Source organism: Toxotes jaculatrix, chromosome 11 (assembly GCF_017976425.1).
Source record: "Toxotes jaculatrix isolate fToxJac2 chromosome 11, fToxJac2.pri, whole genome shotgun sequence".
NCBI classification, from domain to species: domain Eukaryota; kingdom Metazoa; phylum Chordata; class Actinopteri; family Toxotidae; genus Toxotes; species Toxotes jaculatrix.
The window spans coordinates 14,613,816-14,719,131 of record NC_054404.1 but is presented as its reverse complement, the minus strand read 5'-3'; the positions used below and the strand labels follow the sequence as shown (position 1 = coordinate 14,719,131).

Genomic DNA, 105,316 nt, shown 5'->3' with positions numbered 1-105,316 from the left:
CTGAGCGTCTTTTCAGTCCAACAGTTCAAAATAAAAAGGAGAGAGGATGAAAATGTCATCAAGTCACACTGACTTCAGTTTATGTTGTAAATCTGTAAAAAAAAAAATAATGTTTGAATTGTGGTTAATTATATTTCCTACAAAACAAGGAGATTTTGCCTCATTGTACAGAATAACAACAGAGTGCAGCTGTGCACATATGGAAATATATTTTAGGAATGAGGGAAACCCTCAGTTATGTAAGAAATAAAGAAAACAACACATGCAGTGTTTAATTTATTCTGTATATGTTGTCATTCTGTGATTATGTATTTTGTGACAAACATCAGGAAATGCAAAATCTGTGTTCTCAATTGTTTTTCCAATAACTGTTCATCTAAAATAAAGACAAAAATATTGTTGCTGACAAAACAATCTCACCTCAAGGTCCATTTAGTAGCTGTTCTGCACCTTTCCATCATATCACATGATCTTCATCTGCAGATGTTGTCATGTAAGTTGATATGGAAATGTAGATGTTACAATTTTCATCTTTCCTGAACACTTTTAAGACTTCTTGTTTACAGTTTTTCAATCAAGAACATATGATCAAAAGCTCCAGATACTAAATGGACCTTGTAACCTAGCAACTTGGATTTTAAAGAGCTTAAATGGTAAAAACTGGCAGAGCAAACCAACTTTGGTAGGGTTTTTTTTCAAGTGGTGACAGAATTTATGTTTAAAGGAGTTAACTAAATATTCAAACATTATGTCATAGTAAACAATACCAGACACTTCTTTAGACGTACTGTAAAAGATCTGTAACCTAAGTCATGTTGGTGCAGAAAATACAAAAGAACACAAGAAATTAAGCGCTGAATAACATTTATTGCACACGTGTAAGGCAGGTGCCATTAATCAGTGTAGATAAAAGATGTTGCAATGAAAAGTGTAAAATATAACCTCTGATACCTGTTAACCACATTACTGCCCCGACTCTTTATCAATCGTTCAGTAAAAACCCACTGATGCTGACTGATACTCAGCATCCAGGACTGCGAAAGATCTGTTTACATACACATGAGGTTTCAGTTGCTTTTTCAGTGAAAGGCAACAATTAGTGTTGTGATATATATATATATATATATATATATATATATATATATATATATATATATATATATATATATATATATATATATATATATATATATATATTTTGAAATTGCTAATGCCGTAGGCATGTGGTAAACCAAGACTGAGGTAGATATTCAATGAAACAAAGACTTTCAGAAACACACAAAGTCACTCAGCGAACTATGAGCTTGTTAAGCAGCAGAGATGAGTAAGAGTGAGAGCAGCGGGCAGACATTTTTAATCCATGGGACTGATGCTGAGAGGCTGATCCATATTCCCCCTCAATACAGGCTTATTTACAAGATTAGATTATGTGTGGTAACAGGATCGGGTTACATTATAAAAACAATAAGCAGTAATGAAAGATGTGGACGTATAAAACTGAAGTCGTTTTAAGTGAATTTTGCATTATTTGACAAGCCCATCTTTGGCTGTAAAACAACATTTCGTTGTTTTACAGGATGCTTCGACCTACAACACCTCCATCCTTAGTTTGCGTTCATCTGACATTTTCCACTTAGAATAAATTGATTTTGACTCAGAGCGTTGTGAAATAGCTGGCACAAAATTCCTAGTGAAGTGGCCTGTGAGATCAGCAGCCATGTTTTTTTTTTTTTTTTTTTTTTTTGTTCTCCCTCGTTATCAAACTGTTTAGCTAAATTGAAGTCACAAACTAGTGTACATTAATATCAATTCCAGCTAAATTCAATATATGCAGAGGCTTAGTCTCTTATTCGTTCACCAAAAAGTTCTGATCACATTATTTTACTGGTGCTGTCTCATTTGAATTTGGTCAAGGTCGGTGTTACTGTCTCCAAGGGGAACCCAGTAAGCCGAAAATGAAAATTAGTGTGATAAAAGAACAGAAGCCAATAGGAGGAAGGGATTTTATGAAGCCTATAACCCAAATAAAGATTGTTTCCATTCACATTACAAGCAATGACAAAATAAATACATATCCAGCAGGGGGCTCTTTCAACTCACAAATGACGTTAGTGGCACACATTTGTTTCAATATCCATCTAAAATTAGACCCTCTCACACTAATAAAATTTAACAGAAATAAAAACCAAGCTGGCATGCTGAGAAAAAAATACTCTGCAGCTTCAGAATAAAATGTGACTTATAATTTACATGTGTAAGAGACACATGCTGGCTTTCTATGATGTGAGACATGAAGTAAAAAGAAAGTCAAAGTAAAACAGATCTTAAAGTATGAAATTCAGATAGAACTGAGTTCTTAACACCACAAAAATTCAGATACACCCACAGAACGTTTCAAACATTAATCACAGCAGGATACTTAAAAGTTAATTTAAAGCCTTTGAGTCAAATATTCATTAAACAGCACCCAAAATAAATGCACGAGGAAAGAAATATACACTACAGGCTAATTATCTTTTTCTGCCATATAAAAGTTTGTTGTTTAGTGTTATTAAGTTCAGGTTACTTTTTAAATGAATAAACTTTGCATTGCCTTAAAAATCTTTGAAAATGGCTTTAACTTAAATCCAAAGTTTGAATGCTGGAAACTTTCAGTGTGATTGCACTACATCCTTCCACATGAGAGTTTCTGGAAACATCTAAGAAACATCTTAAGGCCTGTTTAGGTAAAGCTGACTCAAAACTTTCTGAAATCAGTTGAGGGCATTTAAAGGAATCTGAAACCTGTTATAGCAAATAAATAAATCAAAACTCCAGTCTTAAGACAGCCCAAAAAGCCCAAAGGTACACAGTGACACACAGCGCTGGTCAGTGAGTGAAAACCAGGATGTAGATGATGCTATTGTTAAAACAAACAACATAAAGTTCAAGTATGTTTATGAGTATAATGGTTCACCAAAATAAGAAGTCTGAAGTTAAACAGTGTTGTAGTCCGATTTCCCTTGTGTGGCTGAAAATCAAAAATATACAAATAAACCAGAGGAATCATCATACACGACACCATGTAAACAATATACATTAATAATCATCTCAGACACAAGAAAACATCAGATGTATGACTGATAAGAAAAGTGAGAACCTTAATGTGTCATTAATAACACGTTAAGCTTATGCTTATGTACTGTAATTATATTGTCAGGTCCCATCACAAGCCCCATTAGACAAGAAAAAAAAGAGAAGAAAAAAACTCACTCGTTCAATATATTTACACATTAAACCAACAGCAAAGATGAATGAGAGTGCAGGTGAATGTGAGGTCACATCCCACTCTATGAATGACGATGTTTTAAGTACATTCTTTTCAGGTGGAAAAACCTGCCCTTGATGTCTGCGCCTTGCAAATAGTTTCACACAAACGGTTTGAGTTGTAGGTTTTTGTGTTACAAAAACTCTGGCAAACCTCACTGATGACTGCCCAGTGCTGACGCGTCACCTACACAAAATGAGAAAAGATTTTTATCAATAATTTTACTGCAGATTCTCTTATAAAATGATTACCCTTCACGATGCAAATGAGGGATAATTAAAAAAAAAAAAAAAATAACAAAACATCTTGGTAATCTAAAAATGTATTCATCCACCTTGTAGTAATAATATTACTGAATATCCATGCTACATTTACTACAATCATTAGTACCATCTGTTAAATACATTCTTAAGAACACACTTAAAATAAATAATTTCCATATTAGACACATCTGCTGCACTTTGGTTGCATAAGGAGTTTCAAAAAACTGTTATTTTCTCACACCTCCACACAAAACAAGTATATTCATTCAGTTAATCTCTTTCTCGGTCTCGGTTTTTCTTTCTCTCACACACACACACAAACACACGCACACACGAGATGTACCTTCTGCCAGCCCATTGGCTTATCTGAAGAAGAACAGAAGAGTGCATAGGCATACCCATTAAGAAGGCAAACAAATAATTAAGATCATGTTTTCCGACAGGACTGAACTTGACAAAACAAAGATGTTTCATGGTCTTGAAAGACATAATGAGAGCTGACAAGGAATGCATTACATCACAGTAGGGGATGTGAAAACAAGAAATAACTTAAAAGTACAGCAGTGAAGAAAAAAAAAAAAAACTCAAAGGGCTTGCTATTGCATTCATAACAAACCTGACAACAATCCCAGAAAAACAAAAACCCCGACTGCATCCAAATGTTATTGTAAAGTGAACAAAAGAGGTCTGTTGTGAGTCTGTCTGATAAATCGAAGCTGAGGAAGCTGTCAGATACAGTGAGGCCGTCCTTTTCCTGCTCTGTGGCTGCTGCACCGAGCTCAGAGCTGGACGTTTGTCTTTCAACAAACCACTCTGCTGGATTCATACGGATGGACGGAGACAGTCGCTGGAGTCACATGTCCCAGGAGGTCCACGGGGCCCCGGGGGGCCAGGAGGGCCCTGAGAAGTGATCCCTGGAGGGCCTTGACAGAGAATTAGACATTATTAATTCATGTGCTGTACTGTACTTTATCATTGTTGAGTGGAGCTTTCAATTAGTGATAAAACTCCAAACTGTGGTTTGGCACAGGCACACAATCCATCACACAAGCACACACAGTCATACACCATCTATACAGATTGGCCATTCAGAATTAGAAATCCAAGTTTTGAAAAGCTGCATGATAAAAAGATGATAAAAAGTGTGACGTACTGTCTGGAAGTATGCAGTCATACAAAACTAGTTTAAAACCAAAAGGCTACACTATCCTTTATATCCAGCACAGACTATTCCACTCGAGGTGGACCGATAAATCAGGTCGATATATCGTCCAATATCAGCTTATTGCTGATATCAGCTGATAAGTAACAAGAATCTGTAGTACAGAAACACCACACTCAGTCTGAGGTAATTGACAATGTCATGTCACAGAAAACACCCGCTGGCAAGATTATTTATTTGTGTTATGTATTTATGTGAAAACAAACAAACAAAAGTTATCAGCCAATATATTGTCATTGGGCTTTATTAAACTTATTTATCAGTATTTCAAAAAGCACATTGTCTCTTTGATACCAACAAGCTTTTTAAAGAGTGTTTTTTTTCTCAAAAGCTGAATATCTCATCTACGCTTGACAAATTTTTTAATTTCACTGTAAAGACACAGACAGAGAAAACACATTTCCTCTTTCTCAAATGTGGTGAGGTCATCACGGCAGACATCGGTTTCTCATGTTACTTAGCAACAGCGTGTAGAGGTGGTGAAGCAGTCCACGCCGGTACTTCATCTCTCACAGTGTCCGTACAATACAAACACAAATAACACTTTCATTTTCTTTTCAACATATCTCAGTAAACCTATAAAAAAAACAAAACAAAACAAAAAAACATCCACTGCAGTCCAGCCGCATGAGAGTCCATCGTATCAGTCAGAGCAGCCACAGCTCGAGGGAGCCCTGCCTCTTCCAACGGTTCATACAAGAATCCCAGACACTGACTTGTCCTTTCCTTCCCTCTGAAAACACAACTTTCCTTTTTCCTCACTGCCACATCCACCTCCTCTAATTGCTCACACACCGTGCTGCTGCCATCAGTGCAAAGGTGCACAAAGTAACAATCAAAAACCTTTTTTTTCTCTCTCTCTCTCCAATTTGTTAAATCAGTGTTCTGCTGCTTACAGCTGCTAGCATAACGGCGCTAATTAGCTACAGTCCAGAACAGAACTAGTGCACCACAGGTGGGCATGACTTAGCAACAGCACCATCAGGTGTAATTACCATCAAAGCCCATCAGGTTACAAAGACGTGAGGGCAAAGACGGCAAATGGACATTGTGATCACTCTCACATAAATAACTTGTCCTCGTGTGAACCGGCAGAACTGAAGTTGCAGCCTGCCAGGAGGGCTTTTACTTTCTGATAATAAAACTGATAAAATGGAGTCACCAGTACATGATTCATATGCAAATCCCGGTCCCCATGAACCTGCAGGTGGTCCACGGGGAATGGCTGTATGCGGATGTCAAAGAGTACAAGCTGTCATTTACTATGGTGGCCAAGTGAGAAATTAGGTTGGCTGAAATAATCTTCCATTGTATAGAGGCATGTGTGCAAAGGGAAAACCTAGAACAGCAGCCTAGCACATTTAGTTTATCCAAGCACTTTCCAGTTCTTTCCAAGATAGGACTACAGCTGAAGTTTAACACCATCAGTTGAGCCAAAGGTGCTTCCTATATCTGTGTGACCCTCAGAGAGGATGTCTTTCACCAGCCATGATTTGTCCTCTCCGGAGGAGCTACAGCCAAGTTTCCTTTGCCCTACACATCCATTATGCACATACATAGATAGAATGAGTGACGTTAGGTTCAGTGATAAACACCTGCAGTCACAGGCTGGAAGTCAGAGAAGTAATCCCACTTCTCATCGCTCCATCAGGGTACAGGGAGTTATTTTTTTTTTTAGTTCACGGGACGAGGGGACAAGCTGACATCTGGGGTTGTGTTCAGCGTAACTTTTATTCAAGACAACACCAAGCTGGGCTTTTACTTTACAGAATGGACGTCAGTGCTCTGTCACTGCAACATTTTCTCCTCTATTGAGGTCCCATTTGTGTCACAGCAGCGCCGGAGTTTTACAAAACACAGTGCAGTCTGGGAGCTGTGTTAATCTCCTACATGCTGAGATACCAAATGAAGGCTGAAATAGAATTTCAGGTTTGAGATGTGACACAGCCACAGCTCTCTGATATCACAGTGACATACACTACATTTTCCTCCTTTTAGTTGACAAGGAAACCTGATGTGGAGGAAGCAGGGCTGTCAATGCGGTGCCTGGCCATTCTGTGACAAATGTGGCACGAATATATAAGCTTTCGTTTTTCTGGTCCGTTGCTGATGGTTATTGTGTGACCAAGAGGCAGTAAAACAATATCTCTGTATTATCCCCATACTGTAAATGTTATTCTTAACTTTGAAATCTGTCAAACATCATGGCTTAAAATTAAGATTTAAAGCAGAATTAATTTAATCTTTTTCATATAAAATGTTTCCAATGGATAGGAAAAGAGCTGAAACACTTTCTCTTGAAACCAGCCCTTCCTGGTGCTTACTCCTGACTGAGAGATACTTGCACAGTATCTCTCCTTTCTTTCTTGCACCTTGTTAGTTCAACCAGTAGCTCAAGTCTCCATTTGACTTGCATAGAGCAAAAGATATAAATCTTATCAAATGCCTTTAGGTCCAGTGTGGTGTTCTTACCTGGTGGCCCCGTGGGTCCTGGATCTCCCGGTAACCCCAGACCAAGCTGGCCTCGCTCTCCTTTCTGACCCCTGTATCCTGAGGACAGACACAACACTCTGGCTGAATACAAATACTGCAAAGATGATGGTGTCATTTCTTCGGACTGTGTAGTACCAGTTAGTAAGATTAGTACAAATGCCATAACATGTTAAAATCCAAGCACTGTCGAGATGGGGATACAGTTTTGCAGCCACTGCACCTGTCTGGGGACTACAACATTTCAGATTAGCTGCTTGATGATATAAATATCATCAATTCGATGACAGTGTCAGACACCAAGTACGCACACATTTTGAGAGAAGCAGCTTTTGATAGTCGATCTAGAAACAGGCTACTCTGGATCTCCAGTTTCAATCCCAAGCCTCTGAATAATAAAAAGACATACTGACATCCTGTCAAAATAAAAATCATCAAACAAGCCATCTGTGCGTTAGTGTTCGAAGAAGGCGCCTGTTGTAGGCTCGTACGACTTTTCTATCAACAAAAGGGTCTCAAGCACATGTCTTTGAAGATTTCAACACGGAGCAAAACGAGGCTTTTTTTTCAGTCAGAGGTCAGAAATGTGGGTCGCGAAAGGCATTCACAGGGTGACAAGATAGGTGGAATCAAAGGTGGACTCATTCGATAGAAAACAGATGCAACAGATGCAGAAAACAATTGTGTCAATTCATGACAAGTAGACTCTGACACTTATAAAATAAAAAAAATATCTTAATCTTAAAGTCAGGCCAGCAAGTGCGTTGTTTGTAACAATATGCACACAAACATTCAAAGGCTTTCTCACTCCATGCAAGTCTTTAAAGTTCAAAACAGCACCATACCAAGTAAGAATGTGCGGGGCCATGAAAATATTTCCCCATGAGGCACTTAAAGTAATGGAGTCTCAGGACCAGCAGTTGCATGGAGTGCATCAGAAACATTGAAAGGAGTATCAAGCTTTGCACCCTGGCCCAAAGGGGAAATGCTTCAATGCTTACATGTCAGAGAAAATCTCAGAAAAAAGGCTTATGAACGCTCCAAAACTGAGTCTCAAAGAGAGAGGGGCTATCCACATATTGTCGCAATAATGAGACTTCTTTCAACACTCACAGAGCCTGGGGCATTCATTCAGGGAGGAGACGTACCATGGAGAAAAGAGCACTTTACCTTAAGCGAAAAAAAAAAAAAAAAAAACCCAAAAGACTGAATAGCACACAGGGCAATAAGCTTAGGTGGCATGCTGGACTGGTGCACTCCGATAAATCGAAAATGGCATACAGCGTCTGTACTTGTTCGAAAACAAATTGTTTTTAGGGGCACTAATGGACAAAACACGTTAATATAAAATAATATTGCCACAGAATGGTTTTTCAGGCATGATTGATAGGATTGCAGTCCTGCACCTGTTGTACACTGTTGTGAACAGTATTAGCTGCAACATCTATTTATTCATGCTATGCCTTACAAAAACACCTTTCTTTGAGCAGCTGCTCCATCAAAGACCAATTACTGGGGATATTTACTGTTATTTCCATATTATACAGCACAAAGCAGAGCAGCTCTGAAACACAGACTTTACACCCTGATATAATAAAAGACACTTTGTTTCAGTCAGTAATAATAAATATACAGAATGCACTGAAAAACAAAATTTTAAATGAACTTTAAAACAACAAAATGTTGAATTTATGAAATATGCACTTGCACACAATGACTTACATCAGTGAGTATTTCCATTTTGACCTCAAAAGTAAAAGATGAATAGAATGATAAATGAGCACTCAATTACAACAAAGGAACGAAAAGATAACAAAAAAGAAATGAAGCTCTACAGCACGCATCCTTGTGGGTATTCTCTAACAGCTTGAGACTTTCACCCATGTGAAATCAAACCATGAAGAAAAAAAAAGACTGTTAATCCAACAGAGGGGTTATTTTTCTCCATAAACAATTCATTTTGGCGTATTGGAGAAGAAGTCAAATTGGATATTCCAGAGGAGCACAGTCTCCAGCGGAGGATGACGAGAAATAATGAGGAAATATTACCCCAAACTCTCTCCCCAGCTGAGTGGAGGCACAAGTCAACAATGAAAAAAAAATTAAGAAGTTGTTGAATTTGTGATTTATCGAGGGAAATAACTTTCCTCTTTATTTTCAATAAATATTTATTGCAAAGCTGCATTAAGAATCACCTATAAAACACTCTTTTGAAGCATAAAAAAATAACAAGCAAAACAAAATCCAAGACGTGTAATGCAAATGGCATTAACACAGCACAAATATTTATAGTCGAGTAGTTGCCTACTTTAACTACATTATTCACAAATGAAAGCAGCATTTTATATTATAGCAGTGGGTTAAGGTGTAAATGGTCTTGAATAAGGTGAGGTAGATACAAAGCTCAAAGAGAAAGGCCAATGCAGTGGTGCTTTGATTTGCACCAACACGTAACACACTCCTCCTTTGCACAAGTTAAGATATCGTAGTTCTGCTGCGGGCACAATACAAATCTAGGCAAGTCCGAGGTATAAAGCCTGACCAGCAAACCATTAGTGTTGTATGAGCAGTCAGAAAGTTGTACCGGTTTGATAAAGAATGTTCACCCTCTGTCCTGACTATGCTCCTTTTAGAAGCTTTCTTTGCTGGAGTGAGGTATCAATACTGGGGCTCTTTCCTGTCCACACTGATAATACTTTCTCTTATTCACAGCCAATTCTTCGTTTGTCTTCATATTTCCCAGAGAGCCGCTGTGCACCACACTCCTGGCCTTTCCTCTGCTTCCCGCCCCTCAGTCTGCATTGATATATGGGTGTAAGCAAGAGAAAAATACCCATGAATCCCCACAAAATGCAAGTGTTAGCCTACATTGGTGCCCTTACCCCAACCCAATCAGTTACCAGTGTTGAATCTCAACCCTTTACATGCAGAAAAACATGTTAAACCTGGTTTATGTCAACCTGAAGCCTTGGATTTATAGTAGTAAATGCTGCCTCCTTTAAATATAGTAGGTTACGAGTGATACAGCATATGCTGGTTGGATTAATTGGTACATTTAAAACACCAATGAGCCGTACACATATGCCGTGACTACATAAACATTCAATTACATCAAACAACAAATGGTTAATCAAGTTTCACCAACAGTTTTGAGCATTCAAAGGTTAAGAATGTTATTGTTATGTTCTTCAAATTTTAACAGAGGGGTTTGTTTGTTTTTTGTTTTTGTTTTTTTCTGAGGTTGTGTTCCACCTGCCAATTTGAGCTCATACCTTGAGGACCAGGAGGTCCAGGCTCTCCTGGCGGGCCTGGTAATCCGTCCTTGCCAGGAGGTCCTGGAGGCCCTTGGACTTGCGAAGCCACAATGGCTGCAGGTGTCTTCTGAAGCATGGCAGCGCTCAATACCTTCTCTACAAGGTGAGAAAAATAAATTTGTCACATCTGGAATGCTTAGAGATAACAAAAGGCAGAAAACAGAGTAAAGATGGATAAAAAAGTTACCTTCAAGGACCCTCAATACTTCATTTCGGATAAACATTTTCAGTTCCTCCACGAGGCTGAGATCATGCTGTATGTGCAGAGAGAATAACACAAAACTCAGTGAAGCATTTTAACAAAAAAAAAAGAGAGAAAAGAAAAGGAATTTGAGAGACAACACCAAGCTTTCATTCTTAGTGAACTGGCAGCAGAGGAGATACAGTAGAGATGACAGTTATTGCGGCATGAAAATCAAGTGGATGCCTTATACAGATTGTGGAAACCAGGCTGAAAACAAAGGCACGGAAAAGAAATTACTGGTAAAAATCCAATTTCTTTGGCTCTTTTCTAACTAGTCAGTGAAATCCGACCTTGCCTTGTAACATAACCTCTGTGCCAGGTAGAAATAAAATGGATTCAATCGGGGAATATTAAATTTGATACCAAGTCTATAAAGGAATCACTTGGTGTTACTTTATGTTGAGATCTGTGTCTAATGCACACTGTGCTTGAGAGGAAAAGTGTAGCTTGTCATGCCAGTTTTGTATAACTCCAAATGTATGTAACATCAAAGCAAATATATAACAATATATGCTCTGGCACTCACAGGATTTAAGAAACCCAAAAAGACAGCATACTTTATGCCAGTCATGTGAATGTTTCTAATCTTCATTGTTAGATCTTTCCAGGGCTGCACCAGTAGGCAGTGGCAAATAATAGTAGCCTTGGACCTTGAATCTCTGCATTCAAAACAGCTTTCCCTCGCTGCTGTGAATGTTATATAACTGTTGTGACTGCGTACAGTATGTGTAAAATGTCGGTGACACACGGAGGTGTTTTCGCTGCTCTGCAGATCTCTAGGCACGCCCACATATCTCTGTCTTTCTCTCTGTCTCCATCTCTCTCCCTCTCTGACCTTCTGTTGCGCCTAGATGATCAGGAGTGGGAGGCGTTGAGCAGAAAGAGAACAGCAACCTCCCTTTCACAGCCTTGTTTGATGTTTCATGCAGAAATCTGTGGCTGCACCATTTTCCACACAGGGAGCGAGAGCTGAACTAGTTACACAAGCTCAGGAAGGAAGTAGGCTGGTTAGGGTTTTAATCATCGAGGAGGATACTGTTTGTTTGCTCTGTGGTATCTGCAAATTTACAACTTACCAGCAGGTTTACGCTCCCCAGCTCTCCTGGAGGGCCAGGGTCACCTTTCTGGCCTGGCGGTCCCTCTGGGCCAGGATCTCCCGTACGACCTCTCTCGCCTTGAACACCTCTTTCTCCTGGAATCCCTGAATCACCCTGCACAACAGAAGCCCGGACATATCTCAGCTCAATATTCAGTTCAGTTCATTCAATTCAGTTCTGACACATACCAAACTGTATCACTTAAAATGCTGTGCACAGAGACCCATTTCTCTTAATGTGTCCAGTCAGTCACCTGTCGTAGGGTTCTGTTGCCAAATATAAAACTAAAAGCCTCATTTTGCATCCTCTATTACCAGCATTTGCAATAGATTACTGCGGAAGTGTGACAGAGCTCTTTAATTTTGCCTTGCAAATACAATAGCAAACTGCACTGAGCGTTAAATGCCTTTATCTAGTGCTTATGTGCTTGTGGGGATTAGTCATATTTGTGCTGAAGTGAAGACTTTCATTACTATTCATCAAAACCCTTTTTTATAGTCTGAGTCATGAAAACAGCTTCTTTTTAGGAAAACAGGAATGATGCTACTTACGCGTTCTCCTTTGGATCCTCTCTCCCCTTGTCTACCTGTAGCTCCCTTAGAAAAACAAAGCAGAAAAATACATTTTCAACACTTTTTTTTTTTGTAGAGGAAAATGGTTAAAAGTAAGGTGAATAATTGACTTTATGCTGACGCTGAGTCTAGTATTCATGTTTGGTAACATGCAGGGGCACACACAAAACTCCATTATTCAAATCTGGAGATGTGAAAATGAAATTATTATTATTTAAAACCACCATATTGGCATATTGCTCATATTTACTCTTATATTTGCAGAAGTTTCTGTTCTGTTGTCTTACCAAAACAAATAAATAAATAAATAAATACTGAGAGCAAGCTTTTTCTGAATTACCTGACTTTGAAAAATGTACTTTTTTTTCAGATGTGCATTGATTGCTTCGGCTCAAGTGCACTGCTTGGATAATATCTCCCTGTATAGTGTTTCACCTTCTGCAATGTCACGGCTCCTCTGTATCACTCCTGTTTTGTCTGAGAAATGCCTGCTTTCCCACCAGCTGTCTCTACTGTATGGAGGAGCTGGGAGAGAAAATACCTGTCTCTGGCTTCATGTCACAACATCTTGTGTCTTCCAATCCCTCCCTGTCACTACTCATTGCTTCCCTTTACTGCGCTCACAGCAATACCTCTGGGAGCATCTTTGTATCAATTTCCTGCTGGATTACAGGAGCCATGCAAAAGACAATCTGGCATGATGTGGTTTTAAAGCGGGCATCTCTTTGTGATGCTGTTCTCCCCTGCCTGCTTTAATCTGCAGTACTCTGTATTCCCCAATGCCTGATGGGAGGCTTAAATCTATCATCTTGCCCACTGAAATGTGCTTCCCTGAGCATTACATTAAAACCTCAAAGCAGTGTGCAAGGAGTCTGGGTAGAGGAGAGAAGCTAGTGCTAGATGGCACTGTTGCCCCACCAAAAAATCAAGCGCCATGACAGGGAGACATGAGAATAACACTGTAGAAAGGGCTCTGTGCAGAGCTGAGATTTTGATGGAAGAATATTAACTAATAATAATCAGAAAACAATAAACTGCTGGGGCTGTCATTACGGTTAAAGGAGGAAAAAAAATCTTGTAAATCAGGAAGAGAAACAGTAACACTCACAGTCAATCCAGTTTGGGTATTAGATTGTATAATGTGTTGGGAATGGCTATTCATGGCAGACTCTTCTTCATGCTGTGAGCCCTTTCTGTGTGATTATGTAGTACATAGCGTATAATATAAAACTTTGGTGCAGTATGCTTCAATTTTAGGTTCATCAGGCAGGAAAATGCATATTTAATCTAAGTGTCTCCTGCCCTCTATTACAAACATTTTATCATTGCCTGAAAGCATTAACTGTATAATTAGGGTAAAAAGACTAAAAGTCAACAAAGCCTTAAATCTGCAGGATTCCATTTAGTTTTTATCGTTAAAATCTCAAATATGCAAATAGGTTTAATGCACTCAGGATGCTGTAGCTTGAGGGGGGGCGGGATAAAAATCTGCTGTGCCATCCCTCTGTAGCTCGGCTGATGTAAAGCACTTTCTATAAGGGGATTTGCAACGTGTTCGCACCACTCACCTTGTATCCAGGAGTTCCGTCTTTTCCAGGTCTCCCCTGCTCAAGGAGCGCAACACAAACAAAGACATTTTGTATCAGCTCCCACCTTCGATTGGATCAGCACTGTTGCACTCCTAGTAATCTCCACAGTTAATGAGATATCTCAACCAAGGGATAATGATCCTGATTGCTGTGCGAACACTGTTCCATTGTGCGCTTACAGGGAAAATTACAGAAACCATCTCTGATGGTAATTACATAGAGGAATGTAATCATCTACACGGCAAGTGATAGCGAACATACGTATTTCATCTATATTGTCCTTGAATTGTGTTCTTTTTTTTACCCTTTAATGATAAAACAACCCCGGATAAACCTGCTGATTTAAAGGAGAGTTGTGTTATTCAAAGTCATATTTCCAATCTGGACATTACTGGAAGGTGCTTTGGCAACATCAAGTTGTGATTAGAAAGAGGAGAACAACAGAATTCATGTAGCATCCTTACAGGAACACCTTGGGGTCCCTCGGGCCCTGGGAATCCTGTCTCTCCGAGCGGCCCCCTCTCACCCTGTCAGAGAACAGAGACAGCCGATGTGTCAGTCGGCAGTGACAAAGGAATGACGCGTGGATTGACAGCTCAAAGAGAGTTAGAGGCTGCGGCTCACCGGCTCTCCTGGGATCCCTGGCTCTCCGCGAGCGCCGGGCTTCCCCTGTCAATCACAAACATAGGAAGAGAACAGACCGTGTTTGACAGGTCCTCAATGGTGTCATATCTGCTGCACCTCTGCAGCCTCCCATTTATAATATAGCAACCAGTCTCCTATAGCTGCACAGGAAATCCACTGAACAGACCATGGGTCTATATCCGAGTTCTTAATCAAAGTAGTGTACTGTTATGGGACTTCTGTTTTGATAGGTATTATTCCGAGTACTTGACGAAGCATCATTGACTTGTTGCCATGAGCAGACTTAAACAACAGAGATGATTGATCAAGGAGGAGTATGAGTCAAGGTAAATTAATCGAGGAAAAAAAAAAAAGAAAAAAGAAAAACTCACTTACTGGAGGACCTGGTGTCCCAGGTGGACCAGGCAAACCAATATCACCCTGAAGGAAACATAACAACATGTCCCAGTTGGATGATATACACATTACATAAAGAATACACATAAATCACTGTCATAGATATCAGAAGCTGCCGAAAACTGGGTGTAATGAATCCCCCTGAATACTCCTCAATGACAAATGGACAAATGCAATGAAAAGAGACTCATACTCTTAAAAACACTATACATTTCTACTCAGAAAAATCACAAATATAGATTTATTATAAACAACCTTCTGATGAACTTAAGTCTCAAACACTTTGCATAAATCACTTTGATGATATTCCTGAGGGATGAATTACTCTGGATGTCACAGAAACTGAAATGTACCACCCCCAAACACACACACAGAGACACACACACAGAGACACACACACACACACACACACACACACACACACACACACACACACACACACACACACAGCAAACAGAGGTACACGCTGTCAATCAGTGGCAACTTTTTCACACAGATTCAGATGCAGGAAGCTGTGAGAAGTTGCATGCAGAGCTATTTTTGTTCCATTATGGAAAATGCATCTAACAGCAACAGTTTATTGTGCAGATGATGAACTATTACATGACCACTTTGGCTCCAAACTGCTGTGGTATTGCTATATATTGTGTTTAAAAACAAACAAACATTCAAGCTGAAATTAGCTTGGTCCAGAAAAGAAAGGGACTGAATTCTGCTAAGCATAACTTTTCCCTTAAGTGGGCTTTGTGATATCCAACATCCAAATTTTGGATATCTTATGTCAGAAAAATACTCTTGGATAAGTAGACTTTCTCTCATTTTTGTAACTAGGCTGGGTCATGGCAGATGAGACACCTCTCTGGGCTGGGACCGTCTCTTACCTTGGCACCAGGTAACCCTTCCAGCCCAGGTAATCCCATGGCCCCTGGTTCCCCCTGTGAGATAGAAACACAACACCTGCTGTGTCAAGACAAAAAAAGTCACAACTGATATAGACTAAAGATTGTTAGTTCCCCCTTTTTGCAGTTAAGAATGATGCTATTTTTGGAGGGCGAGTTTGGTGATGAGCTATTGGAAGGTAAAGGCTGTGAGTAAATTACACATAAACAAGCAAATATGGATCAAAGCTGCATGAAGGCAAGTAAATTAAATTCTGCAGGAGCCAAGATTTCACACATTTTCATCTCTCTTCTTGATGTTCTTGTCCAGGTGTTAATACAACCCTTCATGTGTCAACATGAGGATAATCCTAAGAGGACAATACCTTAACCTGAGTGTATTAAATGACATAATCTATGACACATGCTGTCACACATTGTGCACTGTAGATGGTATAGAAAAAGAGCCCCCCCCATGTGACAGTCACAATCAGACTGCACTAAAAATAGAGACCCATTCACCCGTGTTCGAACAAGTGATGGCCTCTATCTACCTCTTCTCAAGCTCAAGCTGCTGTGGAGAAATGCCATTACACAGAGAAGACAGGCAACTGGTGCTGACATAGACGGATTGTGCAGGTAATTGTCACACATGTAGATTGTCATGAATAAGCGAGTGCGGCTAAGGGGAGAGTGGGCCAGCCAGAGGATCAGCTGTGAGACAGATTGGGGCAATTCCACCACAGCACTGGAGCCGCTCACACAATTTATTAAAATGTCAAATTAACATCCTGGTGAAAAATCACTGTGCAACAAAACAATAAAAAAATGCAATTGGCCCCATGAGAATAGAGAATTCGAGCTGATGCATCGAATCGTTTCCACGTCTGTGTGGATTGTTTTCAGGTGTCAGTTTGGGAGGTGAAGGGAGGGGGGGGGTGCGTGCAGAGGTGGTTCATAGGTTCCCACTGGCAAGACAATATGGTACAACAGCTTCATATTTGCAGGAGATGTGATCATTTTTTGCTGTGTTGGAGTTCTACTGAGAGCAGTTAAGCACTCAGGCTCGAGGGTGTATTGACTTATGTTGGAGAGAACCACAGAAACAATGATAGAAAGCAACTGGCAACTCTGACTTCTCTGTTTTTTTTTTGGGCCGCACAAAAATAGACATATATTTCATAAAAATATATTCCGGAATGAAAAGCTTCAACTCACGGCAGCTCCTTCATCTCCTTTGGGACCCTTAAAAAGAGAGGGGGAAAAAAAGGACAGATTACTCCCATGAATGTGACAACTGCTACTATAAAAATCATAAATATAGGCTGAAATGACATGTGGCTACTGTATGTTATTGTCATTAAAATTTATAGTATTCATTATTGCTTCTCTTTTCTCACTCTTTCTGTCTATAAATCAAGCTCATGTTGTGTTATATGTAACTTCTCAAGCAATGTTAAAAATGGCCAGGATCACATAATCCAGTCTGGCTGTCACACTTTACAAACGCTTTACAAACACTGGCCATGCATTTTTAAATTTCCAATAAAGCATTTCAGCATTTTTCCACATTGAAAAAAAACAAGGAATCATTGACAAATTGGGCCCCTTGTCCCTTTGAACACTGATGAAGATGCTCTCTTATTGATTGCTCCAGAGGAGCTGTTGGGCTGTGATGGATGCAGTACAGGGAGAAGCATCCTCAAGATTTAGCTGTGGTTCATGTGCATTGTTCATTGGGGATGTTGTGCCTTTTCTTTTCTTTTTTTTTTGTCACACCACCTTAAGTGTTCGTTGTGGTGGATGGATCCCTGCAGGGCCTGTGAGTGAATGTCTCCGAGGACTGGACAAGATTACAAACTGTCTGATAAGGAGGAGCAGGGGGGGAGCCGATAAGCAAATCGGGTCACTTCGGCTTGGCACTGTGCAGAGCAGCTGAACTTCTAAGACCATTTTGCATATCAATGATGTTGTGTGTCCTGGGGCAGATCGGAGACACCTGTTTGAGAGTCAGGGAGCCTCCTGGCCTTCACCAAACACCAGCTCTCAATGAACATGATTGACTGTGATATAAGGGCCTCAGAAGCCGAGATAACACTGGAGGGCTGGTCAGGTTATTTGTTACTCAGCTCTCCCAGGTTCAGCATCGACATGTCTGTGTGTTAGTGTTTCTCCACAGCACAGTGTAAAGGATTTGCTTCAGGCATAACAATGATTATTCTTACCGGAGCACCAGGAGCTCCAGGGGGTCCTAAAAGAGCTCCACCACTCTGAAATGACATTTTTTTAAAAAAATGTTATGAATACATATTTTACAGTATGGGGTCAAACACATTTTAACCACAAACACAGATAAGTTTCTGCCAATATGACTGAAGGCACTGTGCCAGGCATTGGATGGATCAAGTCTTTACCTGCAGCTTGTACAGACTGCTCATCCCATTGCCCTCCACATAGGGTACACCCTAAAACACAATCAACAGTAAATCAGACATCAGAGAGACTCTTCACTGCTCTGTGAGTCTTAGGCACCGAGAGTCTTTACAGAAAACTGTACAGTAGGTCTGCAGTGTTAAGCCCTTAAAAGCTACATAAGAGAGATCAATAGCTCATTTGGTGATTACACAAAAAGAGAGGAGGGGAGTGTGAGAGAGTGAGAAGTGAAATGAACAGGAAAAATTGAGAACAGCAGACTTAATAATCCTTGAGCCAGTGGTAATTCAAAAAAAAAAAAAAAAAAAACGAGAGTATCTCAGAAATACAAAAGAGCACACTGATTAAAAGAGATTCAGCTATGAGAACTAGGTAATCTAGACTTCTTGGATACCATTAGAACACGAAAGAGTGTTTTTCCCATGACAGATTGGTAGCGGGCAGCTATTGTAAATGTAGAAGGAGTCAAGGTTCTCACTTAGAAGCAAGCAGATGCCTATGCCCTTTTCAGGCCACTGAGCCATTCCCTGTCCTCCTAGACTGCAGTTTATGAGACCAGGGTGTGGGGTTGGGGATGCGGGGTGAGGGGGGGGGCAAGGCAGGTTCAAGGGGACGGCTGATGAATTATAGATTTGCCTTTGGAAGTGCTTACTCACTGGCCTTTTAAGGGAAGGGACCATGATTCAATGCCAGTGAGCAGGTCGCCACTGTTTCATCATATCTGTACTTGTTTGTCAGTTATGTTTTTTTTTGTTACTGTTAGACTGAGCAAAATGTAGGTGCACTGATAGACATTTCTTTACAAAGAAATGCCAAGGCCAGGTTTTGGTGCTAACCTTTACATGAACCTGGGAAAAGAAGATCTTTGTATGGTGCTGGTAAAAGCAAGAATAAAGTCTTTAGTTTAAATGTTTTCAGTGTGCTACGTGGGTCAAACAGATGGCTATAAGTTTGTAACCTTAGTTTTTCTTTATAGAACAGAATGAAGAAAGTCTGTTTATGTAACAAAATAACAGTAAAATGGATTTCATGGTATATATGAGGACCACTCAGAACCTCTAAACCTCACAGAGGTTCTGAGACTTGTTATTACCAGCTGGCTCTTGCTGAAGAAGGAGGAACTTACCGGAGGCCCTGGAAGCCCTTGTCTGCCTGGGGGTCCTTCATTTCCCTGCCAAATGCAAACCAGAGAAATTCTTAGACATGAAAATGCAAATCTTTACTAAGCACAGCTTCATGCTAATGTAATCCAACAAGGCTTTGTGTCATAGTATTAATATACACATATCTGAGTACTTTGCATGTAGATTAGCAAACATAGAGTTTTAAGTAAATCATACAGTGTGCTCATTCATCCACTGTATACTGATATAAAAACCTACCTACAGTATATAGATAAATAGTAATGGCAAAACACCTTACTTTTTCCCCTTTTACTCCTGGTTGGCCCATTGGACCAGGTCTACCCATAAGTCCCTGCAAACAGAAGAGCATCCTTCCAATGAAATCCAATCTGACTACAAAGCTCAGAGAACGTAACGATAAAACAGAGCTGTAAACACATGAAATATATTTTAGATAACATCAGGCCACATCAGGCCGCTTCTTACCGGGGCCCCAGTACGACCGGTCACACCAGGAAGCCCTGGCGCTCCTGGAGGTCCCTGGAGGAGACAAAGTGGATCATCGTTTTTCAAAATAACTTCTCACTCTCAAAAAAGAATATTTACATTCATATTTTACAGCAACACTGGCCTTACCCTGTACTGCTGCGGCACTACTCAGAAGTGAGATGTTGAAAAGATAAGATCTACAGTACTTCAATGTGAATACCAAGCAGCCCAAAGCTCACGGCCCTGCAAAATTACTAGCTGTTCTCTTCACACTAAACAGATACTCTCTACCAAAGGAATGTGGTGTAATGTATTAGTTCAAGTTATATTAAAGCCGATTTCTCGTTCCCTGGAAAGGCTTTTCAGGAAGCCATTAGCAACAGCAATCACAGATGAAATAATACAGCATATAGGATGGAGGGTGAATCAGAAAACTTTTCTATTCGCTGCAATGACTGCCGGGATATGAATGTTAGTATTTTCTTATCTATATAGCACTTTTGAACATGGAGAAACTGTTCAGCATCCACAGCATATTCGTTTGTTTAGATAAGGTATTTCTGTGCTGTTTTATTGTATTTTAGAGATGGCATAGCATGTGTTTTCCTCAATAATTTATTTCACTGCTGAAAAGAAAAAAAAAACTTGGACAGAGCCATAAAACATGGTTATATTGAGCCTATAAAACCTATTAACGAGGTGCTTGTTAGTGAAAATCTCCCGTCATTGCAGTTCAATGCTGAAAGCTGACCTATGAAATGCTTCTCAGCTCCTCTAAAGAGTGCCTTGTATTTTAATTAGAACACATACACATGCAGGGCAGGCTACGTTCTTTATAAAGTAGCTCCTCAGAGTGCAAGAGATAGGGCATAGTGCACATGCAGTATTGTGGATGGCTTTTGATAGCTTCTTTTGAAAACAAACTCTCAGAGTAGACAGGCTTAAAGATGAGGCAGACATTACAATATATTTACATTCTTTTGAAAAAACAAAAACAAAAAAAAAAAAACCCAAAAAAACAAACCCACCTCTCAATGTCACCGTGAACTTCCAGATGGTTGGGTAACTACCGGATTAATTTGTTTGGATTAAACTTTTTCTCACTCACCTCATCGCCTTTATCTCCTGTGGGGCCTGGGAACCCTCGCTCTCCTTTTACTCCCTGCAGGGATGCAGAAGGCGGTGTGGGGAGGGGAAAAGGGAATGTTTTTCACCAAACATGAAAAGGCCTAAAACTAAAGGCTGATGGGTGTAAACTTCAAAATGTCTCTTCCCCCTCTTACAGCACACGACTTGAAATTGCCTAGCCCGTTTCACTGTGGTACAACACTGTATCCATAGCAACAACTTCAGCAGCGAGCACATAAGAGAGTACAGAATAATATGAGTTGTAGAACAGCTGGTTAGGCTTCCAGAGATAATCCAAAAGGCAATTTGTGAAAAGTGTTTGTCAATGTAAATCTCTGTGTACTAGATTAAACACACATTTCAATCAACAATATCAAAGAATGAGGCTATTAGTCTTAGAGATTCCTCTGTCATGTTGAGGAGCTGCATAATTCATTTAGATCCACATAAACAATTACATCAAGAAAGTGTGTTACAGTATATGGTATATTTATCCCTGATATTTCTTTGCCTACCTTTGGGCCTTCTTTCCCAGGGTTACCCATGGGACCTCTTACACCTGGATCTCCCTGTTTAGAATAGAAATACACCATAATTATGTGTGTAAGCACACATGCACTCAAATAAATAAGAAACCCCAACAGGACATTTAATGTGTCATGCAATGCAAATGATCATGGTCAGACAAACGTGCTTACAGTGTTAGTTCCAAATTGCCTTGTTACTTGTACCTTTTCTCCCACCATCCCTTCTACTCCCAGCGCTCCGGGGGACCCCTTCTCTCCCTTCTGCCCAGGCAGCCCCGAGACTCTCGTCTGGCACGCACTGCAGGCATTCTGCCAGTGCAGGCGTGAGGCGGGAAGCAAAAGTGGTAGCACAGATAAGATTTCATCAAATTGAGCTGGAGCACTGTATTTTCACCCTTTATTATGTCACATCCCCTGGGTAGAGGACGAGACCCCAACTGACACAAAGTGTTCTCTAAATGTCTACAGAGCAGAAATAATGTGAACCCACCGTGAGTGTCTCTCATCTAGGTGAGTGGTGAACTTTGTCAGACTCATTGACTGTGACATTTAGGTGAGAATCTTAAATATCATTGTCCCTGATCCAGTCTACATATAAGCACTGCACCTTCCAGGAAAGAGGCAGCAGCTCTAAGTTGGACAGAGGCAGTAGATGCAGGTGTACTGCACCTTAAAAAAAAAAAAAGCGGCATTAAAACTGAATCTGAGGCTGAAGAGCAAAATGGAAAATAATCTGTATATGGTTGTCATGAAAATAAGGACAGCATGTTATTATTGACCTTATGAATGAAAATTAAAGTGGCTGAGATGAATGTGTTTAGCCCTTTTTTGTATGTGTCAACAAGGTGTTGGAAGTACTAATTAGCATGCCACAAAGCAACTCTGATGAAGGCTGTAAACAGTAGAGGAATCTAACAGAGCACTTAAGTTGCCATCAAAGGAAGGGGTGACAGAAGATCATGAGACTACTGGCGCTGGGCTTCTATCTATGAATGAGTAGTCATATGAAGGCATTATATTTACTGTCAAAGTTGACATGCATAAAGTATCAAAAATTAAAAAGTTAGCTTTCCTGCAGGTAACAACATGATGTATGGTGACTAATCTGCTTTAGTCAATAGGAAAAAGAGGGCTAATCAGTAATTTGCAAAGGTTTTAAGAGAAAATGCCATTTATAAAAGGTAACAGCCACAAAAGAAGCACTTGACCTCACTTTTAACTCTCTACTCTCAAGAAATACAGGCTGAAAAGTGTTTCCCATTAGGTTTGGCCTTGTGCCTGTACAAATTCTGCATTTGGTAAGAAAAGGAACCCTGAACTCTGTTTGTACCAAATGATGAAAAACATAGGTGTGGAAGTGAAGATACACTCTGCAAGTGTGGTGGTTTTAGGGACCAGACTTGTAAAAGCTTTGGCGAGAGTGTAGTATTATCAAATGTTGCAACATTTTTTGTGGGTGAAAGTTTAGGTGACGTGAAGGGAAATCTACCAGAGGAAATGAAACTGAGCCTTGTGTGTAGTTAGAGAAGTGAGAGCTGTTCTTAAAGGCTTTTCTTATTTGGACTTTAAGTGTTGCATTGTTTTTGAAATACACAGCATGCAGCATCTGTAAGCAAGGGAAAAATATTATTACTGACAGTATTTTACTATCAAAACCCTTACACTAGGGACGACTGCTGTGAAATACACTGATGTGGAATTTTGTATGTCTCCTCATGGTTAAAGGAAACCACGTACCAGTATGTTTTCATATCTACAGAGGGGTTTAATGTTGATCTACTGATACAGTAATGTCTGTATTAAAGTGTTTTGCACTGAGTATCCACATTTCACGGGTGTGATATTTTCATATTCCATCATCTTTATTGAAGGGATTTATTAAACATGTTGTCATACAGTGTGGCTTGACTGTTCGCCTGTGGTGAATGAGTAAACCTGGATTTCTTGTGAGATCATTTTCAATGTATTTTCCAGGGACACTTCTCCCAGTCATCCTGATGGAGGCACTCGAGGGCTACTATTTCTCTTACTCTTTTAAATGATAGTGTCGAAATATTAGTAATAGAACAAAAAAAAACTACCCTTTCAAATTAACAAACTGATCATTTTTAAATACTAACAGTGACACCCGTTTTGTGTTATTGTTTGTGAAAAACTAAGTATCATTAATTATGAAGATAAAATACCTTAAGTAAAGCACCCATGTCTCCAACCATTGGCAGGGCAGTCTGTCAAAAAAAAAAAAAAATCTATGAAACATCACCACCGCTAACAAATCTTTCACGTTTTGGGAATATCCTGTTGTTGTTTCTTTGGGGGCAACTGCGTCTTGTAAATTGCTTATAACATCAATTTATAAGATCATTGTACATGCCTTTAAGGAATGTGATTTTACCCTAAACATTTTTTAACAAAATTCTGGTTCAGTGTTTCATTTTCATTTTTCATTTTTTTTATCTGCAACGCTTGAGGAAACAGTTTAATAACTTTGTTGCTAGAAGACAGAATCCTCAAATCCTCAAAATATTGTTGTTCTCTGGAGTTGAGAAAAAGATTCTGAATTGCATCCTGCGTATTTTTTAGAAACATAGAGTGGACTGTAAATGGATTTCATGGATCTTTACAACACATGAATATAAATAGCTAAACTACCTAAATATAAATATAAAAATGCTAAACTTACAAGGCTTTGATGCAGCAACAGCAGCACTGGTATGTTTCTACTCTACAGCTATCAGAACTATAGTAAATGTTGCTTACTTGAAACACATACAAAGATGAGAAAGACATGACAACATGTGCTAACAACAGGGTGCTGCCAGTTTGATGTAAATTGCAACATTTTCCTGGAAGTGATGTTGGTTCCTGGACAGTAGGACTGGCTGCAAATTATCCCAGAATTGGAGCAGCACTCTGAACAGTGACTTTGGCTTAAAGGTGATCTCAGTAGTTCTCACTGTAGAACAGTGATGCTGAACTGCGGATAGCATAAATTAGATTTTCTTACTTACTGGTTCACCTGGGGGTCCCGCAGGGCCTGGGAGGCCTGGTCTACCAGGGGAGCCCTTTAATTGAGACAAAGAAAGGAGTTAACAATCCTCCTGACTATGATATCAAGCAGACATGCAAGGCTATAACTTTCTTTTCACACCCATCTCAGTTGGTGGGGATTTGTATCCAGGAGCTGTGATACATCGTACTTGTTCATGCTCACAGTGGGTAGCTGACATTCTTTTATGCTTCCAGCCATCATTTATCTGCAGATGTGTGAGGGAGCGAATGAGAGTGGAAGGACAGACTGATTTCACTCACTTCTCTTCCTGGAGCTCCAGGAGGGCCAGCTAAACCTGGGGATCCACGAGGGCCCTGAAAAATATCCAGACACTCTGATGATTTTAACAATCTTGCTTGCTACGGTTGGCGAACAACTGACAGACACTGCAGAGTGTTATTTGTATTGTAAAATAATTGCAAGACTGCTGGCAACAGCATCAGTGAGCTGAAAATCAGTGAAAATAAACTTGAACAGGTTGTTTGTGTGTTGTAGATTCAGAGAATTTTTCACAGACCTCAATTCCTGGCTTTCCTGGGGGTCCCATGGGGCCCTAAAAACACATCACACATCTTGTTAACACCATCTGCCCTCTAGCACCCAGGATCCAATAAAGGAATTGTGTTAGACACCTTTTGCACTATTGATTCTCTGTCTTCAACAATCCTGTATTTCAAAAATGAAAGCAGACTCACTCACAATCAAATCTGTGCGGCGCAAACCAGCAGTGCAGAGCATATATGATGAAGGCAGAGTGCAATGCGCCAGCACCTCACAGTAATGACCAACATTTTCATCTGAGAGTCTATTTAATGAACACTGATCTTGATATTCAAAAAGGATCTCACTCTTTCAATGCTTAAAGACGAGAAGTTGAAGGTATCATAGTTTAAACTAAATAATGAATGCGGGAGACACAGACCAATCAATACAACATCATACTCACAGGCGGGCCAACGACACTCTCTCCAGGTTCACCTTTTTCACCATAGTCTCCGGGCAATCCCGGGACCCCTCTCTCACCCTGACAAAAATACAGAGGAGCAGTCAGTGGGGTTTCAGTGATGGTAAATCCAGAAGCCATGGAGAGCTACTGAACTGCATGGTCATTAAGTATTCAGACTTTGCTGGAACTCATTTTCCCTTTATGTTTTGCCTGTAGTGACTCAGGGGCTACGAAACACAACTGTGTTCAAGGCCAATGTCATGCACATGCTCATTATCTATTTTATTTGAACTCATGCATATGTTGTGATATGTAACATATTCTTTTTTTTTCCATGACAACACCACTGATAATTGGGGAATCTTACGCTATTTTGCTACCAAACTAAGAAAGATATCATTAGAAAACCCTGAAATACTGAAAACTGTTTAAAATTAAATACATACAATATTGATACAGTACTTCTGCTGTTGCCAGGAGGTATGTGGAAAGATTGCAGAGCAGCTAAACTTATTTAACTTGCAGTCTGTAATGCAATTGAGAGTGTGTGAAAACTAGCTAACCAGTGAGCAGGGAGGTCTAAACAGTTAGCTAAAAGTAAAAGTAACAGATAAATGGTTTAAACTGATGATAAACTAATGAATACAAGTTCAAGAAGTTAGCTAAAAGTAAAGGCTTAACTATTAAAATAAATAAAGTAAGGCTGAAGCATCCAGCATTTGTAATTCTACATGGTGTAGACATTCACTTTATAATCAAGTCATCATGATAGGTGATGCTCAAAACAGGGTATTGAGTTCATGTGACAGGGCAATGGGGGTAAGTCTGATGATAGAAGTTGGGAACCACTGACCTATCTTGCACCTTAACATGAAAATATATTTTAACAGTTCTTGTGCTAAAACACACATAATTACAGTACATATCACTGACCTATCTGAAGGTGTTATCATATATAGTATGGTATAGATGTAAGTTAACATATATAGATGTTTGGATGTGTAGATGGTTGTATTGGGGATGTTTCACCACCACAGCGCTTCCTACCTTGGGTCCACGAGAGCCTCTAGTCAGAGACAACCCATCGCCCTACAAAACAACAAGAAGAAGACAACGTCAGAGTAAGGATTCACTGAACATTCATCAACAATTCATTTTGAGGCTCGAGGCTCAGGGCAAAAAAGTTATGCTAGTGCTGGAATTTAAATAGGAATACTGAATTTGTACGAGTTACATTCTACCGTGCAAACTGTCTGAACACAGAGCTGCAACACAAGCTCTTGTTCAATACCGTTTACAATTTTGTAATGTACAGAGGCTGACTGATAATACCATACCACAGAGAAAAACCTTGATTGGAATTGAGGCTACTGTAAGCATAATTTACTGTACAGTTCAGATGAGACATTGATTTCTGTTCTCAGCATGTATTTGTTAAAAGTCCTACATTGCACAATGCAAATTAGTTGTGTCGAAGTTGGATTTGAACTAACAGCAATTCTGCAGTTTTGGGGGGGCGGGGTCATTTCTCACAAACATAAAACAGAGGAAAGTTTTGGGAAGTAGGGGACTTTCTGAGACAAACAATATAACTGCATTCTCTTTTCAAAAAAAAAAAAAAAAAAAAAACCAAAAAAACGGTTCCATTGGACATTAAACATTTGGCACTTTAATGAAAACAAAGCCTTTATATCAGTATTTGAGAGTAGTGCAGGATCCACGCAAATAATAAAAGTCACAGGAAACAAAAAGCAAATTGCTCATTATTCATTTAACGGCAAAATCAATGAAGTGACATTAACTACTTGAGCAGGCTGACTCATTAAAGACGCTCAGACCATCTGCATTGACTTCTGTTTATTGCTTTTTTCCTTTCCTTTGTCTTACATAACAAAAACCATAAAGTGTGGAAAATCCATTGTCCTGCAGTGCGTCCAGACTTAACTGACGTTCATAAAAGACTATAAATCTATGCAGGTCATTCTCTCCGAACGACAGTTACCACTCTTTGTTTAGCTTTTGAACCACGTAACAACATAAGAGGTCACTGGCCTGCTGTAATCATGTCCCCTTGACACTTGCACGCACACACATACAGCCCTCTTTTCTAGTCCCACACCGATTTCCACAGTGGTGAAGTACATTAAAGAGGTTTAAATACTGCCTGAACGCAATCTTTCCCTTATTACTCTGCTCAGCTGAACACAGTACCTCTTGCTTGATGAGTAGGTCTGCTGTCGGGCTTAATGTTCAGTTCAGCGTTTCCGCACACACACAAACAAACATGATTGTTTAAAGCCGTAGAGCGCTTGCCTGTGATTGAGGAGTGCGAGCGGCATCAACCGGGACTGAGGCCTTGGCTGCACACGTGCCGCCTTTTTGGTGAAGCTATAATGAACATTTCTATATGCAAAGCCATGTCCATAAAAGAGAGTGCTTCAACAGCTATAAGCTACAAAATGGAAAGATAGGTGATTACCCAGACTGGGGTTATCCAATGGTGGATTACTTAATGGTATTGCATCTCCATAATGTCATTGCAGCGATGCAGCTGGAGGGGCGGAGGCAAGTTTCCTTTAACTTGTCTGCTGCTGTTCCAGCTGTTTGCACATGAGCTACACTTAGTGAACTTCTGTTGAATTTTTGCGTTGTTTTTTGTTCTACACCAACTGTGTCCTGTGTTCTGTGACTGAAGAAGACAAAGATGAAAGTGACTGTCTACACTGATATAGTACCCACCATATATCCACCTCCAGGTTCTCCAGGCTCACCCTTAGGACCCGGAGGTCCCTGTGGTCCTATTAGTCCACCAGGGTCCCCCTACAGACAGAAAGACAGATAGAATTCAGAATTTCCTCCACAGACAAAATATAAGACTTGTTTTGTCACCTCATCTGCAATCACCCTTACAAACCCATCAGGACTCCCATTATGAGTACACATTCATTTAAATGTTTTTAATGTTCAACCAAAAGAGGAAAATGTGTTTCATTTTTATTTACCCCTGTAAACTTTTAAATTAAACTTGAACTATGCACTTTTAGTGCTTTAGCTCTGTTCTTTAAAAGCAATGTTTCCGATGTGGCTCTATGGATGGCAATACTTTGGACTAGCCAGAAAAATCTCAAAACCTATTGGATGGATTTTGTAATATTTATGGATCCAAGAGGATAAATCCTACTGACCTTGACTTTTCCTCTAGTGGCACCATGAGATCAACCTTTCAGTTTGCCCAGTATTTAAGTTTATGACCAAATGCCTGTGAAGCTAATACCATTCCCATCGGCCTCAGATGTACTTTTTGTTTAGTGCTAAACACCAGCATGTTAGCATGCTCACGTTAGCATTTAGCTCAAAGCAGCACTGAAACAGCCTCATAAAGCTGCTAGTGTGTCTGTAGACTCTCAGTCTTGCTCAAATATGTTTGCTTTGCTTCATACTTAAAAGAATAGTTTGGTTAACATTATACTCAGCTAGTCCTGCTGTTCAAGGTCAAGAATAGCCACAAAACCCATTGTTACAAACAGGATATAATAGTCAGTGAGCTTTCGAGGTATGATTGGGTGGAGGCAGGCTTTCCCCTGCTTCCAGTCTCTCTAAAAAACTAAGCTGACTATCTCTAGTATGCAGATGTTTTTTGTTTGTTTTTTTCCACATTTCTTCATTGGCTACCACATGAATGTATAACCAGAACTACCTTCTGGATCATACTTAACATCAGTATAGCAAAGAAGACAAAGGAGGATTATAAATGTGAATGGATGTAGGAGGCTTAAGCGCTTTAAGTTGGTACTCAAGTTGGTGGGGACACTTGAGTACAGCTTCGTTGATTTTGACAAGTGACAAACCCCATCAAATATGCATGTCAGCTGTGCACTTTTCCACTTTGCCACTTTAAGCACAGTGTTTGGAACAAGTCCGACTGCAAGAAGAAATTTGTGTACAAATAACAGAGTAGTCAGAGGTGTCAAGCGGAAAAACACAAAGTTACAACATGATTGAGGATGGCATGCAGGGTGAGTAATCTGCAATGTGTCTTCACAAGTTGTCTAGCATGTTCAACCTGTGATAAAACATCATAGCTTCATATTTTTCTTTGAGGTGAGAACTTGATTTGAAGTTTACCTACCTTTTCTCCTTTCAGGCCATCTCTCCCAGGCACCCCTGGCTCCCCCGATGAGCCCTGTAAATAGTGGTGAAAAGAGACACATCTATCACCAGGCCTTCATCTTCTCACACACATTTATCTCCTCCTCCTCACTGCTTCAGCGGGCTGCCGTGTTCCAACATAATTTCCCTTAGCCAGGATTTATGAAATGCCTCTTTTCCCTCCCTGCTTTTGAATAAAGACAGATGCTCATTACCGAAGCAGGTGTGGAGAACAGATTGGGCCTCTGCCTCCATTCCTGGCATAAAGCGCTTAGATTTGCCTCTTTCCACTAATTAATTCTTAAATTTGATTACTGATCGTCTGTGTAAAAATTCTGGACTTTTCTCCTTACTTCCTCTCTGTCTTTGCCTGTCGAGGTTTATCTGTTTATCTCTCTCTTTCATGCTGGCAGGCTGAGTTAGAGAGTAGAGGATATGGCAAGGTGACAGATAAGGCAATGAGAGAAAGGAAGGCTTGACATGAAGTGCTGGTGTCTAGTGCCAATATACTTACTGGCTCGCCCGGGAGTCCTGGGAGTCCAGTGGGTCCAGGCGGGCCTTGTTTCCCCTGGCAAAACAAAAAGGAAAACCAATACTTTGGGCTATTTTCTCCTTTTGTTTGGTTGCAGAATTGTCTGGGCTTTGAATGTTATAGACTACACAGACAGCTACAGTGTAGATGATGTCTAAACTATTTCAAATAGCCATGTTGTTCAAATGCAGCCCCTGCTGCCTTTTTAATAAACCATGGCTAATTTCATGGCAATTACTGAGTGCTGGGGATAACTTCATGACTGAGCTTGTGTAGGTTTGCAAGCTTATATCCTGGTTGTATTATTCTGGATAAGCTGTTTATATGTACTCCACTTCTGGACTCATTATTGTCTTTGTATACATGGATGAACTGAAAGATCCACATATTACCATGGAAACTGAGCTTACGTCGAATGATAACTGAGAAAAGGAGTACACAAGCATCAGTTTCCTAGCTGCTATCTTTATACACCTCCTTTAATGACTGGGATGAATATATATGTATATATATATGTGTGTGTGTGTGTGTGTGTGTGTGTGTGTGTATAAGCATTGTTCAGAAAATTGTATGATTTGCAAGAATACTCATGAGTGTGTTTGAGTCATTGAGTGTGTTTACGGTGAATGTGTTTACAATACATATGTAAACTAAGCATTCCCTTGTTAAGTGAAATATGCAATTATAAGTTTGCATTCATCTCCATATTCCACTAACAAACGTCCTGTTATCCTTTTGCTATTACAATTATCACCATGGAAACAGAACTTTCACCAAAAACCAGCTGAAGAAATGGTGATACAGTGAATTTAATGAGCTATTCACGCTGAAACAGCTGGTACTCTCTCACACACGTGTGTGTCAAGGCATTGTCTCACTATGGTTTATGTTCAGCAGGCTTTTAGACACCTCTGTTTGACCCACTGTAAGTGGCACAACAGACATGAGACAAATACAGAGACTCACCTCTGGTCCTTGATCTCCCTTAAGTCCTGGAGGCCCCATGTTTCCCTGTTACAGTCCCGGAAAGGGTGAGAAAGATATGTGAGAAGCAGGAAAACAGGAAAAAAAAACAAACGAGATTTTTGACAACAGTTCAAACAGCTCTCCCACAAAATGGATATCTACAAACTCTGATGTGCTGTAGGGCCACTGTCTGGCCCAGGAATTATTATATGCCAAAGAAAAACTGCTTTGAATGACAATTGGCAGTATGTTCATACAGTCCTAAAATGTTATGATTGCTTTTGCACAGACACTGTGGAGGGCTTACACAGAGTAGCACTCAAAAAGGACTCTGGAGCCTGATTTTATTGGCCGTGGATATCAATGCTCGAGGTTTGGTGCAAGTGCTACATCTTCAACATGTTACCTTGAGACCTTGCGGTCCTTGAGTTCCTCTCTCCCCCTGCAGCAAGTAAAGGAGACAGACAAATGTCATTTCTCAAGATGGGCATGAGGAGAAGAGTCGGCCATTTCTCTTGCAGAGCAGAGTAAGTTTTCAAAAACAACAACAAAAAGGACATGAAGTTAGTTTTCAGACTGTGTGAAGGTTAAGAACACAGAGCATTTCTTTTGCCAAGTTTGCTTCTTTGCCTTGAGAATGTGAACAGAATCAAAGCAGCACTTTTCCAAAAAAAAAAAAATCTGTGAGATAGCATACATAACATTCCCTATTCTGAGTGTTTGGTTTTGATTCCTGACATAATTGAGCAAATCTTTCATTTGCAGATTCTAACATCTCTACACGTAATTTGTTTTTCTTATTCATGTAGTTGACAGTCTTTTGATGTTTGGTCAACAGCTGCATTGGTGGCCTTTGTAATCTGCTTGCCTCAAGTAGATGCATCTGTTGTTTTGAGGTCCAAACTATAATTGCACACCAATTTTTCTGGGCCTCACCTCGGTAGAGCACAAAGACGACATCGAACTCTACATCCGAACAGCAGGTGATGTTCAATTGTTCTTTCCGAATCAAATGTCAGTGCTGCTTTTGTTGATGTTGCGTAAGAAATGGGAAGTATTCTTCACACTGTGAAGTCAAATGCTGCCTGCAATGTTTAAAAAACTAATACAGAGTTCCCTGGGGTTACATTGTCTTTGGTGAGAAACAGTAATCAGAGAATAGTTACCTGATCTCCCTTTTCTCCCTTTTGTGTCCTCTCCTTCATTTCATCCTCAAACACAAGAGAAAACAGACCACTTCAAAACCACAGAAAGGAAGATGCTGTACATAAACATTTCAGGTGTTGTGATAAAGACAGCTGCTTACAGTGCCAGAGAGCTGTCTTAATCCGTGAGCTGTCATCACCTAGAAGTAATGAAAGAGACACAGTGTTCTCTAAATAGTCTGCACTGATCTATCAATTACTGTAAGTAATTGATAGTAGTAATCTTGATATATGTGTCCAACCTGACTCTTGTTACCAAACTGAACTTAGGTTTGATTAGAAGATAAATAATCACCATTTAGATGGAATATTTTCACATCTCTTTTATAGCTTCAGTAAAGCTCGGGGTGACAGGGCTGCGGGCCAGAGCCTTCGGCAACAAAGTTAAATGAAATGGAAGGGGCATCAGTCCAGCTAAGGTGGACTGATGCCTGGAACTACCACGCATGAAGAGGAGAAATGTCCACATTAAATTCCAAATTAAAGAAGCAGTCACTTGGATTCAGAGTGTTTCTAACAGAGCTACTTTCTCCTCAAACCATTATTTGTGCAGGTTACACATTCAGTTTAGACCTGGTATTAACATATATCACGGTGGATCAGAAAATCTGATCACTTCAGATCAAATATAAGTGTAGGTGTAAATACACCTGGGACAGACTGAGAAGGAACTGTTATTCAATGGCCAAACTACTGACATAAGTGACCACACAAATGTGAATGGAAACACATTTGTATGCACAAATTTATAGAGAAACTTGAGCAGAATTCCAGCAGTCTGAAGGTTTTTCCCCACTGCTTTTAAAATGCTTGTGTAAACAGGACAAAAGGCTTAAATACAAGTGTCAATGTTAAAGTTCAATTATTATAGACCGATAATTGAGCCTCTTGATGCAGTTCTAACCAGCTCAGTTTTGGGTGGTTTTCAGCACAATAATAAAGGAAGCAAGAGATAATAGAAGCAAACTTGGAACTGAAAGCTTTATCCAGGTGGGGAAAATTTTGGTGCCCCTAGAGCGCTTACCTTTTGGAAGGATATGAGGCTTTTATTCAGATCATTACCACTGGTTTCTTCCCTTGTTTTTTTTCCCATTGAAAGGCTTATTTTAGTTTTTCTTTGTTCACCTGTGCAGGTGTATTGTTTTATTGTCTTCTGATGAGACTGTCCTGTAAAAAAAACTTAGACCTAAGGAAGTCATTATTGTGCCTGCACCTAACCAAACTGTGACCGTTCCATAAATTTGACCATGTGTTTCCTGTTGTAACCATGAAGGTGAAGGTCCGGCACGCTGCCCTCTGCACTCTGCATACTTATCATTGTAACCATGATGACAAAGGTCTAGTACACTTGCCGGTTTAGGGGCGCTATTTCAGGATATGCTCCTCTGGGTTGTATCAGAGGGCAGAGACAAGCGACCTACGTGGTCATTCAGGTTGAAGGACCTGCTGGTCCTGACTAATGTGTCCCTGAGAGCCCTCTGAGAGTGTTACTGTGATTAAGGGCTATACAAACAAACTTGTCATGAAGCGTTCTCCGCTTCTTCAGCATTCAGTGCTCAAAGTAACCAAAAGTAAGGTGCTGAATCCCCTGCTGTCCCGGTGGAGCGCCTGCATAATCAGTCAACCTTCAACCTGCAGTCACTCCCAAAAGCAGCTGCTGTCAATTCTCTCGCTCTGGATGCTGATCAATGCCTCAGGGTCACATCAGTATGTGACCAGGTCAGAAATCTGTGCCAGAATTTTTCCAAAGAGCAGTGAAATACAGCGTAGAGTCTTCTACTAAAAATAACTTGACATAACAGACTCAGTTTAATAGATTATAAAACTCAATTGTGAAGCAGTATAGGGAGCGATAAAAACAGGACAGTCTCAGAGATGAAATGACTGTTTTGCCACTTTAAGGGTGTTGGGGGGAGTGATGGCCGAGCATGCCTGTAAGCCCACTGCTCCTCCCCATCACTAATAAACACTGGCACAAGAAGGTTTATGAAGGGAGGGTAATGATCTGAACCCTTGCTTCTGCTGTGTAAGGGAAATCAATGCTTAACTGCCAAAATTATCTGCCACAGGAAAGCAGAGAGCACAGACAGAGACTGGTACTAAATATTCAAACAGCCTCATTTATCAAATGACTAATGTTTTCCCCTCTACTGTGGACTATAGTATACATCTCCTATGTCCTGGGTGGCCCACACCTCGCTACACATCAATGAACACAACTAAGTATTTCAGTTTTGATACATTTCTTTATCTTCTTCCTCCAGATGAAATGAAATTGACGGAAAAGAGACAACCATTCAAAAATAATTGCAAAGCAAGACCTCACTGTTTTGAGCAGCTATTAAAACTGCCTACACTGATATCTGTTCTTACTAAGCGAGTAGACTTTTTTGTTGGTTAGACAGAAACCAGTGAAACCAGTGGAGAGTGAGTGATATTTGCTCGCTGTATAATTAAGTTGTCTCATTTCCATATGAATCACCTGCTAACAAGCAATAAGAATGAGAGCAAGAATGAAAGTCATCAAACTTTGTTTCCAAGCTCGTGTCTGAAGCCTTCAGAGGCTGAATAGGCAGCAGATCTTTAGAACAAAGCCCATTAGGATGGAGTCATCTAAATGTCAAACCCCTCACTTTGTGACACGTGGGCTTCAACGCCACGTTTTCGTTTGACACTTCTTATACTTTAATTTAAAAATAAAAAATAAATAAGGGTACTCATGGATGCAGGATGTTGTTACTGCTCCCTCGCAGATCTTTAACTGATTTTTCACAGTGTGTTTTTTAACTTCAAAATGTCTAAGCAATGAGTTCTATCGCTCCAGCACTCCCCACTCCGTGTCACCTTCAGCGTACACCAGACATCCACCATGACGTCAGGGCTTCTCTGTTTTTACTTATCTGCTTTTCCATTAAAGCTGCACTGGGGTCTTCTCTAATTTACAATTACGAACATCATTGCAGGTCATGTGCTGTTTGGTCCCCATTAATTCACAAGATGAATATATATATATATATATTTTTTTTTTTTCCCTCAGCAGTAGGTTACAATCAGTGGTGGTGATGCCCAGTGCAAATGCATTAATTTGATAATAGATACACAGGAATTCAGTTCAGTTCATAGCTTTCAGTGCCTGTGCAAGTTATTTGGTTCCTACTTCTCTGCTGTGTACATTGCTAAAAAAGAAAAAAAAATATGGCTCAGTGGGAGCTTGCTCCCAAATATCAGTGAGTTCATTACCTGAAAAAGCAAGGAAGCTCTTCCCCGGAGAAATTCAGCACAGCTAATCTCAACTGCCTTGAAAAGCCCGCCCATGTTTCAAGCCCTTTATCAACACTGATCTACTGTTGGTACAGAAAAAAAGGGGGATTTTTTGAAAACTATGTACCTAAAGATAGAACAAACCTGTAGGCTCATCATAGAATGGAAATTGGTTACAAGATGACATGCCACCATGTTGGAGGTGTGACAGAGAAAGTAAACACTGCACTGCTGCTGCTTTTTCCTCCCTGGTCCCCACATTTTTCATAGCAGGATGTGAACAGCTTACTGATGCACAGAAATTGGACATTTTCCTAGGTTTGTTGCAAAGAACAAAACACTGATGCTGTAATAATTTCTGTTGTTGTTGCTCAATCTCATACTAACTGATAATGAATGGTATTCTGTAAAGTGGGCTTTTACCACTATAGTGTACTCACAGGACCAGGAGGACCAGGAGGGCCAACATCACCCTGCAAATACAACAGAACACTAATGTCAGTTACTACACATGAGTTCCTGATAGACAGAGAGACAAACAAACAAACAGCAACATAAAAAGATGGGGGGGAAAAAAGCTTAAAAATACACTTAAGAAACTACTTCTAAAAGCAAGTTGCCACACATGACCCTGAACAGCTACATCAACAGGTTTGGGAGCAACAATAAAAGAGGCAATAACATGACCAGACTTTAGAGAAAATACTGTCTAACTCAAGTGATGCAAGAAGAGCCCTGAGATGAGTGAAAAGAAAACATTAAAGATTTCTTGTTGAGCTGGTGTGCATCAAGCAGACTGTTGCCAAGCTTGTGTGCATGTATGGACTTACACCATGTATAACCCTTTGTAATGGGTGTACTGGGTGCTTCAGGGAACCTTAGAGGGTTCTTAATTGTGATGCATTGCATTTGAAAGCCTCCATTTTTCCATTCATAATTTACAAGCTATAACTTTCTTGCTTTCAATAAAACAAGAAAACACAGCACAACAGCTGTGCATATACAGTATTGTAAACAACCGAAAGGCTCTCCAAGAACACATGCTGTACCTCACCAAGCCCACACAATCCTGTAAATGTGTCATTTTAATAACAGAAAAAGATGTTTTTAGTCCCCATTTGGATCTGGATCAAAATACCCACAGTGAGACACAAACCTAAATCTCCAATCCAGTATACCATGCTTAATTTTAATGTTGTTTATTTAAATGTTTTTGGTCACTTTGCCATCATCAGGCTGCTAGCTAAGGTTGTTTCTTTTGTATAGTCCATTAGTTGGTCATGTGTCTTCACAAGAAATACAAATGATCATAAACACTATACAAAAAACATTGCAATCATGTTTTCCTAAGATTTTTAGTCAGGTTAGCAGCATGACTCTAGGGACAGCAGTGTTGGTCCGTGCTGGTGCTTCCCAGAGGATGGATCGTGCTGACTTTGGCTGATCCCCTGACTTTTCCTCTAGTGCTAAACTGACACTGCCATCTCAAGAGCCAAGCTGCTAGGATTCCTTGTATGGGTACAGCGAATATTAGTGAAAGTGCATAAAACAGACAAACAAAGGTAATTAGATAAAATACATGAGGGCAAAACTGAAAACCCTAGTCTTTGCCCTGTACCTGCCACAGGGGGTTTTCCTCTGCAATGTATCATTCAGACAAAATTCTATGAACATGAACAACCACAAAAAGACGCACACGCACATGGACGCACTTTTCTGACATGGACTGTCAGCAAAGGATACAAACAACGGCAGCTGTAAAAACCACAAAATAACCACCTGCAGATTCATTATTTGCTGCTAGATGATTTCAAAGATCCTTAGAGGATAAAGAGGCTGGGAGAAAATAACTAACTTAAAAGATTTAGCCTCTGAAATCTGGTATTTCATACCAATTATATCCCCTGAACTATCTTACCTCTACCACCTCTTCCTCTGCTTTCCTCAGTGCTGCTTCTTCCCACCCCCCCCCCCCCCCCACACACACACACACACACATACATGCAGGCTGAGTCTCAGGGAGCACAAACAGGGGGAATCATCATGTATGACACTTGACATTGATGTGACTTACTTTTTGTCCTTTCATCCCGCTGGCCCCCTCAGCACCTGGCTGACCCTGTGGGAGGAAGCCTTGGTTAATGACTCTGTAACACAATAGCATTGTAAATGTCATGGCAGGAAAATACATACAGGATCTCCTTTCTCTCCTTTTTCTCCTGGGACTCCAGACTCGCCCTTCACCCCCTGGATGTGAAGAAAGCAGATCATTGGCAGTGACCGACAGCAAAGATGGGGTAAAAAGACAGAAAGCTCAGAGAGCGAAGCTTTATTATAAATAAGTGATTAGAAAAACATACAGCACATCTTCTCAAAATCAAAATAATTTGTAATTATGGTAGAAAAAAAAAAAGAAAAACACAGTGAGTCTAGAAGGATAATGAAAAACTCAAGCCCCTGTTGCATTGCAGCACTTTTCCACATTTCCATGTTAATTTCATTCCTCTGTCTGCCAATAGATGGCACTTTATGACTGCTGGTTTGCTGCTCTTAGAATATTTTAACAAGATTTCTTCCTGTCAGTTATGTGGAGAATACTCTAAGTAAACATAACTGTAAAACTAATGTACTTGCACCTTGGTCAAGACACACAGTGAATGAATAATTAAAAAAGAAGTTTCCCCCCCCCCCCCCCCCCCCCCCACATATCTGCTGGGGAACTTCTCACTTTCTTGAAGCCTCAGTAGGAGGCACATCATAGTGTATGCATTTCTAACTTTCTTGTGACCTTTTACACCCAACTTCTTATTGTTACATAAGATGGGATGTAGATACATGGCATTACCAGTCATTATTTTAACCACATGGCAATAAAAAACTTAACCAAATGGCTCTGGAGAAGGAGAAATCCACTGTTTCACATCTCCCGACAGGTTTAATAAAACTCACCTGTTGTGTTTCACACATGACAGAGAAAAAAAAGACCAAAAAAAAAGGTTGAAAGGGTTGCTCATTTAGGATTATTGTTTTGTATGGCAAGTGTGAAGATATGAAGGCAGCGCCTCAGGTTCTCCGTGTTGAGACATTATGAAGCATCTGTTTAACATCTGTCTGAGAAGACAGACACGTCTCTGACGACTGAGAAAGGTTGCAGAATATTTGCACACCCCTTAGCAGCGGCTGGACTCTAACAGTCAATAATTGCCATTCCGTCTCAGCCCCTCCCCGATTCCTTCGACTCGCTAATGACAGCCGCTGTGATACCAATCATTTAATGAGATATAGTCACTGTTTCCCCGTCCAAATTATGAGCTGTTATTAAGTCAGTAGACTGCTGCCATGTATGAACAGATGGATTGTCCTATTAATATTTTAGGCAGGGAGGAGGGACTAGTGGCAAAATTGACTTTGTGTACTAATTGAATTCTGTACAGCTTTATCAACCACATGGGAACTAATGATTTTACCACTATAACCTCGCCAGAAAATCACCTGTGTAATTGTTGTTGTGTTATCAGACGGAGGCCTTTTTCTAAACAAAAAAAAAAGAGGCACTTACAGTGCAGTACAACTGTTAACTAAAAATTACACGGTATGCACAAAGTGCTTTACCATTCTGGAGGCAGTTTGCACTGAGTTATGACTGACATTCAATCTAAATCACAGCTGATGGAAAGTTAGTATAAGCCCGGGATGTCACTTATACAAATGCTGTGCGCTGCATGCTGGCGTCGACTCATGGAAAAACATTTCAGTGGTTATCTTTGTTAGATCTCCATGGAAGATTATTCAAAGTCAATTTATTGGCAGAGGGGGCATATAAGAAGTAAATAAACCTTTCAAATAAGATTAACTGCACCTTGGCCAGTATTTATTCAGATTATCACTGTATTTACACAATGAGAAAGCCCAGCATGTATAGGACGGGGAGCTGGTCCACCTGTGGATGTCTGTGGGTGATATGTTGACTTTGAGGCACCTCGAATCATCAAACTGCAATTAAGCCTGTCTGCATCCCTCTCTGTCTATCCATCAATATCTGCAGTGCTCTGTCAGAGCCTGTTTGGGACTGTCAGCGGGAGATACAGTTATGGAGATGTGATTCATGAGAACGCCATCTTCCCAGCACATCATGCACTGCACAGACCTGTTTTTTTTTCTCCCCCACTTTAAAACATTCACACTCTGCTGAGAGAGTGAGAGAGGGGGCTCAGCTCACACAGATGTTACACAAGCTGCAGTTTAGTTCAACTTGCGTCTGTTTTGTCCGAGCTAAAAAATGCACAAGGACGGCCACCGAGAAGTGGGGAGAATCCCTGATGCTGTTCAATTATTACTGCTGATGGAAACTTTCAATTCATGTTGGAGCTGTGACGGTTAAGCCTCTCTCGCTTATCATGCTGCGTTGTGTAAATTCCTTTAAATGCATTGCCATATTCGTTTCATTATAGCAGATTAAAATGTGAAGTGAATCTCCGGGACAGGAGAGTTTTCTTGTCATCCACTGTAAGCATGAATTTATAATGATAAAGCAAAGATGTATCCGTAATGTAGGGGCATGACTGATTCATGGCAAGGGCAAGGCTGGCTTGCATATTTAATGTCAACATTAGAGCATTGAAACAATGTTTCTTGGCACTTTATCTCTTAACTAACATCAGCATGAGTCAAAGGTCCTAAAACAAATGCTTTAATCATATTCTTTAATTTGTTTCAGCTTTGTTCTCCTCCAGGCTATATCACCTGCAGGTGTTACTCTACCTTTTTGTCATTCTGAATTCAGTTTAATGTTTTCACTGACAGTGAGCCTGCAGGTTTACCTTTTCAAAAAACATTTGTAAAACACACTATTATGCAATAGTTATTTGTTACTGTTCTCAGTCTCTGAGCTATTTCCCCTTCTGCTGAGTGAAGTTTGGAGTTTCACAGCTTCATTTTACAATATGGCAATTCATGATCATACATTCATCCAAACAAAACCACTGTCCATTGTGCCTGCACCTTTTGTATAGCAACCACAATCCCATTTGTTTTGAGGTATAATGAGTGTGTCCTCATACAGACAACTTTCTTTTTTCAAGGTTGGCCAGCTGACACTTCTCTTTCCTCTGGGCACAGAGAGCAGGAAGAATTCTGCGGTCTGAGCTGACACACCAGCAAATGACGCACCTATACATCAAAGGAACAGCTGCGGTCAAGAGGTTGTCCACTAAACAATAGCTTTCACTCGAAGCATGATCACAAGTGGGCCACTGGAAGCTTTGTGGGTGGTGGGCTGGTGGGGGTGGGGTTTGCAAAAGAAGCAGGTAGCAACAGAGACGGTGGGAGGCCTGGTAGAGGTCCATGTGTGAGAGGATTTTTTTTTTTTTAACAGCATATCTCATGTGCCTCTGGTGAGCTACAGCACCCCTGGGCTTCATGAAAATGATTGCAGACGCTTTTTGCAAAAGCACTGTACGTAATGGCCATCTGTCTGTTTGGAGTATGAGTACTGAGTCACGCTGTGCTGCTCTGCAGGAGGTGCAGGGAGGGAACAGCTATTTAACTTGCACACTAGACGGGCTACAATTGACTGAAAGGTGCCATTTCCAGACAGGGAGATCTGCTCTTGACTGCACACACACACACAAAAATGTCAGTAAAATGACAGAACATGTTCTGCTTCTGGTCACACATAAGTCTGACTTGTCCTGGCTGGCTTCTTCTTGCTAAACTAGTTACATATGGTGCATCTTTTTACAGACAATGCTGTACAGATGATTAAACTCCTTGCCTATTTGGAGGGCTGCTACAACGAGCACTGCTCAGTCATCTTGACAATTCACCCCCTCTTGGAAGTGCAGGTATGTGTTGGTTTATCAAACAGGGAGACAGCTCAAATCTACCTTAAATGCCACAAGTCAGTACTTTGCTTTGTGATGAATAATGTTTTGAGTGATACCTCCACACTTGCTCCTTCAGACGTTCCTGGGGGACCCTGCAATCGCAAGCAGTGTAACATTATTTTCACGTGGAGAAAGGATAAAAGGATTTCATGTCACAAAGATAATTATTTACAGCAATATGAACAGTATGTGTGTGTTTTTGTGCATACATACAGATATATACACACATATATGCACATCTGTTGTGTACATATGTTACTACATATGTTATTTTTTCATTTTCCCTCATCACTCTTCAACCATCTTAACCCTTTCCTAACCTTTATTTAAACTGACAAGTTTACTTGAAAAATATTCCTATTTACAACAAAGGCCTGTTGTATTTTCTAACCTTTGCACTAATGTTAGCTCTCATAAAAACATGGCTGGCCCCCAGCAGGCTATAGATTATCTTCGAGTGTGTCTTTGTTGTGCGCCTTTCACATACTCCGCAGTTGTTGTGCGATGCTAATTTGACTTTGAAAAATAACCGCTGCCCCCTCAACGGCGAGCACTGTCCTGCTGCCAATGGACAAGAGAGAGTGATGCCCTGGTGTGTGTGTTTTGAATAGATGATTTTGCCCCTGAGATCTACCTCAGCAAAACAGGTGACTCATAAATGCCAATACCAGGGGATGGAGGCAAAGCTGGCACATGCTAAGGGGATCATCAGGACATTGCCATTTAGAAATGTCACACCTTCTCCATCCTGTCTTTCTTTTCACTTACGACTTTGTGTCCTACAACTTTATGAGTTATTAAGGAGGCAGGGGACACATTTAGACATGTGGGAGAGCTTCAACTGAGAGTAGCTCAATTATGCTGAAGATAATTGGACCTATTGCATAGCGGTGACAGAAGCAAAAGAGAAGTCTTTCTGGATTCCTGGATGAAATAAAATAAGACAAACCCTATGTCCTGATCAAGACTGTAATCAGGGCAATAGTGCATGAAAATAATTGGACACCCAAAGCATCTGAACTACGTGATGCCTAAACATTCCTGTTTGTGCTAACATCACAGCAGTTAAGAGTCTGACAAGCTGTCTCCTTTAACGCATCATGGTGTTTGTGGCCTTTAGTGTGTGGGTCACTACACAAACACACAAATAGTGTCTGGAATTGGTTTGGATGCCTGAGGAAACAACCATAATTCAAGGAGTCAATGGACCTTATAGACAGACTTGTCCTGCTCATCAATACAAGTGCTACCTTAATATATCCCTTGTGGTTTTGTGCTAATAATATAGCCTACTTGCACAAGTATGGGAGAAGATTTTGGCCAGATCGATACGGCCTAAGCAAAGAATTAATCCACAAACTTGACATATGTTTCCCAACAAAGAGTGTAATTACTCTTTTTTTTTTTTTTAACTTGAATTTATAGCGCCTGTCTGATGTCCTGGTCCACTGTTTGCTTTAAAATGCTTTTACAATGACGATAACTTTTATGACTGTTGCAACGTGTCAAATTTTGTCTAGGCCTCAACTGAAAAACACGCTGGTAATGTCAGAAGAATTCTTGGTCAAACAAAGGTTGAACTGAAATTGATTTTGATTGGTAGAAAAGCTAGAAAATGACGTGCTGTTCAAAGAGCTGCTTTATTGTACTGTCAGAGCCAAACTAAACACTAACACTAAACTTATACTAAAGGTTGTGAAGGAGTTCATCCCTTCGACTTTAAATTAAAAAGGGAAAAGTAAAAGGTCTGTACAAGCATGTGCTCTGTGTGTGTCTGTTACTGTGTATCACTTACAGGCAGGCCTCTGGGTCCAGGCTCCCCAGTCTTTCCTCTCCGTCCCTATGGAAGGCACAAAAAAAAAAGAAAGATTAAGATGAGTGAGTGAAGATGCAACAACAGGTGTGGCTGGGCATACATGCTGCCAGCAATTAAGACTAGACAGCAACTCCTGTCGCAGTCTCTAATTTGCTTTTAATTAACAACAAGAAAACAGCTTAATTGCTGCACCCCGTGTGGCCCACTACTCTTTGTTCCCTCCTCTGGTTTACTGCCTCCTTTCCAGCTGTGCGAGTCCCTCGGTGCATCAATCAACCCAAGGAGCACATACAGCAGCAAACAGGCCAGGCAGGCAGTGTTGTCCGGCGCTGCAAAACGAGGTCAGGACAAAGCAACCATTTCGCTTTGAAATGTTTTTTTTTTTTTTTTTTTTGACATTCTGTGAATTTACAACACGCCATGGCACTTGAAAATCTGCGAGTCCTGAAAAGCTGACATCTTAATGAGATGTAATGCTATCTGAACCAAACCAAAGTTGGTATAATTTACATCAAGAGGGTTTATGTTCTCATGAGAAAAGAGGATAAAGCTCTGTGGATAGCCTTACAGCTATCCTATAAACTGGCAGAGTATCACTGGCTCTGTGTTATGAGAAGTGTCTGGAATTAGCTGGCTTTCACACACATAAGACGGATGTAAAATCAACCCAATTAGGAGATGGTAATACTCCGGCCAGTATCAATTCACTGTACGGCAGCGTAATCAACAGCAGAAGCGCGAGACAATAGCAGATAGTGTTAAGGCTAAATATGATTACCTCTTTCCAATGGGAGTTTCATCATCTGACACAGTTGCTATATTGAAACACTGTATTTCTCTCCTACTGTATGTGTCAGTATGGGTGACACAAAAACACTACTTTCCTCCACTGAGTTAGTGGCTGCGTAGATTTGTGAAGATGGAAAGATCACTGGCTGCTGAAAGAAAAGTAGGGAATCGCAGAACAATGCCCCAGACTCTTCCCCCTGACACTTCATGTATGCAGACTTTGATTAACTGGGTCAAATTTGACATGTACATTTGCCTGCTACACAGAAGAAGGAAGGAACTGAACTGAACACCATTGCAAACAGATGATTAAATCTGTTTGCATGTGCGCTCGTGCTTGCATGCTGTATTTCTCTGTTTGTAGTCCACAGATTACAGGACTTTGAAAACAGGAGAGGCCAGTGTGTAGTACAGTAAATATTAACCTTAATAATGACACAATGGAGCCAGTTTGTGCCTACTCTCGGGAATTGCGCGCCTCTTGATGTACCTACACAGCCTTGGCCAGCGTCTTTTGATCATCTGTGTTAATGCAGCTCCGAGGCTACACGTGCTTTAATGTGAGCATGAATGAGCGCTGTGTCGAGAAGAAGCTGGAAGCCTCGTTGCGTTGGAACAGCACCTTCAAACCTTCAAATCTTTTAGTTCAGATGACTGACATTATATTCCATTAGAATAACCTCTTTGAAGTTTAACTGAGGTTGATCACTCTATGACACAAAAGCACAGAGTGGCACCCAACGTAAAGAACTCGTGTGCCAGGGTGATATATATATATGAAGGTTCAAAACTCACCTTTGTGTAAAAGGTCTTTTTCTCCCAAACAAAGACAGCGTTTCATGAGGGTGGATGGTGTTATTTTTTTTTCTCTTTCACTAATAATGAATAGACTGACAGAGAATCATTGCTACATTTGCGAAAAGATCAAACTGTTTGTTCTAGCCTTAGCCCCTGCTGCTGTCCTTCCTCCCCTGAACTCCACAACAAAAGCAGATTACATAGATAAGTAATTTAGCTAATGAATATTTCATGCGCTATTATTCCAAACAGGTCATGAATTATGCAGTTTTCAAAATTATTTCTCCACATTTGCCCTTAAATCTCTTTTAACTCCAAAGTGCATACTAATTTTATGCCCATGCATTTGCATATTATCATCTAAATAAACAGTGGTACTCTAGATCTCAATTCTCAACGTATGAAGTCAGAAAAACTAAATGAAGATCTGGGGTAAAATCCTCATATTATTAAACCTAAGCCTGTATGCACCTTATTTATACAGTTACCTGCAAGTTCTTAAATGCTTCATAATAAGATGGTATGATTTTGCTTTGCACTTTCTTTCCACATCTGAAATACCCCTTTGGGAGAGATTTCCTCCTGATTAAAACAATATTATTCTGCCATACTTTCTGCTCACAAAAAGAAATACTAAACTAAACTTATACAGAAAAAACATACACAGCATTTACACTCGCTTATTTATTATTTATTAGGTACATCTACCAAAAACAAATGCATCGTAATGTATTGGCCTTGCTATGAATCATACCTTCATAGGAAGGTTCTAGTTGAAACTGATGTAGACAGGTGTTTCAACTCTGTGTTCATCTGGGAATCGAAGCGCATGTTTATTGTAGTGCATTTCTAATTACTGGTCTACACCTCTCAGTATTAACCACGTGTAGCTGAGTTAGCTGAATGTAGATAAGAGTTTCTTTGATAACATATTCATTCAGTATTTGCAAAAATTGACAGCAGGGATTTTTCATAATAAAGCAACCCATTAATAAGACTACACCAGGTAACCTTGGGGTTAGACTGACACTCTTCTGTCTAGAGGACCTCTGGTTAGCACCCCATCCCCAACAAACCTGTGCACTGTGACAAGAAATAATTAGTCCGGTGCACAGCTGTCATCACCGTTTGCACTCGGTTGACTCTCCAAACTGAAACACCTGCCAGTGACACAGCGAGATAACTGCCTCAGAAGGGACACAGTGGCTGGAATACTGAGATAATCAAGATGCCAACAACCACCATGGCTGGCACACATGGGCACCCAAATAGCAGCATTTCATACTATTGTGTGAAGAGTTTTAGATTAAAAACTCAGGGTTTTAAGTTGATTTCTGTATCAATACAATTTCAATGATCTGATCTGTTCTAAATGTCATGTTTGGACCTCCTAGACATTCATGAAAGTGTAACTAAAGGCATACTCTGACATTTTGAATTGAGGTCATTTTTTAAATAATATTTATTGGTTTGTTGTTGCAGCAGAAAACAATAAATGCTTACAACCTCAACAGTTTTTATGCCAGATTTGATCTGCACAATAAAGACATCCCCCTCAAGGCCCCCCCCAATCCAGAGGAGACTCCACTCCAGGTGTCACACACACAGGTTCTCAGGGCTCTGAGGCAGGTGAACCCCCGCAAGGCGGTAGGACCGGACTGTGTGGCGCCAAGGGTCCTGAAGGAAATTGCAGTACAGCTGGCAGAGGTATACACGGACATCTTCAACACCTCTCTCTCACAGCAAACAGTCCCTCGCATATTCAAATCCTCCATCATAGTCCCAGTCCCCAAAAAAGCACACACAACCACAATGAACGACTTCAGACCTGTGGCTCTCACTTCTGTTGCCATGAAGTGTTTAGAGAAGCTGGTCCTGAAGCACGTCAACTCTGCCGTTCCAGTGTCTGTAGACCCCTTCCAGTTTGCCTACTGCCCGAACAGATCAGCAGACGACGCAGTGGCCCTCACGCTGCACTACATCCTCCAACACCTGGATGGTCCCAACACCTACGCCCGGCTCCTGTTCCTGGACTACAGCTCAGCCTTCAACACCATCAGGCCGATGAAGCTCACTGAAAAGCTGGCTGACCTAGGAATACCAACACCCACCCGCAACTGGATTCTGGACTTTCTCACAGACAGACCACAGGTTGTGAGGATGGGGAGGAAGGTCTCTGCTGAGCTTACAGTGAGCACAGGAACCCCACAGGGCTGCTGCCTCAGTCCTAAGCTCTTCACACTGTACACACATGACTGCACAACCACACAGAACAACACAGCCGTTATAAAATATGCTGACGACACGACCGTCCTCGGCCTCATCAGAGGGGGAGATGAGTCAGCATACAGGGACCTGGTGCACAAGATCACGGTCTACGGTGAGGATAATGATCTTGTGCTCAACCTCGAAAAAACAAAAGAACTCATTCTGGACTTTAGGAGACGGGCGCCCCCTCTGCAGCCACTCACCATCAAAGGGACTATGGTGGAGCGAACCGATAGCCACAAATTCCTCGGCCTGCTCATCTCTGAGAATCTCAGCTGGGCCAAAAACACCACATTGGTAGTGAGAAAAGCCCAGCAGAGACTGCACTTCATCAGAGTGCTGAGGAAGGCGGGACATGGACGCCAGCCGCTCATCCAAGCCTACAGAGGACTCGTTGAAAGCATCCTCACCAGTGCCATCACAGTATGGTACGGCAACACCACGCTGGCTGAGAGGAAGTCGCTTCAACGAGTCATAAAAGCTGCAGAGAGGGTCACTGGATGCAGCCTTCCAACCATGGACTCAATGTACACCGAGCGCTGCAGACGCAAAGCACAGAGCATCCTGAAAGACAAACACCATCCAGCTCGTGCTTTGTTTCAATGGGTGGACTCAGGCTACAACCTGAGGCATCGCAGGCCGGTGAGCATCAGTGCCCACAGAGCCCGCCTCCACAACAGCTTCTTCCCAGCCACTGTCAGAACAGTGGCACAGGACATTAAGGAGGGAAGAAGCTACTACATATCATAACCCTGTCAATGTGCAAATGTCAAAAACAATCTGTTATCACTATGTGAAATATGTCCTTATATTCACCATGTGAAACAATTCAAAATATTCTAAAATATTTGCAATATCACCATGTGCAATATGCCTGTTAAGATCACCATGTGAAACATCACATACAGGAAGTGACAGTGTGCCTATATTAGGCACCTAATTTTCTTAATTTTCTTAAGAATCTTCCAGTATTCTAAGTGCACTATCTTACTCTTCTTTTGTGTTATTTATTTCTTGATTATTTTATTTTATTTCTTATTTTATCGTATTATTTTAACCTTAAGCTTGACTCTGGGGAGGGATGCACAAGAATTCCAATGCACATGTACTGAAGTGTATCTGTGCAAATGGCAAATAAAATTCTATTCTATTCTATTCTTATGGGCACAAGCTAAAAGCCAACGGATGTCTATCCGATGTGGACCAAGTGGAGAGTGCTAACAATGGCAACATCTTTTTTGGCCTTCATTGTCTATGGGAACAAAAATATCATATATTCTGCTTTTATAACACTTAATGGCTTGTGTTTATGTTGCAACCCCCTTTCCTGGTGTATATACAATATTTAAGTGAAACATTTCATTCACTATTTAAACACATTTACAGTAACTAAACAATAAAATGCCACTTTTGTCTCTGATGCTAAACCGACACAAAACTAAGTATTACCTGAATTTTCACCTCAGAGAGCATAAATCAGATTCTAAAAAAGTCAGCATGTTGTCATTGTCAACACTCACAGTTTTTTTTTTTAAGTATGATGATGATGATAATACTATGCTCATCAAAACTGCTCATTTCCCTGAGCAAATTGAAGGAATTCTGCGACTTTATGCAATGCTTTTTGTACTTTTTGTTTTTCAGGTGAAAAAGTAGACACAACACCAGAAGAAAGGTAAGAGCCAGAGGTAAACTGCAGTCCAAAGCAGTCTCTAGGCAACAAGGATGAGCAGGAAACTGAAATGGAAGATTTCAATTTAAAAAAAAAAAAAAAAAAAAAATTAAAAAGTGAGATGATGTGTGAAATGTGAGAAATGTGTGACAAACAAACAATCCCTTGATGTACATGTATTTTAGTTAGAGTGAAAGAGCCGCCTATAGTTGGACTTGGGCCATTAGTTAAATGGCTGGCCACTTTTAAACTTAACACCACCTGTGTATGCCAAAATGCCAGGGGAAAATATGTTATTGTGATGATAATTATAACTTAAATTATAACAGAATGGCAAGAACACGAGACCAGCCAGCAGTGTCAGTAAATCTTTTCTTTCAACTAAGCCAACCTTAACTTTCTCATTTCCTTTTCTGTTTCTCCTTCCCTCATTTATCTCTCTCTTTGTGTATAATATCATAATTCTATTACTCTCATCTCATCCCTCTCTCCTGTCTCTGGTTTTTTTCTTGTCATCTCTCCTTCCTTCTCCTGTCTCCTGTCACTCGCCCCATTTCTCCCTCACCCAACTTCCAGCGTTTGTTGGATCACCCTGCCAATCTCTGTTGCTATGCAACGCTCGGTGTCCTATAAATTTGACAACATCCTAGCGCTTGATTATTATTTGAGCGCTGCAGTGTGAAGCCCTCCTTCAGGTCATTGCAGTTAGAGGGAGGGAGAGATAGAGGAAGGCAAGGCAAGGAAGGAAATGAGGGATGAGAGGGAGGGGGGGAGGAGGTGGAGAAAGATGAAGGGATTGTGGAGGAGAGGAAAGGAAAGAGAGTGGGAGTGAAAGATGAACTAGCCTCATGAGTAAATGAAAGATGGGCTGGCAAGGCTTAACACATATTCACATGTACTATTCATCTGTTCCACTCTAAAAACCTACAAACCATACAACAGAAATGTGAAAAGCACTCCACATTAGCTACTAATTCAATAATGCTGCCAGTAAAGGTAGAGCGAGTACGCTTGAGCTGGGGTGAGGAGAGGGCCTCAGTAGACTGACAGTGTATTTTGAAGTTCTGAGTTAATCCACATGGATCCCAGCACCGACTGGCTTCAACTCTGCTATGAGTTGTAAAGAGTGAAAGGAAAGCACAGACATGGGGGCCCTGGCTCAGTCCTGCAACACAAGTCCCAATCTGAGAGCAAAGTCAACAGCGACAGTGACACACAGCAGAGGCACTCGTTTATGATGACTCCATAATCCTTATCCCAAATGTCAACATGTTCTCTGAGACATTCCATGTCTGACTACCCGAAGTGGGATAACACAGTGGTGTAAAATGGAGGAGGCAGAACGCGCCATATTTTTAGCAGTAAGGCAGATATACCATCAAAAAGGCCACATAATCCACATGACAAATGCCCCTATCAAGAGGGGTCAGTAGATAAGCTGGAGGAGCCTTCTGAAATGAACACCACAGGACTCGACTCACACCTGACACAGCACAGAAGGACAAAATGATTTTTTCCCCCTTTTATATGCAGTGAGAGCTATCAGTAGGTAAATAAATTCATTTTAACATGTTCCATTTTATCATATTTCAAACGTAATATCCCATTCTATGTAAAAATAAAAGATAAAGGCCACCGGAGATCACAAAAGTGATTTGCCCTTTTCCTGTTTACATTCATTCTATACTAAATTGTAAATCTGTTCTGTGTTTACTTTACCTGTACCTCCTGTCACAAAATCTACATAACCACTTATTATTCATCCAAAAGTGGCCCGGTTACAGCCTAGACACCTGCTGCACATGGGCTTCCGACCAGCTAATCACCAGAAATCTTTCTACTGCTTTTCCTTCATCTCCCTGACACGTGTTGACACAGAAGTTTCATATCCTGAAGGGGAAACTATCTGACATTACCAAGCCAAGTTGGTCTGCGACAATGTTATGCAGCTCATGGGAGAGATGACCTTTTCTTGACTGAAAAACTTACATGCCACTCCCACTCCTTCTGCCTGAGCTGAGTCCCATCTCCCTCTGGGGACATGTACTCAGGCCACCTGAGCCTTTTGTCCAACTGCTGCACTGGGTTTAACTGGGACCGACTGTGCAGCTCATGAGCAGCAGCTGTGTTTGCTTGGTAAACAAATGTGTACAAAACAGTGAAAATGATAAACCCGCATAATATCGTCATGTCGTTTGGCAAAGCACAGAACAAAGAGAAGGACACTGACTCATCAAATACCACATGGACGCCCAGGGTTTTGAGCTTGTGCATTCACACCCAAAAAACTCAGGACAGGAAACACAGACAGAAAAATGGACATGTGTAGCACACACACACACAGACAGCCTGTCACAATATTAATTCCCCTGTGAAAATGCTCGTCTGCTCCAGGCCTCTGAACGATGGAAAAAAAAAAGGACAGACACACACAACCAGATGTATTTGACCCCCTCAGTCCTTCAGTCAAACCTACACTTACTTACACGACAGTACACTTATTGTCTCCACATTCAGACAAGATACAATTACTCACACTGCCAGCAAAAGCTAATTTATTCTGTAATTAATTCTGAAATGTCATCCTTTCCCCTTGCATATACTGTATTTTCGCATTTCTCATTTAAAAATTTGCACCATGAACCATAAGAATGAGCAAGACTAGGAGAAAAAAACCAGCATGGAGTATGCACAAAGGATCACTAAAATACCACAATTTTGGCAGCAACCTCTTAAATGTTTCACCATGTTTAGTTCAGCAATGTGTCTAATTACCAAGTGATATGATGGGAATGAACATGATATTACAGACATTCCACTGTCACCTTCTCTTGATTGGGAAAGTTGGCTTTTCCCCAAACACAGAGCAATAAACTGATGTAAAATCTACATTATGTATATTGTGTATGATTCTGTATTTTATAAGATGAAAAATTAAATAGGCACATTCTTAGCTTCACTTTGATTTACAGTTCTTACACAGACTACATCAACCTAGCTGCTTCTGGACAGAGGCTTCAAAATTCAAAGTATCAGCTGGTGAAAGAGACAAATATTCAGCGAATTCACACCAACTATGCAGCTCGATATGCCGCAGTTGTCAGAATCATCACCAAACATTTTTTTTCCCACTGTGTCAAAACAGCTATTAACGCATCTGGGGTAAATATCGATCATACTGCTTGCCTGAAATGTCACAAAACACACTTCAGAGACCACAGCCTCACCTGCTTCTGATTAAGGATCCAATTAGAGACAGAGAGTGCAAATTCCCTACTTCTGACTGCCCTCGCTGGATGCCATCTTAGGACACTGCACAAGCTCTGAAAATGCCTGGGCACTGGAGCTTGCAAAGATCCCTTGCACTTGGTGAAAGCCTCAATAAAATAGGATTTGTTCCAGTTGTTTACTGAGGGTTAAGAGGAGCGGCCGGGGCAGGAAGAGAACGGCAAAGCCGACAGCTGCCTGGCAGGGGCTCAAATGCAGCTTAGCATTTTTCACCATTCTGACTGGCACACAATGCTCTCTTTAACTCCCAGCCATCTAAATATTCAGGGACGTATAAAGAGATGGCTGACACTGCAGCCGACTTAAGACACAGCTCAGCTGGCCAAGATTGCACCTACAGTCTCTTGGCTAAAGCTTTCCATGAAGGCTTTCCTCACAGAGACTCAATCATGGATCCCATGTGACTAAACGGTGATTTGTACATGTGCCACTAGATGGCAAACTAGCTTCATCACAGATTTTGTTCTTAGCAGGGGGACAGAGCCAATGAGGAGACTCTAAGCTTTCTCAGAGAGGATGGATGTCCTCAATGCATGAATGTATGATGTGTGTGGGGTAACATCCCTAATTAGGCAGTCTGGCAATTAGGCAGTGAATACCGTAAAGGAATTTTTTTTCTGTAGAGGGCTCACAATGATGAGAGAAGAAGGATACAGACGAGAGCAAGAAGCTGCATGCAGAGTGAGAGAGAGCGACAATAATTTTCATACTGCATTATGCCTCAACTGCCACACAATACAAAGGGACACAGGTGGCATTACAAGGGTACCCAGTCACAGAACGCAGCATATCGTCGGGCAAAATAACCATTATAGAGCTATTTCAGCAAACATCCAGCTCCTCACCAGCACACAGTATGCAAACACCAGAGCCAGACGCAAACACAGGAAATACAAACAGTGAATGTCTATGGAAACTAAGCCAAGGCGGTCCCAAGGGAGCCTCAGAACATTTCTTTACAACAACTGAATCTCTACCACATCTTCAGTGATGAGTTTTAAGAGCTCATTGACTTTAACAACTCCTAAGGAGAGGAAAGAGGGCTGACAATATTATCTGAATTTGCATTTTTATGCGGTGGAGATGATAAATCTATATTAAACTATGAGCTCAATTCCCACCGATCAGCTGAATGTCTGTGCGGTGTATCCATGCAAGCTGGGTGCCTATTGCTCTGGCTCCTCAATAGACCGGCATTGCCTCCTGAATGTTCTCATCTCCTAATGGATGCTGTTATTAGTCTTGGCTCTTAGAAATTTCACAGTCTCATCTGGACTTTTGGCCGTATTATTCATCCGGAGCAGATTGCTCCCATCCTATGTTTACAGATACTGAGTGTTTCATTAATGCATTATCCAACAAGTGAATAGGAGAGGCTGAAAATCTACTTTGAATAAACCCTGGTTCATTTTACAAACCAAATATTTGAGGTCAGAGAGAATACACTGTGCAAAGATCCACAGGGCGCTCACTCCGGGTACTGTAGCCCTCGGCGAGTCTTATGCTTCATATCACTCACCACGCATAACAGATTACACTGAGGTCCCACACACTACCATCTGTATAATATCAGGCCACTGTCAATGAGCTGCTCCCTGGCATGCCATTAAAGTGGACACAGATGAATGTATCTAAATTGGTTGCGGGCAGGATGAGAGTGTAGAGAATCAGAATGTGGATGGCAGGCTGTAACAGTGTGCTGTAAGTGATGCAGCCTCCCACTACCACGCCTCTGTGTTCTGCAGTGTTCAGGGCTACATCTCCTCCCCGACCAGCCTCCTTCCTCCTGCACTCTGAGCTCTCTGCGTCCTCCTCCCTCCCCCTGGCCGAGGAAACGGCAGACACAGACAGAGCTTACTTGGGGCATGCTTCAATCCAAGCATCCTGGATCCAAAATGCCCTTTCGAAGGTATTTAAATCCTCAGCATTTCTCAAACACTCCTCCTCCTTAAACTGACCTAAAATGCCAGGAGAGTGTCTTTGTATATTACTAGACTGTGTGGAGCCAGAGAAATCTCATTGTTTGGATGACTAAAGCCACATTGTGGACTATGATACCTTGAACAGTCACAAGGGCCAGTCACCTCCTGTCCAGTGACATACCTCAAACAGTCGAGTGAATTCAGTTCAGCTGACCCTATCTGACACATGACACTCCATTAGTGTTGGTATGACCTGGCAGACATTGAAACAACACTTGAAAATGTTGGAGAGGTATTAGACACAGGCCATAGGGATGCCAGGCCCTGATGAATTCGGACACTGAAGCAGCAGGGACACGTATATTGCAGCGTCCCTGCTGTGTGGTACAGATCTGTCTCCTGAGAAAGTTAAGTCGTAGATGTGTGAATGAGGGCCGTGCTCGGCCCAACTATAGCAAGCCTACCCAATGCTCAGAGGATGTGTTGACCTACATTACCCCTTGTTGAACAAAAGCTTTTCACTTGTATGCATGCACACATCAACTAACAGACATGCACAAACATATACGCATAATGACTCTAAAAGCCAGTGAACAATGTGCAATCAAAGTGGCCCTCTCAAAGTCTTGCCCCCTCTATTCGTCCCTGTAATTAATTGGCCAATTAATGTGTGTTTATTCTGGACACCCATGGCCGTCGCCATACCGGGGCTCTTTGGGAAAGACGAGAGTCAGACAGATAAATCAAAGCTCTGTGCATCTGTCCTTGCATGTGCCAAACGCTTCCCCCTGTAACCCTCCTCTTTCCCAGCTGGGCCCAAATGTGAGACCTTTTCATAGCCAATCAGGTCAAATCTTTGTTTCATCCTCCCTCCCAATGCACTTGACATTGACAAGATTAATTGCCTTGTGCACTGGGCAAACGTGTTACCTCCTGGTGTAATACAGGTGTCAAAAGCATGGCTCTCTGGATTTGCTCAAGATGAACTTGGACAGAGAGAGAAGAATAACCCCTTCCATTTTGTGAAACAAAGGGTTAACAAATCCTTCCCCCCGCTTGTAAAATCACACAGGGTGTAAATCTTGCCATAAAATCTCAGCTGTGAGCCCTGCTGACCTGTAAATTCTTCTCTCCGTGTTACTCTGCTGTTGAGCGTCAACCGGTCGGGTGAGAACTGTAACTACATGTGTACATCACGCTACTGTGTTTAAACACTGATTTAATAACACGGACCATCAGTATGATCGCCAACTGTGTCTCAATGGTTAAATATACCATGATGGTCATTTTATAGGTGCTATGTGTGCGTATGTAGTAGTACAGGTTAAATTGAGTGACATGGAATTAGACATGAATGTGTGTGTGTGCACAAACAGGACACACTGTATTTCAAATGACTGAAGATACCAAAATACTGTACTATAAAATATATCGTATAGCATTAATATACACATATTAAGGTATCAAAGTATATCAAACAGATCAGTGATCTCAAATCACAGCACAACATCACACAAACTCTGCTTGTCTCAATTATAAATCCACTGCAGAAATGTAACTTATATATAGGCTGCTGCTCAGAAAGCCTTGTGGGAGAACTGAATGTACCGTATCATTATAGCTGTGTACTGAGTCGGACAACAAAAAGCATGCCTCCAATCAAATAGCTGCTGTAATTTCATGCATTTATTGTATCACCCAAATCAGCGGCAGCCTCCCATGGAGAACTTCTGGCAGGAAGGCTGCTATTCTCACCAGGGACTCGTTACTTAATAATCTCGCCCTGCAGGTGCTCTGGTAGAGGTCAACAGTCTGTTACAGTTGCATGGCTGTTCCTGTCTGCCTCCACCTATGGAGAGGGAAACCGCTGCCAAATGTTCCAGTCCCCGCAAACCAAACCATAACTCCTTCCCTATCACTGTCACTGCCTGCTTTGGTCTCTGCAGACACACAGACTGATCCAGATGAACCTGAGCCAAGTCCATCAGATATAATATGAATATTATATATACTGTGGTGGCTCATTTATCTCTAAACAACATTTGCTTGGCTCTGTAGAGTAAAGGCATCTAAATTCCAGTTACAGCATGCATTTGGTTTCCAGAGAGCAGCATAGTTTTTCAGACTAAATTAGGTTAAATGACAAAAGCTATGTGCAACAGAGATACATAGATTTAGTTTTGGAGTAGATGAATTCTATTGTATCTGATCTGACACTAATGTTTTGACCTCAGTGCACCTGTATAATGCCATTCAGTTACAGTAGGATGTCGGTGCCCAGTTTGAAAGACTCCTCCCGTCATGGCTAAACAGCCGCACACGTGTACATATTTAAAGACGGTCAAGTCAAGTACACACATGTACACTCAGCCTTGAACTGAAAGAAAATGGCTTTGTTTTTTTTGGTTTTTTGGGGGGAGGTAACAAAATTACATGCTTGTTCCCTGATCTAGGAGAAAACAGTTTCGCACCCAGTGGGCAGACAAATTTTGAGACATGTCAACACAAAGGTGAAGGAGGAAAATATGGGGAAAAAAATGCCTGTGCCTTTGGTCAGGACTTAAAGACAGCTGTCTCAGTCATTCAGCACAGGGCATGAATGGAAAATGTAAACACCACTATCACTTCCAAAAGACAGCAAATACCTCCCTCTTCTTTGGAGATGTGGACCAGTCCAGTTGCCAAGCAGAGACAAGACAGATGATCTTCTCTACTGTTTTGACAGATTATTTCCATGCCACTTTAAAGTGTCTGGACAGCTGCTGTTGATGTTAGTTTCATTGTTTTAAACTTTCTGACACAAGTGAAGAACTGAAAGTGTGTCCGTACTACAATTACTAACATGTGTTGATCTGGGACTGGGCTATCACATGATGCGAAGTGATGACAGCTGACAAATGTCATGTGACGTGAGATACAGATTTGTATTATTTTACAAATGGCCAGCTCTTGCATACAACTGAAAGAGAGTGTCTGTACTGAGAAACTGTCCTCCTACCCAGCAACCAACAAGTGAACATCCAGTGTTGTTTAATCCAAAGTCGTTCTCTGGTTTCATTCCACTTCCTGCATAAGGATCACATGTTTAACTAGTCTCATGACTTCACTGATATGCGCTTGTGTGAAAATAAAAAGTAAACTAATATAGGGCTCCATGCTGTTGCATGTCTACTGTCACAGGATACAAATACATTACAGCAAATTTAAGGGGAACTTTATGTGCCTGGATCTGTTACATTTAACTACATTCAACTATCTACTACCTTCAACACATCACTGTGAAAAACATTAGCATAAAAATATCTTTACATTTTAATAACTAATTTAGAAGTGAACAATAGATGACTTGGAAATAAATAATTAATGATCTGCCGGACACTGTAATTAGTAACCATAGTGAGTCCACTGCATAAAGGCTGAGAGGGGGAACTGACTCAACATAGGATGAATAACCTGTTAGCAAAATCAAAGTCCTGCCATATCTTAGGGCTTCACTGGGTAATGTTTCTTCAATAGCCATCAGTAGTCTGGGGGATTTTTTTTTTTTTTTGGTAGTATTGATGTGGAGCTTCGCGTTATTTAATGAGAAAATGATTCCTCTGAGATTAAAACTCTCTCTTTTAATGGCTTTTCCGTCCACTGGGTCATCTTGTGTTTCCTGACTAGCAACAGTCTGGAGGCCTTTTCAGCTTTATTTTTGACTTTTGTTCTCTCTTATCTCCTTGACATATGACGCTTGCATCTCATGTGGCACAGTGTCATCCACCCCCATTCCCAGCTGAGGTATGCAGACTAATATTTCTCAGAGAAACAGCAACTATTCTACAGGAGACAGATAATGGAGACAATCGGAAGGCAGTCAATTGAGAATGTCGACGTTTGCCTGGTGGTAAATTCTTTGTAGCATCAGAGATGACAGAAATCTCCTAACCTCATGCACAGTAGAAGACACCTGCATGTTCATTGCAGCAACTTGCCAGCTACCGATCCATTTTAATTTGCCAACTGTGCCAACTAGTTCACTCTCTAAGCAAAATAACAAAAGAAATAATCAACTGACTAGATTTAAATAAATTAATAAATCAGTAAGAGGATCTAAACTGCATCATTTATTTGAAGAGATCACATCCGTAGACAGAGCAGTTGCAGTGTTCTGCTTCCTCTAGGGTTTGCTGGAGTTTCATCATCTCTGCACTAGCACAGCTATGTCTAATAGGAACAAACACTGTGCTGCACATCTGTCAGACACGTGCGTTTTCCAAAGCAGGAGACAAGGAATCCATGACACGATGGAGGCCCTCAGCTTATTAAAGGAGATTTCAGATGTTTTGCATTCACATTCTTTACATTCTGCAAAATGCATCAAAGAGAAGAGTGCATTATCAAAAGAGGAAATCTACCTATGGAGAAAATCTATCACGAGTGCATATGCATCGTTCCCAAAACATTTAATTAGAACAAAAACATGTCCATTATGTATGACAACATCACTCGGCTTCCATGGCAAACCAAGGGAATCAACATGGCATTTGTCAGTGATTTATATTTAGCAAGGCCTTATTTTTCTATACAGGTGCATTTATACGGCTAATAAGGCTTAATGTGGTGTTAGGCATGGATTAAAACTCCAAGACCCACCTTGTAATGGGGGATTTATTAAAGTGATTATTTATTAATCCACGGGAACCTACTACCTTGCCCAGGGATGAACCCATGTCTGCAATGAACCCACTCACTACCCTGTGCCAACTACCGAAGCAGAGTATGGAAGACTTGGCAGGACATGAATAAACCAAGCTTGCCGTGGCGTTCCTGTGTATTTTGGCTTTAAGGAAGCACACTACATTGACCAAGCGTAGGTTTTCAGTCCTATTTTGAGCATGCAAAATTATGTCATTTGGTACTTTTGCAATGCTTTCTGCCACCAAATCCCACTTCACTTTTGTATGTACATACGACTTTATTATACAGTCTCTCATATTTGTTGATGGGTATCAGGCAGGCACTTCTCCTCACTGCATGCTAGATGAGTGCACTTAATACTTGGCTTGCAAATCACTACTCTGAAAACTCAAAAAATTCCAAGGCTGTCCCCTTTAGCATGCATGTCTTTCACCTCCTTAGCCTGTGTAGGACAGGGCCAGCCTACAATGACAACAAAGAGCTTAGCACATCATTACAGCACCTGATGAATATTTTAGAGCACCACAGTCAGCAAGAGGCACATATCCTTTTTACTGGGGCGCCCCATCTTCATTTTTGATCCGCTGTAATGTGCCACTGAATCCCAAAGTCCTACTCTTTGCCTGCCATTCTGTGTCAATGCCATCCATTATAGATAAAACCAAGCAATTCACATTACTATTAATGGCAATGTGTAATGTGGGGGCAATATATTCCCATAAATTCTTAGACATGGTTGGACCGGCCCTGACTAACTGAACTAGTCATCCATCAAGGTAATAAGATAAAAGCAAGATTCTGTGAATGTTAGACATGGGGGTCACAGAAGGGGTTGGGTGACTGCCCTTGATATTCTCTCTTGCATATGTTGCTTTAAGCTTCAGAGAAGTATCAGTGCAAATGGCATCATTCCTCTTCTCCTTGCTACAATGTCCTCCACATCTCCTTGAAGTAAATCTAAATGGCTTAGAGTGGTCGTATTTCCCTCCACAATAAATTGAAGCAGACAGTGTGAGAGATGGTCTGGCTTGAATCTAAGGCCTTGTGAAAGCTTTCCACTGCCGGCTATTCTATGAAGTTTGTGGAGTGGTCAGTCTCCGTCAAATTATTCTGCATCATTTGTACAGCAGCTACAGCTAAGCCAATAAGTTGCAAGCACGGACAAGAGTTGCTAATTGGGTGAGAGTCTCTTGCTGTATCAGCTGGCCACAAGCTAGCCCCTGATAATGATACATGTCCATGTTCCTAAAATAGGCTGTCAAACTGCAGAAACACAGGTTGGTCAACAGCTTCGAGGCCACATGTGACTCCTAGAGCTAAGAATAAGCAGAAACCTTAGCACATTAACAGTCACCATGAAGTCAGCCAGTCATCAAAGACAGGGTATTAATAGAGCAGAACTGTGTCTTCAGCAACAACAACAGCAGAAAGCCTGAGATGGCCAGCTTAAAGCCCTATGGCTGTTTTACCTACAAAATCTTCAAAGAAATAACTAGAGCAAGAAATATGGGTATATAGGAAACCAAGAAGACGCAACATCAAACACAGAGCAACTTTCTATTTCCTCAGAACCAATTATGATTGAATGATTCAATCATCTGTATTCCAGAGGAGAAGTGCATACCATAATTGATGCCTCTGACACCCAGTCCCTTTGACACTCAGTCCCTGCTCAAGTCAGGTTAGGTATAAAATAACATCCAACTAATGAGGTAGACAGACAAAAGAATAAAATAAATAAATAAATAAAATTGTCTGCACCAGCCTCTGAGCTTTTGTTGACCGTGAATACTTTCCCTGACAATAGATTCTGTTACTTCATGCACTGGGGGGAAATGATCCATTGAGAAATCACACAACTGATGATAGGTCATAAATTGTTAATGCTATTGGAACAAGTTTTGGGTTTGAATGAATTCATGCACAGAAGGGTGGAATTCTTGAGATACTTGTGTCCAGATGTCTCGAGTATTGTGCATCATCTTGGCTCTTGCTTAATCTGAAAAGAACATTTGCCTGACCTACTTATAGCTGCTCTACAGCTCAGCCTGCTATATATTTTATATTTTGCTGCAATGAAGCCAAATGTTTTTTTGCCGTTTTATGAGCATTCTCTGTAAGATAAACAGGAACACGGTCATCTGAAGAGCTTATTTTTGATCACACTGACACGGGCAAAGCTATTCACACCAAGTCAGTTTAAGCTGGACACAGGAAGACACACTCTCCACGTGTCTGTGAACATCGCCTTACAGCTGTGATGTGAAGAAACAGTAACATTCTTGCAGACATTGTTAATGCCAGAACACCATAAATGAATTAAAAATACTTAACCTCTGAACTATTCAGATGTAATCAAATGGAATTTCACATATGTTCCCAGAAAGATTGCGAGTTTTTATGTTACAAAACTTCGAAAAAAAGCCGTCCTCTGTAAACAATATTGTTGTAAATGCACATGTTCGATTTAGACATTACATTACAAACCCTGACAGTAGTATTCCCATCCATAGTTATTCCATTCAGAGGTGAGGAATAAATAAATATGATGTAATGTTTCAGTTGATTCGGTCACAGACATTGTCTCTATCCCAAACCAAGCTGGCCTTTGAGGAAACTGAACACTGTCCACCGCAACCCAATGGGACTTAACCATGTGTCCTGCCAGTCAAACTGTGAGTGTATGTGACCCCCTGACCATGGAGCCCATTCATTAATTGTCATGTAGCAGGCCCACACCACCCCCTTCCCTCTTTCCAGGCCCTTTGCAATCCCCTTGCCACAGATCATCTTTGCCTCCCCAAAAACAACAACGGCCACTCAGCTGCTGTTTGGCCTTTCCCCAGGCTGGGTCTTCTCAGTCAGCACAACCACCAGCCAGGCCACACAACTAGTGGACTGTTTCTGTTTACTCACCCTTTTGCCCTCCTTGCCTGGTTCCCCTCGCTGACCTGGCACCCCATCCAGTCCCTAGGGAAAGGACATGTATCATAATGAACTGGGCACTGCACCCATGTGCATTTGGCACTGTAGGAAGAGATTATGGCCTGCTTCTTGTAAAAACTGATGCAGACAGATGTTTGTGCCAACTGTTCTCTGCAGACCAGAACTAGTGAAAGGCAACACAGCACTGGCTTAGTTAAAACTGCATGAATACATAGAACAGAGTATGTTCAGCTGCAGTTTCTATTCTTACTCGTGAACAGTTTCTAGGTGACTTCTCCACCATCCCCTTAATAGGCAATTTGCAGCCTCAGTTGATCAGAGCTTCATTCCATTATTCTGCACAGCATCTTGATAAGAAACTATTAACAAGTTAATCAAAGTATATGCGGAGCTGTGATTTTGTTTTGAAGTTCTTCTGCGAGGATATGCTTATAGTGCTGCAATAATTTGCTTGATGAACCTAATAGTTGTGCTTAATTGCATGAGAACATGTTATGTGCATTTTGTCCAACAAGAAAACCAAGACAAAAAAAATTAGATAAGTCACTTGAATGTGGTGATTAATTTGTTACCTTTTCTCCTTTGTCGCCTTGAGGGCCCTGAATGTGGCAAATAAAGATTTATGTTCAGAAGAGAACAAAAACATACAGAAATACAGAATGTTTACATGTTTTCAGTGAATGCTACAAATATGTATAAAAAATACTAATATATAATATAAACATAATTAAAGTACCTGATCTCCTTTGAGACAATCTTTGTCAACCTGTAAATCAAAATCGATCAAAAACATGTCAGTCAATAGGAAAACACAACTTAAATGATTCATAAAACAATACCTGTTGGCCAAAGGTTACGGGCAATAAACACAACTGCTCATGAGCCACAGTAATTACCCTTGGCCACAATGACCCTAAGAGAAGTTAGGGCATGACTATTACAACTCCCCAGACACCCTGCTGGCCACTGTCAGAAAAGGGCAGACAGAGTCGTCTGTCCACCAGGCCACCACATGGACACGGGGCCACATACAACATCTCAGCTTTCAAATACGAGCCAGATAATTGGTGTCCTCTTTCAATTGGCATCCAAAAGTCAAACGATGTTGACTTTTCTTGGAAACAGCTGCAGAAATGGAAATTCACAACATTCTGTATGTCAGAGCGAAGTAACAAAAAAACGAAACAAAAAAACTGTTTAACAAGGAGGCAGACAGTCCTGAGATATTTAAAGAGATTAGAGATTTCTCTAAAGATGTCTAAAGGCATTAAAAAAGATTGACAGCTCTGGCCTGTGACACCCTAAATACATAAAAAATGTCCCCGTCTCCCTGCAGTTTTTTTGCTGATAAATCAGTTATTCATATACAATGGCACATATTTTTTTTGTTGGCTTGTGACACAGAATTTTGACCTTGGGTAACAAGCGATACAATGGAAATCGACTCCCAGCAGGCCCACACCACTTTATGAACTTCCTTTCTACATTTTCTGCTCACACTCACCAACCTATTCATTGGCATGATGCGAAAAAGTTTGCTGGAACCATGTTAACCACACTAGTCAGGGAAAAACTCTTATTGCTTGTCCTTATGAATGTAAAATTAGCATTAGAAAATAGCTAATGGATGGTGGCAATGTTCCGTGGGTATCGTAAGCACTTTGGTGACATAAAAAGGGCAAGCCAGAAGCAGTGGGACACAGTTTTTGTATCACTCCAGTGCTGATTAAAACTGGCAGGCTGATCCCCTCATGATGTGTACATAATTAGCTAACCACCCGCAGTATATCTTTAATCTCCAGTAGTCGTCAGCTCCTGGGCTACAATGCACTGGGAGTGTATGTGTTTGCATCTGTGCCCGTACATTTACTATATGTGTTGATAGGTGACTATGCAAGCATGTGTGAGTACATATATCTGCTCTCTGCTGACATACGCACCTTGAATTTGTGGTGCACTGGAGAGAGTACATTTAAGTACAGCCCTAGTACAGTCAGTCCAATTATAAAATCGAAACACATAAAGCGTGGTGTAGTTCTCCCTGGGTGTCTGTGAATGCTAGAAGTCTGCAGGGACAGCCACCAACCCAATAAGTGCGTGTCTCACCCATGTAGGATACAGCTGGTGACTACCTGTCAACCCCCACCCCCACCCCGAGGCTTGGAGCTCCATTCTTTTCTGTCTGGCTGCTCATCCCCATCCTTTTGGCCCATGTGAGGATGCCCACTGAGGCCTGTCTATCTGCTCCTCGTTTGACCCATTCCCAGGCGACTGTAATGTAACACAGAGACTGACCACCTGAGTGGCTCACTTTCCATCTCTGTGGGCCAGATGTTTTAACACTGTGTGTAGCACCCGCTCAGCCGAAAGGCTGTGATATTTACAAAGCTCAGTCCAGCCTTTTCAGGTCACGCCCGCATGAGTACATTTCAACATTTCTAGATCACTTTGAATGTCTTTACATATACAGACAGCATAATGACATGTAAATGAAATATGAATGAACTTACAGACAGCCCCGGAGCTCCAGGCTTACCCACATCTCCCTGTGAAGGAACATAATAATTAGTGAAAACTCCAAACACTTGAGTCAGTAACATCTTTAACATAACGTGAGCAATGGAAATGGCTACAGCTAATTCTATACATTTTTTGACCTTTAAACATCTAGCCCAAAGGCTCTTCATGTTTGTGTGAAAAGAAGACTGAAAAACTGATTATGAATAGCTGTAATATTTCAACATATGCACTGCGTGCATGTGCTATACAAGACCATTAACTTGTATTTACAGTATGTCATGAAATGAAGCCTGTCTGACGACTTTCACACTGTCAGACAACTGGCAGGTGGGCCGGCTCTATTAAACGTGACAGGCCTTAAAATAAACACAGCCGTACTATATCATGTAAAAGCTTTGCAGTATTAACAATGGACAGGTATGATAACATTGTTTGGTGATTGTGACATACAGGCAGTCACAAAAAGTCATATAAGGAAAGAAGTAGATGTCTTTTGACGCCGGCGTAACCCAATGTAAGCAATGATCTCACATGCTTTTTACTGCCGCTCATTTTTTTTTTTTTTTTTTGTCTTTTCAGATAAAACTCATGTATCACTGTCCAATATTTTTGCAGTTCTCTCCCCACCATCCCAACAGCACTTCATAAAGCACTGAGTTGAAAATCAGTGGACTTTACAACTGGCAATACCCTTTTATCAGATGTGGATGAAAGAAAAAACCTGCTTGTAGTTCATATCCATTTTGTTGTCTAAATGAATGTCACAGCTAAAATATGCCTGCTATGGGATATTCAGGGGACTCATTACTTTGTGCTTCCAAATCTGCCTCCCTCTGTCAGTTTCAATACAAACAAACGTTCTCTCCACCCTCACCCCCACCCTCCCATCCGGAAAATAGGATAAAATACCCTGTGATTCTCTGTTGTCTTCACAGAAACACACAGACCTCATTATAACTTCAAGGCTGGCAGACAGAGCATTGCACCTACAATTATGCGGTGAGTTCTACCAAAAGACAACAACAACAAAAAAAAAAACAAAAAAAAAAAAGAAAGAAAAAAAAAAAGCCCCAATAAGAGAGGAAAAATAAAAGAGCAGGAGATATGGCAACTAATTACAGGAAAAACATTTCATCTCATACAAGGAAAATAATCCCACTGTGGGATGAAAAGAAAAGAAAAGTTTAAAAAGACCAATATTTTCTGCATTGCAACAAAACTTAATCTAATTCATGTCAGTGATGTCAGTGAACAGACTATAAAGAGGCTGTGGATAAGAACAAGGATTTGCATCAAAGTCATCTCTCACACTTTGAGCACGTTTAAATCTCAGGTTAACGTAATTTTAATGTTGTGCTCTTATATTCTGATTTTAGGGTGACTTTGTAAAATCTGTTACATTTCCAATAGCAGTGTTGATTAACGTGCACTGCCCCTGTAAAATAAACTAAACAGTCATGGCCTCCTGTTTTGCATTCATATGTAACTCTTGGGTTTCTAATATTTGAGACCAAATGTTAAATATATTCTAAATCAAGAGTCGCTGTGTGCAGTCCCCCAAACTAGAAGGCAATAGTATGCAATCCACATTTTTGCCTTAGGCTTTAGTCCCATAAAAACTGTTTAGAGAGGGCAAGATAAAGGGATTTTGTTGGGTATGTCCATTACAAACAGCTATCCCTATGAATATACAAATACTCTGCAAATATAGTGAGTGGAACATTTTCTCTCAGCCTGGGTAAAAGCTACTGTATATGATCATCAGTAAGGCCTTGCTAAGTTATGATAGCAATAACAATATTCTTTATCTGACCGTGTTTGGAGTAGCAATCATAGCAGCACTTCAAACAGATGGGCAAACACGTTATTGAGACTGGGATTACAGCTCATGAAAGTCAAGCAGATTCCCTGAAGTGTCTATTTTCATTTAATACAAAAAAGAAAAAAAAAGAAAAAAGAAAAAACATACTACAAAACACACAATTATAGTGTGATTTTGTAAAGCCCGCTATGTATGGCAGACTCACTCACTTTGTTTCCCTTGGGACCAACTGGACCAACTGGCCCTAGGTCACCTTTCAGACCCTGGGAACAAAAAAAAATATAGAATATGTTGAAATATATTTATTTCCATTGTGAACGACTTATTTAAAAAAATGTTAAATTAAAAATAAACAAATAAATAATCCAGCATGTGTTACTGTATGTCAGTATGCTGACACTCAGTAGACAAGTATCTCATGCAGGTGTGAGATTCTCATGCCTGTCACAACCAGTCAGTGAGACAAGAGCAGATAGTGTTGGCCACTAGTCGCTATATGTACCGAAATTCTGCTGAGAGATTCACAATCAGCTGGTTACACTGTGTGTGTTTACCCCGAGCCCCTTCTTCTGTCTCCCCTCGTTGCTCTTAGGTTTAGCAAGGGCAGTGATTGTCATTGCTTTTACACCTTGAAGCAGAGGACCGGGGGAGGGGGTGTGGGAAGGTCGGAGGAGGGGATTGAACTACGCAAGCTCGGGGCAAAGTCAAGCCTCTCGTGGTGAAATGTGAAAGAAGAAGGGCAGCTGAGATAAAGAGTGTTAGCTGATGAATGAGGCTTGACACATATTGACAGGCTAAATTTGCAGCAAGCCTTGTTAGGTGTGACACATTTGGGCCAGTAGCAGCAACTCTTTGAAATAGGTTAGAGGGGAACAGGAAAGATGGGGAGCGTGAACGGTCTGTAAAATGACTCAGAAATACAATAATTTGTCATGGTTAAATTTAGAGTTAGAAAGGCTATTAATAGTGAATTATATATCTGCAGAAGATGATTACCTACCCTTATCACATTAAGTCTGGCTCCACCAGAGACGTGACAAATTCATTGCCTATTCCCTGCGAGCCTTGTATTAAACACCATTCAAGAAAACAGAAGCCGTGGCAAAACCGAGGTAAAATAATTGCCCCTATGGAAACACTGAGCCAATACAGCTTGCCTATAAGTTGCACTTATAATGACATGATTGTGACACGATTTTATCAGATTGTATCACTTTATGTGGGCACTCAGCCCACGCACACTGTCAATAATGGGGCAGCTGTCTCATAGCTGCACATGAGAGGCCAATTCTTTATTTAAATCGACAGCTTAACCACTTTACCGAGGTAATATGACACAAGGGGATCCAGAGGCAAATTTCCCAGAGCTGTGGTACAAGGCTCATCTGATAACAAGGAAGTAAACAACTTCAGGTTCTGTCAAATACAGAAGCGTCTTTGATTAATCTTGTAAGAATTTTACCACCATGTTTTATAATAAGGAGATCTTGTCTCATTATTATAGTGAGAAGGGTCCTGTAATATAAACATGTTTTTTTGTTAGTCATTATGCGGTTTTCTCTTGTTATTTTGCGAAGGGCACCACATCTCTAAAAGCACATTACGACACATTATTCACTTCAGCCATACAGGCTGACATATTTAAGCATCATCTAATAAATTACAAAGAATCAGTCACATCACACTGATATACTAACATATTCATCTGACAGCACATCTGTCAACTTGGCAAAAAAAAAAAAAAAAGTTTAACTCTAAATTTGATCACACATTTGCAACATAAAAAGAAGAAGCCGTGATTTTGACAGTGTGAAGTGTTTCTGAGAGAATCAGAAATGAGGTATTCAGCAGTCCAGAACAGCATGAAATCTGCATTATGCAGGTCCATAGTTTTCTAGGAGTATAGATAACCCCTTTGATCCAAAAGTAGTGTTGTGGGATTTGTGAGACTTGGTGTTTGCTCGGATCTGAAACTTTAAACTTAAAAAAGGCATCTCTTAGTGTATTCCATGGATGCTTGAGTCTCTCTTTGTCACACTGGTGGTAAAAAATGAATTTACGCCTCAATTCTGATACAAATCCACAGCAAAGGATACAAGCGACTGGAGTTACAGAATCATTATTTTATAATTATCCTGAAGTTGAGAGTTAAGCATGGCTGTTTCGTTAACCCTACATCCGCCCTCTCCCACAACATTTCCAACCATTAACTTAACACTCCTCCAAAGAGTCATCACACTTCCTTTCACTCCCATGGAGGCTCCTGACCCCATATTCACATTCCCTGGCACAAAGTCACAGGGATTTTTATAGAAAAACAGTATCTATCCATGTCACTTATACTAATACTTAATATATGAACTGAACATATACATGTATTCTGGCATGTTTTTGTTTTTTTTACATATATGAAGATGTGAACATCTATCAGAATATGACAATTATTTGAATCATATGCTGTGGCCTTCGCAGTCACCAGCTTTCAAAACAATTGGACTGACGTGTTAGACAGCACTCTCCATCACCATCATCAAAACACCAAATGAGGGAATATCATGGTGGTGAATGGTGTTTGTTCATTCCTCCTTAAAAGTCCAGAGACTTGTAGAATCAATGCCAAGGCACCTTGAAGCTGTTCTGCCAGCACGTGGTGGCCCAACACCACAATAAAGGTGACACTTTATGCTGGTTTTTCCTTTAATGTGTCAACTGTCTGTACATCCTAAAACAACATGTTCTGCCTAGGACTGTCATATTTCAGCTAAATTACTATGTAATCCTATTACGTAGGATTACAGAGTTGTTTTATAAGTCATAAATATTTAAGGTAATGTTTTACATGAGTGCAACAAAATGAACTTCCCTTCCCCAGCATCCTCTCCTGCAGACTGCAGGCATAAGACAATATGTTTAGAGAAGAGTTGGCAGGGAGCTGCCATAGTTCAAACTGAATAATGCAACTGGAACAGACTTGTGTAAGGTGGTGAGTTACTATTCTACTATTCCCACTGCACAACATGTCCTTATCGGGAACCAAATTCAGGTCAGTCATAAGCTCAGTCAGTCAAAAAAAATGTCACTCTCTCACCACATATTCAATGATAGTAGCTCGCCCTTCTTGTATTTTTTGTATTATTTTTTTAACAGACTAGCTAAGCTTTGTAGCTGCTGTGGATAATCTCTGTGCAGTTTTCAGCTAGTAAATATTTTAATTACAACAGTCAACAAAGCAGTTTTACATAAAGGATTCAGAATTTATTAAGTTTGCCAGTTGCAAACAGTGAACTCTCTCTCCTCAGGCTGACTGATGCTTGCGGTTGTTAATTTAGTGTGACAAAAGATATTCTGACTAAGAAAAAAAAAAAAATAAATAATTTTGATTAAAACTTGGCTCAACTGTGCGATCATTCAGATTTCAACTCCGGCACTGCTGTGATGGGACCTGTGCAGAAGCCAGGCCCTGTGGAAGAGCACAGTGTAATTAGTAACATACTTAAGAACAACTACAAATTTTTTTGGCACTCTTGCAAATTTTTGCATTAAGCCTTACTCACACAGGGGACATACCAAATAAACACACAATTCACTAGTTTGTGCTCAATGGTCTAATTTTCCTACAACCATTATCATACACAACATTTTCTGAATTAATGTTGACTTTTTTTTTTGTATTTAGTATTAAGGCACAAACAACTGCTTGACAAAAGACTACACAGCATGGCTTTATTTTTCATTTTTGAGAAATTATTCACATTGTCGTCAATTTCATGCCGTTTTAAAAATATACTATGTTAACCAACCTGTAGTTATCTGGTCCTCAAGCAACAGAAACTGGTTTTGATTCATTCAGCTGTTCCCTTTAGGAGTTTTGGTAAAACTTACTTGTTGTCACTGCTGCAAATGATGTACAAAGCCGTGCAGTCAAGTTTTACCTGCCAGTTTTATACACCTGTCACTGTGTAAAGTTGTGCTAGAACACTCTCTCATCCTGTTTCTCTCCTTTCTCCAGGCCTCCGCCTACAGAAACTTTTAAAACAGTCTTAAAGTAAAAAAGAAACGACTCCTTAAAATCTAAATGGCTGAATATAGTTGTCAGCAAAGCAATACCTCAGATGCTGATCCTAACTGCAGTGTTTCGAATAGTCTCAACTGCGAAACACTAAATTATTCTATTATGATATGTGTTGATGATTGTCAAGAAGGTCCCATCTCTGAAGTAGGTAACATCTAATGACCTCTTCAGGGAAAAAGTGATTTTTTTTATCTTTCACTAAACCCTAGTTAAGATGCTGCCCTTCTGTCTAATGGAATCTGTCGTGAGCCCACAGGCCCAATTCAGGTGCGCAGTGACATGGGGAGAGAGAAGTGCAGTGGAGCTGGATGTGTTGTTAGCTTTTGTTGCAAACTGTGGACTTAGTTGCATTTTACAAGGAAGGAAGAAGGAGGGAGAAGGGGCAGGGAATAGGCTGGTTCTGGCTGTGTGGCTGTCGTTCCTGCAGCACGAGGTCAGAACACTGTGGGGAGCTGTGTACACTCGCCTGCTAATTACACACAGCACTGTGTCTCGTCACTCCTGTAGCGGTGGGGCCACAAGACAATCTGGTAACTCCCCAGCCCAAGACAACTTAAAGCAAAGCAAATAAACAGAGCCAGAGAAGCAGGGATGTACAAATGCAGTCTAATTATGTTTGCTTGTGCCTTTTACCAACCAGAGCAGCTGCAGGTCAGTGCCCTTGTCTGGCTAGAGGTAGAGTGATTGCAAGTTTTAGTTACTGTACACAGTTTAATCATCGCAAACTGGGTTTAGTCTACTGGGGGGAGGGGAAGGTGTTAAATTAAAATTGTAGATGTACTAAGTAGTCAGAAGATTCTGGTGGGGAAATGCTGTTATACTGAATGACAGGCCTTTAAAGCTCTGTGGAACAGGATCTCTAAGTAACATTGATATCTTGAGTGTCGGCCTACAAATGCCAGGGAGGTTACGGCAGGAAATGCCTTTTGTGACTTTCCATTTGCTCAGCGACAAACCACCACATACAGCGTGGTTTAAGAGTAATCACACTGACGCTGAGTGCTTGAAGAGATAGCTTATTAGCATGTCTACTACACTCTGGGAATAAATATATTTTACCAAGGTAACCTAAACAAAGGGCCTTTGTGTGAGGATATCAGCGTTCACTGTCAGAGATCCTGGCGGGAGCATATCATGTTCTATCAGTGTTGCTCGACTCATTTTCTGTGACACTTCACTCTGCAGCTGAACAGCATGTAGCCACAAATGTAACTTGGATTACCCACAAGATAACACGGTGTGCACTCCTCCTGTCCCATAGGACGCGTATCTGCAAAACGATACTCGATCACATGCTCATACGTAGAATTCTGGCTTCTCAGGTGTCTACTCAAGCCTTAAATAACATACTAGCTTTAAAAATGGAATATGAGCTAATTGCAGTAAAAGGACAGATCAGGTAATAGAGTCTGGTAGTCGCAGTAAATAGGTTAACTAAAATCATCCAGCAAATTTATTTGCACAAATTAAGAGTCTTTAATTTGTTTACAATCAAAGATAGTAATCTACATCTTCTCTGCTGTTTCTACTACTGTAACTTGACCTGCCTCCTCCCTTCCTCTGTTTTCTTTTATTACACACAAGGAACTTAATTTGAAGCTGAATAATATGTTTTGATGGGAGCATTAAAAGACACAGAGGAATATCGAATTCACCAACTGAGCTTCTTCTCAGACAAAATCAAACTGAACCATCTGACTAATATGTACACACACACACACACACACACACACACACACACACACACACACACACACACACACACACACACACACACACACACACACACACATATATATACACACACATATATACATATATATATACATGCACACAATGGGGTCCCAAAAGTCTGAGACCATTTTCCGATTCACTTGAATGGGATGATTACTGTAAGTGATTAACTGGTTAAGAAGTGGCAGCTTTATTGCAGTCTTATTTAGTCAATGAGGCTCAACTTCATCCACTCACTTATGGAGGCACTGGGGATGCTGGTTTTAACCCATTAATCCCATACTGCTCGATCCTCCCTGATGAGACATATATAGGGCTGGGTTACGTCGTCTCTTTACTGAATTCCAGTGTCCTGGGTTAGGTCAAAGAATCAAATAAATCACAGAAAACAGCACAGCTGCGGAAAAGACGAATAATGAACATCCCATCATAGTTTGATTTATGCAGTAATTTCATGAGTAGGGAGACTGAATTAGACCTTACATTTTCTTGGTTTCCTCAGAATTTCCAGAAGTGTGCGTACAAGGAAAATGTAATGTGCCTAACCGTGATAAATGGCTCAAACTTGTATTGTTTACAAAAAAACAACAACACTAAGGGTCAAAATGAAAAATTCTGTTCAATCTCTTTACTGGAAAGCAGCTACAATAAATGTTTTTTTATACAGATCAGATGATCACTTGTGTGTGAAAGGGGTTTCTCAAAGTGACGCGCCCACAGAGAATATCACTCTGTTTTGTTTGTTATGGCCACTCTCAGAGTCATTTTTCAGCTGAAGCAGCAAAAAAAAGCTCTAAAAACCTATTGTACAATACAGACAAAGTTAGTGACTAGCTGGTGAACATACTGAAGAATTTAACTGCTTGACAGTCAGATATTTCCCTCATGAGTTAGTGGAGGCCAAAAGCAGAGCTAAAAGAGGAGTAATTGTTGGACTTGCATTCATCAAGAAACTTGAATGCAATGTTAATGCTGCTGTGTAATTGGTGGACGTGTAAATAGGTAACTGTTTACTATCGAGTCTGGCATATAAATTTAAAAGGTGATAAGTGTTGAGTGTGTTAAGTGTGTATTAAGTGATGTGTATGCAACTTGATTCTAAGGCCACTCTTCAAGAACAGCCTGACATTTTGGGAAATACACTCGTTTGCCATCTTACTCAGAGTCAAATGAAAAGATGGGTATGAATGTCATCTCTGTACAAACACAAGTCCAGGACATGTTAAACCTAACTGCCTTGTTATCTAACAAGACACAGCATCTTTTTCACTGCTGATTTAGCTAGATTGGCTGTCTTTGTGCTAAGCTAGGCTAAACCCGTCCTAGATCGACCCATTAGTATTAACAATGTCTGTTTGCAACAGACAAACAAGCCTGCAAGAATCAATGCTTCGAAAATGTAGTCCTGATTTCTCCACTTTTCTTCTTTTATTTGTTTCAAGGAAGTGTGGCACAGCAGGGCGTAATAAATCCCCGGAGGATACCTATCAGAGTAATGTAGGGGAGCACAACCAACCATACGGGATGCACAAAGATCAAAAACTCTCCCGTTTCGCTTCTAGGAAAGCATATTTGCATCTCACACTAGACCTGTGTACTGGTCACACAGGGTTAGAAATGATATTGATCTTATTATCCGCCTGTGGGTTTGATGGCATAAAAGTGTGCATGAATGCATGAACGGATGAACGGATGAATGAATTACTATAATTGGTGGCAGGATATTTGCAGAAAATGTTATTGTCCCATATTTTTAATTACAAGATTGAATACCAACGTAAACATGAGAATCTCATTTCCTATGACGTCTAACACATGCACACAGACGCGCAGACACACACACACCAGAGGGGAGTAGGGCGGCCTGTCAGCAGACCCTTGGCCAAATCCCACCAATTTAGCAACTCACTACACTTTTCAGAAACCCCCTGGTGACATTAAAACCCCCAAAAGCAACAAATTAAGAAACTTCTCAAGACTCTGGGCCCAATGTTATGCTGACGGCACCAAATCATATGTTCTAAATAACTAATTTTGATTTGTACAGTAGCCTGATGTTCATATTATCATATTAGGTTTAACAGACTGCTCCCTTCACCAAAGATGGCCATACTCAAAGCACAATATGCAAATTGGCAAATGACATCAGCTTGTGACTTCTAGCAAAGTTTTAAGCCACTGCTTTTCTTAGAAAAGGGGAAGAAACACAGCCTCAGCCTGTCCATACTGAACAAGCTTCTAGCTGCTTCCAGATTATGTACCGCTGATGTTCAGTCAACTGGAGCCCAGGATGAACCAGCGGGGGGAAGAAAGAAGAGCAACTCACAAGCTCAGTCACTCTATCCTCGTGATTGCTTTGGCACCAGTGGCAATCAGTGAATAAAAAAAAAATGCAAAGTTTGATCCGAAGAATCATGTACATTCACATTCTTCCACTGTAGTTTGTGTAATATTATGACATCAAATCAGTGGGTCTTTTAAGATGTGGACGGAGTTAATTTCCAGTTAGGTGGTCTCGCTCTCCTCCAGATTTCTATGTAAATAAAGTTGATCATGTCATTCATATGCAAATATACACATGACGTCAACTGGCTGTTCAAGTTGCCAATAGCTACTTTAGCTACTTACCATGGAACAAAGAGAGCCATGTGGGTTGTGGGGACACAAACTAATGCTTGAGTTTATAACTGCCAATTTCTTTTTTTTTTTTTCAGCCTGAACTTGGATTACTGCAGTACACTTACAATTATCTGGGATTTCCCCTTTAGGGTAATGCAGGGTTGATAGAAAATGGACAGCAAGTCTGAAACAAGTGCAAAATCTATGTTGTCTGAGCTGATCCTTCCCAGTTTATCTTCTTCTCTCTTCTTTGAAATTTACTGTAACACATGGCTACATTTTTTTCATAGTTATCATTAGAAACTGTACCATTAACACAACATAACAATTTCTTGGTATATAAAACATATATACATAGAAGCACTGCTACTAATTTCACTAATGTGCTTTATTATTATCTAAACTATTCAGATTATGTGTTGTCTATCAAACTTTAAATGCAGTGGTATGCCTCCTTCAGCCAGTAGTTGCAGTTTACGTCCATGTCAGTCCAGACTCATATATGTAGACTCTGAAGGAATTTAATTAAAGGTATTATGCATATTTTGACATAAATGGCATATGAGTTACAGTCAAAACTGTGTTTTGTGAGGTCACAGTGACCTTGACTTTTCACCTTTAACCACCAAACTGTAATCAGTTCATTCTCGAGTCCAAGTGGACGTTTGAGCCGGATATAATGAAATTCCCTCCAGGCGTTCACGAGAAAGGGACGGACGGAGGGACGGACAACCTGAAAACATGATGCCTCCGGCCACAGCTGTTGCCAGGATGGAGGCATAAAAGAACTAAATTTTCACACATCACTGCATAGCTGCAGTTTGAAAAACTGATGAAAAACACAAAATTTAATCCCAATGGTTTGAGGGCATCAAGTGAATTATTTGAGCTTTGCAGAAAACTGTGCTTAAAACATTGTGATTTAAAGGAGTAGTTATTCACCCTCTGGTTCCTTTTATAAATTAGACAATGCTCGACAAAGAACTGACTGCATTTCTGCTAAATACGTATTTTACTATACTGTATCGTAACAACTATTCAAAGCATCCTAGTATCTTTTTAATAATATTTAAATTAACAGATTGTATAACTGTTAATGTATAACTGTCCTACTGTTAGTACATTTACAGTGTGCTTCTTTCTAACTTGCACTAAATAATTTTAAACAATGCCATGTCCTTCTACTGACTAGTATTGGTCAATAATCTTTTGGCTTGATATACTTATGTTTATCCCTGGTTTTCTTTTCTTATTTCTCTCTGAGTTAATGTTAGGGCAGAGTGCAGGTCCACAGCCAGCTCATTTCTGTGGCAGCTGCTTGTCTACTCAAGGGGTGGATGCGATGAAAAGAAATCCCTTTATTAAGCAACTTTAAACTGACCATCTGCACAGCTATGAGCTACTGAGATTGTGCCATTGTGGGCAAACAAATGCTGTACAACATAAACACCCTTTGATTTACCTAATACTCTAAAGAAATGTGCACAAAGCTACAGCAGCTTCATTAAGGTCCAAGAAGACCTTTAATTAATTTCTAATGCATTTGCATTTAGTCAAAGAACAAACTATATATCATTTACTAGTGCTTCTCGCTGTGGTTTACTGTACATTACGTACATTAGTTTCGTCACTGCAGCCAAATTTAAGAGCATGCAATAAAGTTTAGCCTGAAAAGACACAGAAGGGTCTCACAGTAATTTGAAAAATGAGTTTAGTCCATTAGTATGCCAGGCCTATGATAGAATACATATCAATTAATTTCACTGCAGAAGGACATTGCGGGCTAGAACACACTTGGATGTACTTCAGATATGACAGGCACCTGAAAACAGCCACACAGAAAACTCTGCTTCACTCCTACCCCCAGGGCATCACACAGAAAATGAAAAGCCTATAAGAATTGATTCCCTGACGAAACGAGATCTGGCTGATGTGCTATGTATGGAATATATGTCTGCTGGAGAGAGTAGTACTTACCTTCTCCCCATCGATTCCCTTTTGCCCTTCTGATCCAAGTTCTCCCTGCAATGACAAGATTGAAAGTTAAAAGGTAAAGAGAGAACCCTTGGAAAGTTCATCCTTTAATCTTTTTTTCCCCCTCTTTTACACCCAGTAAGTCTAAACAATTTGGCACATATGTTTAATTCCACATTCCTGTTAAGTATCATTGGAAACACCCAGGTAAATTCCAAAGCAAGTTTAAGGAGGAACATTAAGGAATTCTGCTAGTTTCAGGGAAACCATTTATCCTCAAAGACATGCTAATTTACACACTATGGGATTCTACAGCCTAATCACATCACTGCACAGGTGAACTGTGTAGTGTTGGTATACATTTCTAGCATGCATTTCTCATGAATTATTGTGTTTACAAGAATCTGTCCACCTGTCCACACTCTCACAAATACAAAGATACCACAAGGGCAACCTAGAATATTTTGTCCTGTTCTCATTGGTGCTAATAAAGATAATCCCAAAGTCTTAAAAAAAAAAAAAAAAAAAAAAAAACACTCACAGCTCCTTTAAACTGAGATAAGCAAAGAACCACACGTTTGCTCCACAGTGATATAGATACAAAAATACACTTGGGAATCAGATGCCAAATTCCCAGCAATAATAGGTTTTCTTAGCGAGCTCACTGCATCATTTCAGCTTCAGCAAAGTCTATAGCATGCGTAAGATTATATGTAGTCGGGAAATAAGCCGTTCAAGGCTTATTTCCACAAATATAACATCTTAGAGGCTTATTTCCGCAAATATCTTCCTGATCACTGATTCTTCTCAAACTACACAGTCCCTACTTTCCACACACTCTGCCAGAAATGGGCGAGAGGTCTTGGAACTTGTTGGCTCTGTTATCAGAGTGTAACCTAAACAGTTTCATGACCTCAGCTGGCCAGTAAAGCAAACTCCCAATAGTACAGTGTCCAAGGTCAATCATATCATTACTCTTATAATATCTGCAGCTGCATGAAATTGTTGTTCTCACAATAAGGCTACCAAAGGAGCCTGAAAAAGTGGGAGTCTTCGGTTTGTCCAAGTTCAACATTTCAGCCAGAAATGTCTTGAGCCATTTGTGTAAAACATGTCTCTATATTTATAGATGTTAAAAAAAAAAAAAAAAAGTAAACAGGTTTCCTGAAGCATCTCTAAAACTGAAACTGCTTTATTGACAAGCGGTTGAGCTTGGGTATAAAACACTGCAAAACATGGTGCTTTGTATTAGCATCATATCAATACTCCTACTGCTGCTCTTGATGTAGACTTTTCTTGTGCACTGTTGTGTAACGAAAGAGCTTTAGCCGGCTCCTGGACCTCGTCTCAGAAAGCATAAGCGGAGAGAGCTCTGCCATTAAGTGTTATTCCATATTCCATGTATCAAGGTTCATGAGCAAATATGTCACCTCACAGCAAGCTTTACATCTCCAGTGGATATAGGTACGGGGTTAAGCCATCCAGCAATGATCCCATATACTGCTGATGCATAAACTGCTTCCACAACAATCTACAGTCCAATTGATCACTTGAATGCAATAAAATATCGAGTGGATGTGATTTTTTTTTCCTCGCTGTGTGGTCTCTTAAGTGTTCTGACACCAGACTCACAATCCTCCACTCTCTCTTTCCAATACATGAAAACACTACAGGACATTCTTGCTTTAAAACACCTGGCATTACAGTAAGTGGTGGTTCCTTGTGACCGGACCTGCCCTCCATCACTAAAGGGGATTAGCACAGGCATCCAATGTGCCACATTTGATGGTCAACAATCTTACTGATGACAATATCATAGACCGTAATAAGAAAGCAACAAAATAGTGATTCCGGTAAAACGTAATTTTACTGAGAGCTTGCAAAACATGGTAATTTTCTCAGCTCTTCAGGAATGTAATAGCAACGGTGAATTACAAAACAACCACTTAGTCTGTCTGAAAGCTTAAATTTCCAGCCCCACATCAGTGTCTGTCAGTCCTGACCTACACTGTCAGCCTGGGGAGGGCGTAGACAGTTACATGTTCCCTCAAATAGGCATAAAGTTATGCAAGTCATTTGTTTTTCACCCAACAGAGAAGAGCTTCACCAAGGGGGCATAACTGAGACACTTAAGTTCACACTCTGATCCCCTGCCCCCTCTACGCAGACAGCCAGACCGACCAGTACAAGCTGCTATTGCAGTGACAAGGACACGATACCTTTCTGGCTTCCAAACCAGGAAGACTGCCAACTGTGTCCAATGGGGCGCATGGCCAAGCCAGAGGCACTGTTGCTCGGGAATAAACTTGGGTCTCTGTGGCGGTACAACCCTCCCCATGCGCAGACTGGGCACCCACTTGTTGGTTTAATTTGATTTTGAGATTGTTTTTGTTGTCTGCGATGCTTTGAGAAGGTCAACACAAAGCAAGCCAAGTGATTCAATCCAATGATGTTAGAAAATCATCTCAGAGAGGGCAGTGACAGATTCCATAAATCACGAAACGAAAAGAGCCACCTGCTATTCACTGGATCTGAAAACCGTGCAGCGAAACAAAATGATTCTGAAACCAAAACAAAATTCATTAAAGAAAAAAACAAAACATAAAAACTGAAGTTTCCAGCTGAGCCCATGTCAACTGCAGCTTTAAGAATAAAGCAACACTAAGGGAATTTCTAGCTTTTTTACTTGTTTCTTTAGTGAGTGGCCTACCTTATGTCCTGGGTCTCCCGGAGGCCCGGCTTCCCCTGTGTCCCCCTGTGACAGAAACAACACATAGAACAGTTAGTGAAAGGTCTCTCGTTCACACATTAGTGAATAGCTTTATGAAGGCTTGTCATTTCACTAGTGATCATACTCCAACAGCTGTTCCACAAGTTCTTGCTGACACAGTGGCTCAGCAGCTGCAGATCAGGATACTATTTCCCAACAACTGGGAAGAATGAATCTGAACCTTGTTATGGTTCATTGTATTATTTTAATAACTGTATTATTTCAAAAAACCCCCAAAAAGAGGACAGGACAGTACGGGGGGAAAAATGATAAAACGCTTGATTGTCTTAGGGGTATTATTTTAAAAGGGCACAATGGGAAAGAATAGGAAAAGACAGGGAACAGATTGTTAAGAGAGAGTAGATGGAAGTAGACAGTTATTCACCAAATTAAACCAACACAGAAGTTGCTTCAAGCTAAGAATCTAATTAAACATGATGCCCATTCACGGTCACATCTTCATTACAAGCCCTGTTTGTTAGAACTCAATAGGCTTGTTGCAAGAACAAGAAAATGTGGCCAAACCTAATAACAGCGATGCCATCTCTCTACCATGGATTATTAACCCATTATTCTACCCATTATTCCAGACAACGTGCCCAGTCTACCTTTTATAAAAACTTAGCATCTGGTCTGAAATGATACAGTTCTTTGCTGAAGTGAGGAACTGACTAGATGTAGCACGTGGCATTATGTAATTCTTTCCATGGACTCGGCAATTAGATGACATTATTCCACTTGTTATGAGACAATAGAAATTCACAGCTGCTGATGTCATTCGTTAATGCCTGATAAACCTCCCATAAAATGTATATGGGAATGGAAGCATATTGCACAGTCAGTTCAGTCCAGGGTTCTTTAGGTTTTCTATTCAGTCACTGACACAAAGAAAACTTTTGATAGAAAAGTTAATTACATTTTAACTCTGATAAATACAATAGGAACAATGGAAGATTTCGACAGCCAATCAAAACCCACTGTCAGTCCAATAATAAACTGCGTTAAAGAAAAATTCTCAATAGTATTCACTTTGGAGGTACAGTGGGTATAAATTGAATTATAGGGTACTAATTGAAAACACAAGCCATAAGGGCAGGAGAGTTGTAAATGGTGCAAAATAAATTAAGGGTATTGTAAAAAGGGGAAGAAGTTTTAATTTCACTATTATGCCTGTGTTTTTTTTTTTCTTGCGTGTATATGCAGGAGCTGTAAATCTAGTAATACCAGGGTTTATGTGCAAGGCCATAGAAAATGGATTTCCTTTCAAGTAAGCTGCATTCTTATAACCCACTACTTATCTATTTAATTTCCTAAGGGATTCTGGATTAATCATAGCGGTTTAATCCCTTTGCAGTGCATTAGAATCCTCCATCAAACTCTCACTGTAATGCAGGATATTACTTTCTGTTGGAGTAACACAGTCAAAGTAATCCCTACACACTTCCCCAAGAAGCGCTCTGTGTAGGTCACGATGATTGGCCTGCAGTTCTCATTATGGGCGTTTTAAATGGTCTAAATTACCCAGATGTCTTTGATTAATCTCAACCAAAGTCAAGCTAAATTGTATAATGTATACACTGACTGTTTTCTTTAATCTTATACAAAATGAGATTCTCATGTTGCTAACTGAAAGTCTCATGAGCTTACCTTACTGACAGTATTTTTCTATGACTTTGTTACCCACCCCCCTTTTAATGTGTTGTAATGTAAATCTAAAAGAGTGCAGCTCTTTTTAATAATCACTGGAGCTCCCTTGGAAATTTAGGGATCAATATGAATTAAATGTGCTTTAACAGAGGTGCACTGCTATCAGACAGATGTGCGCAACAAGGTCAAAGAGAATAAAATCTGATACACTGCGCAGATGGCTCAAAATAAACCATTCCTCTTCACATGAACATCTGCAAATCCTGCAAGACATGAAAAGACATTTTCACTCAATGATAAGTGACGTTTTGTTGTCTTCAAGTATCTGCTGCTCTTACTCAGGATCATGATTCTGTTCCAGTTGTTTACCTCAATAAGACTTTAGCCAATGTTGGTGAATGGCATACTGCATATACTCCTGGACATCATATCGTTTGCAGCACTGCTTGGATTGTTAAATCAAACATACCTTAACCTCATGTTAAACCAAGATTATTTATTTATAGTTATTTATTGGTAGAAATAAAGTGTCACCAAAACTATTGCACTGCAGTCTATCAAAGACAGCAAGTGTAGTTAGTGTGGACTCATTCAAAGTCTAAATTAGGTAAATTAAATTATCTCAAAGTACCATGGTCTAATTGCTGTTGTGGAACTCGAGCTGCTGTGCCTGTAAACATATTGATCTGACTCATCATTTAAACAAATGTCTCCCTGCATGGGATTTATTAAGTCAAGATATAACCTTAGAATGTTTTTTCCCCTACAATGAAAATGTCTCTGCCTTGTATGCAGTGCCAAACCAAACAGCTTTTGTGCTCTGCATTCTCAACAACAGTGCATTACACTCTGCATGTATAAGGGGCAGAAGGAGATGAACAAGGGAATTAGGAGGAAAAGGAAGTTGAAATAAGACTGAAAAAAGACTGAAGGTGGGAGGAACACATGGGTTTGCTCATGTTTACTTTCAAATTTTATAATTTCCTGTAAAGAAATTTACTAAAAGACAGTTCTGTTTCATATCTACATGTGTATCTGAGCCCCAGTGCTGTCCTCAGGTCAGCCTTTTTCTAGCCACTGGTAGGATTTCTTGATGTCAGCCACATCCTCTATGTTCTACATCCCATGGAGGGGCTTGGTCTTCCACAATATTTTCTCTTCCTCCTCATCACCCTCTCTATTTTGCTGCCTGAGGCACTCTTTTAGCAGTTCATCCCAGGGGGCCATTATCCTGATGTATTCAGGGATGCTCCTTGTTTCATCTTGGATCGTGGCTCTGACACTCACTAATCCCTGCCCTCCCTCTTTTCATTGCACGTAGATTCTCAGGGTGCTGGACTCTGGGTGGAACCCTCCATGCATTGTGAGGACTTTTTGTGTCTTGATATCAGTGGTGTCTATCGTGGTTAGCTTACTATTCCAGCTGGGTATTTTGGGTCTTATCCCTACGACTGAGCAGCACCAGTATATCATCTGATTGTGCCAGTTTACCACCATAAAGGGTTTAGTCCTGAGTGTCTAGTCCCTGATCATATTTTTCCTTAACTTCATTGATTTAGTGTTCAAGCCCGTAATAGGATTTGTTATGAATTTTGTTGTTCAGTAAGTAAACAAATGGTGCCAAGTATTGATTTGCTGAAATTAGATTTCAGGTGTTAACAGCATGAGCCACTGATTCGCAGCACAAGACATGGCCTGCAGAAATCATAGGGAAAAAAAATGAAATGGCCTGTGCTCCTGAACGGTATGTTTAAATTATTCTTGAGTATTGAGTGTTCTAACAGCTTGGTAATGTAGTACTAAGTACACTTTGAACATGATTTTTTTGTACACAGGTGGTCTTTGCAGATAAAAGATGTGCACTAAGGGTCTCTTTGGATGTGCTCGTAGGTTTCAGGTCAACACTTCCTGCTAGCTATATGGCTATTTCCAAAAGCAGAAGAAAGTGGAAACACATCACAGTGCCTACTTCATACAATACCTTTTTCTGACATGTGATAATGAATTCTTACTCAGTGAATCATCACATCAATTAGCACCTAGTAATCAATCACCAGCGCCACCAACACACACTTAAAGTGCACATACACACACACGTTACAGCGTGAGAGTTGATCCCTGCTAGGTCAATTAAGAATCATTAGAGGCTAATTATAACACATTTCCAAACCTGATTAGTACGGCCTGTTGCTATACAAACACACAGTTTTGAATATAATACACAAAATTATATCTATTACTGTTTTAAAAAGTACTATCGAATATATCTCTAGGAACAAAATGACAAGATGCTCAGAACAGCAACTTAAAACATCAAGCCAGTGGTACCTGACTGGTGCTGTTCATAGGATTAACAGCAAAAAACACAGTGTAGAAAATACAAAATGATAAATGTAGATCTGTGCCTGGAATTAGTGGTTTTCCAGAAACAAAAGTCTAAGTCATCCTACATATCTAATTCTCACAGTCACATCATGGTAATTAGGACACTGACCCCAAAAGCCATCTGGTCGTATCAAGCATACAGTAGCACCACCTGTTCATCCCTATAAATTCCATTCATAGTTGAGCTCATTCTCTCCTGGTTCTTTTTTTAACCTTGTACAGACAAAATAACACTTTTTTTGTCTGAGTATTTGATGGTTCTTCTACATCTTCCAGCCAACACAACACCCACAATTTTCAGTGACTGGTCATTTACCGTTTACAGTCCAACCTGTCTATTGTGCTGTCATGGAGAAAGGATCTGTCTCTCTTTTTTTTAACTACACCTATTTTTCTAGTGATTGGGCAAATGTATGCTTTTCAAGTTCACACACCTTGGGAGATTTGGGAGAAAACTCACCTTGTGAAGGTAATTGTATGGTAGCATCTCTGAGGGACCTTGACTGCAGAACATGAAACCTTGTCTGACTTTGTTGCTTGCTGAGAGAGATGTGTATTCCTTTTACTCTGACAATGAATTTATGACAAAGTATAAATTTGTCCCACAGAGAATTGCACTCTTTCTTGACATTTAGACCTTGCAAGTGACCTAAAAAACCAGTGGTGCTGGCCACAGAGAAAACCCACTGCAGCAAAAGAACAAAGGTATGGTAATCTAGAGCAAGGGACAAAGTATGGTGGCTCAGTGATAATACTCTTTATAATTAAATGAGTTTTCTCCATTACATATGACTTTGTGAATTGTGGATGGTGAATGTGAGGCTACCTACTTAAAACCAGACTTCAGAGAAAACATTTCATCTCTAACAGAACAAAGAGAAGAACAAACACGTGCATATATCAACTTCATAAAAAATATTATCTATACCTTGTCTCCTTTGTCCCCTTTTTGTCCTGGCAGTCCAACTACCCCTGGAAGACCAGCATCTCCCTGTGCACACAATTTATGTCATCAACATAAATCTTTTGTCACACTTAAAGTACAATGAAAAGCAGTACCTGAACATGAAAGAATTATTCATCAGCAAAGCAATACAAATAAAATACATTTACCTAAAGTTTAAAGAAGTTAAAGTGTTACTTGTTTGTATTTATCTCTATTTCTACTGATGGAAATAAACTATATCTGTATAATAGCAAATATTTTTTAATCTTGGAACCCAAAAATGTTTATTTGACTTAGTCTGTGAAAAGCTGATTCTGTTTGTAACTTAGAGGCAAAATATAAAAATCATAAAAGGGTGGATTAATTGGACATCACCTGGGAGCTGCAACATCTGCTCCCTGCAAAGAGGGCTTGATGCTTGCAGGTCTCAATTTGCATTTTAATCTAACATTAATTTTTCGCAGTTTAAAGAATCCTTCTGCATTTTTACACATTTATGGCAGGGAGCAGATTTACCATGCTTGAACAGTTTGGGAGAATTATACCCCTGTTTTCTAATAGATTTTAGTTATACTACCTTTGGTTGGCTTCCAAGGAAAATACTTTTTGGTATAAATGTCCTTTAACTGGCTGTTTAGTGCCTATAAAGGATTGAGTACATGTGGTGTAAATCAGCGCCGTTTCAGTTACAATAGACATTACACTTACTCAATTAGAGGCCCTTGTTGGGTGGAATTGATTGTACCTTTTCAGCTGGACAGTGACATCTGTCAATTGACTGCGAGCCCGGCTGAGACAGCATCTGGGGGAGCTGCTCTGTAACCAGGGGAGGGGAAGTCCCATTAAGTGTCTTCTGGGCTTCACACTGGATCAATACAAAAATTTCACCATTTAGACACCTTCCTTTGTCATGTTTGCTACATGGCAAAAAAAAAAAAAAAAGAAAGAAAGAAAGAGCCAAAATCCACTGTAAAGCAGCACACTTGACCTAAGGTAACCTGGGTTTCAGGCAGCATATATCATATATCTACTGTATGTCATGCTGCAAATAACAAATGGATACTGTGCAGTGAAACTTAGAAAGTACTAAGCAGCCAAACGGAGATAAGTCCCTCTCAAGGTTGTGACAATTCCCTAGGAGTAACTTTACACTGACATGACTGCATGCTTATAAAGACATGTCATGGCAAGGGGTCAAAGGTCATCTCTCCATTTGGAATCACTGTTCCATTAGCCCTTATTGATTGTTCTGTGATGGAAGATCTCTGTTATTAAGTTTCTATCTGGGGACGCAAACCCTCATGGACGAGAGACAAAAACCTTGTTATACCTTCGTTGTGTGATGACACTGTATTTGTTAAAGTATAGTTTGTTAAGGCCGAACACCTAGACATTTGGTGAATATACTTAAATTGGTACATTACAGTTTTCTGTCAGAATGTTTAAGGCAAACATTTATTATATCTACTCCCCTACTTCTTTACTTATGAAATGCAGTGATACACAACAGAAACATTTTCAAATTCTATAAATTCTTACTATTCATTACTTATTGACATTTTATTGTCAATAAACAGTGAGTGTTAGTATTGTACTGAGCATTTTACCTTTGGTTCCAGTATCTCACAGCAATTTTCCATCTCAGCCATATAAGGATCACAGTAGATTAGAATTTGTCTCAGTTCAATCTGTGGAAAATAGCTCTCATTAATTCCACCCATACCTGCATCATACAATAGTTTTGTCAACACATTATATTCCTCCTTTAACTGGCCGAGGTCTCCTCTGCACTGGCTAAGACAGCACAATTTGTGGTCAGCTGTTCTAGCTTGAAGTTGTCCTAACTATGCCATTTTCTTTGCCTGCAAAACAGCTCAAAAGCATCACATCTAAATCTAAAATATGTATTCCCAAAAAACAAGCTACAACTTCTGCATGAATTTCTTCTGCTTCAGACCAGAATTTGAATCCTTTCATTTTTTCCTGATGCGCTGACTTACATCTTTACAAATCATTAACATCAGCTGTTAATGCTACTAAAGCCAACTTCTACTCAGCAGCATTGGGTGACCAAATGGCATAGCTGACCTCATGTTTTTTTTTAGCACTTTGAGGCACCTCTGAGAATGAGTGTAACACATTCTGTATGTCACAATAGAGGATTTACAGAGATTAAGAAAATATGCCCCTCAAGCATGTTTCAAATAACTTTTAAAGACATTGGTAATGATTCCCATAACTTCTGTTAATATCGTAAACAACTGGCCAAAACTGGAGATGAGTAACAAAACTACAAGACACTGCTTAGATTTAGCTAAAGATAAGCAAAATGTGTATGAACAAAGTTAATGACATACGTCTACAGGCCGTCCATCCTCCACCCGTGTAGTGATGAGAGTGTGCCCCCTGGGTTCAATGTTGTCCTTCTCATCAGTCTGTTTCCTTTCTATTAGCTTGCAGTCAATGTAAATAGAGACAATGTTACTCTGTACAGAAATGCCCAGCTTGTGCCACTGGCGATCAAAAAGGGCTTGTAGGTCACGGGTCTTAAAAGTGTAGCGGAGTGTGTTCTTTGGCAGGCCCTGGGAAAAAAACTCCACAGCCTTCTTGCCACCGTCAACCACAACAGATACCTGAGGAGACAAAGAAGTGTGTTTAAAATCACTGCAAAGAAACATCCATCCCATCACATTCTCACATATTTGTGGATACTGAAAGCAGACACATGACATTTAACATGGAGCGGGGTCCCACCTGACTGCCTCCCGACTGGTCGAATATCTGCCACAGATACCAACGGTCTCTTTTTGTCGTTCTTCTTACCCGGAAGATGGTGACAAGGGAGTATTCACTTGAAAGCCCATTTGGAAATATTAATCTAAACAAACACAACGTAACACAGTCAGATTTTCACAGAATGCAAATGTCCATCATTAAAATATAGTAAAAAAAAAAAAAGAAAGATAAGCATGTCAAGACTAATTTCTCTATATTGAATGTAAACGCTTTCAAAGCTTCCAGGGGCTGAACAATGAACCAGCCAATCAACTTCAATGATCGATAAAACATTTCAACATCCTCCTGCTGTGGAGACATTCACATAAATAAACCTGACAAACTTGATTCCATTTAGCTTGATGAATTTTATACTGGCTTCCCCGTAGTTGAGATAATGAAAATGTATAGAAATTGATCCAAAGTCATAGCAGCCAATCTTTTACCTCACAGAGATACCACGTGCTACAGTTAAAGGGTTATACAGGAGACGCCTAGTGCGGTGCAGCTGTAGGTTTATGTGCATGACCTCAGCTGCTCTGGAAAGTCAAATAACAATTCACAGCTGAAAATGTATTTCAGCAGAAGCAAAATATGCTGAGAAAAAGAGGATATATAGGAAAAACAACATCATATTTCAAATCACACCCACCCTCAAATGAATTACAGCTTATTCACTTACTCATCTCTCGGCCCACACCTGCACTCCTTTCCTAATTTTATACATTGGTTGGAAAAAAAAAACGAAAAAAAAAAACAAAAAGAAAAAACAACAAAACATTGTACCCTTCAAAATATTCTAACCCTAGCCCTTACTCCAGACTCAGATTAACAGTCAAAAGTGGAAGAGCATAAACATAATAAATCAAGATCAGCAAAAATAATAATAATGCAACGATAAGGTCATTGAGAAGGCAGAGCACAGCCTGGGGGAGGGAGAGAGAGAGAGTTTCTTCAGACAGGTTGGAAATTAGTTTTCACTCCAATATATCATCTCCTATTCTCTCAGAGCTTCATACCCTCTTCTGTTGTGTCCCTTGAATTCTTTCAGATTTCGGTGTAAACGATACATGACTAAAATGATAAATACACCAAGTTAGAGCTCCTGAAAAACCAAATGCTTCTGTGAGAGGCCGAGGACCGGGAAGGTTATTTGTCGCCCAAGGGCTAAAGGACTATTTCATAAGCAATTCAATATGAAAAGTGGCACGGCAATTTATAAAAATAAGGATTTGTAAAATAAATTCAACACCTAATGTTTCCGTGCTGCACATACAGTAACTGCTTGTACATAAAGTAGTACACATTATAATAAGAGGCAACGAATAACAGAAAAGAGCTAGAATTACTGCCTTGCGGTTATATGCTTCCACCAGCCAGTAAAGTTGCAGTTTACATTCATGTCTGCCCAGACTCATATATGTAGTAAAGACTTCAAAAGAATTTAATAAAAAGGTATCAAGAAGTATTTTATCATAATTAGCATATGGACTCTTGGTAACTGTATTATGTCAGGTCAGTGACCTCCACCTTTGACCTTTGACCATCAAATTGTAATCAGTTCCACCTTGAGTCCAAGTGAGAGTTTTTGCCAATTTTAAAGAAATTCCCTCAGGATGTTCCTGAGATATTCCATTCATGGTAATGTGATGGATGGATGGATGGATGCGTGTCTGGCCAAGGCTGTTGTCCGTGTGGAGCCTATGCACCACGCTGCAACTTTTGGAACATAATAAATTTAAGCAGGTTTAATATGACTGACATATTCAGCTCAATGCACTGCAGGGCTGTTTTCTGTTACGGGACTGAAGTTCACACTCTTCTTTACAAAGTCCCCTACTAAGTCTGCTCTTATTTCAAAACACGGACTGTCGGCACACTTGATCTCCGAGGGCCCAGAGGGTTAAAGTTCTCGACCCTGTGTTGACTGTACCATCTGTGGCTAAATGGCTAAACCGGGAGCTTGACCCTGTGGGTTGGTTTGAACATTGTCTTTCTAATTCTTTGGAAAAAACACTACTATGCATCTTTAAGCGAGTGATAATGAGTGAATGAAAGGGATCTGCATACAATGCCAAACCAACTTTTACAATATATAGTAAGTGATTCTGCCAAGTCTGTCTCTTCCAAGTTCCATTCATATATGACTAATTTGCATTGGCAAATATGTTTTGGAAGAAACATAACTGCCTGCTGGATAATGCTCAATCACAATGTTTTGTTCCAATGTGCCATTCGTATACTATAGGGTTGGATTCTACAATGTGAAATAGTAAATCTTGGTTCCAAGTGAAATTACGGAAACAGCCACTGCAGTTAGGACGAGCAAAATATTTTCTTGAGTAAGACGTCCTTTTAGCCAACAGTTACTTGTGCACTGTGTATTGTAAAATAATGCACATCCATAACAATAATCAGGAGAAGCATAGAGAAACAGCAGGGCAGCCACAGGAATTATAATCAGAAGTAATTCCATTTTTATAGGGAACAACCATGTGCTGTCTGGAAACTATCACCACTCTTGGAACATGTCTTTGACCATGCATATTTGCTTGGCTGAAACTACCCCTTGTATAATCAGAGACAGTGGTTTGACAGAATGTCACAGCAACACTGCCGGTCTGGTAGAGAATCTCCCGGAAGCGGCTTTAGTGTCCTGGCTTGTAAGAAATCCTATCCAGGAGGATTCTTTTAAATGAGTCAGAGGAATCAGATTGCTATTGCTGAAACAATCAAACCTCAAACGTTAGCCTAGTTGGCTCACAGCCCTATCACTGACACTCAATCCTCCAACAGATCAAAGTGGGCTCAACCATGTCAGTTTCTATGCTAAATGCATCATTCATGCTAGCAGGGACTAGAACTTCCTCTCAGCATGAGTCCTCTTTCCTGTTTAAATGTGGAAGTGCTGTGCCAGCATGATAGACGACTGCCACTGATCGAGCCAAATCAAAGGCATGCCTGTGATCTGGAAGAAGGATATTTCGCCAGTGAAGAGACTTTATGCAAATGAGTGTGAATGTGTGTAGCTGATATGTGATGGAAGAAGACTGCTGTGTTGTCATCATTCCCCTGTAAATAAGTGTTCCACTTCACACACACCTAATGGAGAGATATCACTGCAATAGTAACAGGCCACAATTAACAAACATTTTCAAAAAAATTTATTTAGAGTAATTTGCTACTCCCCACCACCATGGAATTGTTTAAACTATCACAACAAAAACACTGCTGTGACTTTTATACGGTTAAATAAATAAAAAATATATATTTACCAGAACCAATTTAGATGCTTATTATATGACTTAAAAAGAGTAAGTCAGCTGTACAGTATTGATTCCAGTAGGCCCATATGATTAATGAGCTGACATGACAGTCACAAACCACTGAAACCACTGATTGCTAAACAAATACAAACCCTGGTGATTTGATACACTATATCTCAGTCTCAATGGCTCCTTTGTATCTACAACTCAAATTCACTGTAGCTTCAGCATCTACAGATGACATGAGCATAGCCTTTAGTACGACATTCAACATTTTACTTGTTGCTAGATGCTTTGAATGTAGTTAACATTCAAATCACAAAAAAACAAATAAGACATTATTGTTGCAAATGTTAACCCCATTTCCATTTTAAAATGAGCAATGACTATTGTGTTCAAGAGAAAATTATTAGGACACTATATTAAAGCACAGGCAAGTCTGTATATGTATAAAGGTACATAGATGAGTGTGAAATTGATCTTTTTACTAGGTTATGTTTTTCTTTGCTAAAAAAAAACCTAACAGACAGAAACCTACAGTATAGTTGTTTGCTACCTTGTTGCATCAAGCAAAAGAAAAAAAAGAAAATACACTCAATGATCTTTTGCTAAACTTTTAAATAAAGAAGCAACTCCACCGAACCGCTAACAGCTTGAACTTCCTCACAATAAAGGAAAATGCATAAGGTGTATAAGAGGAACAGTTATGGCACATTTTGTAAATGTAGTGCATATAAACGTTATAATAATCAGATATGAATATGAGATAGAAGTCAACGTAAGATGTAAATAGGGCAAGGCCAGACATATATGTTTCTAAAGACAGCAACTGCAGCACTGTGATTTCATGCTGTATGGAAATACGGCGTGAATACAAGTTGCAATTTATAGGGAAATTTGTCATCTCACACACATGTTCCACGAATGTGTCAGCTCTGATCTATACACCATAATGTGCATTGTGCCAGGGAGCTGGCAGAGTATTAGCTAGATCTAGAGAGTCGGGCATCTATCGCTGCATAACCTGCAAGTAAAGTGAGCAATGTTTTACTGGCTGTGGCAGGGGAAGAGGGGCCTCCTGCTTCGTGCAATTGCCCTCGCTTTCCTTCCTCAGCTGACATGCAGTATCACCTGTCAAAGTACTTAGATAATTGGATATGAGAGGGATCGCAGTCTCGCCACTATAACCAATGACACTGTCAGCAGTGTCATTGAGAACCAGCATCTTCTTGCACTATGGGCCCAGACCGAGGGAAGGGCTGAAGTAAATGTATTTTCGGCTGGCTGACTGAACAGGGTAGGAGATCACAAATCACCTGGCTCAAAGATTCTCTCACCTAGCCAAAGAGAGACTGGCAGTAAATGTTTACAGTTTCATGTCATGTAAAAATACTAAAAATATCCTCCCCGCCCCTGAAGAATGACAAAGTGTTCCCTTTCACAGTTACAACCCAGGGACACAAGACAATGCACATCTCAAAATACATTTTTTAAAATCCAAAACACCACTATAAAGCCAAGTTTGGCAGCCACTACAGTTGCATATGTTCCACTGGTCATTCTTAATCAGCTGACGGCACTAAGTGTAAAAGTGCAACAGGCCTTGTGAAATATTCTATCACTCTATCATTATGTCATGTAAACCAGGGGAATAAAGGTCTTCAGTAAATAGGACCTGAGTGTGTCATTTATGTAGTTATTTTAATATTCTTGTCTTATTATATGCGCTCAGGCTTTTTTTTTTTTTTTTTTTTCATTCCTTTATGTCCCACTTTTTGCCCTTGGGGGATTTCTAGAATAAATGCAATATATATTAATTCTGTTCAAATTATTCCCTGTCTAACAGTGCACCTCACAGCTTGCCCTTATTAGCCGAGGCAAATGAAACTATTGCTCTGAGCAGGGTATATCTGAATTGCTTCAAGTCAGCCCTTTCATGATATCAAGTTGTGACTACAATGTGTTTTTTTTTTTTTTTTTTTTTCCTTAGAAGATCACTGAATCCCACGGAAACCAAGCTAAAACCCTCATCATGGTCTGGACAACAGAGATCTGTAATGGCAGTCTTTTCATTGCTCATGTTTTTTTTGTTTTTTTTACATACATCATGTTGTCTTGCAACATGTGAGTTGTAAGAAATAGAACCTGTACATGAGGGACAAAATTAGTAATAGCCTGGGTTTTAATCCAAATGAACACTGCAGTTCAATACCACGGCCACACATGGGTGACTGCATCTTATAGCATGCGTATATTGTGCTACAGTTCCATAGCAAAAGCAAGGGAGTGGTAGAAATGAGGCAGAACACAGGAGGAATATTTACTGGGCCATAGCTTGACAGGCAGGCTGTCTGGCTGTCTGAGCTCTCCTCAAACATCATAAGGATTCAGAGTACAACACCTGAACCCAAATGATGTAAAAAAGGAAAAAAAAGAGAGCATGCTACTCACTTTGTTGGCTTAATGAGTGGACTGCTTCCTAAACGAAATGATGGCAGGTCTTCTGTGACTGTTCCCTTTCGGAGAAGAAACTTTTCTGTGAGATCAAATCCTGTGGACAAGGTTACAGTGAGTCACCACACAACAGTCCAAGGTTGATTTATTTTCTCCAAATCAACCGTGTTCATGCAGAGCATACCTGTGATGTCCAGGGGACGATCTAAAATGTCAGAAAACCTGTGATCCTCCACACTCAGACGAGGACACAAGCCATCTAGAGGAAAGCCACCAAGAAGCTGTTTGTGCTGGGTACAGATGGTCATTTATATTTTGAACCAGTTTTCACTGGCATTACAGAAAAATGATCTGTTAAATCATGAATTCATTTCCACAATGCATTTCCTTTAACTTTAAAAAAACAAAACCTCTTTGGGAGAAATCCACACCAGAACAGAAAATCAATTCACATTTTTTTCCCCATTCATCTTTAAAACTAAAAGTTTGAAGTTATTGAAAATATCTGACAGAAACAAGACCCTGAGATGTGATTTGGAGGCAAGTCTCGATCTGCTTCAGCGAAAATTAAATGGAGACTGATATTATGACTCACACTATGAATACGGATGGTCCCATAATATTTTTACAAGTCTGAAGCTTTGGTATAAAACTGTCACACCGTATTTGTCAGACATATAAATTGGATCCCACAAATGGCATTACGAAGCATGGTTTACCATTGTAAATACATTGTGAAACATAGAAACTGTAAAATATTTAAAATATGTTTTATCAAACAAACCTATAGAGGTTTCAAAAAGTTATGCTTAACAAGAGTATGGATATTTTGTCACAGATCCGGGATGAAACAAAAGAACAAGCGTTATAGTCATCAGATTTTAACATGTCTGTCAATCTACCACGTCTGCCTCTATGTCTATATCTTTTCTTTACTATGACATCAATGAGAAACAGTTCAATTCATTAATAAAAGAGTTTTTCAGAAGAAAGAAAGCTGAGTACAACAAACACACATACCTGTTTGATCACTCACTGCCATTCCAAAAGTGCAAGGAATGGAATTTAAAGTCCAAAGAAAAGCAGCCCATCTCAGCACGCAAATCATGGTTCTGACACTTGAAAGCGGTCCACTTGAAAACCTGGGAGCAAGCAGAATATATATATATATTTATTGTTTTACAATTCATTTAAATTCAGTCTCAATATTTGGTAAAACTGAAGTAATGAATGAAACGCATGCCTCACACTAATCTAGATTAAACTGTTTTCTGCATACATTTGCCAACAAAGGCAGAACTAATAGACAGAGCTTAACAGCAGACACAAACAAACAATGTGGCTCTATTGAGTTTTATTACAAACTTGCTATTCTGCTGGGTGCAACACCAGCTTTGACCTAAGTAAGACTCCTTCAGCTGGCTAGCACTGAAACAGACTGCTGTCTGCGTGATTGTTACGCAAGCTAAGATACATAAATAAAACTTAGAAAGTTTCACTTCTTTATATCAGGCTGAAATCATGTTTCACAGAGCTCTGGCGATTGTCTTCAATTGTGGTCTTTGCAGTTTTATCAACGTACTGAATAACATCATTGTCTTATTCGGAATATGGAGAATGCACCTCTGAGTCCTTCATTCATTAGGTTCATGAACACCTCCCATACAGTGATGAACAGAGGTGTCTATGCTGCAGCTGAATCATTTTTACTCTAAGCTCTGTTTATGTTAAGGGTTCAGTTGTTAACTAGCAAGGAAAGCTGCCTCTTGTTCTCCATAGACAGTTTATAATTCATTAGGTCTGTATGTCATCACCACAAATTAGCTGTGAAACTGTGCCAATGCATTTGATCTGTGAGGAACATGGTCAACAACAAGATAAAGAAACCACAAAGGGCAGATTTGACCATGTCTGATGTTGATCTAAGTGCCCCATGTTCCATGTTAAAATGTTACAGCAACTTAGTAAGATTAATCAGTCTACACTCATCATTACTGCTAATTAGCTTTAAAGTATGTACCATGTAATTGTATGAGTTTACTACAGTTACAATACGTGATAGCTGGGTCCTCATGCATTGCTTTGCTGGTTCATAGTCATAATGCCAAAGCCTTGATCTTTGTTCTGTACTACTCTATTAACACTCTGTTGTGTTTTGATGTGTAAGCTGTCAGCAGTGTCTTGGTCAAGGACATCACATGCGAGGCTCAAACCTGGAAACCTCCAGTTACAAGTGAGTCTCTCAAACCCTTTGACTGTGCTGCCAAGCCAAATTTTCTGCATTCATCCCATGCCATTGCAAAGAAGGCAAGGATTTTTTCTAGGGCAGAGTCATCCTTGATGGTAAGAGCCTGTTGTAAAGTACAGTAAATAAAGTACAGTAAGACTGTTCTGACTCAAATCTGATACTTAAGGTCACTTCTGGATTAGTTTGACTGCACTATTGAACTCAACAATAATGATTTCAGGTGGATTTCTTCCAGGGACTTTCAAGAAATAAACTCAACATAACCCAACAAAACAGCCTCACACATTATATCTATATGTGACATTTAATATATAAGTATTTTCATACCTAAAATCAGTTTATCTTCGTGGTTACTCTCTTATAACAACAAATTAACACATCTGTTAATTCCTTGCTTGTTAATCCTACAGAAAACACAGTGGCAAATCATAACTCATACTGACTAACCTGCTTTTTTCTCAGTAGCTATGATGTAGCTTTGTGACAATACAGTTGCAATCCTGCTGCAAAGACTATAATCCTTCCTTCCTGGTGTACATTCATCTGTTTCCACTGGGGAAGAAACTGCTGAAGACAGAGCTGAACGCTGAACTTGACCTCCAAAGACCATAATACAGCCACACAACACATTAAGTTAATTTATATGCACAGTCTCACAGTGTGACCAATAGTATTTTTCATGATACTCTCGTTCTCTAACTGCCGCTGTCTCATCCAAATTAATTTTGCCCCCAATGATTAATTTCCATCCGTGCTGCACGCACTTGTGCCTTCTCCCACTGGATCATAAAAGTTTTGCATGCAGGCCCACAGTATCATGGCGCATGGAGATGAAGTGACTATGCCACTTACAACTACAACCATGCAAGGGCCGTAGACAAGTAGCACTACAGAGGTATCACATTCCTTGCCTGTGTGAAGGCGTAATGGTATTCCCATCATTTCTGCAAATGCATGCAATACACGCAGCTCTAATGCCGACCCCTGCAGTCACAGTTATCCCACATATTAACATGGGTGATTCTTATTATTGAGGACTCTGTGGGAGTTAAATTGATACTTTAAACCCACATATTTTACCTCTTGTTTTAGTTTGGTGAACAGCAACGCTGCTGCACCATGTGCTGTAAACTTGCATCGATTCCCATGTGCTTTTATTCTTGTAAGCTATTATCACACATACACACACAGCTTGAGAAAGGAGCAGGAATAACACTATAGCGTGGACACACAGTTACTATATCTCGTCTCTCCATCATTCATTCAGCCACTTTCGGTCAATGGCAATAACTTCACTGTTACACTTAGCAATATTCAAAGAAGCGTGTTTCTCTGCGCGACCGCTGATTGGCTGGGTGGTTTTATTTTTTAATAATTACGGGATGTAGCGGTTCGTATTCTTTCAGTGTCCGGCACACATCGCACTTTGCTTCTTAACAAGTGATGCAATACGGTGCATGTTTACTGCTGCGGAGCGTTTCATAAATCAGAAAAAAAAAAACATGTACATAAAGCATGTGTCCCGGTGAGCACACAAGTTAGAAAGATCAATCCATGCGGAAAAAATATAACAACACTTGAAAAGCAAAGCGACAAAAAGATGCAAAACGTGTCCGTTATAAGGAGATTTTCAATAGGTTCACACGCTGATAATTTACATTAAGCCGATTTGTTTTTATTTACTGTGAAATTAAATTGGTCTGTAAGTACTTACAGTTGCTGAGAAAGTTTCCTCTAAGGCAAAAACAAACAAAAAGCAGAGAAAAAAGCATAATCCATGTGTGATTACGATCAGTCCGATTCCGGATTCCAGGACTTGGAAATAAAAGTCACAGTGGGATCGCCTGCTAGATCGCGGTCCTTATTAGTTGCACCGAGTGGCCCTCCCACTCTGTCATTATTACTGAAATGCACTGACAAGAGACTTCAGCAAACAAGCGCAACACACGCTGAAAGCTTTCATATTAGGGGAAATAAATGCCCAACGGGAGTTCAAACAAACTCTCGTGTTTAACAGAGCCAGGTGCGGGAATTAAACAGCGTTTGATCTATTATCATCTTATCAAATTTTCTGAATAGAAGGCCTAAATGCACACGGATCTTTCTTTCCTTTAAGGTGGCTTAATGTGTGTTATTAGCTGTAAAAACTGGCAACTCGTAACCGAAAAGTAAATATCGAAATAATACAAAAAGGAAAAAAAAAAAAGTCTCAAAACATATACACACCTTGATTCAAGTCTTACCTCTCTATTCATCACATAATACCCTACAGCAAAGAAATCAAAGCATGTGCATTAGAGCAGAAAAGGCTATAGATAATCCGACATAATAAAGTGACAGGTTTCCGCTGTAAAGTCAGGCCCAGTGCTACAGCAACATACTCCACGCTCATACTATTTTAGTCAGAACACGCAAATGCCATGGCGCAATACTATACTGCTATAAGGAAGGCAACAACTTCAACATTCACTATACATTGCCCAACTGTTAGGCTTAGCTTTAAAAGCAGTTTTCTGGCAGTCTTATCAGTGTCCTATCATATAGGCTGTTAATTCATCCTTAATTCAAAACCCGCTGAGACTCTGCTCGTGTTGACAGTGTCTCTATAAGCCACATCCATACTGTTCTATTAAAAAATGAAGAAGTCAGTGAAAACTAAATGAAGGTTAAAGCACAGGTACTTAAGTCCACTTAAGATTTTTTTTTTTTTCTTGAAACAGCACACCAGCAGTTCAAGACACCCGGCCCGTGCGTGTGAAACAGGTGTTCAGGCTCCACACACAGAACTGTTTGGACAGATGATTGTAATACACCCACCCCGTCAAGACAGGGACACACACACACACACACACCACACACCACACACAAAGATATACTTGTCAGACGTGTGATGGCAGAAACAAAGAGAAAATGGTTTAAAGAACAACTGATGAGTCAAATGAAGCAGGTGGCCATATTTCTTTGTTGAACACTATACAAACATAAGCATTTTTACTTTAAAGTGGTCGCATTAATCTTTAGGACTTTTTGTTCTGAGTGAAGACTGCATTACTTTAACAGTTGGCAGTTTATTACTTATTCTTATCAATGTTAACATAAGAAAATTTTTTTCAACTAAATGGATTTTTCTGTAACTGGAATTCCATAGTTTTACATAAATAAATAAAAAGTTAACACTATGCATAAAAGATCATCTCTATGTGTGCGGTTGTGCGGTTGTGTTTCAGTTCAAATATTATAAACTCTCTTCAGTGGCAATGCTACCATTGTGACATAAATCCAACACTAGCTGATGAATTCATTTCTACTCTGCCCCAGGATCTGTATCAGTTCCACTGTTCTCTGGAGTGTGCTATAGATTCACGGCCTCAGTATCAATTCTCCTTTTACGAGCAGTTAAGAGGTGTCTTTTATGACCAACAATGGATTGATAACTAAGGTTGTACATGGACGGTTAAAGATACATATTCTCCATTCAACAAAAAAAACTGACATCTCTCCATCTGTAATCAGACGCTTTTACATCAAAATTCCTAAGCCTTAGAGGCAGAGATGGCATCTGCAACTCTTACTCTGATAGTGGAGCTATTTCTTCTGTACAAAACACCTGAGACCAGAACTGTTCACCATGAGGTCTGTGGATTGTTAAAAAAGAAAAACAATGCGGCGTATGTTTTTCTTTGCCAGTATTGTATTTGGGTGGCAGCTGAAATCTAGGTGGTGGATAACTTTAAACCACTGCAAAAAAATCTCTCTCTCTCTCTGAAAACATGTTTTGTTGTTTGTGATTTGGGTGAAGTGACCCTTTAAGGTAAGGGCAAAATTGGGGCCATGCTGAAATAATGAAAATGGCACTTTGATGGCCAGGCAGGCCACAGCATGAACCCTTTAAAAGCAACTTCACATATGACTGTAAAGAGTTTACATCACAACATTTAAGGTCTGTGTGATAAGATAAATTCCTGCCTTCTCATGTCCAGAATGTGGAGATTTTAGATTTGGATGCACCTTAAAACCCATTTGTCACCTACTGGTCAGGTTTTTGCGTTGAGAAACTAATATAATTTAGAGGTACTAATACTGAAAGCTAAATTTTCAACTTTCACTAACACACATATATATATAATGCTATTTGCGGACTGCATCATCTTCAGCCTGAGACAACAGTTGGTGCATCACCCAGACCTATGTGCCTCTGCTGTCACTAAATAGATAGAGTGTGTGTCGGGGTAAAAACAGGTGACAAATGCAACTCACCAATTGCTGCTTCAAGGTAAATGTTCCAAACACACTGGAGTGACATCTTATAAACTCCAAGGTCCCCAAAGCTGACAGGAGGCTCAACAATATCCTTGAGATTATTGTTGTTTGAGAAATACTCTGTGAACGTAATTATACAAGAATGAACATCACTGAAAAAAAAAATAATAATTTGCACAAATAGGGAAATGAAACTGTAATGTAATGTCAGTGTTTAGCCTTTCCTGGCTCTCATTCACTTGCTCAGCACGGTTTGAAATATGAATAAGTCTAAGGCTCAGAAAGTATTTTTCCAAACAACTAAAGGTGAAGTAAAGGAATCAGTTTTCACCTAAACAATTATGTGCATGTACACTAGTCAGTGACTTCATAAGCATTTAACATCTGGATTACTGACAAGTTCATTGCTGGTCTGACCACACATAACAAATATTACAGATCATTTCTGATAAAAGAACAAAACATGCTCCTACACTATCTTTTTTTGGAACATTGTCCTCTACTCACAGAGTTGTGAAAAGCCATGCTGTGACTTGTTTGCTGCTCCCTGGGCAAAGACAGACTGTGTGGGTTTCATGTGCCAAACCTGTATGAAAAAAAGGGTGAAATTCCATAATTTGTAAACTTGAATTTATGACTGGCGCTCAGCATGTACTATCCTTTAAACCCTCACTACATCACACTGTGAAAAGTTTTCAGGAGTAACTATTTGGTGGTTACAGGTCAAAACTGTTCTCGGTGTGGTCTGTGGATAACCCAGGACACCCTTTCGGAAAAGAAACACTGTCATGGATTTTACTAAATGTGTGAACAGCTCAAGTCAAATTTCATTCACCTGACCTCCACAGTGTAGAATTGGAGGTAGAAATCTCAGCAGCTTTCCAAGATGTTTTTTCTTTCATGTCAAACTATTAAAAATTTAATGCTTTGGGGTTTAAAATGTTTTTGGACTAAGTAAGCAATTGAAAGCCTGGCCATCACTTTGACCTCTTAATACTGTATTGTGCATATTTTTCACAATTCCCTCACATAATATAATACAATTTAATATTTGATGAATCCAAACCATTAAAAAAAAAAAAAAAATTGCTGCAAAAACAAATAATGCAGGCAACGTATCCAACATTTAACTTTAATCTCTCTCTCATTTCTCAGATGGAGGATTACAGAAACATAAACTAAACCAGAGGTCAGAAAATGAATTCTGTCATTTAAAACTCATTAGAAATTAGCTTTTAAGAGCCGACTTTCCAAAAATTTATCTCAAGGGAGATATATGCCTCCAGACCCTTATTGCATTTCTGGGGAATTGCCCTTTGAAATATTATTTTCATGGCATTTCAGCTTTAATAGACAGTTCACACTTCACAGTGAAAAGTCAGATAACAAGGGAGACAGGGGGATGTGGCAGCAACAGATGGTCATGCTGATTCTGACCCCAAGACATCACATTTACATGTTTGGCGCCCTCCTGACGTGACTTGGAAAACATTCCAAGACATAATGCCAGAAATTGCCCTTTTAGAGTTTTTTTTTTTTTTTTTTTTTTAATCTCTGTGATTTTCAGTCCGTGCACTTAAGCATCACATGTTTCAGCCAGACAAACAAAGTGCTTTGCTAACATTTGATTAGTCAGCTAGAGCCCTCAATTATTGTTTGACATTTGAGAGTATTGCACTTGTGAGTCCCTTTGAGTCAGCTGGCATGTGATTTCCTCAAAAAAATAAAAAGCCCTAAATTTCAAATACCCCGCTTACACGTTGACAAAAATGTGTTTCAAACACATTTGAAGTTTCCCTAAAAATTCTTCTGTCCAGCTGTTGCACAAAAAAAATGTAGCATGTGATGTGTCTAACATTAGTTAAATCACAATGACTGTGTGTTGAACTAAACAGATATGGCAGCTTGAAGTGACATCTTCTAGCTTACAGTGCCCAACAAAAATATATTTTATGAACAAGAATTGTGAAATACTATAAATAACATGAAAAAAGACGCACTAACCTGACAGTAAAAGTCTCCTTTCTGGTGATTTGTTATACCAGATCAGCTTGGGTGATTGACCTTGGTCATTGGTAAAGCGCACAGGTGAAACAAATTTCATTAATGACAGCTCAGTTCAATCAAGTGCCCCAGTAAGCCATGGCAACCGGCTTACTGGAATGGACTGGACTCTGGAACTGGCTTACCTCGAAGGAATACAGTTGTTTTTAATGTTATGCCTCCGCATCTCTGTAATCTTAGTATTTCATCATTAAAGTCAATGATATATTCCTTGTTAATTCCCTGCGGGTAGCAATACACAGGACGCTCTGTGTAGGTGAGACCATCCATTACAAACTGTGTGGTTCTTAACGTCTGCCCATCTGTCTCTTCTTTATCCTTTCACTGTATTTCCAGTGGCTACTTTCTCCTGATAAAAGTAATGTTTCTATGTATATTTGCTTTTTTAGACACTTCAGCTACCTTTCCAGTTTCCTAGACAGCCTCCACTTCTGGCAGAGAGAAGCATACTGAATATTTTGGTGTTATTCTGTGTTGCTTTTCAGATGTTGTGAAAGTGGTGGTTTGATATATGGGACACATTTACGGTATATTGATCTGACTGGAACTGCTCTCAGTGATAGTATTCATGACCTGGACATAGCATCCAAACAAAATGACTTCTCTTTGATGCTGTTGCAGGAGGATGAAGCAGAGTTTCAACTCCCTGACTTTCAGTGTGTCCTGTATATTCTGCTTATGATCCACTGTTTTCACTAAGTCACAGATAACATGCCGAGTACAAGCTGCATACAAACCATTAGGGTTTCTATTTGCAATGACCAGCATCATATGGTCCAGCTTGCACTGCAGCATCTTTGATAAATCTGTAGATTATAACATTCATATTTAATGGTTAAATTGCAAAGAGCAGTAAAACCATCTTGTGACAAACTAAGTATCTCTTTTGATGTTTGATGCTTCAAGGATATAAATTTATCTTTCTCTTTGGCGCATAGGGTTCATGAAGATGAAAATGAAACACGTGGGGCTATTAACAATGATAAACTGCACTGGTTGCCATCAACACACACTTGCACATGCACACATCAGTATGCACACACAATGAGAGAACAGTGAAATATGTTCTTCAAACTAAACACAGAGCAACAATTTACTGTAGAAAGCTTTGTTCTCTTTCCCCCAATGCAGCATAAGCTCTCTGAATCTCATAATGAACATGTACAACAAATACAGAGCACTCCTCTTTGGGTGTTTGTTTATGTGCATGTGTGTAGCATCGCATTTGTACTGGATAAGTACATACGCAACCTCAGCAAACATCATTGTTTTGCCTTGAATACAAACATACTAATCGCTGTATTCTGATTTCTCATTGCACCGGTCAAATCACTATAGTTACCGTGGCTCAGAAGCAAAACACCTGTCCTTTTTACAGGATCGTTTACTAAATTGACATATGGCAAAGCAGTAGACAAAGACAGCATACTGTGTGTTGCTAATCTGTATGCAGACATAACCGCTGATGTGTGCCTTTCATGTGCTTATAAAAATCACAAAAGCCATTAAGGAGTCTCATTCATCATTTCTGAGTGCTCACCTGGGCATGAAAGCATCCAGAACGTAGACAAAAAAAGAAAAAAAGCAAAGAAAAAGAATGAAAAAGATACAATAACATGTTAGTTTAGCCTGCAGCTATAGTTCTGTGGGGTATTCTTGAAACGAGAATATAATTGACCCATCTATTGAAAGTTAATGAAAGAAAATCAGTTGGTGGCAACCTCATTGGGATAGCTGAGTGATAGTAGCTCTCTTTGATATTAACTCAAACATTCAGTGTTGAACATACAAGTGCAAGGAGTAGTCATGAGTATTTTAAATTAAGGTGCTAAATCAAAATGTTAAATGAAAACCAGTCTTAGATAATTTAATTACAATATCTAAGTCTTGTAAGGTTCTTTAAAAGTAATCAAAATCTTAGTTTATGCTTCATCAGTATTTGACCCTGAATGACATTGTTGATCTCTGTTATCATCATACAGTGTTATTGCACCTAAAGTATTTGAATATACAAACTTTTGCATTGAATTTGGTCAGTGTCCATTGCTTTACTGCCATTGCTTTACATTGCACTGTGGCTTTTCATCAGCATAAATTTACCTACCATGGTCAGCTGCATAACCAAATGCTGTTTGCAAATGACATGATACACACCCTAAGTTAATGTTTTAGTCAAGGGTAGAGAAAGGTGAGGCTACTGAAGGCAACCAACACAACATAACCAAAATCTTTGTACTTTATCACTGTCTGTTTTAGTCACGTGAGCGCCACCTGTTTTCTCGCCCAGTCAGTGGAAGGTCATATTAAATGGTGGCACTGCATTTTCATTTACAAAATTAAAAAGGACACATTTAATGGAGCACAAGTGCTTCAGGGCCACAGCTACTGTAGTTGGAACTATTTCTGCAAACTCTCTTGTGTACTTCAGCTGGGCTGAGGAAGCTGCTTTGGGTGTCAGAAAAAAAAAGAAGAGTGGATGAGAGGTGGATGTGATACTATAATTTTGCTGCCAGACTATCATCCTCTAGAGATAACATGAAATAGGTAGCACTGGTTTGTGATGTGCTCACTGGAGCAACCCTCTCCAGCTGACTATGGTATCATTATAAAATTAAAAGAAGAATAAACACTATAAACACGTACACCAATAAAATGTGAGTAACTGAATCCCTAAATCCTCCTTTGACTGACAGGAATGACAGTTTCCAAACCCTTTTCTCAGCTTTCCACAGACTTTGGCACCTGCTCTCCATTAGGGCACATTGCCAAGCTGCATGATAAAGGCATCTGCAGTTTTGAAAGGTTGCATGAATTAAGTAGACCTACCTTCTCTGAGCAAGTGAACAAATTACATTAGTTTAATTAAAATGTTTAATGTCAGGGGGATAAATGAAGTTAAGATATATAGTTATTGATTTTAGTGAGTTGAATATGAAAGTGTCCAAATCACCAGTCACCAACTAATTATCTGGTAAGAATGTTCCTTATTCCAATTTGTAACAGACTCATTTCCCCCAGTACAATATAGAGAAGTATTATTTTCACTTTCAAAAAACTTTGGAGTCCCAATGTCACCATGGACTGTTATAGTCCACCCCTTGCAAAAGTAATTACTCAAGTACTAATTTAATTTTGTCTCAATAATTCCAGACATGGTGAAGCATGACTGCACACACTCTTAGACTGCTGTAATTTAAGGAACAACATACTCTGTAAATGGAGCAGACTTCTGTGACACAATGCACTTAAAACTGTGAAACGGGAGGTAGAATGAAAAGACAGCCAAATCTTTATGTCGAGGTACCATGGGGCCTGTATGCAAAATAAATTTGATAGGAACTGAGGGAAATGCTGAGTGTGCCTGGCACATGGGTGGAATCTTGCCAAGCACAAAAAAAAAAAAAAAAAAAAAAAAAAAAAACCTGAGCTGACTGTTACACTTTACATTGAGTCTGGAAAAGTTTATATAATCCCATTGCTGCAAAAGTTTGGATCCCCTGCTGAATGAAGTAGAAGCTCATACCTCTGAAGAGTCAACTTTTTTCAACTTGAGCGGTATCACTGTTGATGCATTTTAATACTTCAGATAATACATAGAGTGGCTTTTTGGATTGATGGCCCCTATAGTCAATGAGTAGAAGAATACAAAAGAAGAAATAGCTTATCATGTTTCTCAAGTAGCTTCAGAAAAATCTGACATTACTGATTTCTGTTATAATGTAAGAATCAAACTAAAAATCACTCTGTTTTGGACATTATATAACAAATAATATGGGGGAAAAAAATAAATACTGGTTTTCTAAAATCCTGAATCTCCACTCTCCCAGTCACTCTGCAATCAAAGTTACACATTTTTAGTTAAAA

The 105,316-nt window shown here is 40.0% G+C and overlaps 1 protein-coding gene across 4 annotated transcripts; it reads right to left on the bottom strand.

Annotated features, from left to right (window-relative positions):
- Nucleotides 1–3,594: 3,594 nt before the first annotated feature.
- Nucleotides 3,595–96,950, bottom strand: LOC121189734 (collagen alpha-1(XIX) chain-like). Of its 4 annotated transcripts, XM_041050147.1 has the most exons (54): nt 96,843–96,950; nt 93,901–94,022; nt 93,065–93,139; nt 92,878–92,977; nt 87,140–87,263; nt 86,743–87,018; nt 85,993–86,073; nt 85,131–85,250; nt 84,368–84,430; nt 79,348–79,392; nt 76,641–76,685; nt 66,448–66,501; nt 64,407–64,442; nt 62,633–62,662; nt 62,469–62,495; nt 61,867–61,920; nt 43,510–43,554; nt 41,771–41,806; nt 38,023–38,076; nt 37,904–37,948; nt 36,270–36,302; nt 32,670–32,708; nt 32,530–32,574; nt 31,770–31,805; nt 31,364–31,408; nt 30,380–30,433; nt 29,846–29,899; nt 28,456–28,536; nt 26,764–26,805; nt 25,717–25,794; nt 25,288–25,323; nt 25,031–25,084; nt 24,730–24,783; nt 23,905–23,946; nt 21,923–22,027; nt 21,707–21,760; nt 21,172–21,225; nt 20,061–20,114; nt 19,873–19,926; nt 19,577–19,621; nt 18,432–18,482; nt 18,243–18,287; nt 17,236–17,262; nt 16,021–16,074; nt 15,119–15,163; nt 14,723–14,767; nt 14,563–14,625; nt 14,078–14,113; nt 12,489–12,533; nt 11,917–12,051; nt 10,784–10,850; nt 10,555–10,692; nt 7,265–7,342; nt 3,595–4,493 (listed from the first exon to the last, which is right to left on the bottom strand). In XM_041050147.1, the coding sequence occupies exons 2-54, from the start codon at nt 93,986–93,988 to the stop codon at nt 4,393–4,395; spliced, it is 3,387 nt and encodes a 1,128-aa protein (XP_040906081.1). In that variant the 5' UTR covers nt 93,989–94,022; nt 96,843–96,950; the 3' UTR covers nt 3,595–4,392. The 4 variants fall into 4 exon arrangements, 3 of the variants coding, with proteins under 3 accessions (XP_040906081.1, XP_040906082.1, XP_040906083.1); XM_041050148.1 differs by lacking the exon at nt 66,448–66,501; XM_041050149.1 differs by lacking the exons at nt 3,595–4,493; nt 7,265–7,342 and adding an exon at nt 8,675–10,078.
- Between the last annotated feature and the right edge of the window lie 8,366 nt (nt 96,951–105,316).

Bases quoted from the DNA above. Each gene is read 5' to 3' on its own strand.
- LOC121189734 (XM_041050147.1), bottom strand. From the start codon at position 93,988: ATGATTTGCGTGCTGAGATGGGCTGCTTTTCTTTGGACTTTAAATTCC. The intron at 24,784-25,030 runs GTGAGTGAAATC...TCTCAATTAAAG, and splicing joins CTGGAGCTCCAGGAAGAGAA to GGCTCCCCTGGTAGACCAGG. The intron at 22,028-23,904 runs GTATTTTATCTT...CTGCACTGGCAG, and splicing joins ACATGGGTGCTTTACTTAAG to AATGCCTGCAGTGCGTGCCA.